The sequence below is a fragment of the Desmodus rotundus genome, chromosome 6, assembly GCF_022682495.2.
Source record: "Desmodus rotundus isolate HL8 chromosome 6, HLdesRot8A.1, whole genome shotgun sequence".
NCBI classification, from domain to species: Eukaryota; Metazoa; Chordata; class Mammalia; order Chiroptera; family Phyllostomidae; genus Desmodus; species Desmodus rotundus.
The window spans coordinates 113,128,261-113,251,084 of NC_071392.1; the positions used below are offsets into that span (position 1 = coordinate 113,128,261).

Sequence of the window (122,824 nt, forward strand, 5' to 3'; positions counted from 1 at the left end):
TTACACAGGGAAGGGACACGACTCAGGAATAACACTGTGGTGGCCAGTGAGAAATGGGGCAGGGAGAAGCTGGAAACTGACAGGCCGGTGAGAGGATAAAGTCCAAGAGAAAAAACAGAGTGTCTTAAACGAGGACAGAGAAAGGGAAGAAACAGTGGGTTCTAGAATCATTTCAGAGCTGGGAAAGACCAGACTGAGTGAGAAGCTGAGGCACTTCAGCCACCAAGGTGCTCTCATGAGTACTGATGCATCTCACCCTGCCCAACAACCTTACTGTCGATTTTTACCCCCATTTTAGCTGTGGAAATTAAGACCCAGGTGGATCAGTATTAGGCACCCTAGACAATGGACCCTGACACGTAAGGGAGAAGGAGGAAACAGAAGAGGGCACAGTAGATCTGCTTTCTGGTTAGGCAGGAGGGCCAGGGTACCTTCGTGAGAAAACACAAACCATCCCATCTCAGAGGAAGTAGGGATCCAATCTCTTTATTGTCAGGGTCCCCCCTCTGGTGCCCCACCCCCTCACCAAACCTATAGAAAAACCCCAAGCCTAGGAGTGTCTTGGGGAGGGGAGGCAGAGTGTGGGAAAACTCTGTGCCCTGCCCTCTGGCCTGGGCAGTGACAACAGGGAGGGTACGTGGGGAGGGGAGGCCAGTAACTCCACCTGCAGAGGATGTAGCACTGGCTGGGATGCATGGGGTCAGGTGCCTGCTGCCAACTCTCCTCTGGGACCCACTGGGGTGGCATCCAGGGGTAGGTGCCCAGCTTGAGGCCTGGTACAGTGCACGCCCTTCTTCTGCCAGTGGCCATCACTTCTGTCAGGCTGAGAAAGAGATAAATGAGAGACTAAGGCTGAGAAGAAAAGCCCCTTGTGCTCTTGAAAACAGGGATTGGGAAGCGGTGAGGGCAAAATTTTTGCTACTTGCAGACAGAGATATATGCCTGTGCTCCGGCCTGATAATTTTCTGGCCATGAAACTTTGGGCAAGTCTGCCTCTCTCCTCCAACCTCCATGTTCCTCACGTGAGTCCCTGCACTTCACCTGCAAATTGGCTTAACAAGGTAAAACTTAAGTCTCCCTGGTAAAACAAACCATGAAGCTCCAAGAGGAAAAGGCTGCATATGTAGACTTTCCTAAACTTAGCTATCTGGGAAGCCCTTGCTGGTGGAGCATCTCACAGCATGAATGTATCATGTCGAAAGACACCTCTGTCTGAGGCCTTGCGCCACCCAAGCCTAACTCTGAACACGGCCCCAAAGGAATGGAGCAGAGATGGAAGGGCTGGGTGCTAAACACTGGCTGGAGAGTAGACTTTGAGGCTACATACCACTGGGTTCAAATCTAGGCTCCACCAATCACCTTGGGATCCTGTGAGATACGTGATATCTCTTGCCCCTCCTTCAGTGCCTCAGTTTCCACATATGGTAATATTAACATAATCACAACCTGTGGGGCAGCTCCTGGCACACAGGGTATTTCTACCTGACAGATCAAGTCCCAATCCCGAAGTCTGGCACAACCTCACCCTTTGTTGACAAGCAGCCCCCTCTCCTTGCTATGCAGAGCTGGGAATGTAGCCACAGGAGATCACTGGACCTTTCCCACACACTGAAGATGGCCAGAGCTGTGCCTCTGCTAAGGGTGTTCCCTCAGATGTTTCTCCCTCAATCCTGCACAGGTTCAGCTACCTATCACCTCTTCCACCACACCCCTCCTGTCCTCCTGGCCCTCCAACCTGTGATCCTGCTCACACTAGATGGTAATGGTTTGCGTCTTCCTTCAGAAGAGAGGAATCTCAGAGCTCCTCAGGGGTGCAGACAGGCACCATGGCTCAGTGCGCCGAGGGAACCCCAGCTGAGTGGGCCTGGCTGGCCCATCCATGGCTCCTGCTCCCATAGGTAGTACCCCCACCACAGAGAAGTGTGGTAAGATGCCTGGGGATAGAGGGGCCATCATTGCTGGACACAGCACTACCCTGTCCTACTCTGCTTCGTGCCCTCCACTTCATCCCAATCCTTGCCCACCAGGACTGCCGTACCTGCTCACTGCAAGGCCCCATCCTCCGCGTCTGTGTCCTGGCTGTGATCCTGATAGGGAGGAGGCAACAAGAGACCACACATCACTCACTGCAAGCTCTGAGTCCTAGAGCACCTCTGGACACCTCAGAAAGGGGAAGGGACAGCTAAGGGAAATAACTAGGGGACCAGTCTAAACAAAGCTGGTTTGGGATCCCAACAGGGTAGACTGAGGGCCCCTTAGGGGAGAGAAGGGACCAGTCAAGTAAGTTCTATGCATGGCAGGAGGCGCATTTCTGCATAGAAAGGCCTTCTCAGATCAGAGTAGGCGCAAAGCCTAGGAGACTGGTGAGCTCCCCATCTTTGGGACATCTAAGCCTTTGTTACAGCCTTTATGAAGGCTGCTATGCCCGAAAAAGTAACCTGAAGTATTAGGCTAGGTTCAAAGAAGAAAACACGAGCTGGGCATGAGAAGGACCTCTTAAGTGTTGTGGCCATGAGCCCATTCGTCCTCACACCAGAACTCAGCAGTGATGAAAAAAAGAAAGTTCCAGACCTAGCGAGTAAGTCTGGTCTCCAATCCAGGCCCAGCCCTTATTAGCTATAAGGCCCTGAACAAGCTACTCAACTCCTCTGAGCCTCAGTTTCCTCATGGGGTAAAAGGGGGGAAGAGTAATACTTTGCTCTTGTCGTTATGGTTGAATGAAGTTAGAGAGTGTGAACGACAGGGCCTGGTGCTCAGTGAGTGCTTCTTAGGTAAGGAGCAAGCACACAACAGATACTTCCCAGACTCAGAATCTGGTCCACCTTCCACTTAGTAAAAGCTCCTTGCCAAACGGCCTTCCATCCTCACTGTGAAGAATTCCAGTAACAGACTGCGGGATTCCCTTACTTCCTCATGAGACAAGCTGTTTCATGCTAAGGCAAAAATGGCTTTTAGAAAATTCTCAGGTAGAATAGTTACCTACTTCCCTGTGGCTTCTCCAGTAAATCCCAGTCCTGCTCCCTGCTCTGGAGACCATATACACTTCCCCTCCCAATCCATGTGGGAAACTGAGTCTAGAATGGGCCCTAGGCTCAAGAAAGGTCTATCCCAGCTGTCAGTGGGACTTCTGACTGGCCACTGAAATAGGCACTACTCCCTACTCATTCCTCACCTTCCTCACAGGACTAGAACCTCTAGGAAAAAGGAACCAGCTTGGAGGCTCCCCTGCCCCTGTGCGACCTGGTGTGCTAACCCGGGTCCCAGCCCCTCCAACCATGCCCTCACCAGCTCTTCCTCGCTGTGTGTCAGCAGCCCCTCCTCATCACCGTCATCTCGAGCTTGTACTTCTCCCTGGGGTGTGCCTGCCTCAGAAGCTGTGTCCTCTTGGGGGGGCGGTGGCCGGCTATTGCCACCACTGCTGCTGCCGCTACCGCCGCCGCCACCACCACCACTCCCATTGCCACTGCCACTGCCGCCGCCGCCGCCACTGCCACTGTCGCCCTTCTTCTTGCCATCTTGAGGGAGAAGGGGTGGTGAAGAGGGGAATAAATCAGCCTGCAGCAGCTACATGAGGCAACACCTCAGCAGAAGCAAGGCCTCAACATGGTGGGTCCAGGCAGAATTAGAGGCCACAGCTCCTCTCTGCCCCACGCACTGTCCGCCCCCCACACTTTGCCCTGTCCCGTGGTCACTTGAACCAGGGCAAGAACCCTTGGAAGCTGACCTGCGTTGGCCTTCTGCTCCTCGGCAATCTGTTCCAAGCGGCCCAGCAGGGCGTCAATGTTGGACTTGATCTGCGTCAGCTCTGTCTTGATAGTCTGCAGCTCACTGCTCTTTACTGGGAGTAGAGAGAACACAGGGCTGTCACCTTGATACTAAAACAAGATCCTAGATCCATTCTGTCAACTGGGAAGATAGGCCACTGGCAGGAACTGTCCTTGTCCACAGATGTTTTTTTAGCCAGGGAAAGGGCCATAGCTGCCGGTGGCTTCTGTTGAGACTTTCTGAAGACTATATTCCTATAGTGACCAGACCGCCCTCTGAATCTGGGATCTCCCCCACACCCGACCTCTCAATTCTAAAAGGGACTGGGGATGGATAAGAATGCAGGTGTGGGGTGTGCCCCTCTGTGTGCACCTGAACAAGCACGTGCCTCTGCTTTTGATTCAGAGTGGTGTCTGCCTCTTAAGGTGTATAAACGTGGGTATTTTACACCCGGATTTCCGGTGCTTGACTACAGCGTGTGCACACCAGAGTGAATGTAGAGTAGTGGGCCTGAGTAGATCTGTCCTGTCCTTACTAGAGGAACGATGACAGCATCTCCTCACTGTGCTCCATGTCGCAGCACTGGACTTTGTGCCTAACCCAAGCCGCTCCCCCTCAAATGTAGCCTTTTCCTCTTAGAAATACATGAAAACATTTGGTTGTGTTAGAACTGTAGTACTGTGGGAGATTTGTTTTTTTTATTTTCTAACATAAAAAAATGTAATTCTATTATTTTGCTAATGACAAAAAAATTATTTAGGAAGAAAATAAGTTACTCACACTTGATCTTGGCTGAGCTGGTGTTGATGGCTGTGGAGCGGGCAAAGAGCTTGACAGGAATGGTGGTTTTGACACGACGGACCAAAGGGACTGTGACCCGGGGTCGCTTCACGGGGACAGCCCTGGGCACAGGCACTGGTGACAGGCGGCCCCGATAGTCAAAAAGCCTGTGAGGACAAATGGGCCAGAGGCTGCAGCATGGCCTGTGGCCACCAGGGGTCACTGTGACTTTAGGCTAACAAGTATAGGGCTGAGGGGCTGGCCTGCACTACACACCTCTGCTTGCTCCCAACAAGCCCCAGTACAAGGGTGGGGGTGAGGGGGGCACGGTGAAGAGAAGGGGCTTTGGGGACCCTAAGAGCTGCTGGGATCCTCACTACAACCACCTCTCCTACCAGCCAGGCTGGGTAAGGGCAGGTGAGGTGGCAGGTGGTAATGGTTACAGGCTGATCAACAGAATCAGTCTGTTGAACAGAGGAGTAAACTGACACCAGCCCCCAAAAGGAGCCTTCCCTAGATCACTGTGACACCGACGCCTGCTCTATTCCTGACTTTGCTTCTGTTCAATCAACTGCCACCTCAAACCCTGGTCAGAGTTTGCAAATCTCACTAAACCAGCACAAACCCCCAGGTGGGAAGTGGAGGGCCATTCTCTAAGCCTGCCTGAGCCTCAGTTTTCCCATCTGCTTAAATGAGGATGGCTATCCCAAGTTCTCCACCCCCTCCCCCATCCCACCCAGGTTGCTGTGAGGGTAGAGAATGAGAGAATGTGATTAAAAACCCATGTTAGAAGGTATGATTGGTGAATGGCCAGGGCACCGTGACCCTCAACTCAGGGACTATGACCTCAAACGCATAAGACCCTTTCCTCATTCTGGGCCCTCTCAGTCATTCCATCCTTCTTAATCCACTTCAGAGATGGAGGGCAGGAGGCCCAGGAGAGTATCAAGGTTGAGCAACTCAATCAGACCCCTCTGCTCCCCTCTGCTCAGACTATGTGCTGCCCTTGCCCCCAATGCCATCACCCAGCCCTCTACAGGAGGGCTTCTTTTCTTGTTGATCACACAGAAGCTCAGTAGGCTGAGTAAGGGTCTTTCCCACCCCATCTGCTGCTACTACCTTTCTGCAGGGAACAGCAGCCTTAGGGGTGTACTGTGGGATTGCTTTCCTGATAACAACCAGGAAACCTGTCATCACTGGGCAATTCAATGCCCCATGCTTTGTCAACTCCTTTGTTCAGGGCCTCTACCCTGGGCTGGTGATGGCTAGAGATAGACCATCTCTGGGAATGCATCCAGTCCCAGACACTGCATTTCTTCCCCCAAGGGGAGGGGGCGGCTCTGGCCTTGGTCAGAATCACTGAACCACAGAATCCCAGAGCTGGAGGAGCCCTGAGGGATCATTTGGTGCAAACCCATTTCACAGACCTGGAAGGAATTTACCCAAAGTCACACAATCCATTCAGTGGCAGAGCTGAGATTAGCGCCCTGGTATTCTGACTCCCAGGCTAGGGCACTTTCAACAACATTGCACTGTCTCCTGAAACCATTCACAGGTGAGAAAACCGAGGCTCAGAGAGGTTCTGTTCTTGGACAGCCTGGGGCAGGCCAAGAGGGAGGGGGAGAGGGAAGTGGGGAGAAGTCTGGGCCAGCCCCGACCATGATTTCCACTCAGGAATGTGGACGGGGCCATTAAGTGGAGGCCTCAGCTTCAAGGCTGGGGACTGGGAAGGCTTGGGTGTAGAGGGTGGGCCACAGCCTACCAGGGACTAATCAGACCTCTAAAGGGCTGCTGCGGCTCAGACTCTGAGCTCTGAGGTTCCTTCCAGCTGGCTGAGTAACTCAGAATGGTAAGGAGATGGAACAGCAGAGGCATAAGGGCTCAAACCCCCTGCACTGGGCCCTGTACCATTTTGTATTCCAGCTTGCTGTACAGTTCTATTGAGCCTTACCCCAGATTAAGGAGGAAGAAGGGCAGTCAGAGTGGGAGACAGCCAGGGTGGGGAAACTCTAGCCTGGGCACCTGCAGAATTTGGCTCCAGTCCCAGCTCTGCCACCAACTTGTGGAGCAGCCTTGGGCAAATGCCTGTCTACATCTCTGGGCTTAGATTCCACTTTGATGACTGAATGGGCTGCACCAGCAATCTCTCAGCACACTTCCAGCTTGGCTATTTCATGCCTGGGCACGCCCCTCCCCTGCTCACCTGTCGTAGAAGTCGTCCCGGTAGTAATCATAGTCAAAGCTGTAGCCACTGGGGAAACAAAGGGGAGAGGGCCGGGTCTTAGGGACAGCCACTCAGCCCACTCTCCACAGGCCCTCATATCCAAATGCCTCCCCAAATTCTAGGCTCAGCACAATGTCACCACCTGTGTCTACTCCCCCTGTGGAAAGAGGGACCAATCCCACCCAAACAGAAACAGACGAGACTGAGTGCCCCACCTGTAAATGGCAGATGCTGCTCTCTTTAACCCCTTGGGTCTGTTAGGCTTGGGCTCGCCAGCCATGTTGATGTCTGTGTGAAGAGAACAGGCCGAGTCAGACACTGGCAAGACAAGAGGGTGCCCACATACATATCACCCTCAAGCAAGTGTTCAGGAATTTATGTGCATATATGATGTACACATGAACTTTGCTCACTAAAACAGCCAACAGAGGTCCTCACACATTACTCATACTCACACATCACATGGATATGCCTATTTACATAATCATATACATTCAGATACATGCATGCAAGCTCACAAACATCACTCACACATATACCATGTGCATCACACATAAGCATTCTCAAGTACATTCATGTAAACACAAACACAGACAACACATCCTCACATATGCAGGTAATAAGGTCACACACACAGATAACGAGTACACTCAGACTTGGTTCCAACACCATATGCATAATTGTCCATATGCAAATCAGCTAATGCACATTCATACAAGCATTCTACCAAACATATCCATACCTAGAGCAGTGCTTACTTAGTACATGATGAGATCTCAACACGTATTTGGTAAATGAATATATGCATATCTGCTTACATACTCAAATATATTCTGACATACACTACATACATACATACTAAAGTGGATGTCCTCTTATTCTCCACATACTCAGTTATATCCACACATCACATACTCAGGAACATATATACAAATATCCCTTCTCAAACATACACATATACGCAGAAATATATACACATATACAAAGTTGTACACACTCCTAGGCAGACCACCAGCATGGCCACATCACATGTGTATAACACCAAGGCCAAGGGCACCTGCTTGTTTCATTCACCTTGTGCTCCTGGCACCTCTTCTCCTGCCTCTCAGAAAGGGTTCTAACCTAAGCCATCTATAGCTTAATGTAATAGGCTGTGCTAGTCCACTTAGTTCCCTGTCTCTGGGGAATCTGCATTTTAACTGGAATCATAAGCCTGTCATTAACAGTCACTGTGCATCAGAGAAAGACAAATACCATATGACTTCACTCATATGTGGAATCTAATGAACAAAAGGAACTAACAAGTAAAACAGAGACGGACTCATAGATAGAGAGCAGGCTGACAGCTGTCGGCGGGGAGGGGAGGAGGGACTAAGTAAAAAGGAAAAAAAGAAAGAATTCATGGACACAGACAACAGTATGCTTACTGGGGGATGGCAGGTGGAGGCGGGTAGAGGGATGATGCATGGTGAAACAAAAGGGTCACTGTGAAAGCAGGGACAGGACAAAAGTGTTTTTCAGAAGCTTCTAAAATTCTCTCCCCTAAAGGGACTGATCTGTAACTACTTAATTAATAACATATAATTTATAACTATTTAAGTTATAACATCTCTAAGGGGGGGAGGCTTGTGGGTAGTGGCGGAGGAACATAAAAGGGACGAAGAGGGGAGCTGGAGAGGAAGGTCAGCACCTGCTCAGGAGACTACCAGGAGCTTACCCAGGGTCTGCCCGGCCAGCACCCGCCCATTCTCTCCCAGCACAGCCGCCCGGGCATGGCGCTCATTGGCATACTGAACAAAGGCGTAGCCCTTGTGCACAGAACAGCCGGCCACACGGCCATACTTGGAGAAGATGGTCTCCACATCTGACTTCTTCACCACAGCTGTGTTGAGGTTTCCAATGAAGACTCGAGAGTTGATGGACTTGGGGTCATTCTTGTTGGTTACGTTGCTTGTCTGGATCTTCAAGGACATGGTGGCCACCTGAAGAGAGAAAGCCCCTGTGAGTCTAGGTCCACAGGTGGGCTCAAGGGCTGCCCATGACCCACATCTTAGCTAAATCCATTTTTTGTGCATTCCTACACGCCCCCCGCCCCCAAGCACAGCATCCAGGTCCCCATTTTTGCTCATCTTTTTGGCTGCTGAGCTCATGCCAGGGGCTTTACATATGTTCCCTCACTTGGTATCAACAAAGCAGAATCAGGATATTTTACAAGGGAGAGAACGCACATTCAGAAGTCACAATGCTAGTGGGATTTGAACCCTGATCTGCCTGATTCCAAATTCTTTTAAGCACTCCATCTTTAATGCTCATCTCAAATGTTACCATCCCATACAACATCTGAATCTGCAGATCTTCCATAGCTTTTCTTCTGTTCCTTCAATGTAGAATTATGGCCAAAGAGTCACATGGTAATTGCAAGTACTATCTGCTACAGAACGGCACCATATTATGAAAATTGCTCAGTGGGGTCCAGACATGGACCTAGCCGTGGCTGTCTTTACTGGTATTCGCCATTTTGAAAATAAGTCTCACTCCACTCAGTGTGGGCTTGGTCTTCTGCTCACGTGGTGCAACTCCCTTTCGGAGCATGCCTATCCCAAGAACCCATGAGTACTATCTTATTATCATTCATATTTTACCAGAAACAGACTTCGATAAATCCATTAACTTGCCCGGAATGGGCATTCAAACCCAGGTTAGTTAATCCCTAAAGCCCATTTCTTTCAACTTTATCACTATCCTTCCCAGAGCTCAATATATAAATTGAAGTCAATTTATATATTTTCTTTTATTTTTTTTGAGAGAGAAAAACATCATTTTGTTGTTCCACTTATTTGTGCATTTATTGGTTGATTCTTGTATGTGCCCTGACCAGGGATCGAACCTGCGACTCGGTGTACCAGGACAATGCTCTGACTGACTGAGCTACCTAGTCAGGGCCACTAAAGCCACTTTAAATACTACAGTAAGTCAGCATATTTATCCGAGAATTGTTTTTAAATAATTTAGTTTTTTAGAGTTAACTATTATATACTTATTAAAATTTTGTTCTTTGCTAGAGGTGATACCTACTCTTTGCTCTCTGTACTATGGCAATCTTTTACACCAAAGGATAAGATTACATCTGGCACAGCCTCCAGAGTAAAAGGGAAAAGGAGGCTTCGTTTCAGTAGGAAAGGTCTCATGTTAATAAGCCTTGGCATTTATACTTCCCGGCCCAGAATCCTGCTCTTGAGCAATGGGTTGGTACAACTTCCTTTTACCCTAGAGCTATGTAAGGAAGTGCTAAAGACCCCAAGCTGTATGTATAAAACTTCTCACCAGTGTAAGCTAACTGTAAACTCCTGCCTATTTACCTAATATTTTGGGGCAGAGGGGGCTTCTTTTTAGTGAAATAGAGAAGAGTTAAGTATAAGCTGGGGAATCTGTAACTTCTGTCCCATTAGGGTAAGAGACCTTTCTCTCCATTCTCCCAGCCTGGAAGCTGGCACATTATGACCAGCAGATGGCATTGTTTACAAGGGAACCACAGGCTGGACCTGAGCATTCTGGTGAACCTGCTGCTAGGGTGGGCTTACAGTAGCTCCACGGATACAATGAGGTCAAGTGTGCCATCCTAGGTAAAGGAAGCCTGACAGGGCATTGCTACTGATGAAGGGGCTGGTGCCAGCTTTGGAACTGGCCTGAGGAACAAGACTCTTTTGATTATTCAGTTTCCCTTCGCATCCAATCATCAACACTTATTAAGTAATGAGGGACATAACAGTGATTCATGGAAACACCCAATACACTGTACATATGCAGCAGGAAATGCTCGATATTTGTGGGTTCTCTTGGGCTTCCCATTCCTCCCAGTTCTCTGACATCCCTCTCCTACCTGGATGACAAGCTACTAAAAGGTTAATTCCTTGTCCATCTGTGGGTATGCCAGAAGTTCAAGGGACTCCCCCATGGTAATCAGATAACTGTCTTCTTGTTGGTTCAGTGCAAAACCATGAAATTTTGGCCCACGGACATGCTACCTGCTTTGGCTGAAGGGAACCAGCCAGGCCTGAAGTGTGGACCAAGATAAAAAGAAGAGAGGGGGATTATGGTTCAGAGATCTGTTGATCAGTGCTGGCTCTGCTACTGATCTGGTAGGGAAAGGAAGGTTGCTGGGTTCCCTCAGACCTCTCCCAAAAGCCTCTAGCACCACTAAGCAGGAAGCGTTTGCTGAGCAACTGATAGTGAGATCAGCACTCACTGCCTGGCTGGTGAGCAAAGTCCTTTGGCTTTGGCCCTGGCAGTAACCAGTCTTCTCTCCTCATCTGTGGTTTAGACAATGCAAATAAAATGACTTTGTAAACTGTAAAGCTCTAACACTGCCAATTACGGGCCCATTCTAGATGAGGGTTAAGGTCAGACTAAAGCACATTCTGAATGATACCAAGGAGAGACAGGCAGAAGCCATGTCACATGAAGGTCAGTTTTCTGATCTAGAGAGAGAAGACTTTGGAAGTATATGTATGTGACCACTGTGGGTGAGGAATCTGCAGAGCCAAGGAGAAATGCCCACCTGAAGCATGCTCTGGGCACCCAACCGCTATATCCCCCCATCTAAATAGCCTCCGATCTGCTTTCAAGGCCTGCATACTCCATGGAAGCAGCCTGTATTGCTGTTGGGTGTATTCCCTAAATTCAAGAGGATAGGTATCTGTGGGCTAATGGAAAAGCTCAAGTGTCTACACACACATCTATGAAGTTCCTCAGAGGCAGGAATGGAGTTGGGGGTGGGAAATGAACAGGAAGCATGGCCCGACTAACTCTCCCAGAACTTCTAGGTTCAGATACAGAATTCCCAAAGAGTCAATAATTCTAAACTCAGACATGGTTGTTCAGGTTGTTATTAACACAGCAATTTGTTAGCTTCATTGTAACTTTCAAATATTTAGACATATGGTACTTGGGTCTCCATCTGTACTCTTGCTCTGCCTTACAATGTTAAGAGACAGGCCTGACAAAGCCTGGGGCAAGGTAAGTGCTTAGTTAGAGTTAGGGATGAAGAAGTGAGGACACTGTACTAGGAGGTGAGGTCCCAGGCACATTTTCTGGTCTTTGACCCAAATAGCTCCCTCCACAGACCAACTACCCCAACTCAGTCTTTCCCATGTAATTCTTCTTTGGCTCTTCTAAGCTTCCCCCTTGCATAGAGTGGGAGCCCTAGAAAATATTGACATCCTATTCAGCAGAAGCTGCTTGACTTGATAAGCTATTTCCCCCCTGGGCTAAGCTCTGCCTCACAGATTAGCTGTGTAATTGAGAGCAAGGTGTCTGCAGCCCCCAGAGGTCCCACATTTAGCAATGTGCTAAGGAGAGATGGGTAGAGGACTGTTCTTGGCGATGGTAGTAAAAAAAGGAGGTAAGATGGGAAGGGGAGAGAGAACCTGACTTGTTCCCGGAGACTCTTGCAATGTCAGGTTAGCAGGGACCTTAGTGAGCATGGAGCTTATATGCCCCCACCCTGAGGAGCAAAGAGGAATGGAATTGGCCAGTGAGTAGTAGGGATAAGAACCCCATGGGTCCTCTGACTTAGGTAAGTCTAGAGCCCTTATATTCCATTTTTCCTTTAGGCCCGGTACGAGACAAGTCCTCAGGACAATGAAGAGCTGGAAGGGGCAGTTTATATATGCTATGTTTGAGAAAACCAGGGATTGGCTCCCAAGTATCTACACCTTTACCTGCTGGAATAACAATTGCTGCAGAAAAGTTGGGTCCCTAAGCTAATTAACACCCATTAGGGACACAGACTTTGAAATGCAATTTACAGCTCAAAGGAATGGGCTAGCTTCTCCAGGCTAAGAGGAATAGAAGAAATTTGGCAAAAACAAATCATTTTTTCCCAGTTGAAACATTTTACATTGAAGCTATGTTTTGAAAGACAAGAGCTAAGCCTAAACATGGGGTTAAGTGACAGGACTTAGGAAAGGTAGAAAAGCCTTAAAAGGTAACTCCATCTCTGAAGTTTAGGTAAATGAGACCCCAAGAGGGCCATCCCAGTAAGAATAGCTTCTAATTACTGAACACCAACAATGAGTCAGAGCATTTACATAACTCTCATTAGTTAATCCTCACAACAGCCCTATGAGGAGGTATTTTAGATAGGGACACAGAGGCTCAGAGAGGCAAAATAACTGATTAACAGAACAAAGCCAGAACTGGAACCCAGTCTAACTCTAAAGACCTATGCATAGAGATGCCTTTGGTACTTATTCCCAAGGTAAGACTGTGTCACCCAGAGCCAGTCACACCCCCTCCTTGGTCCTCACCCCTTCCCCTTTTCTAATATAATTCCTCATACTTGTACAGGGTTTTAGTGAACAAAGACAGTTTATATCCTTGATCCTGACACTGTTGGTCCCATTTTGTAGATTAAAAAGCGGAGGATCAGCAAAGATAAATGACTTATTTAAGGCCACCCAGCTAGTGGAAAAAGTAACTAGGAGATTTGAATCCAGGCTTCTTGTTCAACACTTTACAAGCCACTGTCTCAGAAAGTCTACTCCGCCAGCTCTGTAAATCCTCCCCAATACTGATCTCTTTTTCTTGAAATGGTCATTTCAAAAAAGGAGTCACTACTCTTAGTCCTAAAGTTTCATCTTCACCACCACCACCACCACGCACACACAGTGCTATTTAGAGCCTCTGTCTGGGCCAGTCCTGTTGGACAGCTCTGGCCTTATTTTCCAGCATAGGGATGAGCATCACCATCAGCCTATGGCCAGACCTCTGCCCTTAAGTAACCCTGGGGACATTTGGACAGTTTTAAAGGAAAATAGTTATCAGAGATGAGAAAGCTATTTTTGAAGAAAGGAAAGCAATTAAACTGATCAGTGCCCAGGGCCTCCTTGGTCCAGAGGCTCCTGCTTACCTGGAGGCCAGGGATGACAGAACATCTATTAATCTCATTAAACTCTCCAGGCCCCAGCTCATTAGCAATGCCAAAATAATCATTACTGGCCAGACAGGGCTAATTTTCCAAAGAGTGCTCTTTAGATCCTGACTGTTCCCACTTCCATGAGAAACCCCAGCTTGAGCATTATGAACACTGAGGAATCCTGGGATAAGTGAGACTATAAGGAGTACAGGTTACAGGCCTAGGAAGCCTGGACCTGGCCAGCCTACTATTATTAGTCACATGACCTGCAACATCATGTAATTTCTCTGAGTCTTATTATCTTTATTCTGAAGACAGAAATAATCTTCCTGATAATCTTTCAGATCTGATATAAAAATCAAATTGGCTGATCCATGTGAAAGTGTTGTTTTATCTGTAACATACTATATAAAAGAACAGCAGTTTTATACCTACTTCTATTATAACCCAATTCCTTTCCCCTTCATTCACTCAACAAACATTTCTTGCATATTCTTGTCTGTGCTGGCACTGTGGAGATGCTATGTAAACAGAGCTCAGGGGCCTCGTCCTCCACTCACTTTTCAAGAAAACCATCTCCTCTTCGCTGTTTCTTTCTTTCTTTCCTCTTTCTTTCTTTCTTTCTTTTTTTAAGATTTTATTTTCTTTATTTTTAGAGAGGGTGAAGGGAGGGAGAAAGAGAGGGAGAGAAACATCATTGTGTGCTTGCCTCTTGCGGGCCCCCTACTGGGGACCTGGCCGGAAACCCAGGCATGTGCCCTGACTGGGAATCAAACTGATGACCCTTTGGTTCGCAGGCTGGCACTCAATCCCCTGAGCCACACCAGCCAGGGCAAGACTGTTTCTTAATAACAAAGAAAAAATGCACCAGAAATGTCAGAAACAGCACAGGCACTGGAGTAAGACAGGACTGAGTTCTAACCCCAGCCCTACAGTTTATGAGATGTAACCTTGGACATGTCCTTTAACCTCACTGGGTGACTCAGATGCCTGAATTACAAAATAGAAATTATACCAACCTCCCAGGATTAGGGCAAGGATTATAGATAAAGTGTGTAAAGTGCCCAATATAATGGCTGGGACCAGTAGTATTTACCTAAGAAACTCAAATGCCCTTTGAAAACAAAGATCCTCCACATTCCAGCCCCAATTTTCTTTACCCATGTCATTTCACAATGCTCCACATTTCACCTGAAAATAAGGGAGCCGGGATAAAGGGGATCTATGCATGCTCTCTCCCTTGTCCTAGTATTTGGAGCCAAATCTAGAAACTTCATAAAGGTGCCCCCCTACCCCATGACTGTCAAATCAGGCATGTATGGGACAGGACAGCAAAGAACACTAACTGGAAGGAGTCCCAGGCCTTGCTGAGCCAGACTCAACCCTCAGCTATACCATGAGTTCTCTTGCCCTATACTACATAACATTGGTATCAATATCTGGTATGCCCAAGGGGAGGCCTCAAAGCAGAAACAGAAGGCAGAGCTGGGGCCTCAGTCATCCCTCCCCACAGTGTGGTCTGCGTATACATACCCTGTCTCCCCTGTACCTTAACTCTACCCCTGACTGTGGTCTCAAGCTAAGGCTTAGCATCTATGACAAGCGGCCCTTATAGCTATGGGGGGAAAAGTAACAAGGAATGGATAGTTGCAATTCTGGGCCTATAATCCCCAATACTGAGTTAGAGTTAGGGACCAACAATGATGATCAACCTCTTTTTTTCTTTTCTTTTTCTTTTTTTTTTTTTGTCCAAAGAAGTCACCTGAACACCCACCTATCCATTCAATCGTAATTATAGACCTCCAAATACTTACTGGACCAAGGCCAGGTGTTAATGAACAAGTAAATTGTTCATTCATTCATCCAGCTGTTGGTCTGGTACCTGATCTCAATGAACACCCAGTCCAGCAGAGGACACTTACCCCAGCCACAAAGGACATGTGACCTGGGCAGGAAGGAGTCCACTGCCCAGAAGCAGCCCAATGCAAAACAGCCTAGGATATCAGACCACCAATAGGAACATCATATAAGGCTTTACAAAAAGAGAGCATGTTTAAGATGAATTCCCACTGGATAGTGACATGGGGAAAGGCAGTTGCTGGCAGGAGGAACTACAGGAACAATGTACAAAACATGCCCCTTTCTCCTCTTTGCTACTTCTATTCTGCCCTTCCTTTGTTTATTGAAATATGAGCATTTCTTTAGTGCTGGCTCTTCTTCCCTCGATAGCATACTAATACTAATTCTTGTCTTGAGGGTGAACAAAAAGGAACACACAATTTAATATACAGCAACTTTATGCCAGGTACTGTGTTGGAAACTTTATGGGCATACTCGCACATAATCCTGATCACAACCTAATGAGAGATAAGTAACATCATCTTTATTCTACAGATGAAGAAACTGAGGTTCAGAGAGAGCCCTAATAATTTGCCCATAGTAAGGTGGCATAATTAGGATAAAGGAACCCCAAACGTGTCTAGTTCCAAAGCTGTGATCTCACTTCACAAAATTGCTCCCACGAACCCCTCCCCCCTCCAACAGAAGACTGGTCCTGGCTTTGCTACTGATTTGCAACATGACTGTGGGTTCTGGAACGTGTGACCACAAAGGGCCCTTCCAGGGTTTTATGTATGATCATGATTATGATTACCAACATTTACTTATGTGCCAGGAACTGCACTAAGTCTTCTGCTTTGATGTAGGCAATGGTATGTATTATGTCCATTTCACATATGAGGAAACTAAGGGTTGGAGTTTAGTCCTACACAAGCCAGGAAATGCCGGAGCTGTGACCAGTCTGTATGAGACCACAGCTGGTGTGCCCTTAACCTTGCCCCAGAGTGGCTTCATGCTAAGCATGCCCTGTACCTTCTAGGTGGTCAGCTTCTAACACTTTCTGATCCTTTAGTTATAAACTCATGGGGCCTTGCTAAGAGCATACTCTCAACTCCAAGGGCCAGTAAGTATTGGCTGTGAGCCTGGGGGATGGCCCCCCTTCCCATGCCTTAAGGGCTGGCTCCTCACTGTGATAATGTGGCAAGATTAGTCACTGCTTGCTGTTGGTTGATTATAGCTATTCTTTTCTGTAAATGAAGTTTAAAAGTCATCAAAGGGTTTGTCAGCTGTGACTTATGAGCCTCTTTCCCGCAGGGAAGTCAGGCAGTGACAAATGCCCCTCTCGTTCTACCATCCATTACGAGTCGGAAGGTGCCATGTTCCAATTACTGGAGACCCTGATGGAGCTCACGGAAAACCCTGCTCCAGGCTGCAGCCATTACTCAGGCCTGGCAGGGCTGCCAGCAGAGCTGCCCTAGGCTCAGGCCCCATTGGGTAAGAATGGAGTAAGAGCATGTTTCTGACTTCGTAAGCCGAGCTCCTTCCACCCCTTACTTGTATTAGCCCTGGTGGGTTTAGTCTAGACACATTTCACAAACGAGTAAAACCACGGGCACCATGTGGGCTGTCTCAAAGTACCCAGGATCAAAACTGCCTAAGACAAACAGACATGAGGAAATAAGATCCTGCTGCCAGGTGAAGTAGGTGAAAATGCGATGCTCAAGAGGGAGGGGAAAGGATAAAATACCTTGGATGTTCAGAGAAAGCAGAGACTGAAAGAACCCTTAGTGATCGTAATCAATTACATCAGTACTAGATACCCATTATGTCAAGCCTGTCCAGCTAAATGCTGGGGAACCTAAGAGGAATAAAACATTGTCACTGACACTGAGGGTAGATGAGATAATTATGGTATAAAGACTTGCCCAAGGTCCTAAAATAAGTTAGGGTCAGTAAGGGAATGAGAAAGCAGGTCTCCAGACCTCTAGTGGAGAAAGCAGAATTACAGGCAGCCTTCCTGCGTGTCAGGCTCTTTACACAGAACATGGCATAATAGTTGAGTGCCAGCTCCCATTCAGATCCCACATACACACTTATTATAGGTTTAACTTCTGGCAAGTCCCTTAACCTATCCCAAGTCCAGAAAAATGGGGATGGTAACAAAACTTATTTCGAACTGTGGTAAGGATTAAGTAAGATAATATATGTACAATGAACACACAGAGACAGGCCCATATTTGGGATATAAGTATCCCAAAATATTATTCATCATTATGTAATTCCAGGTATTATTAATCTCATTTTACAGACAAGACTGAAGATCTTTTTCACTTTGTCACACTAAACAAGCCAGTACTTCTCAAAACTATTTACCATTTAGGGTAAAGGACTAGTTTTTTTTGTTTGTTTTGCTTTTTAAACCTTTAATCCATTATGGACAAACACAATTGTAAAATACAATAAACATGTCAAATTACTATAAAAGTTTCTAAGCACTTACTTTCAATTTATATACTTATCACAAACCAGCAAGTTTGGGAACTCACATCATTTGATGAGCTACACTTTGAGTAACACAGCTCTAAGCCACTCACCTACCCCATCAAACTCTATAAAAACCAGAGCAAAAAGAGAGAGAGAGAGAAAGAGAGAGAGAGAGAGAGAGAGAGAGAGAGAGAGAGGAGAGAGAATTAAATTTCTTTCAAGTCCTTTAGCCTGACTTCTTTTAAACTCTGGTGTTTTTAATAAAAACTTACCTCATCTTTTTCCTTTTCACTTCCCTCCAGAAAGAGAGAAGAGTTGGTAAACAGGCCAAGGATGAGTTCAAGAATTTGCCACCAGCCCTAGCTGGTGTGGCTCAGTGGATTGAGTGCCAGCCTGTGAAGCAAAGGATCGCCAGTTCAATTCCCAGTCAGGGAACATGCCTGGCTTGCGGGCCAGATCCCCAGTAGGGGGTGTGTGAGAGGCAACCACACATTGTTGTTTCTCTTTCCCTCCCTTCCCCTCTAAAAATAAATAAATAAAACCTTTGGGGGGGGGAGATTTTGCCACCAAACACTTCAGGTAATCTGTTCTAAGTCATGTCATATCCTTCAAGAAAGAATGATCTACGTTTAATAGGGATTGAACAACATTCCTGAGGCCTGGGGGTCAGAGGAACGTATATTCCTACAGAGGCTGGTATTCCTGGATCTTCTCTCCTCACATCAGATGATGTGAAGAAACCAGCCAGGAAGGGGAGGCATGTTAGACCTTTTCTTTTGGTATTTCTAATTTTCAGTCTTGTATCATGGCTGTTTATAAAGCAGTCTTCTTGCTCCTTCCAGGGAGTTTCTTAAGAACAAGATGGGCATCAGATTCATTCCTGAATGCCACTGTTCACCCAAGAGTGTGACTGGCTAGGGCAGATGAATAGCTCTTAAACCAATGTGCCAAGACACAGTAGTGTACCTTGAATCATCCAGGTGCATGGCCAAATATGTCCATATACAAAACTTCTTTTTGTTCTAACTGAACTTATGGGGTGCTATCTTTCAGCACCAACCAGAGCTGAGAGTGTCATGTGACATGGTGTAGAGAAAAAGATGAAACTACTGCTGTGGATAGGACCTGCCATTAAGCAGGAGCTAAAGACCAAATGTCTATTCCCATGTGACAGGCCATGTAATATGATCAAGAGAGTAACCTCTGAAGCCCAAATGCCTCCATTCTGCCACTGAACTAGCTGTGTGACATGATCTTTGGAAAATATCTTAAGTTCTTTATGCTTCAGTTGTGTCTCCTGTAAAATGGGGATGGCAGTACATATCTCTAAGTTTCCTGAAGAACAAAATAATTTAGTTCATGTAAATATTTAGAACAGTATCTGGTATATGATAAAGTATGCAAATATTAGCTACTATTATTATTTGAATCTGCAAGAATTTTTCTTTATGAGTATGAAAGGGAAGGTGGTAAGTTCTGTGTAACACTAACCTAGAGATGAACTGTGGTCAAGGAAAGAACATTATCACTGTGGATTCAATAAAGTCTCTTCAAGTGTGTCACCAAACTTCTAGTATTTGAAAATGTGCCCTGAACATAAAAATGAATCACAGAGTAGGCACCTAGAATAAAGCAGTCTCCAGAGAAAATAATTTGAAAAGAGCACAGGAAGAAGCCCCTAAGTGAAGGTTCCCAGAAAGGACTTTGTGCCTTGAGGACACAGAAGGCATGCTGTGCTTCCCTTCTGGGCAGCAGGTCCCTAAGTAACTGATATTATAAGAAACCTCTGTTTGCTCACTGTTCTGTGTCTGATGAACCTCCTCATTCTGTGGCTACTCTATTCTGAATAAGGCTGCAGAGGCTGTGCCATGGTAGTGCATCTGTCCCCATTTTCCAGCACCTATTACAGGAAGCAAGGGACTCTCTGAGAAACAGAGAGGGAAGCCTAACCCCTCCCATGACAGGCCTCACCATAAATAAAGTAGTACTAGGGTATTACTAGCTTTGGATTCCTGCTTACCTGTGGAGCCCTGGGGCCCAACTCCCACATCTACTAGCTGTATGAACTTAGGCACTTCACTTCTCTGTGGTTCTAGGCTCCCCATCTGTAAAACAGGGATAGAAATCTCTCCCCGCCTTGCCCACTTGCTGCGCAGGTTGTTGTGAGGGTCAAAGGAGATAACATATGGAAGTGCACTACTACCCGGATGTGCAATATACACGTGGACAGGAATATCCCCCAGGATGGATGACTGCTGCAGATCTTCCTAGACAGAGGCACCTGGGCAAGAAGCCAGTAGGCTGGAAGCGGGGGCAGGGGAAGGTGTACAGCTTGGCACTGCAGCCAAGCACTGTGCCCCTCAGGTGTAAGGGCAATTGATTAAAATCCTTTCATGTGAAATCAGTATTTTCCTCATTACAACAATCCTTGAAAACACCCGAATGTCACCCCTCATAGCCCCACAAAATTAATCCTGCAGACAGCATATGCACTAGCATATATATTTAATTCCCCACACTCAGACAAGGGAAGGGAAGGGAAGGGAAGAAGCTCATTTCTCTCCAGGATTCAAACCTAAACATAACTTAGGGCTCAGCTCCAAGACTCATCCCACATACCGTATGTTTGGCCCAAAGAGGACCAAGAATAACACTAGAGTCACAACCACTCTGCCTTTGTCCCTCTGGTAACATTAACTCCACAGTCATTACTAAGCATCTGCCTCTTGAGTGACTAAGTTTGTCCCTTTCACCTCCTGTTTAAGACCCACCAGCAGCTTCCTGCCACCAATTCCTTTATGTGGCTTACAAACCCCTTCATGACAACCAAATCCATACACACCAATCCTCTGAGGAATTGTAAGTCAAACACTTTACAGATGAGTAAACCCTAGTGCAGAGAGGCAAAGTCAGTTGCCCAAGGTCACACAGTGAGCAAGTCATTACGAACTCAGGTTCAGGTTGTTTGTTCCTGAACAGCTGAGTATCAGACTCCAAAGCATGGATTTGACTCCACCTTTTCTTGGACTGGTCGGTATGTGGCACACACAGGGATGGGGCACACTGTATGGCTCAGGTGAGCCCTTTCTCTCAGGGATCTGCTTAGATACAAGTTTAGGTGGTCATTTAGGCTTTTTCCAATTTCTCGCTATCACAAATAATAGCATCTGAGGGAAAGTTTATTCTAAATATTGGATTATTTCCTTAGGACAGATTCCCAGAAATGAAATTACCGTGTCAAAATGTATAAACATTTTTATGGTTCTTGAGATACACCGCATAATTGCTTTTCAAAAGTGCTGTACCAATTTACACTGCTATCACCAGTGAATGCCCCTTTCATAGCAACCTCACCAGAATCATGTATTATCATACTGTGTGGGGGTGGGGATGTTAATTAACAGGGAGAAAGCAAATCCTCGTTGGGTTTTCACATATATGTGAAGATAATGGTATCCCGTGTTTACTAATTTTTGAGTCTAGAGTTTTGAATGCCACAAAGAACTTACCTAGAATAATATGCTGAAAATTTACTTATTCATTTATCTAAAAATAATTTATTGAGTGCCTGTTACTGCCAAAGTGACCATATAAAGTATAAAAATTAACGAAGTACAATCCTATCCCAGAGGAGGTCACAGTCCAGTGGTAGAGATCTCAGGGGAAACCAAAACCTATGTTTCATCTCGATAGGGCTGTAACAGGAATACTCAGGGACCTAGAGGCATGTCACCTACCGAAGGGACAGGAGAGAAGGAGTCATCAAGTTCTGATCTTGTCCAGAGGGATGACGTGAAGTGAGCCCACACACAGATAACATTTAGAAAAGGGGAAACAACATGAGCAAAGTTGTGAAAGCTGGACAGCAGTTTGGGCTTGGATGTACACTGGATGACACGGAAGATGAGAACAGAGGCCAGATCAAACAGGGCCATGTGGGTCACTGAAGAGCCTAAACTTCATAGGAGTTATGACCCACTCCTATGTATGTCACTTTCAGGACAGTGCTCAGTGAGGAGGTACTCGTAAGTTCCTACAGCTCTTGAAAGTCTGAACCACACAAGTCAACACCCAAAGTATCCTGCCTGTGCTGGCTCCCTTTATGTGTTAGGCTTTTCTCACCAAACAGCCTAGAACTTTGGGGGATTGTTCCTATCACCTAACACATTGCTAGGCACATGGCAGGGGCTCCAGTGGTGCTCACGGATCGATTAATTGGAGGTCCTCCACGCCAATCTCAGCAGATGCTCAGTCACTACTTCTCTTGGCAGATTGTCCTGCTTCAGAAAGCTACCTCCCCCTTCTTGCTCATTCTGCCAAAAAAAAGTGCCTGCGTACAAGAAGCTATGAAGTGGTAACTAAGGAGCACACTGGGTGACCGGGGAGGCCCGAGGGGATGTAAATCCTTCCCCATGCTTCTCAAGCCAAGGTCTCACTAGCACTACCGGCAGTTTAGGAACACCGCCACCTCCCTCCCATAAAAATAAAACTGAGATGTTAAAAAAAAATCTCCTTTGAGTTGCTGCTGACCTTCTCTAAGGTATTACTACTTTCTACATTAGTAATAGCTGTTTTAATGCTGACAAGGATATTAATAGGATGATTATTTCAACAATTAATATAAAAGCAAGTCATTCTTGCCCTCCTACTTGCGGCATGAGCTGTGGGCAGTGGGGGCTGATGTGCTGCCTGAGATCCATCTGAGGAGACTGTATTAAAATGATTTGTTTCTGTGTCTTCTCCCCTTCTAGACCGACTGTGCATTCCTGGGGGGCAGGGACCACAATCTATTTCATCTTGGCATTAAACCCTGCCTTTCAAAATAGGTCCTGGCCCAGGATAGGAGCTCAGAGGTTATCTGCTGAACACCACGTACCACTGCCCCTGTCCCCTGGTCCCATCCATCCACTCTTTTTTTTAAAAAAGATTTTATTTATTTTTAGAGAGAGGGGAAGGGAGAGAGAAAGAGAGGGAGAAAAACATCAATGTAAGGTTACCTCTCGCGCGCCCCTCACCAGGGACCTGTTTTGCAACTTAGGCTTGTGTCCTGACTGGGAATCAAACCAGTGACCTTTAGGTCTCAGGCTGGCGCTCAATCCACTGAGTCACACCAGCCAGGGCCCATCCATTCTTTTTAAAAAACAAAAAAGCAGGCTGTATAGATTGCAAGACAGGAGAGACTTGGGAAAGAAAGAAAGGAAGCATATTTGCAAGGGCCCAATACACCCCAGCCTTTAGAAAAGGATGTTTTATAATATATAAATGATCATTATGATTTATTAATCAATTATATGGTAGGTATATTACTAAGTATATTATTTTTCACTCTTACAACTCTTTGAGCTAAGAACTGTATCATGGTCACGATGGCCCTTTCTGAAGTCCCTTCAGGAGACTGACTCTAGAGATGGATTGTCCAGGTTCAAATTCCAGCTCTACCATGTATCAGCTGTATGATGCTGGCTAAATGATTTAACCTCCATGTGCCTCTGTTTTTCTCATTTGTAAAATGGGAATAATATTACAGTACCTTTCCCAGAAGATTGTTGTGAGAATTCAATGAGATAATGCACCAGTAAGTTAAGCATCCAGGACTTTTCTAAATGTATTGGCCCCATTCAATAGACAGCTCCAAATATCACACTCTTACCAGTGAGTAAGGTTAAGACAGAGATTGCTTACATCAATACGGCAGAGCCAGAACCAATTTCTGATTTAGTGACAGAGGCTGGACGCAAGTTTTCAAAGCACAAATGATGTGCTGCCCTGGAAAAAACTCTTCAGGAAAGCCTGAATGCGTCACTCCCTCCCCTACGGACCCTGACGTCCTCTACGGACCTCTGCCGCAGCGCGTATTTACTGAACGTTTGTATTCACACATCTGTCTCTCCCCATCAGAATCTGAACAACTCGAAGGCAGAGATTCTTTTATTAATTTTTGCAATCCCAGCCACCAACACTGCCCTGGCAACCAGTAGATGCTCAGTGAATTTCAGCTAACACAGAAAAGAATCCTAGGTGGAATTGTTTCACTAAATAGTTTCTCGGTGTTCCTGACATGGCAACTCCTCAAAAGTGAACTCTCTAACTAGTGTTTATGAGATGAGCCCAAGTTCAGGACTGAAGGACAGGCAACACAGTGATGAGAGAGAAAACAAATGAGAGACGGAGCGAGAAGCTGGAAAATACTGGTGTCTTTGTTCAACAGACTATAGAGAGCAGAGAGGCTCAAAAAGGTTGAATCTGAAGCCCAGAAACTGCTGAATCTGGGCTTTCTGTGGTGGGACAGATGTACAAGGCCTTTACCAAGCAGAGAACAGCAAAGGCTAGAAACCACCAGTCTTGTCAGTAATGAAAAAGCAAGGGAGACCCAGCATTTCCTCTCTTAATTATCTGGTGACCCTGAGATAGGCCCAACCACTGGGCCTCACCATGCTAGCTTAATGGAAAGAACACTGGATAAAGAGTTAGAAGACCCAAAGTTCATTCCTGAGAATGTACTAACTATTCAATTGATAAACATTTCTTGAGGATCTACTATGTCAGGCTTACACTAGGCACTTGTAATAAAACAATGAACACACTGCTCATTTGCTGTCAGACATTGGACACATCACATCACCACACCTTCTCTGAGGCTCAGTGTCCTCATATGACACACGGAAGATAGAAACTCTATGTCACATGACTGTTTTGAGTATCAGATGTGTTTTGTTTGGGAGCTACTACATGACGAAACTGTCTGAAAGCCGGATTGACCCTGGGCCCAGTCTTCTGGTGAATCTGTCTCATCAAACAACATAATAAAAGTATTTCAGGTTATAAAAGGAGAAATGGGTTGGAATAAACTTTTAAAATACTAATACAGTATGTTCATATAGCAATTAAAGCAGTTCCAATCTGTTCAGTTGTAAACGTGAGAAAAAATTATATGTGAATACGTTGTCAGCATTTGTTTTGTATCATTAAATGAGAAAATAAAAATACTTCTGTATTCTTGAAAAACAAAGTCTACTGTAAAACTTTGTAAATGTAAAGGTATTATTTTTACTAGATCCGACTAGAAGGCTTAGTAAAATTCAAGGCTAGCCCTCACCAAATGCCAAGGACAACTCCCTCTGCCAGGGTCTAAATAGAAATCCAGTTGCACATTCCTACCCATTGAACTCAATGATGGAAGATGGTGAGGGAGGTATGGGTTAGTGGCACCTTTCCAGGCACCGAGCTAATTACCCAACCCCTGGTCCTTCAATTGTTTGGAAACATTTGGCGGCCATTAAGCCTCTTTTTCCGCTCATTTTCCTATTTTCTGGGATAAACACATCAAAACAGAAAGCTTGACTCTCTTAACAATGCTCTCTGATTAGTGGTTTGCAGAATGCTCTGTAATTTTATGATTTGCTGGCGAGAAATTGAAGAATGGTGGAGTGCAAATGGTGCTGTGGCCCAAGAGGGAGTGAGGCGCACTGAACTTCAGACTTGGTTCTCCTGTGCACTGCCTCTGTTAACTTGGTTACAGACCTTATTTGCCTTGTCTAGAAAATGGAGACACTGGACCAGATCAGTGTTGCATGAACTTTCTGCAGAAGATGAGTGCTCCTCAGGATGTTCCTAAGAGTTCCTCAGAAAAGAGTCTCCAAGGTCAAATAAAGACAGGAAACTTGGTATACTCCATTCTCCCACCCCCTCCCCGAGTCACATGAACAAAAGGCTTTAAGAAGTCAGTAATAAAGAAACGTACTTGGCATTATTCAATCTGATTTTTCCCAGATTATTAACATTTCTTCTGATGAAGACACACTGGAACAGATCTCTAGGGTCCCTATCAGCTCAAACCCACTGTGATTTGCATCATGAGTACTGAGCTAGTGCCTGGAGCACCCCTGCTTCCCACTAACCCAGTTCTCTTAACCCAGTGAGGCACTCAAACAATACTCTGGCCAACAGGAACTTACCACATGTAGTTCACTGTACTGTAGTGAGAGTAGTATTTTCTAACTCTGAATATAAAACATTTAAAACATTGAGGGGAAAACCTACAGTTACTAAGCTCCTAATACTTGTTCTATACTGTGCCAGCATTTTCCCTACATTATACCAATCCTCAGCAACCATAAGAATATTATTATCTTTCTATTATAGAGAAGAAAACTGAGGCTTGGAGAGGCTAAATAACTTGCCCACGGTTATGCAGCTAAAAAATGGTGAGCACCAGATTCCAAACTCAGTACTACTCATCTCCCAAATCTTGGTTCTGCCTGGGCCTCTGCCACCTTGATTAACTTTCCCTGGTCTCAAATGTCAAGTGGGAATAGTAATTCTCACACTGCTTCCCTCACTGAGATGCTCTAACACTCAAAAGCAATAATGGGTATAAAAGAGCTCTGTAAAGTATAAAGATGTGAATATATGGGGCATTTGAAACTTTGTGAATAAATGTTGGTATTTCCTTTCATAGTTTATAAGGTACTTCAGGTTCTTGCAGGCTTCCCATCATGGAAGTCAACTGTCTTTATCCCAGTCACCCTCCTCAAATAGTGCTTCTTAAAATCTTCCAGTTAGGATTTTGGATAAACAGGAAACACATGGGTTTCTCAGTATCAGTAATGATTACTCTTTAGGCTGTTGTCAGTCACATTAAACTAATCTGCTTTGGGAGTCTGGAGTAAAAGCAGAAGAGTGAGTAGGAGCCAGGTAGAAAGCCTGCAGATAGATGAGAGGCCAGACTGGCTGTGGAGTGAGACTCCTGAACTTCATCTTGGAACATGCCTTGGACAGCAGGTCCTAGAATCCTTTGTATGAAATCATCCAGGAGGGAAAACAAAAAATATCTATCTAGGAGACCAATGGGAGTTGTGGAGGGAGAATCTGTGCGTATGTGTGGTAGTGGGGAGTAGGGGGAGGTGATGGGAGTAGGGTGGGCCAGCTTCCCTTTGCTCCAGGATAAAAAATACCTGGGCAGGGGACTAGGCAGCAATAGATGAGTCTAGGGCTTTCAACTCATCCTTTAGCCCTGCCTGGGATCACAGCCTCATGATCTACATGGCTGTGGCCATCTGCTCCCTTCAGCTTCTGGCAGACTGAGACCAAAAACAACAGCAAAACATTCTTGGAACAAGGTCCTGGCTGGGGACAGAAAAGTAAATACCGAGAGTCCTTGCTATTAAGGAAGGCACTGCACCAGAGCTTCTCTCTCACAGCAAAGTCTCTGCCTCATGGAGTATATTCAAGAATTGTGCAAAGTAAACTGAACCAAAGGAGCCTACATTCTGTGACTTAGCACCTGTTTGCTGTCAGAACCCCTGAATTCTGGCATGAACAGTTCAGTGACTCTGGCCAAATTACTGTCTGTGGACCTCAGTTTACCCATCTGTAAAGCAGGTTCTGTCTATCCCACAAGTTGCTATGTGTAGTCAATGAGATTAACGGTTGAGACAGCACTCTGTAAATGGCATGAGATGGAATAGCAGGAGCTAATGGAGCACAGGGACATATGGTCTTAAAAGTTCAGAGCCCAGTCTGGGGGAGACTTAAAATAAGCTCCCTTTCTTTCCCCGCAGCCAACAGGTCTCTTTTTCTCACACTGGAGATGTTCTTTGCATTTCTAGTGTAGGCAGAAAGAAATATGTTCATTCAAGTAGGGGAAAGAGAGGTTGTCATCTGTCACCTTTTCAAAGTTTGTCTGAACCACTGTACTGCAAGAGAGCACAGGATTTGGACTTACAATCCTAACTTGTTAATCAAAAGCTGCCAAACTGTGAATAAGCCTCAACGTTTGTGACTCTTTTTCCTCATCTGTAAATTGGGAAATTTCCTAAGTCTTACGATTATAGGTAAAATTCAATTTGTTGATGACGGGAGAGTGTTTTTGTAACCCACAAAAGGCCTCACAAATACCAGTCACCACAAAGTTCTCATCCCATCAGCTCATGAACTACACAGGACAGCAGTTATCACCATTTGACAGGTGGGATCATCAAAGCCCAGAGAAAATACTGACAGTAACATACAGCTCACCTCTTGCCTTCCTCCAGCAGAGGTAATTACTCCTTTGACTTATTATAGGAGTTGTTTATTAGTGTGTTTGCCTCATTAAACTGACAGATCTCTGAAGGGAGGGGACTACATATATCTTACACATTTCTGTAGTCTAATGCCCAGCATGACATACCTAACAGATGTTAAATGATGACTAACATATTGGTAGCAGAAACACATCTAGAACCCAGAAATCTTAATCCCAGTCTAGGGTTCTTATACCCAGAGAAAGTGGATCAAACCTTATAGATTTGACTTGTCTTAACTTATCTCTTCCACAATTCCTCCACTCCAGCAAGCCAACAACTTTCCTTTCCTGTGGAGTCTCTGGGTCTCTGAAGGTACAGGTCCCTCAGTCTTGAACACTGCTCATTGGCCTCTCTGCTGAGCTAATAATTCCTATTCACCCCTCAGGCCTTTCTAATCTCCCCTAATACTGGGGGGCTCCCCCATATCTGTTTTATTTGTCATAGAATCCTGGCACACAGAATGTATCAAAAGTATCTACTGAAGGCTGAATAAAATATTGGATCTAGAAACCTAAGGGTGATGCAGGGGAAAATATTCCTGGCCTCAAAGTCAGGAGGCCTGACTGATTCTAATGCTAGTGCCATCACTGCTGTGCCCGGTGATCCTGTGCAAGCCCCAGTTGTTTGGACTATCTATAATGAGTTATCATCTATGAATGACCTCAAAAGGTCCTTTCAGCACTGACAGTATATGGGACTTGGACTCATGGTAAGTCAGTCGTATGGGTGAGGAACTCCTGAAGCCAGCTGTGTGCTCCACAGTATGGGAAACCCAACATCCCCACTCCACGAGCAGCACCAGGCACATCGGACTCTGCTGTCAGCAGCCTCCCAGCCTATTGGTTTACTTAATTCCTCCTGATGAAGTGCCAAGAAGAAATCGTAGGTGAGCAGCAGAGCATTTTAATGAGTCCAGAGCCTAATGAATCTTTTCCTTCCTGTGTCAATTAGAATTTCAAAGCTAGGATCCCCAAGGACCAATTTATTGGGAACAGAGAGAAGCCTTTTGTTCATCAGCTGCTGCCTGAGCTACCTGCCTTGGACCTGTATGTCTGATACATAAAAATCCTGCTTACTCAGATATTTCACCCAGTCAGACAGAGGCTGGTATGGGAGGCTCCTTGCCCAACATTTCTGGGGCCTGAACTTAGGGAAGAAAAGGAGGGGTCCAGGGCATTTGGAGGGGTGGGGTGGTCAGAGAATCAGAGCAGCCCAGACTAATGCTACCTCCTAAGGATACTTGTCTTCAATGAGATATGCCATTCACCCAGCTAAGTATCAGGTGTTGACACCTATCTTCCTAAGCTATTTTGAAAACTCACAACAACCCCAAAGTAAGTATCAACAGCACTATTTTGTAGACAGGGAAACTGAGGATCTGAGAGGTAAAATAAGAATTAGCCTAAGGAACACAATTAGTAACTGGCAAGTAGGGATTTGAATTCATGTCTGTGCAATTCCAGAGACTGGGCTCTTATTATCAAACAAGAGCAGCCTTTTCCAGGAGCTGATACAAGGCCAGAAGCTGAGGTCCTGAATAGCAGAGATAGCCCATGGGTAGCCGCAGCTATGTTGGACACTTGCCGCCAACACAGTTTTTCTTTTTTGCCCAGGAACAAGAAAGGGTGGCTAAGCATTGCTGGTGCTCCCATTCAATGGATTTTGTAATCCCCCTTATTCCCCAGAACATAATCGAAGCAGACACAACCTCCAAGCTCTACCCCAGAAATCTTTGATTTATTTGATTTGTAACAAGTTGCCAGTTTTTGATCTAATGGCTCCCAGGCACCTAGTTCTCTGTCTGGGTCCTTTCCAAGTCACAGAGGGCCAGCCCAGTTGCTGCTGCTCTGTCATCCAACAGAGAAACATTTTCCCAGGTAAGCAGGTAAGCAAGTCAAGTTTCCAAAGGGTTCTGGAATAGAAACTTAGGGCTATGGTGAGGTCAAGAGGCTTATCCAAGTTTACACAGCTAGAAAATTAGCAACAAATGAAACAGAGGTATATACTGAATCCTAACCTTGCATCTATCTACATAACTCATTATTTTGAGGTAACTGTAGATTGACATACAGTAATAAGCATTTTTTTAAATTTATTTATTTATATTTTTAGAGGAGAGAAAGGAGGGAGAAAATGGGAGAGAAACATCAATCGGTTGCCTCTCATAGGTGCCCCTGACTGAGGACGAAACCTGCAACCCAGGCATGTGCCTTGACCAGGAATTGAACCAGCAACCTTTTGTTTTGTGGGACTACACTCAATCAACTGAGTCACACCAGTCAGGGCAACAGGCACTTTTAAAAAACACTTGCCACAGTGTCTAGCATATAGGAACCCACCCAAGAAGTGTTAGCTATTAGATAATTAGGAAAAAGGGAAAAGGCATTCAGGATGGGCCTTTAAGAAAGAGTTTCTCTATATAGAATGCTTGAGTTGTACACATATACCTTAAATAATCTTTCCAATGACCCATTAAGTATTAACATTCCATTTTACAGATGAGAAAATTGCTCTCAGGTCAAGAAATTTGTCCAAGATTATTTTGTCCCAGTATGTGCCAAAAGTGGGATTCAAATCCTTTCTACATTGCTTTTCTGGAGATAAGACTGGGGTTGGGTTTCAAAGACAAGCCTGGATATAGACTGGAGGTTGGTGAGGAATATTGCAACACGCTCTCTTTGCAAAGGGTAGTTCAAAGACACTGGCCAGAATAAAACAGTAAATTCATATGACAAAGATCAAATAAAAGGCTAAAGTTAAGGGTAGGTGGCAGAGGGCCACTGAATGCTAGCTCAGTTACATGTATCACAACTTGACTCCCTTTGGCTGGACACTAAAGAGAGAGATAGCCAGAAAATGAAGAGCCAGAGACTGGGAGGCAAAGAAAATCAAATTTTACTACTAATTAGATAAGTGGCCTGGGGCAAGACATTTGTCCTCTCTGGGTTTCTCATGTCAGGGGTTGAACTAAAAGACATCTGAGGACCTCTGTAGCTTTGACCTTCCAGAAATCACTCTATTACCAGGTCATATATGCAAATATGAGTGTGGGAAATGCTAATGCTGTGATTAGGCAGCCTGAAAAAACATCAAAAAACAGAACAATGGTGTGACAAAAGACCTGGGCACAGGGGAAGGGAAAGGGAGCTGAGAGAGGAAGAGGAGAATGAAGAAATTAAATGGGATTAAAGTTAATCTTGGGTAAAAGCCAGAAGACATCAGGGAGGAAAAAGGAAGAGAGGCTGAAGCAGGATGGTACCAGTCCTGGCCTTGCTAATAATTTGCTGTGTAGCCCTAGCTATTCATCAGCCTCATTTTCTCACTGGCCAAATGGACCTCAGGGCCCTGTATGTACTGGCATCAGCTGTCCCCTCTCCAACCTTATCTCTTGCTTCTTTCCCTCTCAGGGTACTAACTACTCCAGTCTTGCCCTCTAGTTCCGCGCGCCCCCCCCCACCCCGATGAATGCTTGCCTTGGGGCCCTTTCACCTGCTCTTCTCTCAGCTGGAAATAATATTCCTCCTCAGAAAGGTCAGTCCTTGGTAACTTTTTAACCCTTTACCCTTGCTTATCTTTCTTCATAACACCCATGAAATGGTATCACTGATTTAATCATTTCTGTCCCCACCCCTCCGCCACTAAAACAATTTTCGTGAAGGCATTTTTGTTCACTATAGTAAGGCAGCTCTACAAGTAGTATTAGGCATTTGTTGAATGAATGGATAGATGTATGAACTACTAAGTCCCTAAGGTGTCTTCCAATTCTGGCATGCTATGATTTGGGGGCTTGTGTAACTGGTAAATCTCTCAGAAGTTCAAGTCCAGGTGAGCATAGCTCTAACCTACCCCTTTGGCTCCAATTTTTGGAATCTGATTTACTTCAGTGGATCTTTAAAAGTAATCTCCAAATGTAACACTTACATCCTAACACACAGCTACACACATGCCCAAGCAGACAAATACATATCACTTAATTCAAGAATCATCACATGATGTGTGAAACACAATACACACACTATGTTGCCTTAGCCTGGAATATCAGGCCTAAGAGGTTAGCCCTAACTTACTTTGATAACTTTAAACCTAACCATAACCCCATTCCTGAAATCCTACACTGCCACTATTTAATAGCTACACTGAACTGTTTACCCTGCTCTAAAACACACACGCAGGCTTCTGTGCCTTTGTCCTTAGTGATCTCTTTGTTTGGAAGCTACAGATTTCCTTTCATAATTGCCAAATAAATAACCTCGTCTTTCACATCGCCAATGTTCCACCTTTCCATCAAACTCAAATATCACCTCTTCTGTGATTCCTTCCTTGATCTCTCAGGTAGGGCCCCCATCCTCCATGTTCCCAAAGCAATCCACATTTCCATTACAGTGATCTTCACTGTAGTCTACCTACTTTACCTGCCTATCTTACTTGATCAACTATGGCTTTAAAGGCTTTGAACATGTGTTTGCATTCTCCTTATTCCTAAGGACTTTATCCCTGGTGCCTGGAACAAGTATTTATCAAACTGGAATGTTTTTCTTTTTTTTTTCTTTAAATATATTTATTGATTATGCTATTACAGTTGTCCCATTCCCCCCCCAACTCCACTCCATCCTGCCTACTCCCTCCCTCCCACATTCCCCCCCTATAGTTCATGTCCATGGGTCATACTTATAAGTTCTTTGGCTTCTACATTTCCTATACTATTCTTACCCTCCCCCTGTCTATTTTCCACCTATCCATCTATGCTACTTATTCTCTGTATCTTGCCCCCCCCCTCCCCCTCCCCTATTGACAACCCTCCATGTGATCTCCATCTCTATGGTTCTGTTCCTGTTCTAGTTGTTTGCCTAGTTTGCTCTTGTTTTTGTTTTAGGTGTGGTTGTTAATAACTGTGAGTTTGCTGTCATTTTTACTGTTCATATTTTTTATCTTCTTTAATGCTTCCTAACCTTCATTGGCAGATTTGACCAGGTAGTTAGTTCTTCCTTCATACTGTCTAATAGTTGTTTCCCTAATATTTCTACCCACTAGTATGAACGCCTATGGAACCAAAAACCTGAGGAAGAGGAGGTGAGAGAAGAGGCTGGAAAGAATGGACAGTCTTTGCAGAGCTTTGAATGCCATGCTAAGGAGATTGGATATATTCTAGAAGTTGTTTTTTTAATTTTTTAAAAGATTTTTTTTTAATTTATTTTTTAGATAGAGGGGAAGGGAGGGAGACAGGGAGAGAAATATCAATGTGTGGTTACCCCTCCCGTGCCCCCTACTGGGGACTTGGCCCACAACCCAGGCATGTGCCCAGACTGGGAATCAAACAGGTGACCCTTTGGTTTGCAGGCCAACACTCAATCCACTGAGCCACACCAGCCAGGGCTATTCTAGAAGATTTAAGAGCAGGGAAGCAATACGAATAAGATCTGTATCTTAAGACCTATGGAGAATGGAACGAGGTTATACTTCAGGGACAAAGACTGGAAATGGAGAGATGAATCAGTTGACAATTAAAATAGTCTGAGTGAGAGATGAACAAAACATGTTTACAGGTAAAAACTACATAATGAAAAAGCAGTTACTGCCCAATCAGTGTGGCTCAGTTGGCTGGGTGTTGTCCTGTAAACCTAAAGGTCACTGGTTCAATTCCTGGTCAGGGCACATGCCTGGGTTGCAGGTTCAGTCCCCAGTTGGGGCATATATGGAAGGCAGACAATTGATGTTTCTCTCTCACATCAATGTTTCTCTCCTATCTTTCTCCCTCTCTTCCCCCGACTCTAAAAATAAAAATTTAAATTAAATTTAAAAAAGAAAAAGCAGTTACCTACCTTACCTGAACAGAACTCTGTACTCAAAACAAACTCCCCCCGCATGTTACTCTATAACCTCCTTGCATCCAAGATGACCCTTGAGGATAACCAGAGGCAGGGAAAAAGGGTCCCTGACCAGGAAAGAAGCAAGTCTAGGATTAACGAAAGCCAAGCTTCAGGCCAGTAAGCAGAGCTGCGGGAGAGCTCAAAATCTTGTTCGGTCTGTACAACTGAGTATGAGGGTACTTTCCTAGGTTGGGCCAGCTCTAGCTCATGTTAACATGAGGCTCGGATCATTTTCAGTAATTATATGTTAAAGAAAATTATCCAAAACTTAGAAGTAAGCAACAAACAATGTGTGACTTTTTTAAAAGTCACATTAGGACATTTTTTAATAGGCCTCTGAGAGTCATCTGATACTTCTTGAGTATGTAAGTTTGTCTGAGTTAACTGTTCACAAGTGGTTAAAAGCCCAAGTGCTTAAAAAACTCTGCAAAGTTAGAGGTTAATTTGTAGAAAACTGAGAAGGTGAACTTTTTTAAGCAGAGAGGATAATGCCAAAGGTTACATTTTCATTAGGGCATTAGTCAATTTTGGATCTAATTTAGCAATCTAATTTCAGCAATCCTTTTCCCACTAACAACATAAATCTAGTCTCTCAGCTATTCTCTTTCTGCTAGCTTCCACATTAATGAGTTAAAAAAACTTGAAACATGCTCACCATACGCTTAAGAATTATGCCCTGACACAGTACACACACCACAGTCCTGCCTACTTCACAGGAACCAGGAGGCACGAGAAGCTGACATCCAGGCACAGGATGTTAGTGAAGTGGAACAGGTGGTCACTTATGAAGTGACATAATGACATAAAGCTCAGTGTAGTAGACAGGGCACTGGACTGAGAGTCAGGAGACCTACCACTAATTCACTGTGCAACCTTAGGCATATCACTTACTGCCCTTGCTGGGTCTCAATTTCATCATCATAAAATGGGAAAATCAGTCTAGGTCAGTTGGTCAGGGTCCTGGAAACCCTGCAAGTTTAAGGCAGGTGCCTCAAGAGCTATGTTTGGTGAGGGTAAGGGGGAGGCTGAACTGGTGGGCTCTGCCCACCCCCCCCCCAACTTCAAACAAAGCTGCTCTGTTGTGGATGCCGAATTATATTTTAAATAAAGGGTTCTTCTATAAACTTGATGACATTAGTTAAGGTCCCTTCCCACTCTGACATACTAAAATTCCATCGTGTAAGGTAGAATGATCCTGGAGAAAATGCAGAGCCAAAAATACCTCCTCATACTCCGTGTCTAAAAATATATTAGAAGAGGGTCTCATTAACAAGGCCCTAGCAGTTGTGTAGGAATGGGTGAAGAAGGAAGAGGACAGGTGGGCAGAGGAGGGCTCAGAAAAGGTAGAGACTAAGGTTGGGTGGGCCCACGCCAAGGACAGAACCCTCTCAGAGAGGGCTTAGACTCAGTGGCCTTATCAAAACTAAGCATTTGGACTCTTAGCCCCTGGCTCTATCACATAAGGGCAGGTGCTTTCAGTTTCCTCACAGTAAGATCTCTGCAACTACTTTGTAAACTGAAAAGTGAACACAGATTTGAGGACCTATCTGAACAATCTTATTCCTAAATCTTTTATGTGTGTTTCTCTCCTCCCTGGCCAGGTCCCTGAAGGATGCTCATCAACCTTGAAATGTATAGACCCTCGCTCTTTTCTTCCTTGTACGTCAGAGTTGAACACACAAGTAGGGGCTTATTTTTCTTACTCAATTTTGAAAACAAGTACACTTTTCACTAGGGACTCAGCAGCCTCTCCCTTAGTGCTTGGATCTCTAGGCCATATACATAAAACCGAGCCCTGGAGAATGGTTTAAGGCAGGGCACAGCAAAAACTCATGAGAAAATGCACCAAAGGCATAAAAGAAATTCCCGTTTATACTAAAGCCACTGAATGCCCCTTCCTGGCACTCCTTAACACTCCACCCTCCTGGAAGACTTGAGGCCAGAGAAGCAGTTTGATACTCAGGAAAGAGCTTACTGTACTAAGTACATGGGGACTAGGGGGTCAGACAGACCTGAATTCAATCGTTAGGTCTTTCAATACTAGATATGTGGTCTAGCAGATGTGGTTCAGTGGATTGGGCACTGGCCTGTGAACTGAAAGGTCACTCGTTCAATTCACCATCAGTGCCAATGCCTATTTACAGGCTGGGTCCCCAGTCCAGGGGCATGCGAGAGGCAACCGATCAATGTTTCTCTGGCACATCAAAGTTTCTCTTCCTCTTTCTCCCTCCCACTCCCTCTTTTTAAATAAATAAATAAATAAATAAATAAATAAATAAATAATCTTTTTAAGAAATACTAGACATATGACCTCAGGCAAATTCATTTACTTCAGTGAGCCTCAGCTTTCCCTCTGGAGTATTAAATAAACTCAATGAGCTGTAAAGATTAAGGGAGATACTTGATTTAAAGTATCTATCGTGATACCTGACACATAGTAGGTAAGCATTCAATAAATGTTACTTCCATCAAGAGCAAAGGGCAAATAGCAAAAGACTACTGAATGTGACTCACATGACAGGTAGGCACAAACCCCAGCCAGCAGCAGATCAGAGCTACGAGTGGCTCAGAATGGGAATGGGCTGATTTGGAGAGTCTGCTGTGCTATTCTAAGAGCATCTGGATCCTGTTCCAGCCAAAGCAAATCAAACAGGAGTGCTTATGGAGGGCTTGTTTCTAAAACAAGTACGGTCTGTGTTATTGACACACGCCACAGGGGAATTGAGAAGGCTGTTGGCAGAGATGTTAAGAAAGCTGACATGCTTTCAGTTCCAATCTTTTCTAGTACATTTATATGGGTACAAGTGACCTTGGCCCTAGAGGAGAAGAAAACCCTCAATTTAGACACAAAAAACCTAGGTTCTGGTGTGAACTCAACCCTGAGCGGGTGTCTTCACGTCTCTGGCCTGTTTTTTTTCCTTCCTCCAAATAATAATTCTCTATGTGCCTCCTCTATTATCACTATCCTAATTTTCAGATAATGATACTATAGCTCAGAGAGATTAAGTTAGTACTGGCAGGAATTTAAATTCAAGGTCTGCTGTCAAAGCCTGTAGTCTTTCTACTCTGCTACATTATCTCTCAGTGTCAAATAAGGGGACTGAACCAGGTGGACCAAGACATTTCTCAGTCTAAAAATTTATGATTCTCAGTGGCCTGAAATTGTGGTTAAGAGCATTCTAAATACTCTAGGACGAGGTGAAGCCTGGCTGGTTAAGAAGCCTTCTCATAGAAATGATATCCTCAACACCAAGGGCAAAGGCTGGGGTACAAACACAGCTTGAGAGCCAGAAGAGTGTTGGACAATGAAGTCCCTTGGAGAATATATCACCTACTAATTTGTTTTATAGATAAGAGATATGGAGGCTGGAGAAAGAATAACTTGACTGGGAACACATAGGAAGTGGGTAATGGAGCACAACAATGCCTCATGATATCTCTCATACCTGTTATCTACTCAGTCTCCAAACTTCTAGGCTCTTCTGATTTTCTCTTTGATATTTCTTTTCCAAATGCTGGGTGACAGGCAAGTCACTGCCCCTGCAGCAGACTCCCAGACACTTCCAACACTTTCTCTTTGTAGTACAGCTCTTTCTTTGTAACTGTCCCTGGTGCAACATTAGCAGGGCTGAGGTTAAAGTCTTCTCCTTTGTCCCCCTCCTATTTTTTTTCCTTTTGACTCTTAGATGCCTTTGAACCACAGACCTATGTGCCTTTGAAGGCACAGAACTGGAAGGGACATCAGCAATTACAGACCAACTTTCTACCTCATTACCTATTTTTAGAGCTGAGGAAACTGTGGCCCAGAGATATTAAATGCTTTCCCAAGGTTGAGTTAGAACAGGGTTAAGAGCCTGGGTCACAATACTCACCTTCTACTATGACCTGACAATGAACACATGATATCAGAACTTACTTCAGTTACCAGTGGTTGAACACCAATCCAAGCAAGGCATTTTTTCATCATCTCCCATTAGCATCACAGTAACCACACAGGCATTATTGTTCCCACTTTGCAGATGAGAAAACTATAGCTCAAAGAGGTTGGTCACACAGGAAATAAATGTCAGAGCAAGGATTCAAACCTTTAGCTTTAAAGCCTCCTCTCTTTCCCCAGTGTCATATGGCCTAAAGTTTTAACCTTCTCAAAGATCAGTTATACTATAGGTAACTTTTATCTCTTTACCTAGGCTCTTATTACATTAACTCTTGACTGATTATGCTAATTGGGGAAGTGGAGAGGGGGATGAGGGTAAGGGAAGAGTGAAGACTCAGACAATACAAAATGACAGGTAATGAAAAAGAAGCAATTTCTCTTTTTGTGTTAATATGGTATTCTGCAGGATAATTTTGTTTTGTTTTTCTGAATATGCCCCATCATAGAATCATAAGTCCACTTTACTCATATCCTACTCTTCTCAGGGTTCTAGCACCACAGCTGCTAATGGACCTTGGTTTCCTGATCTATGGTTTCCCGGTTTCCCAGCTTAGATTTTTTTTTTTTTAATTTCTTGGCCTTAATTTTAGGTTCATGACCCTGCTTCTCTGCCACAGCCAACATCCTCAGAACTGCCCTCTGATTGATCTGACATACAGGACCTATTAGGCCCTCTTCTGTCTGGCCTGCTGCTCCATTAGGACAGAGAGATCCTCTTTAGTTTTCATAAAACCTGGGAAGGAAGGAAGACACAGGGCCCAAGGGGACCCAGAGCCCTTTGCACATTATTCCTTCCCCACAAGTGAGCTGTGCCTTATTTTTTTTCTATGACAGAAACCCTCAAGAAAGCCAGCTGCTTCTGAAACCAAAGTAATAAAATGTGGGCAAAATTCCTGGGTGGGGAGAGAACAAGGACAGCTGCTTCTTGTATGAGCTCCTCTGTCAGCCTCCCTCAGATTTTTCTCAACAGAATTCTCTTGGGGCCGTTGGATGACTACACTAGCAGACAACGAACCTCCTGCCTAACTAAGCTACAAGATCCCCTTTGGGCAGACATTCATCCCCACACCCTGAAGGATGATGATGCACTGCTATTACTCCTAGACCCTATCAGACTCTGTACAAGTCCTTATGATAGTGGCTAACATTAATAGACCCTGACATCTGTACAGTATCTAACAGTTTTGTATAGCATTTATTTGAAATGTGCCTTCCAAGGTAGGCTGGGTAGAAAGTGTTCCTTGTTTGTAGATAAAGAAACTAAAGGCCACAAATAAATACCCAGTAAGCTTAGGCACTGCTCAGAGTTCTTGACACCTCAACGTTACCTGTAAGATCTGCATTTAAGCCTTGTTTGTTTTTCTTTCAAACATTCCCAAGTGGCCTTTATTTCACAAAACTATTTCCAATACTACTTTTACTATATGATACTATTTAAATTTAAAAAACTGGAAAACCCACAAATTATGTGCTTTAAAACTTCATTTCTTCTACTTTGAGGCTGTACACATCAGGTAGCATTAGTTCCTGAGGCTGCATTGGTGAATTCTTAATGTTCTCGCATTAAGCTGAACTTGGACTTTCACATTAGGTCAGGTATACATACACCAAAGAAGCTTCTGAGTCATGTCGTCTGGCCAGGCAGAGGCTTAGATTTTCTATGCTCTTGTATGGTTTTCCCCAGCCCATTACTAAATCAATTAGCCAGTCTCGGAAAACCACAACCTACAATTTTAGTATATGTGCTACCAATGTGAGCACAAAAACCACTAAGCCTTATTTCTTTAGTGGAATCAAATCTCTGCTCTATCTCAGTCATTAACAGGCAACAGAGGTATTCTGCAAGGCCTCCAAAGCCATCTTGAAACCTCCGAAGTCTGTGAGGTGGGCAGCTGTCTCCTCCAGCTCTTTATCAGGCAAAATCCCCTCAGAAGCCTGGGAGGCTCTGGCTTTTCATGTGTCACCTGACATCCTGCTGCACTGCCTCCATATCTTACACAGGAGCTCAGGCCTGCCCCTTGCTGCCAGGCAGTCAGGATCCAGGCTGCCCTGCACTATGGGTCTAGCCCTAGCCGCCCCCTTGTTGGGACAGTATAACTACAGACCATTTGTCTCCTTCAGTTAGGTCCTCTCTGCGGCTCTAGAGACTACTACATCAGGAGCAAAGTGCCAGTCAAGCCTAAAGAAGAGTTTCATTTGGGCTGCACAGTGCCTTCAAGAAATAAATTGAGCCTTAACTAGAAAAAGGAAAAGCAAACTAAACCCAAAGCAAGTTGAAGTTACAAAATAATGAAGATTAAGAAATCAATTTAATAGAAAAAAACGTTGGTTCTGTGGGGGGAAAAAAAAAGAGAGAGAAAAAGAAGGTATAAATTGCCACAATCAGGAATGAAAAGGGGATCACTACTACCTTATAAGAAGTTGAAAGGATTATAAGGAAATACTGCAAACAACTTTAAGCCAAGACAGTAGATAATTCAGACAATATGGACAAATTCCTACAAAGATACAATTATCAAAAGTGACTCGAAATGAAACAGAAAATCTAAGTACACCTAAAACAAGTGAAAAATTATTGAATTAGTAATTAAGAGAAAGCTACTGACCAATATCCCTTATGAGTAGCTAAACATCTGCAACAAAATATTAGCAAACTAAGTCCAACACCATATAAAAATAAAAAGGACTATACACTATGACTAAGATGGATTCTAAGATGTATTCTAGGAAAACAAGGTTGGTTTAATATCTAAAAGTCGATTAATGTATTGCCATGTTAGTAGAATAAAAGAACCAAAACCACACAATCAACAAAATCCAACATCCATCCATAATAAAACCTCTCAATAAACCAGGAAGAGAAGGAAACTTAGTCTGATACACATCATCAACAAAATGCTATAGGCTAATACCATACTTAATGGTGAAAGATGAAGTATTTTTCTCTAAAATCGGGAACAAGGTCAGAGTGTCTGTTTTCAATTATATTCAACATTGTACTGGAGTTCCTAGGCGGTGCAATCAGGCAGAGCGATTTTTTTTATAGGTTTTATTTACTTATTTTTAGAGAGGGAAGGGAGGGGAGAAAAAGAGGGAGAGAACTCCAGTCAGTTGCCTGGGGACTGAACTCCAACACACCCGACTGGGGACTGAACCCACAACCCAGGCGTGTGCCCTGACCGGGAATCAAACTAGAGAACTTTCACTTTGTGGGATGATGCCCAACCAACTGAACCACATCGATCAGGGAGGGATTTTTTATTTTTTAATGAACATCAGATTATATCAGTTTTCTTACAAAAACTCTACAGTGGCTTCCTATTTCACTCAAAACAAAGCCCTACCTGACCTGGATCCCTGTCTACCCTTGTGATTTCTCTGTACTCCACTGCTACTGTTCATCTCTAGCCACACTGACCCCCTTTTGTTCTCCAACACAGTAACACACTCCTGTTTCAGGGCCTCTGAACTTTGCCTAACTCTTTGCCTGGAATGTTAGTTCCCAAGATAAGCAGTATACATAGCTCAATACTTCAGTTACTCTACATTTCTGTACAGATTTTATTTGCTCACAGAGGTGTTCTTTCAACACACGGACCCACCCTATTCCCTTATCCTGTTTTATTTTTCTTCATAGTATTCATTTATCTGTTTTCCTTAACTAGAATGTAAACCACAAGAGGAAGAGCCATTTTCTTCACGGCTACATTTCAAACACATAAAACTGTGCCTGACATATGGCAAACACTCAATAATCAATGAATGTCTTTAAAAAGAAAATTTTAGCCCTGACCAATGTGGCTCAGTTGGCTGGGCATTGTTCCCCAAAGCTAAAGGTCGTCAGTATGATTCCCACTAAAAGCACATGCATGGATTGTAGGTTTGGTCCCCAGTTGGGGTGCATATGTGGGGCAAGTATGACCAAGAGGCAACCAATCACATCTCTCTTACATCAATGTTTCTCTCTTTCTCCTTCCCCTCCCTTCTCTAAAATTAAATTTTATAATCTTTAAATTTTTATGTAGGAGAATGAATAAAAGGGAGTGAAGGGAAAGGACCACTAGCACAAGAAGCTTAAAAGGGCCAGGATTTTAGGTCACGGAGAAAGAACCAACACAGGACGAAGAAAAACTTGGTTCTCTGGAGCCAGATTCTTCTGGGTTCTAAGCTCAGCTCTTCCAATCACTGACTACTGTGTCCCTCTCTAAGTTTCAGGAATTTATGAAATGAGAACATCACCTCCTAACTCCTAAGGTGCTACGAAAATAAAATCAATTTATATGTACAGCATTGACTAGCAAATAATGTAGACACTGTACTCAACATTTTGTGACCTTCAAGAGGAACCTAAAACCCTGGCTGGTGTAGCTCAGTGGATTGAGCACAGGCCTGCAAACCAAAGGGTTGCCGGTTTGATTCCCAGTCAGGGCACATGCCTGGGTTGCAGGCCAGGTCCCCATTTGGGGGTGTGTGAGAGGCAACCACACACTGATATTTGTCTCCCTTTCTCCTTCCCTTCTCCTCTCTCTAAAAATAAATAAAATCTTTAAAAAAAAAACAAAAAACAAGAGGAACCTAAAACTACCTTTAAAATTACCTAACCTCAGCGCTAGCCAGTGTGGCTCAGTTGGTTGGAGCACCGTCCCGTAACACACAGGTTGCGGGTTTGATACCCAGTCTGGGCCCATACCTAGGCAGTGCAAACCCTGGTCCGGGTGCATACAGAAGACAACCAGTTGATGCTTCTCTCTCTCCCTTCCTCTCTCTCTTAAAAAAACATTTATCTAACCCCACCTTAATGAAGCACAGGCATATCTGTACGACCACTGTCCCTAAATTAAATGGCCTCTATACTCATTTTAACTTCTCTTTCTCATCATTCCTCTTTCACCCCTCCCTTACTTGTCAGTTCTCAGCTCTCACCTCTAGCTGCTGTTAATACAGCAGCTCCTCCCTGCTTTTTTATATACTGCTTTTAATTTTATGGGGGTTTTGAAACCAGATTGTTAAAACTGTTACAATAACATGTAACAGTAAAAATAAATGAGTGCTGTGCAAGAACTTAAAGATGAAAATGACGCTTCGTTCTTATTTTTAATCGGATTCTAAAAACATTGAGGATGTTAGATAAATAAGCTACATACTTTTTTTTTTCTTACATGGAATTATTCACATTTTAGAATAGTCACTGGTGGAACTTCTTCACAGGGCAGCTACTACAAGTACAGTAAGATCCAAACTTGGCATGTAGGACATGGAAAAGCCAGAAGCTATAAAACTTTAGATTAACCAAACAAAAAGAGATGGCAAGCAAGAGTCTGGAGATGCAGAGTAGGAAGAAATGCTGGCCAACCAAGAGCACCAGGTAGAGGACAGACCCCTCTGTGCACCCTCAGGCAGAGAGAGGGAAGCAGAATGTCCACTGTTACAAAGAGTAAAGAGAGTGGCTTATGTCACTGGCCAAGGGTGAAGGAGAGACAGTGGGAAAGCATGGCCTCTGATAAGATATAAGGCTACATGCATAAATGCCTTTTTCACTAGCAGTTAGGGGTAGGGTAGAGGGTAGGCAGGGAACCTAGGGCCAAAATAGGAATAGCCTTCCTCTTCTCAAATGACAGTAGGGAACAAGGCAACAACATCTCAGAATTAGTCAGTGAGTGCAAACACATGCTGGGGATGAGCTCTTAAAACTGCTTTAATATCTGTGTCAGCAGTGGCCTTGGAGCCAGGCTGTGTGAGTGCATTTAAACCCGCACTCTGCAGCCAACATGATGCAAATCATGGCTGCTGGTGCTGCCTGGCTTTGTCTCTGTGCCCTAGAAGCCCTCTCCTTGTGAAAAGACTGAGCTTTGAGAAGGGCCTGCAGAAGGAGGAGAGTAAAAGGGCATGGGACAAGACTTACAGTGCGGACTTCCAAAGGAAAATCCTCCCTTTTATTATTGGGGAATGGAATTACAAATAAGTCAGGGGCTGAGATGTCAGGGATACTTATAAAGCTTTCTTCTCACTCTCTCTCCTTTCAGTCATGCTGCTTTACAATTCACAAAGCTTTCCAACTTACTTGCATTTTCATTTGATTCTCTACAATACCCTGCATGGTTGGTGTACACATGATAGACATGTGGGGGTGTGGGAAGCACTCCAGTTTTACAAATAGGAAAATGAAGATTGTTCAAGGGCAGATATCGAGAGAGAAGATAAAAATCCACGATTCTCAACTCTAACCCAGCTCCTCAGGTTCCTATCTATCTGTGCTGGCCCCAGGGTTTACAGGGCCCAATGTGTTACAGGTGTTTTCTTCTGTATTTAGCTTCGGCCTCTGCCTGCTTGAAGGGTTCTTCCTATATTTTAACTTCTTGGCCCCTTACTAGAAATGCCACTGCTCAGAAGGAACCCCCACCCCCAACTCCTATCTGCCCTCCTGGGCCCTCAAATAACTGGACCTCCTTTCTGAATCCCTGAGGGGGTCTGTCCTCTTGAACTTGATAAGAAAAACCAGGTAGCCTGCCAACTCAGGGAGAACAATGGTATTTACAGTTAGACTGGCCTAGGTTCTAATATCAGCTTTGCCCAGATGTGAGCCCTAGGCAAATTATTTTAGCTTCCTGAGCCTCAATCCCCTCATCTATAAAATGGGGTTTTGTCTAGAGTAAATAAGATCCATAACACAATTAGTTCTTTTCTTTTTTAAGATTTTATTTATTTTTAGAGAGAGGGGAAGAGAGGGAGGAAGACAGGGAGAGACATACCAATGCAAGTCAGAGCAACATTGATCAATTACCTCTCACACACCCCCCATCCTGGGACCAAACTGCAACCCAGGAATGTGCCCTGACTGGGAATTGAACCAGGAACCTCTCGCTTTATGGGATGCCACCCAACCGAGCCACACAAGTCAGGACACAACTAGTTCTTAATGTGCTGATTTCCCTTCCTGTTTCACCATCTGCCGTCTTGCCCCTAAGTTCCCCTGACTTCCCATTCACAAAGTTCCACTCGATCACTCCATCCTTACTACTGTTCATGATCACATTTTGCAGGACTGACAAAACTACAGAATTTTCTAAAGCTGACCTGTGAGTTTGGTAGGGCACAGTCAAGACTGAAATCAGGAAAGTTTCTAAGGGCTATGAGGTCATGTTAAGAGGGCTTGTGGGAGCTGCCAGGTTCCCCCCTCCCCTTCCAGCACAAAGCAGCTGGCAGAAGCCAATAGGGGTTGAGCCTGCTTTGCCTTATTCATTGAAATTCACCCCGAACCATCCCGTGACAGCTCCAGTAAAGCAAGGTCAGTTTTCCTCCCAATACAGGAGGCTGCCAACGCCAATCTCGTAGTCATGGAACAGAAAAGTAATCACCTGTAAGTTATCTATAGTGAGAGTAAAAATAAGCCCCAAACTAGTTACTCTGTCTGGGCCCAAGCTTGACCAGAGTTTGCCTCACTCACCAGGTTGAGCTCAGTCAGCGACTTTCTCTTTAGGGTTACAGGGTCAGACACCAGCTGCCTCTGGGAATAGGTATCACCTATAACAGAGAAGGAAGTCAGTCAGGGTCCTGCTCAGAACTTAGGTAGGTACAGGCACTCAAAGTCTCTGCCCTCACATGTATTGTATCTTAGCAAAAGATAGGTTAATAATTAAATATTTAATTTCAGGTCATGCTAAGTGCTATAAAATAAAGCAAAGGAAGAAGAAATGAAAAGGACTGAGAATGAGGTCTATTTTAGATAAAATGGTCAGGGAAGGCTTCTCCAACAGGTGACTAGTGGACAGAGACCTGAATGAAGTACTGGAGTAAGATCTGCAGAGATCTAAGCCAAGAGTGTTTTAGAGAGAAGGAATTACATGTGCAAAGGCCCTGAGGCAAGCAGCAAAAATAGATTAGTTATGCTTAAGGAGAAAGATCAATATAGCTAGAATGTAGTGACGGGAAGAATTAGATACTAAATATACATGGAGGAATTACTCATTCTCCTTATTTTAATATGAGAAAACTGAGACTCAGAGGTTAGGTGACTTGCCCTATATTAATGTACATCAGTGAAAGAATTGCTCTTCAGGACACTTCCCACTCTATCTCAGGGGTGTCAAACTCATTTTCACCGGGGGCCATATCAGCCTCGCGGTTGCCTTCAAAGGGCCGAATGTAATTTCAACTCCTTAACAGTTGAGGAATAGTTACATTTATACAGTCCTACAATTATTTTGGCCCTTTGAAGGCAACCGCGAGGCTGATGTGGCCTCCAGTGAAAATGAGTTTAACACCCTTGCTCTATCTCACTCTTGGGCTTAAATAACCTGGAATCTAGCTGGGACAAATTTAAGTACTCTGAGATTGGTTTCAGGTTTCTCTGATCATCCTCTTTTCTGCTGGGTGGGGTTGTTGAAGAACACAGAAATCCATATATATTACCTGGAATGTGGAGTAGACATGACTTTGGGGTAAGGAGAATAGGAGCACATGCCAGGCAGTTGTAAACCCTTTGTTTATATTAACTCATGTAATCTTTACAACAATTCTGTAATGTTGATGTGTTGTTGTATTCCCCATTTTACTAATGGGAAAACTAAGGCACCAGGAAATTAAATAAATGTGCCCAGGTCACAAAGACAACAGATGGTAGAGTTGGGACATGAACCCAAAGTCCAACCTCCAGGGCTTGCCCTTCTAACCACACACTATGCCAATTCTCAAAAATAGCAGAAAGAAGTCAGAAAACATGTTCTCCAGTTGTAGCTGACATGGCTCCAAGACCCCATTTACACCCAAGCCTCAGATCTTCTCCATTTACTTACAGTCCAGGCTTTTCACCGAATATTATTTGAAGGGCTCCTGAGTCCTTCGGCCAGGTGATTCCAGAGGCTTCTCTAATTCTCTAGCTATGTAATCACAAAGCTGTGACGATAACCACAACAACAGCCATTTCATAGCCACTAACATTTAATGTACACTTTGAAATTAGACTAGATACCAGTCTAAACACCTTACATGCACTATCTTATTTCAGTGAGGGAAAGAGGAGGAGTTCAAAGACACAGGTGGAGGGATCTGTGGGGGGCTCCAGGCCTGAAACAAAGCAGCAAACACTCGGAACTGAAGGACTGTAGGCCTGGATCAAAGAACAAAGGCAGAGGCCTTAGGCAGGTGGTAAAGGGCATGGCCTATCAGCACCTCCAATACAACACGTCAATAAATTGAACCCGTCTCCTATTTCCAGCCTCCATGGTTCAGCAACGATAAAACTATTCTCCCAAGTATTTAGACTCCAAATGTTTAGGCTCTCTGACCCCTCCTTCCCCATTCCCCAAATTATAAAGTCCTCGTGTTCTGGGGGGTTTTGTTTTGTTTTCTTTGCTCTACGAGCTGTATATCCACACTGTTCTTCATTATTCCCTACTGTGTCAACTTCCTCTTGGTTCAGGATCTCATTATCTCTTGCCTGCACAGCTGGAATATTTTAAAAAATATACTGACATTACAAAGACTATTACAGTAGCCTCTTCCCTGGTTTCTCTTCCACTAGTCTCCCTCACCCTTTCTGCCCCAACTCATTGGGCCCACACTGCCAGATTAATGTTTCTAATGACACTCTCCTGCTGAAAAAAAATGTCACGGCTCCCAATCACCTCAGCCTCACTCCCTAGGTATGCCATGATGTAGTCATCATCTGCCTTACATCTGTCATGGGCTTTCCGGCTCCCACGCTTTTGTCCATGCTACTATCTCACCTGGAATGCTTGTCTTCAGGCATTTTGTATGTACTTTGTACATATTCAAATCCTTAATCTTCAAAGCCTAGCAAATCAGTGAAGTTATCCTAAGCCCCTTTTCTCATGGCTCTTTGCCAGTCTCCCTGTTCCTTCTTGCTTGTAAAGATTCATACTGCTGCCCTGGCCATAGGCTCAGTTGGTTGGAGCATCGTCCCATAAACCAAAAGGTCTCAGGTTTGATTCCTGGTCAGGGCACACACTAGGTTGCAGAGTTGGTCCCTAGTCAGGGTGCAAGCGAGAAGCAACTAACATGTTTTTCTCTCCCTTCCCCTCTCTAAAATCAATAAACATGGCCTCAGGTGAGAATTTAAAAAATAAAAGATAAAAAAAAAGAAAGAAAGATTCATATTGCTTCCAGAGAACAGAGACCTAGTCAATTAGGAATTCTGTTCTCATTCCTGTTCTCTCTCTTTTTGTTAAAGAGTGGGGAAAGGAGGGAGAAAGAGAGGAAGAGAAACGTCCATGTGAGAAACATGGATCGGCTGCCTCTCCTATATGCCCTGAACAGGGACCGAACCCACAACATAGGCATGTGCCCTGACCAGGAATCAAACTGTCAACTTTTCGTTTTGCAGGATGATGCCCAACCAACTTAGCCACACAGGTCAGGGCTCATTCCTGTTACTCTTATCTTATAGTGAAGCTATCTCCTAACAAGGGACCTGGGTTCTACTCTAATGTAGTTGAGGAATCTACTCAGATTCCTCAACTACAAAATGGGGATATAACTCCCATCCTGCCTATAACAGAGATAATTTGTGACAATAGGAAAAGGGAAGAGTTAAGATGGAAGACTCCCAGCCAGATCTTTAACAGCTCTTTCTGTCAGCTGCAAAACACTGCGTATATATATAGAAACCTTCTATCCAATCAATCAAAAAATATTTCCTAGGCCTAGTTGGCCACAGTCACAGCTCTGGGTTAGGGGTTATAGAGGATGCAGGGATGAATGAGAACAGTCCTATTCTTGGGCTCCTTGTAGTTCAGGGTGAGACTGTGTCAACCGTGCATAGGACTACTACAATATTAGGCAGATCAACAGTTCAGAGTGCTACGACTTACAAAGGGGAAAAAGGAATGTCTAACTGGAGGTGGCCTCAGAAGCTTCACAGAGGAGTGATGACTTAAGCCAGGCCTTGATGCAGGGTGACAGAAAGGCTCAGGCTACTCTGTACCAAGAACTGAACTAGGTATTATGCTGTTAACCCTCATAATCATCTGTGAAGCAGGTTATGGCAGGCCCACTTTATAGCAAAGGTAACTGAAGACAAAGCTAAGTATGCCACTCAAGGTCAAACAGCTAATAAACAGCAGAACCAGGATCTGAACCTACGTTTGCTTTACTTTACTCAAAAGCCTATGCGCTTGCTCCTTACTTACTTCATTACGCAGCAACATGAAAGGAGGACCATATTAAACGGATGTCTTTTTTACCTCAAAATCCAATGATTTGAAGGGGGGAGGTGGAAAGGGGAGAAAGGAAGTTTACTGCTACACTGTCTTCCCCATAAGACTGTGATCTTATGGCAGGCTTAGGGTCTTATTAAATGGAATAGTCCAAGTATCTGGCAGAAAGCCTGACAGGTATGAGACACTAATTATTTGGGGGAACATGTGAGTAAGTAAATTAATAAACACCTGTCCCACCAACCTTTATGAGGTCTCAAAGTCAAGTCCAAAATCTCACGCTCCATGTTCTCTCAGCCCAAGTATCTATAATATCAATATCTACTAATCTGTTGGCTAAAGATGGCCTCTTCATACTCTTCTTCTTTTCAGGAGTTAGGGAAGAGGCAAGGAGAAGAAAAGGATAAAAAGGGAACTTGGGCCCTGGCTGGTGTGGCTCAGTGGAGTGCTGGCCGGTGAACTGAAAGGTTGCTGGTTCGATTCCCAGTCAGAGTGCATGCCTGGGTTGCAGGCCAGGTCCCCAGTGAGGGGCGCATGATAGGCAACCACACATTGATGTTTCTCTTTCTCTTCTCCCTCCCTTCCCCTGTCTAAAAATAAATAAATAAAATCTTTTGGAAAATAAATAAATAAAGTCTTTTTTTAAAAAGGGAGGGGAGTTGGGTGGTTAACAGAGAAAAGAGAGGAAAGGGGTAAAAACAAAGAAGGTAAAGAAGGACACAAAAAGGAAGAAGATGCCTGCACAAGAGTGAAATGTCTGAGGCATTTGAGAAAGGTTTCTTTTTCCTTCTGGTTCTAGAATCAAGGATTTTGGTTGGTTTGTTTTTTAAAAGCAGCAGTAGGAATCCCTCTTTACAAATTTTAAATGAAAGGAACTTACTTGTCTAAACCCCAGACTAAACCTGTCAGGAGAAATAAAGTAAAGCTCCTTAGGGCTCCAATTTTCAGTTTTTACCACTTTCCTGCCCCAGCCCAACCCTTGCCTGATTTAGGCTGCGGCCTGTATAAGTCATCGGACGTGGAGGTTCTTCTGCTATTCCTCTGCTCCTTCTACAAGTGTTACTCCAGGCTAATAAGCCCTGCCTGGGAGTCTGAACCTCCTATGGATAAGGAGATACTGACATCCTCTGGACCCTTCCCCACAGCTCCCTATCATGAAAGCTTTACTGAACCCCAAGGGGAAAGTGTTTCTCCCTTTGTCCTGAATTCCTCCAATGTGTGTGTATGAATTAGAGTAAAGATATAGATGGAGAAGGCAAGGTCCCTTTTCAGAAGTCTCTAGATCCTAAGTCCAAATACAGTTCAGCCCTCTTTAGGACTTATCTGCATACTGTACACACGTATCTCTCCTTCTTACTAAATTAGCAGAGAGAGCACTGGGCTAAGAGTCAGAAAACCTAAAGGCTAGTTCCAGCTTTACTTCCAATTCACCGTGTAACCCTGACCAAGTCATTTTACCTTCCTGGACCCTCATTTCCGTGTCTGTAAAATGAAGGTGAGAGTACCTAATCTTTTGAAGAATCTGCTGATGGAGCAAACAAGATCAACAAGAACAGTATAACTGCTGAAATCTATTTGGTTTGATGTGAACAGTAAAAAAGAAATGAGAGAATAGTCTCTTTTATAAAAGGGGGTAGCTATGCCACCTTTCAGGTGAAGGAATCTGCTGAGTGGAAGAAAATTAAGAAAAGCTGTGGCAAACACAACATCACTGTCTGTGCCTCCATCAAGAGAGCCAGGTACTAACTGTAACTAAAAAAGCTCAAGAACTATATGTACATAAATCCCAGCAGGTCCACGAAGAAAGAAAACTGCTCAGGGAAAGTAACAGGAAAGTATTAATGACCAATTTATTGATGAAGAGCTCAGGCTCTAGAAGCAGACACCTGGGTTTGAATCCCAGCTCTGTCTCTACTACCTTTGTGACCATAGGCAAGGTACTTACCTTCTGTGCCACAGTTTCCGTATTTGTTTAAAACGGTTCCTGCTTCACAAATATGTTATTGGGAAAAATAAATGAGATAGTACAAGAAAGTCCTTAGCTGAGGGCCTGGCATAAATGACTCAATAACAGGAATTGTTATTCCATTTAAGTACTATGACAGGATGAATAAGAAGCAATAAAAAGGCCTAGGAAAAAGGAAAGAAATGCACATTTGCCTTACCTGTTATTTATCATACCCTACGCCCAAAGCCTTAATTATTCTCATTTATTCCTAATAAGCTTTTGAGGTCAGTAGAATTATCCCCATTTACAGGAGGAAAGTGGGTCTCAGAAGTAAAGTTAATTGTGTAAAACCACACAGCAGGGCACAGAACTTACTGGAACCCAGGTCTGACTCCAAAGACTATGTTCTTTGTACTATATACATTGCACTTTCTCTGCTCAAAAATAAGGAACCCCCACATACCAAAGCAGGCACCAACAGTAAAGGTTTTAGGAAATGGACCAAATTCTCCCATTTTGTACTCAATGAAGCAACCACTGGTTTTGCATGCCCGGGGAAAAAATGAGCAGGGGTGGAATGCAAGTGCACCACCAGGTTCCAGAGCTACAGGACTTAACTTACCAGGCCCTCCCCGGTTTTCAGCTCACTGTTGCAGTTAGAGAAGAGTCAAGCTTTTTCAAAACTGGATACCTTGCCCTAAAGGACAAAATGTTCTAAGACTATAGTTATCACAAACAGGCAAGAAGCCATGAGAGATGCCTGGGCTGAACCCAAATACTTGATCAAAACACCTTAGGCTCTGGGAGGGAATATGATGCTATGAATACCTTTGCAAGAATCAGCATGAACTATGTCCTTGGGTATGTATATTGTCTCTATTTCTGGGAAACACTTTACTATGTCCCAGATGAATGCAAGTTAGTCTGGAAAAAAAGCCCTCCTTCCCTTGGGCCAGGCTATTATTTTGGAGCACTCCATTAAAGATGTTAACAGGAAACAGGTTCTACAGGAGTATACAGAAACCAGGAATCCACAACTGGTGACTAGAGGAAAGAAGCCAAAAATGAAGAGAAAATCTGGGGAAGAACTGGAACCTGAACATCGAAGGCTTTTGGTAGGGTGGGGAACCAGGTGAAAGGCCTGGCACAAAAGAGTGGGAGTGCTTCAGGGGGATGAGGAGAGATTTTAACAGAAGAAATCATCTCCTATATTTGTAAAGCACATTAAAAAAAAAAAAAAAAGCTTGTCTCTATCAAACCCTTGCTGTTTAGAGTAGAGCAATCTCCAGGGCCTGCAGGATGACTGATTGAAAGAGGTGTTGCTGAAGTGATAGCTTCCTCAGGAAGAGGGGAAGGAGGATGGAAGCTGGGTTCTCTAGGCCTCTCAGGTGGCAACCAAGGCAGGAGGAAGCAACCACAGGGGATAATCACAGCATAATAGCCCCAGGATCAATCAGGCAGGGCTCACCTGCCGGTGGCCTCAGACCCATTTCCGCTACAACCAGCACTTGGGGCACAACTGCCCACATCCACCAAGGAGTATAAGATTGGCCATAGAGCAAACACCTCTTGTCCCAGGAGCCACACTTGCCAATTTATTTGTCAGTTCTGTTCCAGCTGCCCCCTAACCTCAAAACTCTGCCTAAACCTTCATAAGGCTTGCTTTTCCCAGCCTTGACCAAACCCCATGCATGGTCTTGCAGTTCTACCACATTCCTCCCATTCACAAGGATATCTGACCTTGACTCTTGTGACTGGTTCTGTTATGTGGTTGCCTGTGCCCTGGCATAATAAACCAACTGGTTGTGTTGCCACGGGGTTTAAAAAGATGACCTCGAAACATAATAAAAATACAGCCAGGTCATGAAATGGCTCAGTAAAACCCTCCTCCGCTACCCAAAAAAGATAGTCTCAGGATGCCCAGCATATCACAAAAGGCCCTAGAGGGCAGCTGGTTTCTTAATGACAAGAGACATTAGGGCTCTTGAGCCCAACCCATGCCCAATTATGAGAACACTGTGCATGCCATAAATAGATAAAACTCAACCCAGGCAAACTCTAGGCTGCCTGGAGGAATGTCCAGAATATAACAGACATGCAAGACAATCATTCTTGCCTCTGCATTTTCTGGGCAGCTAACAGCATTTCTCCTTTCTCAGCTGAAACTGTCTCCAGTTCCCCCTCCTCCTTCCATAGAAGAACCAACCCACAGGAATGATCAAGGGAGGCACAAGTAATTACTGCTTTCTTTCCTCCATGCTAACGAGACAGTTGGATGGTTCCCCTTCCCCCTCCTGAGGTGGAAGCAAGAATCTAAGGCTTTATAATCTGTAACCAACAGAGCTTGGGTCAGATTGTTCTCTACAACTGAACTGTACAGAAGATGGCCTTCTGTCCCTGATGGGACTAGAGCTGGAAGAGGCCCCGACACTTTACAAAAGAGGTGGTAAGACCAAAGTGAGGAGACTATCTGTCTAGAGTCATAAAAGGAAGTCAGTGGCAGGACCAAAATCAGCCTGCTCACTCCCAGTCAGGGCACTTCCCACATTGTGCGGACTTCCAACAGGAGAGAATGTCTTTGGAGGTATCTTCAGTGTGGAGCCTGGAACTCCAAGTTTCAAGTTCACATACTGGTTTTTGAAAAGGTTTTTAAAAAGCAGTGACAATGCTCTGCAGATGTGGACTCAACCCAAGAATCTCAATTTCAGTTGGAAGGCCAGGATTTGAGAGATAATGACAATTTTACCCCCAAATTAAAATCGCAAGTAGATGGTCAGGCAAAAAAAAAAAAAAAAAGAATCTGTGAATTTTAGTAGGATTCAGCTCAGTTATGTGAAGACCATCAGATACCAAGGGTGGGAGCTGGAGTTAGCCTTAAGAATGAACTTCAGATCTGGTGGATAAGGGAGCTCCTGAGTATAGAACACTAAGACCTCAGTTTGCTAATCTAATCCCTTATTTCACAGATTAAAAAACTGAATCTAACACTATCAGGGGCTTCACAGAAGAGGACCCAAGGTGAAATAGCAGGACTAAAGGATGCTACAGCCAAGAACTAGCCATGGCCAGCCTGTCTAGCCATGCTCGGTCAGAGAAAAAGGAAGACAGGGTCCCTGAGGAAAGGAGCCAGCATTTACAAAGGCTATTCTGAGTTCAAGTGTTTAAACTGGAATAATTTGTAGACTCTAACAAGGCTTTATCTTTTTAACCTGAAGACTGGCTCCTGTGAAGTCTCTAAAATCTGCCCCCCCCCCCCCCGCCCCGCCCTGCTCACTCCCCTACCCTATCATTTCAGGTGGGATTCAGTAACTCAAAGCCAGTCCTCAAACTAATTCTGACTCTAGGAAGGAAATGTTTAAAACAATCTTAGCCCAAACTCTCATCCCCTACCCATAGGCCCTGGACATCAGCTCTTCCTCCCTGTTCTCCTGTACCAAAAAGTTGACTCTGTGGTACTCCAGGATATTGTGATATTCCAGGATATTCCAGGATATTGCCAGCACTGACCACCAGGCTTTACTTCTGGAGGGCACAAAATCACATGTTATATGGGCCCAGGTCCATATGAAAGCCCCTGCCTTAGTCATCTAACACCTCAGGCCCTCCTAGGACTAAAGTCTAGCTCTGAATCCCAAGGCCAGGCCTCCCTACCAATGGCGATACTCCTGGAGATTGCCTGCCAACTTGGCCTTGCACTTGAATGGGCCAAATCTCTCTACTCTTTTGTAGGGAAGGCAGCATGGTATAGTAGAAATATGCAGACAGACATGGGTTTGAGCCCTGGCTCTGGGTATCCTTAGGAATTGTTATTAAGTGTTCTCATGTATCCCCTTAGAACTTAGACCACTCTGTTTACTTGTCTGTCTCCTCTACCACTCTCCCCTACTTGGGAACAGGGAATATTTAGTTGTATCCCTGTATCCTTCATGAGTCAGTCACTGAGTTCCCGCAACTCTAAAACAGGAATAAGGTTATAAGATAAAAGAAAAAAAAAAGCATGTAAATTACCTGAATCACTGCCTGGCCCTTTTTCCTCTACTGTATCATAGATGCCCAGGGCCAAATGTTTACCTGTACTGAAACAGACTGCCAATTCTAGAGACATCGTGCCTTGCTGAACACCTCTAGGGTCGGCTGAACCTGATCCCCAGGGTCTGTCTCACTTTAATAGTTAGACTTAGTGCCAGTTCCTAGAACCCCACCAGTAAAAACAGCTAAAGATATGACTACAAAGGTAGTGAATTTCAAGCAAAAGGGGAAAACATGGGGAAAAAGAATAAAAGGGGGAAAGGCTGTGCTCTGAAGTTGGGTCTTAGAGAAGAAATCCCAAATTCCAAGAAGCAGCTAAAGTCATTTGTACTGGAGCCTACAGAAGCGCCAGAAATTTGAAAGAAATTGGCTAAAGTCACACAGTAAGCTGAAAGGAGAAATGAGTTGGGAACCCACCACTGGGTTTCCTCATCCAATTTTTCTCCTATTCTACAGGATAAATGCACAATATTCTAGGAAAAAGGAGTGAGGCATAGGAGGTATGGTGTAGTTGGCGGGGAAAAAGCACATAAGAGAGGTCAAAGGGACCTTACAGTTTCTGGCTGGGAGAGGTGATCCAGCCTTTAGTTTTGCAGGAGTCTAATATGCTCTGGAGGTTAATGGCGAGAAATAAATTCAATCTGGCCAGAACAATTACCAGCAATCAGGGAAGGGTACAGGGTGTTCTCCAAGTATCATGAGCCCCTCTCCATAACACCAACTGCTCTGGGTGATGAAAATCCTCTGCACATCCACCCCCAATCAACTCAAACTATGTTACAGGTTTTCTAGGCCCTTAGATTTTTTTTTAAAGATATTATTTATTTATTCTTAGAGAGAGGGAAAGGGAGGAAGAAAAAGAGGGAGAGAAACATCAAGGTGAGAGACAAAGAGACTAGCTGCCTCCCATACATGCCCCTACCAGGGACCAAACCCGCAACCTAGGCATGTGCCCTGACTGGGAATCAAACTGGCGACCCCTCACTTTGTAAATTGATGCCCAACTAACTGAGCCATACAGGTCAGGGCAGCCTGCAGACTTTTAAACTGGGAATGAAGTACAGGGAAGTGGCAGACTAAGAGCTCTGTGCCATGAGGAAGAAACTGATTCTTTTCTTCCTCATTCTTTTTGTTGTCATTGTTGCTGTTCTATTCACTATATTCACCCAGTGTATGGGAAGTTAATGATTTGCACAGTCACACAGCTAATAAGGGCAAATCAGGACTTGCCTGTGTCCTTTTGTGACCATGGTGACTTTCAGCCTATTTGACCTTTACAAAGTTTTGAGAAGTAGGTGTTCTCTGCTAAATCATGCTGTCTCTTCTTCTGAAAAGTCTCATTTGACACTTCCAAATCGTTCAGGCCTAGTTTTGATATTTATCTTCTCTTACGGAACTTTCATAATTTGCTTCTAACTCAGAGATCAGCAAACTTTTTATAAAGGGCTAAACAGTAGGTATTTTAGGCTTTGTGGGCTTGTACCCATCTCTGTAGAGTCAACTTTACCACTATAGTAAGAAAGCAGTCATGGATGAAGAAATGAGTGTGTCTGTATTCCAATATAACTTTACAGAAAGAGGCAGTGGACTGGAGTGAGTCGACAGCCCAGTTTCCTGACACCTGTTGTAATCTACATCTCCCATCACCCTGTCTCCTAACTTATCATACCCCCTCAATGGCTCTCCCTACCTACAGGATAAAGTTTAAACTCTACCCTCATCTTCCACCATATCTTTCCCTGCACTGTACTCCAATCACAGTGAGCTGTCACCTAGCAACTTGCTACCTTTCCCCATGCTGTTCCCTAACACCTGCAATGCCCTTCTCCCTTCCTCTGCCAATATTGCCTATTCAGTGACAAACTTAAATGCCAACACCTGTGAGAAGTCTTTGCTTGTTCTGACTTACCTAATTAGTCGTACATATATGGCTGTCATTCATTCACCACTGCCTCCCCACTCACCCACAATTCTAAGCTTCTCAGGCACAAGGACTGTATCTTACTCAATTCTGTATCTCTTGCAGTACCTAACATAGGACCCAGTGTCTGCTGACAGATCAGGCTTCTAGGCTGCACAGAAGTTACTAGAGCATGGGGACACTTGGTTTTAACAGAACCGTGAGATGACTCATAGCATCAATGGAGATTTGTCTGCTTCAAGGGTTGCCCCCTCTCCCTCCTCATCATGTACCTTATGTCTGGTCAGGTAAATAGTTAAGATAAGGGCCAAGACCAGACATTTCACTAGGTGACTCTAGCTTGTGCTGAGATGTACAAAGAGAAGATCCTATTTTCAGAGCTCCTTGTCCCTGACCTCAAATTGTATATCAGCCATAAATTGAACCCAGATCCAGATCAGCAGACAGCCTTCTAATAAGAACAGATACTTAGTCCCCAAATGCAGGGGATTTCACCCAAGGAAAGGGTCAGGTATGCAATGCAGTCTGACCTCAAATGAAGAGAGAACTCAAAGGTATGTGGTAGGAGTCATCAGGATCATCATCTCTGTATACAAAGGGACACCTATTGAGATAAGGGGTCCTGGGCAAGCCTGTAGCCAACAAGTATGGGTATGCTAGCCTGGGGAAGCTGTGAGACCAAAGACCAAAATGCTGATGGTGGGGTAGGGGGGCAGAGAACAATAACCACCACCAATACCCACACACAAGATTTTTTTTCCTAAGCCAAGAACAGAAAACATTCCATATGGGTGGGTGAGTCTGTCACAGGCATGGGGTACTTAGCATATCTGCCATTCCAGGATTACAACTGTCAGGTTTTAATTAGGGTAATTAGAGTTAAAAATGTAATTTCATTTCAGGGGTATTTTGAACAGATTCCATTAATTTTTTTAAAAGAACACAGAAAGGAGGGGGCAGGCTGAGTGGAACAGAGGATTTTGCCATCAGAGAAGCAAAGTCATGTGCCTGGGTTAGATGAGCTTTCAAACCACTGCCAAGAACCCCCATCCAGCACCTTTGCAAGCTTGGCTCAGAGGACAGAGCTGCTGCTCATCAGCTTTCCCCCCTTAGTTTCCTTCCCGAAACTAAGTTTCAGGTGGCGTCTGCCTATACATTCACCTCCTTCTCCCCACCTGCTGCTCCTGTGTTACTGTCATTCGATGGTTACTATTACAGCCATAAGTCTGGCAAGGGGCAAGGGCTGAGGACTGCCAATCTGATTTGTTACATGCCAGAGACTGCCAATGTCCAACCCGTTATGAAGAATTTGTGGACGCATCTTTATGCTAGTTCCCTGGTCTGGAGTGCCCTCCTTGCCTTGCCTGCCTCAACTCTAATTCTTCCTTCAAAGCACAGATCAAAGTTACCTCCTTCAGGAAAGCCCACCTTCATGCCTCTGTAATCCCTAAGTCCCTCATACATGCCTCTATTAAGGAACATACAGAATACTGCAGTTTGGTTTTTTTGTTTGACTCTGATGCTAGATGGTGAGGTTGTTCAGGGCAGGGACTGGGTCTTCATCTGGGGATCCTTACCACTGGCATGTTCTGACACATAAGAGATACTCAACAAATATTTGTTGAATGACACAACCACAGGGAGAATTTGGTCTGACTACACTGGTAGCTGAGCATGTTAAGCACACAGGTTCTATAATGCCTAGAAATATCCAGTCGTGAGTCCCTTCCCCCTCCTTGAACAGGGCCAGTTAAGAAACCTGACTGCACTGCATGCAGGAGGAAGCCTTCCCATTGATCCCAAATGATGATTGATCTCTCCCATTAGAGCCTGCTCATTCCTTAGGGACCTTGGAAAGGAGATGAGAAAGCAAAAGCAAGCAAAGCATCTCTCCCCATCCTCCTCACCACTGGTTTTAAAGAATTTCCTCCAATCTTTGGAGGGCTCCAGGGAGAGGGCCTGAACTCCAGTTCAGTCTACAGAAGAATAAGGGATGGCCCTGGTTGAAAACAGTCCATCAGCTTGGAATCGCTGTTGCAAATGCTCAGAAATGCTGTAGTGTAGTATCACAGAGAACATGCTATGTGACACAAGGCAGCCAAGTCACTTCACTTCTCCGAGCTTCAGTTTCCTTTTCCAACCTATCCCAGTAGGTTGTTAGGATAGATAAACATACAAAGCAGCTTAACCCAATATTTAACACTTCAGTAGGTATTTGATAAGTGACTTTTCCATCTGAGGAGGACTTCTGTTCTGTGTACCTAGCACCAAACTGTATAGGAGTTCATAAAGGTGAGGAAAACATATCAAAGGCGGATGGATCCAAGTTAACCATTTCCTCATTTGCTCAGAGCAGCCCTGCCTTCTGGTCCCACGAGAAGAGGGCTATACCAGCAGAACTGTTGTGTTGACAAGTGTAACCAGATCCATTTCACGGTAATCAGATTCTCCCTAGCTAGGAGCACTCCTCAGGCCTCCTCCCAGGCTCCCCAGGCCTGGATGCAGGCCCATATCGATCCATTTCTAATTAGGAGCTGTGTCAGTGCTTCTGACAGAAGGTCAGGGCCTAGGCAGCCTCTGTTGGCCTCTGGCCAAAGACTGAAATGCCCTGCTTAGGGTAGACCCAAAGCAGGAACACTTTTGTGACAGAAAAGGATACAGACTGATCTCATCATAAAGCAGCCTGAAATTTTGGAGCTGAAAGGGTCCTTTATGAGCAGCAGCTTTGTAATAATACAGCTGAGAAAGCTGAGGTCCAGAAAAGAAAAGATAACTTGTCCAAGGTGGTACAGAAAGATAATGCAGATCTTCTAGTTCCTTCCTCTCAATTAAGTTTCCAACCTGGCTTCACAACACAACACTCAGGAAACTAGTTAAAAATACAGTTTTCTAGGCCCCACCCCAGGGAATGATTTAGAACATATACAGTGGCTCTGGCTCTTTTGCTAAATATATATGATCATCCTCTAATAGAAGTGAATCTTAAAATATAGGATCAAGTTTGAATCTAGGTTCGAATCCACCCTGGGTCATAAAGAGTGCTATTTAGAAGCAACCCACTATTGTCTGATCCTGCCCTCCCCTAGCCCCAGCATAAAAGGGTTTTCTAGGAATCTTAATCAAAGGATCTGTCTTAAATGGTTCAGACTTCCTAATGGTCCACTAGCTTAGCTGTCAGCAAAGACATTTCCCTTCAAAACTAGTCTGAAACTAAAATGTCTCTTATGAATATTAGAAATACTTAAGGGGGGGAGGTAAGGAATAGTGGGAATTGGTGTGGTATTCAGTGTGTGGGACCTGGGGTGTGTTGGGTAGGGGAAGACTTGTATGGATGTGTAAGGGAGTAGACAGTGTGGTATCTGTAAGATAGGCTCACGGATACTTTCACGGCACACACAATTCTGGGCACCTGGGTAGGAAACGATGGGAACTGGACTATAGGAGGGTGAATGTGTGGGTACAGGAAGATAAATATATGGGTATGCGGCAGGAGGAGAGAGTAGATGATTTGACAGTATAAGGGAGATAGTATGGATGTGTATGGAAAAGAAATGTGTGCACCTTTGTGACCTCAATCGTGTATGTATCGCAAAGCACACCAACCTGTAGGGATAGGAGGGAATGTGTGTTCGTGTGGCCTAGACATCTGTATGCACAAGAAAACAGATCCATAAGAACTTATGACTCATCCAACCCTGGCGTTGCCTGAAGGCTCATACCACTTAAAGGCAGCCCTGTCTGCAGAAATGTCCCATTAAAATTGACATTTTGACAAGTACTAAAATAACAACAACAACATCCCCAGCATTGTGGAAAAATTTTTAAAGTCAATGTCAATAAAACACAAAGGACAGATGAGAAACAATTATGCCACGATTACTTCGCAGTTTCACAAGGTGAGCTGTTACCTGGAGTTAAATATTGTATAGCTGATTCAGAGCCCAAACCAAAGGCCTGGGGAAGAGGGCAAGAAAGAAGAAAGTAGCTAGATAAAGATAAACAAAAAAAATATTTCTTTAAAATGACTGGAGAAATAGGAAAATGAAAAAAAAGGACAGGTTGAGAAGAAACAAAATAAAAGGTAATTGGGTCAAAAGAGGTAAGCAGAAGGAAAGAAGAAGAGAAAGAAAACAAGACAGATAATACAGGAGAAAGAGGACTTCCTTTGGGCTGGCCCAGAAATTTAGCACACATTCTAACAGAAACCTGGCCGAGGGGATGGATGAACTAGTGGGTGGGGACTGACCTCTGTACTTCCGCATTGCTTTTACTGAAACAGTTTCCTCCATCTGGAATGCTCGCCCCACCTTTTTTGCCAAACTGAACTTCTTCAAGGGCATATTCAAATGCCACTAGCTTCTAGAAACTCCCAAGATTTCTCCCAGTTTGAAGGTATTTCTCAAGAACTCCAGTAAATTTCCAGAGCACTTTGTCATATTTCACCTGCAGCATGTAACATTTAACTTTATACCATGGGTATTGGTACATATACACGTCTTGTCATTCATTCTGCAATTGTGCCAGGCCTATTACAGAGACACAAGGAAAACAGGGATAAGTAGCACACTGGTCCCTGGCCCATATGGTCTCTATACCAACAATTTTCAACTTTTTTCATCTCATGGCACACATAAACTAATTACTGAAATTCTGCAGCACACCAAGAAATATTATATTTTTTGCCAATCTGACCAAAAAAAAAGGTATAATTTTGATTCATTCACATCAGACGGCTACTGTTGTGTTGGCTGTTGTCATTTTTTATTAGGCATCTAAGGGAAAAGAGGTCAGTGCCCCTGACTAAATAGTCAAGGTATTGCATGTTTTAAAAATTCTTGCAGCACACCAGTTAAAAATTGTGGCTCTATACCATGAATGAGAGCAGTCTGGGATGTGACAGAGCACAAAGGATAACTATAAATAAAGGTAGAAGCAAAATGCAAAGATCAAAATTAATTCTGCTTACGGAACAATCAGGGAAAGCTTTATGGAAGAAGTGGCATTTGAACTCTGAAAAGATGACTACGAATTTGTCAGGTAAAGAGGGCAAGGAGTTGATAGAGCTTTCTACTCAGAGGGAAAGGTCAAAACAAAGTCATTCTACTGAGCAGGAGCAAAGGGAAAACAGTGGGGGTTAAGCACCAGGCTGTTGGCAGGAGACAGCAAAATGAGGTGGCACCGGACTGCATAAGCCCAGTAGCCAAGTCCAGAGTTGAGATTTATCCTTTCTAACCTGAGGTGAGGGTGGAGAAGAAGAAGGGGCAGTTTTAAAGACATCTAATCTCTCTCTTACTTAGTGGCCCTACTTTTGAGCAAGTCTCCTCAAAAACCCTGGGAAACAGGTCCAACCCCAGGCTGTGCCTATTGTGGGGGCATTACAAGAATTTCACACTGAGAAAGGCACAGTGAGAGAAAAACAAAGGATAATGGGTGGGGGAAGGGTGTGATGCAGAAGGGAGGATAGTAGGGCTCCAGAAGGAAGGAGATGGAGAAGAAACAAAAGAGGGAGAGAAGAGGCAAGGAAGGCACAAGATGAGACAGATCTAGCTTGGCACTAAAGCTCCTTTTGCCAAGTTGTCCTCTATATCTTTTTAGGTAGAAAAAAAAATAAGGTCAATATGATGCTAGTGACAGAAATAGACCCTATGCACCAAGATGAGGCTGAGCATGTTACTGCCACCTCAACCTTCCCTTTGCTCAGGATGATAGGACAGTATCAAGAAGTGAAGTTCACTTAGATCTACCAAACATCCCAAAGTATGCCAGGGAAGCCCCTGGCCCCATACCCTAGGAGTGTGTAAGGCAGGAGTACCAAACGTATGGAGTTTAAAGTGGGGCCTGCCCATGGCTTATGCTTGCTGCTTAGGGTCCTGGAGGAAAGCCTCACTTCCTTCTCTGGACCTTAGTTCATCAGCAAAACAAGGGGAGCAAATGAGTTGTTCTCTATGAGCTGAGAACTCCTGTGAGTTCAGAAGCTGCTTCCTACAAATAGTGACATTTAATATGGGAATTTTTCTAACCTATCAAGTTTTTAACTTCATTCTTTCCACTCCAAGCTGTGGCCAGTCTGAAGCTAACGAGGAGCCAGACCCAGAATGGCAGCCATCTCTGATACCATCATCCATTTGGCCCTTGTCCAAAAAGTCTAGTTCCTGCCCAGACCACAAGCAGATGCTCAGGCCCAAAGATATATTTTGTCTGACCCACACAAGTTCACAAACTCCTAAGTCAACTGCCAACATTTTAAATCAGGTGTCATTTTTTTAAAAATTAGATTTCTAGCTTCTCTTAAAAATAACAGTTATCTGGCAACACTAGACCCTCTGGGGTAAAAAAGATCAAAGGGCCTACTACAATCCTGTCATTTATTTAATGCTTTCTCATTTTATGTAAAAAATTCATGCTAACTTACCATCCATTCTATAACATGATAATATAATAAACTTTTTAATTACTAGTTATAATATTTAAACCAATCCAACTCCAAAAAACCTGAGTACACTGACACTTTAGGAAGACATTATCTTGTGACTTCATGTATCATCTGATGTGCAGCCATGTATCCTAGCTTTAGAAACTCTGCGACAGTTTATCCAATCACTCAAAAAGCACTTAGGTCCTATGATAAGCACTGAGAAAACATCAACAGGAAAACCGTAGTTCCTGCCTTCATGGAGCTTATGGCCCAGTAGGATATAATGAAAAGCATCTATACAGAATAGGAAGCACAAAGAAACACTACGCTGAGAACCCTGAGAGTATTCCACAACATAGTGACCCTTTAGGCAACATGTTTAACTTTTCTGGAACTCTGTTTCCTTGCCTGCAAAAAGAAAAGGATTAATTAGGCAGTTGCTCCTAGAAAGTCCTTTCCAGCTCTGACCGGGTGGCTCAGTTGGTTGGAAAGTCACCCCGTACACCTAACGGTCATGGGTTCGATTCCAGATCAGGGCACATGCCTAGGTTGCTGGTTCAATCTCCATTTGGGGTGCTATGGGAGGCTACTGATCGATGTTTCTTACACTGATGTTTCTCTTTCTCTCCCTCTCCCTCTAAAATTAATATAACATATTCTTGGGTGAGGGTTTAAAAAAAAAAGTCCTTTCCAGCTCAAAATTCTACTAGCACCATAAAAACTTAGCCCAATACCATTTCTTGAGTCCCTAACACTTATTAGCTTCCTCCCTTTATCTGAGAAATCATGATCAGTTGTCATGGAAATTACCATGGTGCTCCACATAGTAGATGACGATATTACAGTAATTACAAGAAGCCAAAGGGAACTGGCAGCATAAAGAGTCACTCTGAAAGTCACCTACTTTCAACACATAGGAGTGCTACTCATTTGAGCTAGGAGGTTAAAAAGACCAGGTACAAACTCATAAGTAAAACAGTTTTTATTTGTATTATATGTCATGGTTTCCTTCATGAGACATCAGACCTACCTCCCCCAAGCTTGTGAGTGTTAGAGGCTGTAAAAAAAGCCAGTTTTATAAGGACAAGGTTCACTGAGCCTTGACTAGTTTGCTGTCCTTGTGAAGTCCAAAAACAAGCCACATCAGACTTACTAGCCAACAGGGGCACCAAAACTTCATGGTAAAATGAAGATAATTCATCTAGTCCTAGGGGACTAAGAGCACTGTGACTGGGCAAATTTCCTTCGGTATTAGGGAGTTCCATCAAGAGCCCACCCCTACCTCCCGCCCCAACCAAGCAGGTAGCAAAAATGAATACAGCTGACCAAGTGTTTCCAAAAAAAGTACTAGCCTGGTGATAAATGGCAACTGGCACTGGGCTTGAGTATCAAAGAGGCAAAAGGAAATGGTGTGGACTTTGACAAACTTGACAACAAATATGCTCTGCCTAAAGGAGACAGCCAATGAGGAAGCAGTGTGTGGAATAAAGGAGAGAAATGAAGAACATGACTTTGTAAACTCAAGCATTTTGCCAAACTAGGCTGGTGCTCCAAAGGTCTTCCCCAAAAATCAGAGCCATGTGCCTCAGAGTCCAAAAGAAAGCCAAGCTATAAGCTTCTTAAACATGGACTGGCCAGTGCATAAGGAGTCATAATACAGAAAGTCCCTGGGTAGAGGACTCAGGGAGTAAGGCATTCTGTAGAATACCTGGGGGCTGTTCCCACTCCTGTGAATAGAAAAATTGCTCATGGCCAACATCAGCCTCCAGCCTCTGCTACTTCCTCAAAAACCCTTCTCCCTCTTCAGGAGAAATCAGTCACCCTCATAGCCTATCTGCCAAGGCCTCTGATCTCATACATAGTATCTCCACTGAAAGGCAGCCCCAATCTTCCCAGGCTGGAGTCCAACTCAAAATAAAAACACTGCAGGTCAAACGAAATATGTATGCAGGGCAGACACAACCCAAGGGACTACCAGTTTGCAACTCTGATCTACAGGGTAAAATCCTCTGAAAAGATCTGGACTGAAAGAATTTAGGACTCCCCTAAGGACCATAACTTTTGTCAAAGAAACTGCTTTTCCAAGGAGCTATCCAGGGTCCTATATCACTTGGATCCTGCGCTTTAAAAACCATGATTCCACAGCCCTCTTCTCTGGCTTGATCCACTGTCAAAACATCTTTTAAATGGAAGATGTAAAGAAGACATTAGGTATCTATTATATGCAAAGCACTCTAGGAATACAAATGCTTGAACCTTACCTCTCCTAACTTTTTGACTTTTACTACCTACATCTTTCCATGTTGGCCTAGATCCCAATGCCACCTGTTTGTCACCCAAATTACTACAGACCCAAAACACTGCTCCGCTTGACTTCACTCCTTTATACCACACTCATTTTAATGGCTTGGTTCAGCAGCTTGGTTTCCCCTCACAGGGATACCAAGAAAACTCTTCTCCTTGGACTCCACAACTAAAAATTCATTTTCTTTACAAAAGAGTTTAATTGCCCCAATACAGTCATTCTTGAGAGTGAACAGTACACTACTAAACCTATGCTCTCCCCTGAACCAAGATGGCTTCACTCCATCATTATTCTATCATCTCCAGATTCCCTCAGCATTTCCATAAAAGCAGTACCACCTTTGCCAAACAGAAGACTACTGCCCCTACAGTAACTTAATTCAAGGAGAAAAGGTTTATTGCCGGAAAAACTTTGTTTCTTCAAAACCAGTTTTTAGGAAAAGGTGCTTGTCAGCAGTAAGCACCATGGCACAAAAGAAGTCAAGACAGGATGTAAGGAGGCTAACAAGGAAGCTCGTATGGGGAAATTAATATTCCTATAGTCTTATTATGGCCAGGATAGGCTCCATGTCTGAAACAGGGTACGATCCCACAGTCCCTGGCTTGACAACATGCTCCCTGAAGACAATCTTATTCATTGTGAGTGTCACCCACAGCATCTAGTACAATGCCATTACATGGTAGGCACTCAAATGGTCATAGACACATAGAATACTACTCCTGTAAGAGCTCTCAGTGTACACATCGAAAAAACTAAGGCCCACTTTTTCACAAAGGTGGTGCCCAAAGCAAAGAAGGAAGCCCCTGCCCCCGCCAAAGCTGAAGCCAAGGCAAAGGCTTTGAAGGCAAAGAAAAAAGAAGATCCGCACATCACCCACCTTCCGGAGGCCTAAGACACTGTGGCTCTGAAGACAGCCTATAAATATCCTGGGAAGAGCACCCCCAGGAGAAACAACCGTGACCATTACACCATCATCAAGTTCCCCCTGACTACTGAGTCAGCCATGAAGAAGGCAGAAGACAACGATACACTTGTGTTCATTGTGGATGTCAAGGCCAACAAGCACCAAATCAAACAGGCTGTGAAGAAGCTGTATGGTATTGATGTGGCCTAGGTCAACACCCTGATCAGGCCTGATGGGGAGGAGAAGGCATATGTTCGACTGGCTCCAGACTATGATGCTTTGGATGTTGCCAACAAAATTGGGATCATCTAAACTGAGTCCAGCTGGCTAATTCTAAATATAAAAATTTTATACTATTAAAAAAAAACCCTAAGGCCCAGAAAACTTCAAATGATTTGCCCAAGCTCACAGAATGGGTGAATGACAAAAAGAACAAAGGCTTTGGAGAAAATAACTGTGTTGAAATCCAAGGTTGCTATGAGACCTTGGATAAGTCACCCAACTTTTCTCAATCTGTTTTCTCATCTTCAAAATGCAAATAATACCTATTTTTGTGGGGTTGCCATGAAAATCAAAAGAGATTGTCCTATACATACAACCATCATTCAGGAAATACAGAGGTTAAAGAAACATTAAACATACCAGAGATGCAATGAGCAAAATTCAGAACACAAAAAAACTCAACAGGAAAAACAGCCAGTTTCTTCAATAAAAGGAAAAAAATAGAAATGAACTTATAAAGAGATTTTAAAGACCTAACAAGCAATTACAATGTGCACGTTATAGGAATCCTAATCAAACAAACTGTAAAAACAGGACTGTGACATTTATAAAACAAACGGAAATGTGAACACAATCTGGATTTTGATGGTATTAAGGAATTGTTACATTTTATAAGGTGTGTTATGGCATTGTAGCTGTTTTTTTTTAGTCATCTTTAGAGATACATTGCAAAATATTGAACGATAAAATGATAGCTGACATTTTCTTCAAAGCACAGGATGAGAAGTAGGTAGAGGTATAAATGAAGTAAAATTGTGAACTGGTAACTGTTAAAGCTGAATGATGGGTAGGTCCATCATGCTTCAATAACCTACTCTGCCTACTCTGTACATTTTTGAAATTTTCCCTATTAAAAATAAGAAAGAATTGGTGAGGTTCAAATCCTGGCAACTCCATTTACTAGCAGTGTGACTAGGAATGTATTTCTAACCTCCTTATGTCTCAGTTTCCTACCTGTATGTTAAGGATCATCAGAATCCATTTCCTGGGTGAGAATAAGCATGTTTTTTTACTATATATAAAGATTTATATGTGAAAGTTTTATAAACATAATTATAAAAGATATAAATTTAAATTCTATAAATGTATAGATAAAAATTATATTAAAATTTTATAAATGGAATTTATATGTAATATATGACTATATTAACATACAATATAAAAATACATGTTTGTATATAATGGAATTATATAGTAATGATATTTACATATAATTTATTATAAAGATTTCTGCGCACACACACACACAAAGAGGGCTTAATACAAAGTAACCTTCAGTACGTATCAGCTCTTTTGTATGAACTAAATATGGTATCTTGACACAGTAATCACAGTAGCTATTACAAATATGAAAGGCAGAGTTAGGTCTAGAGCCCAGGTCAGATTTTTAATCAGGTACTCAACTAGTGCCATCAATGAAGGCCTAGATACCCTCTGGTGAACGGCAGCTCTAACACCCCCAGTCTCTCCGGGCAAATACCTTAGGACCTGCCACTAGATGAGGAGCTGCCTAATGTTTACCATGAAAGTGCTGCTCTCTGGGAGCAGGCAGGGCCACCGAATTTCCCCCAACCAGGTAATTTAAGGTACATTTTCTAATATTTGCTGACACAACAAAGAAGTAAGGCTCTAAGACATGATCAATATGCATGCCAGCCTTCAAAGTGATTTGGTAAAACTACAGAAAATAAATACCCAGCTAGAGTCCACCCAGTGGGATAAAAGCTGACAAGGAAATGGCAATTTTTCCCTGAGCAAATATACAAGTAATAGATGAGCTCTGAAAGACGAAGCTCTTTAGGTTTTGATATTCCCCTCCCTCCCCTTCCATTTTAAGAGAAGACAAACTCTCTTTCAACACACTTCAATATAACTGTTTGCTGGATTAATTTCTTCCCTGAAATGATGTAATTATAGGCAAATTCATTCTCAAATTCTATCCAGTTTAATACAAATTGGCTTGGGAATGGTATGACCTTTTCCACCTGCTCCAGGAGGATATGAGAAGGTATCACCACCCACCAAGAACAGGTCACATCCTCCCCTTCTGCTCATTAGCAAGAATATGACATCTAGTCACTCATCTGTGTTTCTGCTCCAGTTGTTCCCATTGCACAGAATGTCCTCTCTCCACCTCTGCTGTCTAAATCTCTCTGAACATAACTTTCTGGAAAAAAGGGGAGGAAAGCGAGAAGCATAGCAACTAAGAAAAGATATCTGGGTGTTGCTTCTGGGTAATCTGGAAGATACAATCCAAAGAAATATTGGTGCTTCATAATTTATAAGTAAAAGTCCAGGCAGAATATTAGAAATTGACCTACAGCCAAGATTACTCTATCCAGCAAAGCCATCATTTAGAATGGAAGGGCAGATAAAGTGCTTCCCAGATAAGGTCAAGTTAAAGAAGTTCATCATCACCAAGCCCTTATCATATGAAATGTTAAAGGGACTTATCTAAGAAAAAGAAGATAAAAAATATGAACAGTAAAATGACAATAAACTCACAACTATCAACAACTGAACCTTAGAAAACAAACAAACTAGGCAAACCACTAGAACAGTAACAGAATCATAGAAATGGAGATCACATGGAGGGTTATCAGTGGGGATGGGGGACAATGGGGAAAAAAGTAAAAGGAATAAGAAGCATAAAGGGTAGGTACAAAATAGACAGGGGAAGGTTAAGAACAGTATAGGAAATGGAGAAACCAAAGAACTTATATGGATGACCCATGGACACGAACTAAGGGCAGGGAACATGGTGGGAGGCAGGTGCAGGGCAGGGGGGAATACAGAGGAGAAAAAGAAAAGTAAAACTGTATTTGCAGATGGCATGAACTGTACACAGAGAATCCCAAAGAGTCCACCAAGAAACTACTCAAACTGATAAATGAATTCAGCAAAGTAGTAGAATACAAAATTAATATCCAGAACTCAGTTGCATTTTTATGTGCCAATAGCGAACTAACAGAAAGGGGAATTGAGAAAATAATCTCATTCACAACTGCTAAAAAAAGAATAAAAATACCTAGGAATAAACCTAACCAAGGATGTAAAAAACCTGTACATGGAAAATTATAAGACACTGAAGAAAGAAAATGAAGAAGATATAAATAAATGGAAGCCCACACTGTGTTCATGGATAGGAAGAATTAACATTACTAAAATGTCCACACTACCCAAAGCAATCTAGATTCAACACAATTCCTACCAAGATCCCAATGACATATTTCACAGAACTAGAACACATACTTCAAAAATTTATATAGAACCACAAAAGACCCCGCATATCAACATCAATCCTGAGAAAGAAGAACAAAGTTGGAGGAATCATGCTACCTAATATCAAACTATACTACAAAGCCAGAATAATCAAAATAGCCTGGTACTGGCATAAAAACAGACACATAGATCAAAAGAATAGAATAGAGAGCCCAGAAATAAACCCATAACCTTTATAGTCAACTTAATATTCACCAGAGGAAGCCAAAACATAAAATAGGCTAAAGATAGTTTATTCAATAAATGGTGTTGGGAAAATTGGACAGATACATGCAGAAAATGAAACTAGACCACCTTCTTACACCACACACAAGAATAAATTCAAAATGGATCAAAGACTTAAATGCTAGACCCGAACCATAAAAATCCTAGAGGAAAACATAGGCAGCAAAATCTCAAATATTGCTCGTAGAAAATTTTTATTGGATATATCTCCCCAGGCAAGAGAAACAAAAAAAAGATAAACAAATGGGACTACATCAAACTAAAAAGGTTTTGCACAGCAAAGGAAATCATCAACAAAATAAAAATATAACCCACAGAATGGAAGAACATAATCATCGATACATCTGATAAAGGGTTAATTTCCAAAATTTATAAAGAACTTACAAAAGTCAACACCCAAAAATCGAACAACCCAAATAAAAAACAGGCAAGCAACCTGAATACACTTCTCCAAAGAAGACATACAGATGGTCAAGAGACATATGAAAAGATGCTCAACATCACTAATCATCAGAAATGCAAATTAAACCACAATGAGATACCGTCTCATACTTGTCAGAATGGCTATCATCAATAAGTCAACAAACAACAAGTGCTGGCAAGGATGTGGAAAAAGGGGAACACTTTTGCACTGTTGGTGGGAATGCAAATTGGTGCTGCCACTGTGGAAAGCAGTATGGAGATACCTCAAAAAAATTAAAAATGGATCTGCCTTTTCACCCAGTGACTCCACTTCTGGGAATATATTTGAAGGAACCCAAAACACTAATTAGAAGAACATAAGCACTCCTACATTCACTGCAGTGTTATTATTTACAATCACCAAGATATGGAAGTAGCCCAAGTATCCATCAATAGATGAATGGATAAAACAACTACGGAACATTTACACAACGGACTTCTACTCGGCCGTAAAAAAAGAAGAAAATTTTACCCTCTGTAACCGATGGATGGACCTGGAGAACATTATACCAAGTGAAATAAGCCAGTCAGAGAAAGACAAATACTATATGATTTCATTCATATGGAGAGTCTAATGAACAAACTGAACTAACAAGCAAAACACAAGACAAACTGATAGATGGAGAGCAGATTACAGCTAATTGGGGGGAGAGGGCAGGGTGGGCTTAGGGGCAGAGGGATTGAGCAAAAAGGACTCCTGGATATGGACAACAGTGTGGTGATTGCTGGGGGTAGGAGGTATAAGGAAACAAAATGGTAATGGAAAAGAAATACAATAAAGATTAAATTTTTAAAAGTTACATCATCTGATTTTATAATTTAGTGTTCATAACCTTATCTAACTTGCTCCTCACAATAACACTGTGAAGAAGTCAAGATATAGAGTATGAACCCCATTTTTAGATGAGAAAATCCAGTTTACCTGGCCAAATTAGTTCCAGGGAACAAGAGTAGACCTTATGCTTCTGAATCAAGCTCTCTACACAAAAATACCTTATTATTAGCCACATCTTCACGATTATCTAATCTCCTCAAAGAAGTCCATAGGTTCCCTGAAGGAAAGAATATGCTTAAGACATTTACACCATTCACAGCACAAAGGAAAGCACTCAGTGGGCTCTGTACAGTTTGGCCAGTTGATTTCAACACTGTCCCCAACCTTTGAGAACAAACACAGGCATATTTTCTCTTTTCTAGATCTCACAGAAAATGCTAAATTGTTGAAAGAAAACAGGAACACAACACAGCATCCCAAATTAACATTTCTTTTTTGTGGGTAGGGATAAGAAAAGAGGAAGAGCCTTTCAAGATCAGAGTAAACTCAAGGTTCCCTCAATTTCCCAGAGCTCCAATGCTGCATTCAAAGAAGGCTGGCAGAGACAGTGGCAATGGGCTTCAAGAACCACAATAAGTCACAAATTGATCAAATGCCAGAAAGCATACCTCAAATAATTCTACTTGCAAGCAAAATAGAGAGCTAGTTTACTTCAAAACTGAATATAACAAAACTTAAAATGATTTAATATAAAACTTGAAATTTCCTTCATTCCTAAATAAGAAACTAGACAACATCAAATTTTTCTGTAACTCAGCCAGAGAACTGATATGAAGAGAATAGAGAAAGCACTAGGCAGATGTCTGGACATCCAAACCTGAAGGGGATCTGAATGTTGTCCCCTACCCTAATGTTCTTGACTTTACACATTGGGTGTGTCACATCTCAGCAATAGAGGATAAATATTTGGATAACAGGCAGAAGGGAAAGAGGGAGGGAAAGCCAAAAATAAATCTAAACAGTGAAGTCATATTCAAACAGGTCTCCTTGCCTAGTCATATATCCACCAATTCTGCTATTTCTAGTCTGAACCCTCAACCCAGACATCTGGGCCAGGGCAGCAGGGTTAAGAAGCAGCTAGGATACTTTGTACTTACCTGTTTCCCTCTCAAGACTGAAGACAACTTCTGGGCAGGAATCACATCTTGCTTAGTTTTTATATTCTCCATAAAATGAACACATAGTAGGTACTCCAAATTCCTGGTATAAATGGTTGAGCTTGGGAATGGAAAGCAGTTTGATTTCCAAGCATAATCACATTACAACAGCTAGGCAACCTATTTAGCATGGTAACTCTACCTAAAACCCTAATTTCAGTAAGAATTGATTTTAATTGATGTGAAAATCAATTTAAGGTGAGTCTTTAAGGTCTGAACAAAAGATATTCTTGTGTTCAACTGATTCAGGCGCAGCTATCATTATTACATTGACAGCACTGTTCCTCAGTGCCAGCGTACAGCTATCTGCAAGAACGAAGTCCCAAAGCTTTGAAACGGTCTATGTAAGCAGGGAACAACATTTGACTTCTCAGCGCAGCATAATCATACCTTCCAGAAAGAAAACCCAGACCTGGAGAAATAATGAGTTATGGAAATTATTCTTTTAAATGTACTGCTGAGCTTGCTTTCTCACCAGCACAAAGACTTACAAAGGAAACTACACAAACAGATCAAGAGACACCATACAAACAGCACCTTTAACTAGGCTTAGTAAAATCCTTACTAAATCAAATAAACAGGAGACAGCTATATACCAGATAAATGCCTCTGGAATGGAGAAAACCTAGCCAATGACATGAAGTTTCTAAACCTGGCCTTCTAAAAGAGGATACTTACTTAGAATAAAGCAATGATTCTTACCTTGACAAACACAACCAGTATTCAGTTGCTACAGATGGCATTTCAAGGGCCAGGTAACCTCAGTAGAGGTATCTACCTCATAAAGCTAAAACTCTAAGGAAATGCAATTTTCTGGTCTAGCATTTTTCCAGTTCTAGTACTGTTTGGGAATCTTGTACTAATTTTTTTCATTTTCCCTTTATCATATTATTTTTCTAAAGATTTTATTTATTGACTTTTAGAGACAGGGGAAGGGAGAAAGGAAACATCAATGTATGAGAGATACATCAATCTGTCGCCTCTCACATGCCCCCAACAGGGGACCTGGCCCACACAACCCAGGCATATGCCCTGACTTTGAATCAAACCAGCCCACCTTTTGGTTCACAGGCCGGCACTCAATCCACTGAGCCACACCAGCCAGGGCAATATCATATGACTTTAAACAGTTTGCCACATATTTAAATGTAATTTTTTTACAGTCTTGGGCTCCAAGTTAGTCCCATGGGACAACAGTTCCAAGTTTATAATGGAACTCAGCAGACAATTTGATAAATTCATCTCACAAGCAATTTTTCAGCAATCTGCCCATTCTCAAAAGCAATATCCATTTGCTGATATACTGTAACGTACCTGTAAACCCAGTTTTTAACCCTCTGAGAGACTTCCAATGCTCTAACAAAGCCCTTTCTCCTTCCAAAGATGAACTCTTAAGTCTCTTACACAAAACCAGAAATTCAGGCTGCTAAAAGGTAAAAGTATCATTCAAGATTATCTAGCCCAACCCCCTTGTTTTACAGACAGGAAGACTGAGATCCCAGAGAGTATTAGGTAATTACAATTAATGTGAGTTTGGCAAGCATCAAAAGCCCACTTAATGCTATTTCCCCCAGTGGAACTGCACCGGGCACGTTGGGAAGATGGCCAGATTTGCACCTTAGTCAGTGAAGCACTCCAAATAGATGTGCCCGAGACTCACAAAACCTGAGTATTCAACTGCAAACTCCCCACCCCTACCCCAGCATAGAGAACATGAGGCAGCGGATGGCTGAAATGGCTCTTTGGGGATACAGACTAGAACCTAGGGATAATATCCCATCCTTCCTCCCCTCCATTTATTCACATGAAGGCCATTATGAAGTGACAGGAAGACACTAAAACTCAGAGGAAAAAGGAAGGGCAATAGAAACAGTCAGAAAAGATAACTAACGATGACACTTGGAAGCTGCCTGATTCTAGTTCTTCACAAGTGAGTTGGACAAAGTGACTAGAAACTCCTAGCTCAAGAAACCTCCAGTCCTTTTCTGTCCCCAGCCCCTCAGCATTGGACCGTTCCAAAATTTCAGGGACCTCCCAGATTATTTTATAAAGAAACAGGCCTGAGAAGAAAAAGGGCTTTGTTAAGCCCGCACACTGAGTTAATAGCACGGACCAGATCAAATGATCCTCAGGGTCATGACTAGGCTCACAATTTATCTCACCGTCCCTCTTACAGCCCATCACAGATCTGAAACTTTCCTTAAAATATACAGGGGCGGCGGTAGGACAGGCTACCATTACTGCTATCATCTCCCCGTCAGCTGTACATTTTATCCATGAACATAAAATTGAATAAAACTAGGCTTTTACACTCATGTGAAAACCGTCCTATCTCCATCCAACCCTCCCCCTCCACTACTGATTAAGAAAAAAAGGAAGAAGGGAGGGAAATAAAAGGGGAGAGTGTGATAGAGGGAGAGAAAGAAAATACCTCCCCGCCAAGGGACATTTTGTCTAAATCATCATCTCGAATCATAAAATGTTATTGCTAGAAGGGACCCTTGGAGTCATCTCATCATTATTTTCTATCATTATTCAGATGAAGAAGCCTGAACCTTGGCCACCTGACAAGACTGGGGCACAGAGCAGGATCTCCTGACTCCTGTCCCTAATAAAAATCCCTCCTGCTCCCTTCCCGTCCTGTCCCACCCTGACCTGCCCACCTCACTCTTTCCACCACCACTGTATCTAAGCTACTGAGATCTGCTACCCTTCTGGATGTGAGCTCCCCAAGATGTTTTACTCATTTTTGTTTTCCCAGTGCCCAGCAGAGAGTCAGCAGAGTTGACTGAGGGAGAAGCATGCTAGTTCATGGAGAGCAGTGCCAAAGGAAAGTGTCTGGAGAAAATGTAAGGTTTCCTTGGCTTTAACACTAGCAGTGTTCAGAGCTGTGCAAGGCCTGAGTGTCTAAAATCTAACATTTCCTCTCTTCCAGAACTAGTGTTTACATCATCCAGTTTAATTTACCCAAGGGTAATTTACCCAAGGGTAGTTGCCACATTTGCCATGCCATACTCTTCCCTCACTCCTGCTCCCCCATCCTCCCAAGAAGTAGGATCAGAAGACGCTGCATGAGAAACCTGTCTTACGTGCTCCTTCTCCTGTGTCCTCACCTCAATAAACAGCATCCCTATCTATATATCTGCACCAAGCAGAAATCTAGAAGTCATCCTTGATTTCTTCCTTACTCTCCATACCAACAATCTTTGATTCTCATTGCTCAATTCCATTTTCCTCCTACATCTCCCACCCCTCCACACACACCCACTATCTTCGTCTGAAACACCATCACCTCTTGCCTGCCATTACTGCATCAGCCTCCTAACTGGTCTCTTTGCCTATGGTGCTCTAGCCCTCAAATCCACTCCCCAAATAGGTAGCTAGAGTTATCTTTCTAAAATGTACAGAGGATCATAGCCCCCTTCACCTTGAAATGAAGTCCAAACTCTTCAACCCAGACAAGGCCCTTTCACGACTTGGCCTCTACTCTGCCTATCTTGCCAGTCTCATCTCTTGCGACATCCACCCACTGCATGCTTTATGCTCCATCAAGGAATCGTGAGAGACTTATTTAACCCCAAGGTCTGTTTCTTCACCTACAGAATGAAAATAGTAACAATAGATACTGCTGAAGGTATGGGAAGAAATGAGTTAAATGCATGTTAAATGCTTAGAATAGTACCTGGTAGATATAGGAAAAGGGCCAAAAGTCTCACCTATTACCACTACCATCTCTAGACTTGCTATTCCTTCTGCCTAGAATAGTCTTATATCTCTTCATTGACTCCCCATTTCTTCTGTTCCTGAGGTCTAGGGTTAGCCAACTTCTCTGGGAAAGGCTTCCCACCCTCCAACGCTGAGTTTGTTACCATCCTCCATACTTCTCACACTGCCTGTTTCCTCGCTTGTCTTCCCCACCAGGCTGTATACCCAAATACCCAAGCTTAGTACCACGTGTGGCATGCTTAATAATTGTTCGGTAAATGGAAAACTTTCCAATAATGAGATGCCCAATGAAGAGATTCTCAACAGGTAGCCAATTCGAATGGTGGCCAGTTGGCTGGCTGGTCTACATGACTTTAAAGTTCCCAAACTACAAGATTCTGTCCAATAAACAATTCAGCACACTCTGACCCCAGTACCATACTCAGTGGTTTGGACCTTAATATGTAGGAAATATCAAGCCATCAGATTTTTTGTTTTTTTTTACACTGTTCCAACAAGTATTTATTGTTAGTTAAGCCATGATCCAGGATCCTAGGGTGGGATATACCCAGGTCCCCCTTCATGTCCCTGGGAGAAGGATGGAAGACAGAGGACAGGTGGGGAGCAGCCAGTTCAGATCTTCCCAGGAAATGTGCCCTCTGCCCGGCGGTCATCCCAGGCCGACACGCAGGATATGGGGCAAAGGGACTTGTACACACGCTGGTACCATTCGCACGTGGAAATATCGCCCCCTTTAGCAGCCATTGCCTTCTCACAGTGGTGAAAGTCCAGGTAGTTCTGCCAACAGTTCCTGGTCTGGTTCTGGTTGGGGAAACGGCTATCAAAAGGGGCAGTCTTGTAGTTCTCGATTTTGGTTTTGATGTCTTCTGCCACGCTTGCTGACTCCTAAAGACGCCCCTGAAGCCGCTCGCAGCTCAGTGTGTTGCCATCAAATTTTTTAAGGAAAGAGTAACAAGCTCAGATCTGTTTGTTGCCCTATTTACCCATCTCTAGAATACCTCCCATGCAACCCCGTTGGTATCAGGACAAAATTCCAACTACCCTTCACAAACATAAACACCGCACCCCACCCCAATTACACAGACACAGAAACATGGAATTTTGAGAGGCTAAATATGCCATTAACTCCATTTTAACCAGCTGCAAGCAACAAGGATCCGTAAACACCCTCTAGAAACCAAAAAGCTAATCCTTCTTCTGAGCCTTTATGGAAAGAGAGGAGAGCACAAAGAGGGAGCATTTCATAAAGGACCATTTAATCGCTCTCTGAGTAGTTCTGAACCTAGCACTGCTATTCATGATCGCTGCAGCCTCATATGCCCAAAACTCTGGTAGTCAGAAAGGCAGGTGCAAACAAGGCAAGGGTAGAAAGTCCTGTTGGTTCTATTTCAAGGGTAGGAGGTGTCTTTGGAAGACACAGAAGGGGTGAGTAAAGATCGCAAAAAAGGCTTCAGTAATAAGGAACTTCAATACAGAAAGGGAGGAGGAAGCTTAACCAGACGTACTACCAAGCCTGGGTTCCTGCTCTGGAGCCGCACGCCACACCCTAATGCAGATTTGGACTAATAATCATTTTGCATTTACATTACACCCTGAGGTTAAGGGAAGCACTAAGAGCACCAGCTTTGCCAATCACAAAAGGACAAATATTGTATGACTGTACTTATATGAGGTACCTTGAGCAGTCAAATTCATAAACACAGAAAATAGAATGGTGATGGCCAGGGGCTGGGGGGAGAGGAGAACAGGGAGTTACTATTTAATGGATACCATTTCAGTTGGGGAAGACAAAAAAATTCTAGATGGGTGGTGGTGATGGTTGCATTACAATGCGAGTATACTTAATGCCACAGAACTGCATTTTAAAATGGTAAATTTTGTCCCATGTATATTTTCACAAAATAAAGCACACCAGCTTTACAGTTATACTGTCTGCACTTACCAACTACATGACCCCGAGAAAGAAAGTCGTGTGACCTCTCTAAGCCTGTTTCTTCTTCTATAAAGCAGGGATAATAATAATGCCTAATTCACATAGTTCCTCTAAGGATTAAATGAGATGCTCCACAGAAAGTCCTTAGTCCAGTGACTGGCACATGATAGGTACTTAGTAAATACTAGCTACTATTCCTACTATTCACAACTACTACAATGCACTTTCATAGCCATTTTTCATGGTCCTTACAAAACCCTGTGAGAGTTCACAGATAAGGAAATTGAGGCTCAGACAGCCACAATGAGAGGCTTAGTTCATGATTTTACATCAAATCCTCTGCCCAGGAGAGGTGCTCTGTCCTTGCCACTTACTAACTTGGTGATCTAAGTAAGGCAGGAGCCTTACCTTGCTGTGTTCCCAATTCTCAATGATAGTTGTAAAAACTAACTCCCTCACAGGACTGAATTAGAAATGAAATCAGATAACGGTTACAGAAGAGTACTATGAAGTACTGTACAGTTAAACTGGTGATTTATGAGAACCAGCATATCTGTGCCCAAAAACCCGGCCTCCTCCTAATGCTAAACCCGAGACATGGAGTATGACTAGGACTAAGCAACATCCTTGTAATTTCAATTCACTCAGGATTCCTGGTCTTAAGGCTTGCATAAGTAACTTAGTGCCCTTTCAAAAGGTGGCAAGGTATGATAGAAATAAAAATACTACCGAACTGAGAAGCAGCAGATTGGGAATTCTAGTTCTGATTCTGTCAATAAAGCAATCTGTGGATCTGGACTTACTTCCCCTTTCCAAGTTCAGTTAAAAGGTAAGGGAGCCCTGGCTGATGTGGCTCAGTGGACTGAGTGCCAGCCTTGGAACCAAAAGGTCACCAGTTCGATTCCCAGTCAGGGCACATTCCTGGGTTTCCAGCCAGGTCCAAGGTTGGGGGAGTGCAAGAGGCTACCAATCAATGTCTTTCAAGCACATCCATGTTTCGCTCCCTCTTTTTCCCTCCCTGCCCTTCTCTCAAAATAAATAAATAAATAAAATAAAATCTATTTTTTAAAAAAAGGTAACGGGGGAAGGCAGATTAAAAAATGGTACCACAGGACCTATAAGACCCCTTCTAACTCGTACATACTGCAACTTCTAAATCCAGAATCTTGTAAAATGGTGAGCACAGCAGACTTCCAGACACCAAAGAACTAATGCAAATATCAGGAGACTCCTCAAGACCTGACCTAGAAACTCCCCTGCCTAAATTTTAGATAGTCCCCACACAGGGGATCAAACACATTGAAAAATTAGAACACCTGCCAAAGTTAATTTTAGTTCGCTTTTACCCCTCTGGGCCTCATCTGAAAATAGAAATAAAACCCTATTTGAAGGGAGGGAGCTGAAGCAGTTGACTTAAGCCACTTCCTGCTCCCCCTCCCCCAACTAGGAGCTATACATCTAAACACTGTAGAGACCAATGCAAGGTTTCGAGAGAGGAACATGCCAGAAACAAAATAAAGGATGGACCTCACTGTTTAAAATGACGTAACCTTTCTGATCTGGCTAGTGTGGCCCAGTGGATTGAGCACCGGCCTGTGAACCAAGGGGTCGCCAGCCCGGGTTCGTTTCACAGTCAAGGTACATGCCTGGGTTGTGGGCCAGCTCCCGAGTTGGGGGGTGCGAGAGGCAGCTGATCAGTGTTTCTCTCACACATTGAGGTTTCTATCCCTCTCTTTCTCCATCCTTTCCTCCCTCTCTAAAAAAATAAATAAATAAATAAATAAATAAAATACAATAAAATGACTTTGAGCCAAAACGCCAGGGAACTTCAGTGTGTTTGAGATCTGGAGTCTCCTGCATCCATCAACTTCTAATGGGCAATACTAGCAAAAAAATTATAGTAACTTCCTTCCCCTCAGACCTCCAGTAGCCCCCTCTGGAATTTCATCCACAATACAGTGGACACTAGCGCAGGCGTCAAAAACGGAGTTATGTCTCTAACGAGTGACCCAAGGATTAAATCAAATCTCTTCTGCACAAAGAGATTACAGAAGCTCACACGAATAAACAACAGGTACGAGCACCATGGCTTTACACTTCTGTGGCTACTAACTGATTTGAAGCAAATTATTTAACCTCTCTGCGCCTTGATTTCTGCTTGTGTAAATGGTGATAACCCCAGAAGGCCGCAGTGGGTAACAAATGAAATAAGACTTACGAAGTTCCTGAGTTAAGTCCATTAAATTTTACCTGTTGGTATTAAACACTTCTCTCACATATTAGTTTCCCTCCCTGAATCTACAAATATGCTTCGAGGCGACTTTCTTTTTTTTTCTCCGTTTCACGGAGGGGCAAACTGAGGCTGGGTTGCGAAGGGGGCTGAGTCAGGTGCGGAACACTGCCCCAGGTCGAGGGCCTGTTGTTGATCCTCTCCAAGCCCAAGTGTGCAACGAGCCCAGGAGCCGCATAAGTGGGGACCGAGCAGGCGCTCAGGCCCGTGAGGACCGAAGCAGGAGCAGTTTTGCACGCCTCCGGGAGCCCGCAGACCCAGCTCGGGAGGGAAAGCAGAAAGAAGCCTGGAGCCAGGACCAGAGCCAGGGCCGGGCCCGCCCGAGGCCTCCCCCGCGCTGCCTCCCATCCCCACTCCTCCCCTCGCGGGGCGGGGCGCGAGCACAAAAGACTCCAACTTCCGAGCGGGCGCGGGCCCACCCCGCCAACTCCGGACCGAGGCCGGGCCCGCAGGGAGGAAGCAGACAGGAGACGCCAGGGCGGCCAGGAGCGAGCGCGGATGGGCCAGGCGGGCGACCCGGGGCGGCGGGCCCGGGTGGGGGCAGGTTTCGGGGGGAGGGCGCCCGGAGTTACTCTGGCTCGCGGGACTCCCAGGATGGCCGAAAAAAGAGTTTCTAAAAATAGGCAGCGGCCCGCGCGAAGAAGTGGGTGACCGAAAAGGAACTAGGAACACCTACACACACACCCCTAAGGAGACACCCGCGGCTCCCACTCACCCGCGCCAAGAGGTCTAGAAGAAGCCGCGCGGCGCAGAAGAAGGCGGTGCCGCCGTACTCCCGGGCGAAGGGAAGAGGGCGGACCTGGCCGCGGCTACAGGACCTGGGCACACGCGGGGGTGGGGGGGGGGGAGTCGCCCCCGCCGTCGCTACCGCCCCTTCAGCTTCTCTTAGGTGTGCCCGCCCAGCGCCCGCGCCGCTCGCGCGCCCAGCCGCACTGACAGCGGCGCGAGCCCCGCAGCTGCGAGTCCTTCCCTCGGCCGGTACCACTGAGGCGCGCGGGGGTGGGGGAGCCCGGAGCGGCTGCCCTCAACTCGGCCCTGCCTGCCGCTCTGGCCCTGGCCCCGAGCTCTCCTTCTTCCCCGCTTCTGTCTCCAGGGAAGGGCAAGGTGACACAAACGCCAGGAGTCCGCAGCTCCGCCCTGACACAGCCGGCTTCCTAGGCGCGTGGTCTCCCACCAACCCCTCAGCTTGGTTTCAGAAAGGTCCAGAGCTTCGGCGGGGAGAGGGGGGGAAGGAGGGGGAAGGAGGGGCCGGGGCGGGGCCCAACTGGGGGAGGGATGAAGTGGGAGCCTGCGGAGGCGGAGCTCAGGGCGGGAAGAGAGACTGGCTTGCACCATTATGGAGCCGAAGGTGGGCGGGGACTGTGGGTGTCGGTAACGGAAAAGAGAGGACCACGAGGCAAGTATGGAAGACAGCGGAGGGGCCAGGTCTCTGTTTGAAAAGAGGGGCTGTGGGTGGGGCTAAAGAGAGGCCGAACCCAAAGGAGGAGTCAAAGGTAGAGGGAGGCTGGGGCGAGTTTGGAATGGAGGGGAAGCCCGGAAGGGAGTAGGCGCTCCAAAGGTGGCCACTCTGGGGAGGAGCCGGAAGGAGGTGTAAGTAACCCAAAGTGGGGATTGCGAGGGTGGTGCCGGGGTGGGTGTGGCCTAAACAAATTCGCGGAGGGCGGTGCCCGAGGGATGCGGAAGAGACCTAGTAGACGGGAGCACCAGGTTTTCTCACTTTCAAAGAACCAGGTGCACAGTCTAGGGGAGGATCGGTCCTTACTGCCTAGCCTGGGCACTCGGCGGAGAGGCCTCCCTGAGAGTGGGGCTGGGGGTAGGTGCTATCCCCACCAAAAAAAAAGGTTAAATCAAGTACATTTACCTTTCTGGGGTGCAGAAAATGTTTTATAATTTGATCTGGGTGGTGCCCTCAGTCCTGAATATTGCTCCTGTCGGAAACCGTCACCTAAATCAGTGTTGCAGTCTCCAACGGCACAGACAGGTCTTCCAAGAGCACTCGAAGACCGTTGCATTTCAGTCCTCAGCTGTAGACTTCCCTGAAGGTTGGGAATTGTCCAAATTCTCCGTGCGTTGTCCTACATGTGATATGGTGATTGTATTTTTCACATCGCTTCCCCAGAACCTGCACCCTAAGAGCCCGTATTCCCAAGAACCGGGCAGAGCTTGAATTGAACCTTGGCTCTGCCAGAACAGCAGTTAAGCTCCACTTGTGTTGTTTAATGACCTCCGTGTCTTTCTTCAAAAGGGGGAAAAAAAAAAAGACCGTGACACCAATGCCAGGAACGTTCTTTCCCCACCTCTTTCCCTTCTTATGCCTCAGGTCTCTCTGCCTAAATATCCTCCTGAGAGAGGCTTTCACTGAACACCCCACCTAAAGATGTTCTCTAGTTAAAGATGTTGGCCTCTTGTTCACTTCCTTCATGGTACTAGTCTTGTCACTTATTTGTCTATGCGTTTTGGCTACCTCCAGATTGTTCAGTCTCCCTTGCCATGAAGGCCGGCTTGATTTCCTAGGCTCCCTAGCAGGTGACAGAGTTCTGGCCAATGATATGCAAGTGGAAGTTGCTTAGTTACTTAACCCAAAAAGTTTTTTAAAGAGACAGGCTCAACTGGAATTTGTCAGCCTTTGCACTTACCCCTATGTTCTGCCTGGAACAGAGATGTGATGCACAGAGGCACAGCGGCCATCTTGAAATCTTGAGAACAAATAGTGACTTGATAAGAATGGTATAGCAGAAAGACAGAAAGAGCCTAGATTCCTCCACACTTTTAATATGAGATAAAACCTCATATATTTGTGCCACTGTTACTATTAATTTTTGCTTCTTGCTGCCAACCATATTCCTGACTCAGACAACATAATATTTGGTTCTCTATAGTACTCAATAAATATTAGCTATTGTTATTTTGCCTGTATCACTTCGCATAATCATAACTACCCTATGCTGTGGGTATTATTACCTTCAGTTTAGAAGTGAGGAAAGCCAGACTTCTTCCCAGAGTGGGTTGTAAAGTTTCAATGAGATCAGTATCTATAACAGCAAATATTTATTGACCCTCGCCGTGTTCCTGACACAGTTCAAAATGTTTCACTTTTATTAATTCACTTACTCCTTACAGCAACCCTGGAAGAAAATGCTATTATTACTCCCACTTAACAGATGAGAAAACTGAACATTAGAGAGGTTAAGTGACTTGCCCAAGGTCATACAGTTAGCAAGCAGCAGATTCAGGATTCAAACTCAGCAGTCTGAGAACAATGCCTGGTATCTGGGGATGTGTGTTTGTGTATAATTTTAATTTTTTTTAAAAAAGAGTGCAACTCATAGTTAAGTGACTTGTCTAAAGCCACACAGCCAGAAAGAGGTGATGAATGTGAATCCAGGATTCAGACATAGGTTTGGCTGACATCACCCACATCATTAAGGGAATCCTTGTGGGTAAAGAGTTATGTGGCCTGCAGTGTTGAAGAGTCACATATGTTTGTACCGTGAGGAGAGGCTATGCAGAGAGAAAAGCCTAGAGCCATTCTCAAGGCCACTACGCCATCCAGATGAAGAATCTGAGGCTCAGAGAGAGAACATGACTCACCCAAGGCCATCCAACTAGAAAGGGACATTGCTGGGCCTAGGATCCAGCTCTATTCCAGGATTGGGACATAAGGGGTCAGAGGAAGACTGTTCATCCCTGATCTTAATAAACCTTGGAGAAAGCAATGAGTCAAGTGGCAGTGAGGGGAAACCCAGCCATTATACCAATTAAGAGGGCATTAAATTGAAGGGACACTTGTAGCCCTTCAGTTACCAGCCAGTGTTCTGACAGCCTCACCATTCTCTAGGAGTCCAACAGGGCTTGTATGGGGCACAGAGAGCAGCCCCTCACACCCTGACTCTCTACTAAAACACTTAATTGTTTGAGAGAAAATAATAGCACTCCTGTTATTCAGCCAGCTTTGGGTGAAGCTGCAATAAACTAATTGAAATTAAATGGCTTGGGTCTAGGAAGGGAAAGGGTCACTCCTAGGAAAATACAGAGCATATATTCGTTTAACAAATATTTATTCAGGATCTCTTTCTGTGCCCAGCATAGTGCTGGGAGCTGCAGTATGGCAACGATCAAAACAGGTAAAGGCCCTGTCTTCATGGAGACTTTATCTGCGATAGAACTGAAATCTGTCTAACCTCCACAACTCATAGACACAAAAAAAGGGTAGGTTCTTTATTTTGTATAATTGACAATTTTTCTCTTTTGCCTCCCCTATCTATTATTGAGAAAAATATATATAACTAATGAACAGTAACTTAGTCTCTTCCAGTTTAAAATGGCCGCACTCAGATAAGTGCAGGCACACCTCATCGTATTGTGCTTCACGGGAATTGTGCTTTCGCCAACGAGGTGGCAAGTTCCTCTACCAGTGCAAAAACTACAACTCACTGAAGGCTCAGACGATGTCTAGAGTTTTTTTAGCAATGGAGTATTTTCAGATGAAGGTATGTACTTTTTTTAGACATGATGCTATTGAACACTTGATAGACTACAGTATAGTGTAAACATAACATTTATATGCACTAGAAACCAAAAAAAAATTCATGTGACTCATTTTATTGCGATCTTCACTTTATTGAAGTGGTTCGGAACCAAATCCACAGTATCTCACTGGTATGCCTGTAGCATCTTTTGAGTAAAAGTTTCATGTTTCTATACCACCCTCACCCCTTCCTCTACTCAAGGTGGTTTCTGGGTGTCAGCCAGTCGACATATGAATCCTTATGCTGTCCTCTGTTACCTACCAGGGCTGGGGGCAGCACGTGCCCCTAAATATGGACCACTCTCCCCTCCCCACTGAGTCAATGGTAAGGTAGAGAAACCCCAGGATACTGTACAAGTATCTCACAACCTTTTGGTGTCTCTGGGCCACAGTGGAAGAAGAAGAGTTGTCTTGGGCCCCACATTAAATACACAAACACTGATGAAAACTGATCAGCAAAAAAAAAGGTTTTAAATCAATTTATGATTTTGTGTTGGGCCGCATTCATAGCCACCCTGCACTGCATGCAGCTGGCAGGCCACAGGTTGGACACCCCTGAAGGAAAACCCATCTGGAGCCAATGGCCAGAGTCCCACCCACATCTCCTACAAAATTAAATAACAGAAACGTCATTTAAAATGGAGTAGGGAGGTTAGAAGAACTGACTTCAACAGGAAGAGACATACCTTGCATCTATGATAGGAAGTGATCTACCGCCTCAGCAGAAAGAAGAAAAGATTCCTCCTTGTCCAGTAACAGTTCAGCCAATGGGAGACTGCCATAACTCAATCAATGAAAATTCATTATACTTTGAACTTTCAATTTCCTCCAATGGACTCTTACTTTAAACAGCCCCTCCAGAGTCCACAAGAGAGGATTTTCCTCCTTTGTTTCTCTGGTCTTGCTCATGTTCTACCATTAAACCGCATGTCCAGAAGTGTGATTCTTTGTTGTTCCTGAATAAACCCATTTTGCTAGACATATATCTGGCTGTCTATTTGCTTAAGGCCAATACTCCTCAGCACTCAACCCATGCTCCAAGGCTGATAACTGCAACTATGACCCAAAAGACTTTGCCACAGGAGCACACTTAGCTCATGGACTGGACAAGGGAAAGGTACTGGTACTATAATGCCCACAGAAATATCCTTCAACCAATGACCAATAGAGAGTTGAGGGTGACCCAATGTCCTCATCCCTCATGTGGGATAACTCTGAGGGACATTCTGAATTGCCTTGTAGAGTTCCTCAGTGAGATTATGTTCCATCTGCCGACAGTAGTAAGTTCTCTTTTCTGGATGCTTTTCCGACCAATCCATCTCCTAAAGCCCCATTCACAATTAATTGCTCTCTATTGAGGGCTTCCAAGGCACTTTCTCTAACTGCCATTTTATTGCTTGTGACATTGGCATATACTCAGGTGTGACTTTAATTAATTGAGGGGCCACTTGTTTAATATCCTTCTCCCCAACTACACTGCCAGTTCCAGGATGGTAGGGACCATGTCTGTCATATAATCTCATTGACTGAGACAGTAGCTGGGATCCTGGAGCCCACTGCCAAAGGCTTGGGATCTGGAGGCCCCACTCCTGTTCTATTTTTTTAAGATTTTATTTATTTATTTTTAGAGAGAGGAAAAAGGAGGGGGAAAGAAAAAGAGAGAAACATGTATGTGCAAGAGATACATTGACCAGTTGCTTCTCGCACACCTCCAACTGGGGACCTGGCCCACAACCCAGGCACGTGCCCTGATTGGGAATCAAACTGGCGACCTTTCGGTTCATAGGCCTGCACTCAATCCACTGAGCCACACCAGCCAGAGCAAGGCCCCACTCATGTTAAAGGAACAGTGTTCTTGAATGCTAGACCACATTCTAACTGGCAACACAAAGGGATGAACCATCATCCTCCTTGTTCAGCTCATACACCCCTATTAGGGGAGCCCTACTAGGCTGGCCCCTGACCTCCCTAAGGTCCAGCCCAACAAATATAAAGGGACTAAACCCCTCCAGGAGGGTTGGGAGTGGATGTCCAATACAGTAGCCACAAGCCACAGTGACTATAAATTAAATTAAATTAAAAATTCAAATCCTTAGTTAAAGTAGCCATATTTCAAATGCTCAATAGCCATCTGTGGCTTGTTGGCTACTGTATTGGGCAGCACAGAGTCACAGAAAATTTCCATCATCACAGAAAGTTCTATTGGACATTGATCACCTGGAGAATTACCTTTTACTGAGTGCTTCCCATAAAATGCAGCAGTCTGTTGAAGCATCTCAGGTACCTCACTTCTCTGTGCCTCATTTTCTTTAACTAAATTGGGGGCCATAATAAGTATCTACATCATGAGGTTGCTCTGAGAATTCAATGAGATATGGAAAACACTTGGAATACTATTGGCCCATAGTAAATGCTCAGTAGCTGGTTAGTTTTTTATCATTATTGTTTTCTTTATTTTTATTTAACCCACACAACAGGTCTATTAGGTAGATGCTATTATGATCCCCATTTATAGATGGGGAAATTGAGGCTGAGACCCCTGAAGCAACTTGTCCAAAGTCACATGGTAAGAAAGTGGCAGAGCAGGCTTTGAAACCCAAAGCCCACAGTTTTCTAGACTTCTTTGAGGGATGGGGATGGATTTGTCCCTAGACCAAACCAGAACTTTGTCTAGTTCCATAGTCCTCTTTGCCAAGATGAGTTCCTGCCAACCTTACTAGGGGCTCCAAGAGCTTGACTGATGCCCCAACCCCATCAGCAGGGGCCTCCACCATCAGCTGGCATCCGTCAGAAAGACTTCTCCTTCCTGCTGCCCTAGATGAGATGCTGGGCCCCGAGCGCTGTACAAATAGAACATGAATTCTGCTGACAGGGTAATAATAAGGCTCCTAAATCAGCACTTGGACTTTTTATTTTACATATATTACTCAAATTACATGTCAGGGATTAATATACATTATAAACCAGATGTGCCGGTTGCATATTTCTTTCTGGATCTCATGGGTGCCTCCCGAAACTGCTATTCATGTTAATCACACATTCTTCCCACCATGCTTGGGCCATGGTGGGGCCACGGTGACAGCAGGAGGGCCGGGAGGGATCAGGAAGGATGGAAGGCCTAGAAGAGCTATAAAGAACCAGAGCTGATTTTCTCACTTTGGAACCAAGCCCAGCTGCGTTGGGTTTCACAATCACTTCTGTATCTTTCTGCTGTGCAAGCTGTAGCTTTTAGCCTGGTGTCCCCACTGCTTAGCCAGGGTAAGCATTGGGGGCGCCATGGCACATAGACCCTATTCAGAGGAGGTGGTAGAGGCTGCTCATTGCCTACCTTAGGTTGATTCTTGTTTCCAGTGAATAAAACCCTGATATTGTTTGGGGCTGCAATGTAAATACCAAGCTAAAAATACCTTCCCAATTTCCTTACTGCTAGGTATGGGTGTGTGAACCAGCTGTGGACAATGAGATGGAAGAAGAAATATGTGGGGGATTCTGGAACCATCCCTTACTTCCTCAATTCCTTTTCTCCCCTTCTGGAACATAGTCGTGATGATCACTGCTGCAGCCACCTTGCAACCATGAGGTGAGAAGCATGTAAACAAAAGCTGATATGCTAAGATGGAGGTGTAAAAACATGAAAGGACTCTGGAATCATGTGGATATATCTGAGCTTTGATACCAGCCTTATTCTGCCTCCCTCCAGACACATTGTTATACAAATATAAGAAAAATAAGCCCCCATCTTAGGTTTGCAGTTATTGAGGCTTATCGTGTTCCTGATACAATTGCTTTCTGTGCCCCTGGCATCCACAGAGAAGCCATTCTTGGTGAATCTCCTCAGTCCTTGCCTCTCTTTTCTGAATTATGCCCATTGCCACATTCTTGCCCACACCTGCTTCTCAGAGAGTTGTCACTACATACCCTGCTGGGTGGGCAGTGTACCTTAGCCATAGCTGATTGAGTCAGTGGAATAGAGCTACCCAACTAGATTCTCCCCCTGAGAGTTTCAACTGGACCCAGAGACTTGCGTTCAGAACACACAAAGTGGCAACTGTAGCCTATTGTGGCCCTGGGAGGTATTTGTTTGGCCTATCCAGTAATTTCTTTTTAGATTATTGATATTAGAAAACATCAGGCGTCCTATAAAATTGTGGATTTCTGTCTTCTCTCAAAATAGTGGAAAGTCTGACATGATCAGGCTTGACAATAAAGGACTGCTGCTGAGATGTGACTATTCTCTCTAGACAGGCACACACTATTCCACATCCCACAGTCTCCACCCTGCTCCAGTACATTCTTACACATGGCTCTACTTCCACCTACTCCTGTTGCCTGCCTGGCTCCTGTAGGCAGCTGAGTTTAAGACATCTGCTCTAATTATTCTCCATTAGGCTCTTGAATCACGATGATGAAAATAATGCTGCTGCCCTTACCAGTGTGGCTCAGTTGGTTGGGCATCGTCCCACAAATCAAATGGTCGCTGGTTCAATTCCCAATCAGGGCACATGCCTAGGTTGCAGGTTCGGTCCCTGGTCGGGACACGTGCAAGAGGCAACTGATCAGTTTCTCTCTCACAACGGTGTTTTCTCTCCCTCTCTTTCTTCCTCCATTCCCCTCTCTCTAAAAATAAATAATTTAAAAAAATAATGCTGCTAATGAAGATAACAATAACAATTATTGATGGTTACCATATGCCAAGTAGCATGGCGATGGCTTTACATACGTTATCTTATTTTGTCCTCAAAACAAGAAGAAAATAATACAATAATTAATAATAATAGTGTAAGATCTCTGTGTTTTGTGTACTCACAACTGAAAACATACTTTGCCCAACCCTGTATATATTTTTATATATATATATATATGTGTATATATATATATAAAATGAAAGATCTCAAAAACACATTGCATAGAAAAACAAGTTGTGGAAAATAAAGTATGACACCATTTTTGTGCATTTTAAAACCACACAAAACAGTGTTACAAGCATTTATGGATACATTATATACAGTGAAAGTGTAAACACAAGATTTGGAAGGATAAACACCAAATTCCTGATGACAGATTCCTTTGGGAAGGGAGGTGTACATAGGAGATTTCACTTTTAACCCTATCAGAGTAAAAAAAATCAGAAGCACATACGATAAAATTAAAAGATTAAATTCTGACAGTTGGAGGGCATGGGTGTTGGTTAGATTATGCTCTGTTCTTTTCTGTATTTAAAATTTTTACCAACTGAGAAAAAATCTAATTATACCCATGAATGCCTTTTGTGATGAGTGGTTATTTGTCTGTGTGTATGGCTGAGTTTCACATCTGGGTCACAGACATTCATGCCAGAACCAGACCCCCAGAGGCAAATTTGACTGAGCATGTGAGTCCCCTGGGGTCTCTAGACGCTTGGAGAGCGCTCTGTGGACCTATAGACCATGGACCCGGAATCCGAGTCAATCTTACTGAGATCAGCCACGGTGAGAGAATCAAGGGTACATCTGGATCACATGTATAATTGTTACAGACATTGACATCGATGGCAAGCTGGTCTCATAAATTAAATGAGCGGTGAAAAAACTTCTCACTTTGCTAATTTTCCCGTATCTATGATCAGGCTAGATATGGATGGTTTCCCCTAACTCCGTGTATAATCTCACATACTTTTAAAGGAAAGTTCCTAGGAAATGACTGAATTGCAGGCATTTGTTGATGAAACAGACAAACCTAAAAAAAAAAAAAAAAAAAAAAAAAAAAGAACTCACCAAGGGTGCAGTGGTGAGTTAAGAATGAAGAGAAGACTCCACAATAAGAGAGCCCCTGGGAGCTCCCTGACCTCCCTGGAACTATACTCTGGACCCACACCCACTTTGGGTACCTAATTCATTCTCACCTACTGTCCCTCTGGCTAAATTTTCTTTCTAAAAACTCTAAATGGAGCCATGCATCACCTTGATTTCTGACCTGAACACCATAGTTTCATAGAAAGTCGGCTATTAGCCAACATACTAGATGCGTGATCTTGAAGAAGTCATTGAATTATGCTGCTGAACCTCAAGTTTTCTCACCCATAAAATATGGATTGTAATCATTTCCTCCCCTACAGAACTACTTTAAAAGGTCAAATAATGGATGTGGCGGTCAACCAGCGTCCTGTAAGGCTCTATTTGAAACAGCTGTAAACGATTCCTCAGCTCTAGAGAGGAACTGCCATAGATTCTCATGTACATATATTTTTTAAATTAAATCCAAAAGTGACCAGAGCCACCATCCTACAATATTGGCATTAGTCTAGGATCCTGCTGGTGCTGTTGCTCCTCTCCTCCAAAAGAAGGCATTATCATATCATGGCCCACCCTGTCCTTGAGTGCTGCTCCTCCAGGCTGCAGCCACATCTCTCTCCTGCCAGCTCCCAGTATAGACTATTGTGGGTCCTTGGAAGGATGTTGCTCCACGGCTGCGGGGCCATATTCAACACCAGGTACCAAGTCACAGCTCTTGTACACAAACACCATTTTCCTCTCGGGTACAGATGCCCAGGAGGCTTTGTGCCAACGTTAGTTAGACATCTTTCCTTATAAAAACCACAATTATCTTTCTTTCCAGCTTAAAAGTTGGGTCTTTTATTTTCCTCTGGTGGGGTTTTAAATATATAGAAAAATGTAAAGAAAAATAGCAATAATCCATATTTTGCCATGGTCTATCTTAGCATATTTTCTTCCAGTCATTTAGAAAATTAACTCGACTGTTTTGGGAAAATGATACAACTTAATTTAAAGAATTTGAAACAGCCATAAATGAAGCAGGAAAGCCTGAAAGTGAAAGTAGGAAATAATCACACCAAATTCTGTGATCTAGAAATTACAAGAAAGGAGCATTATTTGAAACATCTTTCTATGCCAATATAAAATTAGAAGGGTGAGATAGAAACATTTTATTAAACTGAGATTATATTATAGGTTCAATTTTTAAGTTATAAATATTACCTTTATTTTATTATAATTTACTAGAAGAAAAACTAAAAGAATTATTGAAAGTCAAATAAAGTTTCTTTACTTCAAGAGATAATTTCTTAAAACAGTTCTCTAAATTTATAAAGAAAAGATTATAGCCCCAGCTGGTGTGGCTCAGTGGACTGAGCACCAGCCCGCAAACCAAAGAGTCACCAGTTTGATTCCCAGCCAGGTCACAGGGTTGCGGGCCAGGTCCCCAGCTGGGGGTGTGCGAGATGCAACCGATCAATGTTTCTCTCCCTCTCTTTCTCCCTCCCTCCCCCTCTCTATAAAAATAAATAAAATCTTAAAACACAAAGAAGAAGATTATAAAAACATTAAAGTTGTGGTCATTATGTTTCTTTTCAAATTATATGTTTCAGTTTTGTCTATTGCACCACTTTGAAAAATGATGACTATTACCTCTTACCTCCTTTTTAGCACTCTTACCTCTTCTCTTTTTGCCCCCAATTTTTATTTATATTATTATTTTTACATTTTTATAACTTATTTTTACATCTTTTACAAAGTTATTTTATAATTACAAATTTTCTAATCAATTTTGCTGTGTTCTAAATCTCATGGATTTCTTCCAATGCTGTGTTTTTTTTTATTGAGCTATAATCCACATACCATAAAATTTACCATTTTAAAGTGTACAACTTAATGGGCTTTAGTATATTTATGAAATTGTGCAACCATCACTATTATCTAATTCCAAAACGTTTTCATCATGCTAAAAAGAAACCCTGTACCCAATTGCAGTCACTTCCCATTAATAATGTTTATATTGATAACATGTTGAAATGATATTTTTGATACATGGGGTTAAATAAAAATAGGTTCTGGCAGAAGTAACACCTGATTGAGTGTGGTTGGTAGGGTACTTAAATGTCTCGCACGAGATGGACACCATTTGAACAGTTCACCTAGAATGTCATGTGCTGTGCTTGAGTGTGGTATTGTTAGGTTACAGAATTACATGCTTATGATTTTGTAATAGAAGATTTTGTAATAAAAAAGGGTGTTATTTGTGCCAGATGCTGTATATTATGAAATTAATATCATCTGTTACTCTGTATTTTAATGTAGCTGTTAGAAAATGTTTAATTACATATGTGGCTCATATTATATCTTTATTTATTCTATATATTTTGAGAAATACATTCTCTATTTCTGTTGCTGATCTAGACTTTAGAAACCCAAAAGGTCTGATACCTTCCTTGGTGGTGGCAGTGGTTGGGGGCTACTTTGCGTGCCCTTCCAAAGGATGAGGTGACTTGCTGGTAACTGCTTTGTTGAGACAGAAAACACACAAATTAAGACTTCACCAGGTCACCGTGCTAGTGAAATCATCAGCGGAGCACCTCAGTGTGTATACATACAAGTCCAAGTTATCATGACCCGGTGTGCTCCCTGCCTCCCCTGATCTCACCTTCATCATTTATCTTGGAACAAAGCCCCTAAGCTCTGATACCTACCAGCTGGGTCTGCAGCTTCACTCTGAGGCAGCCGGCATTTCAGTAATAATTTATTCTCGAATTGGCTCTTCTAACCTTTGCAAAGGATTTACCAAATGCACCTTAAAATGAAGACAGGCTCCCCCACCCCTTTTGCTTTCCCTTCTATCATTTTAGAATTTGTAAGATGATGTAGATTTCCCTTCATCTTGTCCAAGACGAAAGTGTAAATAAGTAATGCCCACCCAAAAACGTAAACCTTGAGGAGCCCAAACCATTTATACAAGGAAACCTCAAATATCCATTCCAGGTCACAGGCAGGCCACCCAGAGGGAGGCATCCATTGTGAAATTCAATTACCAGCCATCACTCAGCTGCTCCCGGGAAGACCAATTAATTTCCCCCCTTTTCTGCATGTGGAGCCTCTTTATAAAGCTGCAATTAAGAGTTTTTCAGAGACGGAGGCTGTTTTCCCTTTTAGGTAAATAAAATGAGCAGGAAACGGACCCTTATTCTTTTTTGCTATGGGAGGGGCACCGAGGGGTGACAAGCAGCCCACACCTTGCAGACAGAGCCCCTCTTCCAAGTCTCTACCAAGCAGCACCCTGGGTTTGCCAGGGGAGTGGAAATCCAGGTATGAGTCCTTCTTCCACATTTGTGAAGGATCTCCTCCGGGCCAGATGCCGGAGAAACCACGGAGAACAAGCACCCTGCAAGCAATGTACAGTCCAGCCGCGACAAGACAAGGGCTAGCAACATAATTAGCATCGTGGGATGCTGTGAGGGAAAGGGACAGCTGTGTGATAGCAATTAGATTCCTCATCTAATTGTCACTTTTTGGACTCTCGTTTTATTTATTTTTTCCTCTACTTTATTGCAGTTTATTTTTTAATGATATTTTGCTATAGAAGCCTTTCAGTGAAGCAGATTTCATAAGGGAGAAGTATAATATGGAAAAGAGGTGTCAGTGGAGCCGCTGTGGTTGAAGGAGACGGGTGAGAGAGACGAAGCCTCACAAATGCCCCTTGCTACCTAATTCAGCCCCTGAACTTCCACCAGACACAGTTTAAAAACTACCGAGTTGAGAAATCATGGCCGGAATGCCTCTCTGAACTATCCCACGAAAAAGCCTTCCCCAATATGGAGCCAGGAGGCAACTATCTCTCACCCTGATATTGTCCAAATCTACAAGCGCAGCCCTGGGTGGCAACATCAATAGTACTTACCTCAATCAGATTGTTGAAAGAATTAAATGTAAAGTGCTTAGCACCGGGTATGTGGCATAGTAGGTGCACAATAAATAGCTGTTCTCATTATTATGATTTAATCTTGTGTTGTAAGACACAGCACCAGTTTTTCCCTGATCCGAGCTCACACGCTGACAAGTGGGGTTGTGCCCAGCCTGACGAGTCTGGGTCCCTGTCCTAGTCACTTGCCCTGTCCTCGAGTCCATTGGGTCTGGTTCTGGGCTGGAGGTCTTTGGATCCCCTTTTCACAGGGAGGACAGCCCTTCCGGGTTCCAGCTTTGATTTGAATGGGCCTTAGTTCCAGATCACTGTTTCATAGGACCCCAAGGCCACATCTCCTGACCTGCCTGGATGTTAGAACCTCTGTCCATAGACTCTGAAGTCCAGTGATGTACCCTGGGGGCTGCTGCAACATCAGCTGAGAGTTTACTCTTCTTGCTTTAAGATCACCCTGATTTTCAGGAACTTGGGGATTTCCCTTTTCTCCCATCTACATGGGGGTTATGTCCTGACTTCAACACTGTAAAGCAAAAATTACTTATTGTCAAAATTACCATTGAAAATTCTGCATAAATTATCTTTTAATCACCAGGACCTGGATCTTTGGAATCTAACTTCTTTGGTTTCTCTTCCCATTCAGCTGTGGCTCATTTTCCCTGGTACAGTGAGAGCCCAGGTCTAGTGAGAAAGGAAGTGAGGATAGTAATAGGGTAAATCTAAAATAATACATATTTTATCTAAAAATTGAGCCTATGTCATTTCTACTGTATCTATCATAGTTTTTACATGCCTACAATAAGGATTAGCATTTTTTTATGACTCAACTTGCCTCCCAAGGAGGGGGCCAGTTAACTGAAAGAACTTTGTGTTTGAGCACCTTGAAGGGGGTTGTTAGATGTGCTTGTGCAGGGAATAAGTGCTGGGGAGAGCAGACTTGCCACGTACTAGAGAGAGAAGAATTTGGACAGGGGAGATGGGGGCGAGCCAAGGCGGGATGCTGAGAAGAAGACATGGAGTGAGGGGGGAGAGAGAGAAGCACGGAGCCAGAGAGAATGTGAGAAGATGAAGACCATGTGGGGCGACATGGTGAGGAGCTGTCACCAGAGGCATGGCTAAGGCTAGAAAGTGCCATGTCTAAAGGTCAACCTGCAGCCATTTATGTAGGAAGCAATAAACCCCTCCTCTACCCACTGCGCCCAAATGTTTTTAGTAAGCTGTGCTGTACTCACAACAATTTTTTTTCATTGGGAATTCATGTGTGGGAATTAAGGAAGGGGTAGGTTTTCCCATCTGGATCAACAGAGGGCAGAATCTCAACAGCTAACCCTGTCGGTTCCAGTGCTTTAAATGCAGTGGCTAACTCCATCTTTGTAACAACCTTAAGAGGTAGGCGTTATTATCATGTCTGTTTTACAGGTGAGGAAACTGGGGACCTCAGAAATGAAATTGCCCAAGATCACACAGCTGAGATTCAAACCTAGAAAGTGTGTGCCCTAGCCCACACCCTTGACCACTGAACCCTATCACCTCCCAATACAGACATACCAGAAGTGTGGAGTCAGAGGTATACAAAGTGATTCATAAAATCCACAGGACTTTCTCTAGCACTTTCTAACAGGTTCAGTTCTAAGCCCTTAACAAGCATTAAGTCGTTAATAAAAGGACAAGTGGAAGATTTGAACCCATCTTGGGCTAATCTCAAGGGGCTGGCAGGCCCAGGTAAAATGTTGGAGTGTACTTTATCTCATTGACTCTTCATAGCTACTGTATGTGGCTGGCACTATCCCCATGAACAGATGTAAAAACCCAGAGTCAAGGAGGTGACATTCCCTGCACAAGGTCACAGGAATGGGAGATATTCACATCACGAAGCAAGGACATCATCAGCAGTGGACCAGCATCCACGGAACCAGCAGCACAGAACGAGTCTTCGACAGCAACGCCCTGTGGCAGTGGGAGGCAATGGCTGGAGTAGACTGATCAGACTTTGCAGTTCTCTCTGTAAGTGGCACTGGAACTTCACTGACACCCTAAACTATCCCCCAGGCTCAGGGGGCCCTTCCCACATGACACTGCCAGCCCGAGCCATTCCTAGCCCCCAGAGGAGCTCTTAGAAAATGTTGAGGTAGGTGCTTCTGGCAACCTGGACTCAACACAGGATGAGTTCTAGGGTTAGGGCACCGGACTTGAATAGCACCACCTGCCCCATCCGTTCCAGACATCAGAAGGGAACTTCCTTTGAGGAAGGCACTTACTGTGTGGGACCCCTGAGGCATGAGCCTAGGGACACCACTTGCCTGGATCTCCGGGAAGCATTAAGTGGGAGCTACTTATGTGTGGAAGCTGGATTCACAGTTCAGCTTGACACATTTACTGAGCATCTGCTAAGTGCCAGGCACTGAGTGAGGACAAATTAGAAATCATGAGGCCACAGTGCCTTGCAGATGGAAGTGCTGCCAGAGCGATTACCCTCTGGTTGCGGGGCATTGCCCCACTCCTTTCCAATAGATTTCAAATTGCCTGACATGGAGAGCAGCCCCATTCACCCAGGGACCTGTTAACAACTCACTGCATCCACTATTTCATTCCATTCCAACAAATATTAAATAACAGAAACATTGAGGTTTAGTCCATGAATTCCAGGCATTTGTTTATACCTCATTAGTCTCTAGACAGAGCTCTTGGGTAAAGGGTGGGGAGTGTGGAGACCGTGAGAAGCCCAAAGAAGTGCTTCATGAGGAGCCCAACCCAGGACTGGGGTTGTCACTGAAAACAATTATTGACGGCTCTGGTGAGGGGGAGGGCGGGGGGTGGGAATGAGCAAAAAAAGAAGAAAAGAGAGAAAGAACTCAGGGACATGGACAACGGTGTGGTGATTACAGGGAGGGGGGTGGAGGTGGTAGAGGGTATAGGAGGGATAAATGGTGATGAAAAAAATAAAATAATAATTAAATAAGCAAATAAATAAAAAGAAAACAATTCTCTTTCTAGCCTTCTTCCTCTTGGGTTCGTTTCATATGGCATGCCTTAGTAAAGACTCCACTGGTTATGAGATTGAGAAAACTATTCAAAAATGAGACTCCGGAGGTCTCCCCTGAGGAGGCAGAGATCACTGTTGGCCGGATAACTACTGGCACTTTTGTCCACCTGAAAGAGGGAGAAATGTGAGAACACTTTTTTTCCCCTAAAGAACATGTCTCATATATCCTAATAAAAGCCAATGAGAGCCTTGGCCAGTGTGGCTCAGTTGGTTGGAGGGTCATCCTGTAACTGCAGTGTTGTGGGTTCAATTCCCATTCGGGGCACATACCTACGTTGTGGGTTTGGTCCCCGGTACAGGTGCATGCGACCTCCAGTCTGGGCGCATATGGGAGGCAGCCAAACGATGCTCCTCTCCTGCATCGATGTTTCTCTCTTCCTTCCTCTCTCCCTTCCCCCCTTTCTAAAAGGAATGAAAAAATGTCCTGAGGTGAGGATTTTAAAAAAAAAAAGACAATGAGAAAATGAAAACCAAATTTTGACACTGGCTTTGTGAACCACCTTTTTAAAAAAAGGCATTCCAGAGTTTAATAAACATCTACTTCCCACAAAGTCATTGTCCAAAAGGACAACACTCTGGTAACGCAGGGCACGGCTGAAGAGTCACACTTTGATGGCTGGTCCAGGGGAATGAGCTGGGAGTGAGAATGAAGAAGCTTAGACAGCATCCTCAAGTCTGGCAGAGCATAGTGTCACCTCTCAAAAAAAAAAAAAAAATAGCCCAGGCCCCACCCCTGACCAATTACATGGGTATCTCTGAGGGTGGGGGTCTGGGCACCTGTGTTTTAAAAGTTCCCTGGCGATTCCATACCTGTCTTCTTCTTGCTCCTGGGTGCAGAGGAGAGGATGTGGCTTTTGGAATAAGACAAAATTGGGTTCCAATGCTTCCACTGGTATGCTGTGTGAACCTGACTGCTTATTTGACTTTTCTGACCCTCTCATGCCTCCTCTGTACGCAGGAGGAGCCATACCACCCCGGAGGATGGCTGTGATGGCTCAACGACACAAGATCAGCAATGTGCCCACGCAGGGCGTGCTGGACAGTGGGGGCTCAGTACCTCTTCATCCCCTGCTTTCTTCAGGGACTCTCCCTCTACTCAGAGACTGACACTGAAGGAAGGGGCTCCCACCAGCAAAACCACAGCCCCCACGAGGGCTTGGAGAGTACAGGTTTGATCAGCTTAGAGAGCTGATTATTTTGGCAGAGTAACGATGCCCATGAATCATATTCTTAATTCATTACTTTCTATTTTTAATTAACATTTACTTATATCAGTTCTAATCAAGCCATTACTTTAAAAAAAAATAAAACATTATAAATAAAGCACAAGTCTTTGCCAACCTTCTGGTCTATATCACCTTTTCTAATATTCAACTTGGTAGGTAGGTACCTTCCAGACCTTTTAAAAATACACTTACATACTTTATAGAGACCCATAGAAAATATATATATTGTTTTATGTAGTTTTAGTGAATAAGTGGGTTTTTTACAGTGTGTATCAATACGAAACTTCTTTAATGCAACAAGTTTGCAAGACATCCATGTTATTACGTATAGCTGGGTTCATTCCTTTTAGCTGCTCTATAATATTCTATTGTAAGGACACGTTATGTACTTATATTCCTATTAGTAGACACTTAAAGTCTTTCCAGCTTCTTAACATCACAAAGCTGCCAAGAACATGCTTATACCCACCTCCACATAATCCTGTGTATTTTTCACCTTCAGAATTACATTTCATTCACTCTGCAGTGGAATGAGCACTGACTTGGGAGTCAACGGACTTTGAGCTGGTTGCCTAGCCCCTCTGAATCCTAGGCTTTCCATCCTAGACACAGTCTCTGCCCCCTTCTGCCATGATTCTATCACCTTAATCACTCGACCTGCCTTGTCACTGAGCTCCTGTCTCTGGCAAGGGCTCTGGTTTCTCCTAGTCCATCCTAGATCCCAGCCCTGGTGAGGGCAGAGCCTGCAGGATGAGATGTGGAAGGCCCAGGGCTGCTGGGACAGGCAGCGGCATTGAGAAGGGCCACAGGGTCGCTGGCTGGTGTGACTCAGTGGACTGAGTGCAGGCCTGTGAACCAAAGGGTCGCTGGTTTGATTCCCAGTCTAGGGAACATGCCTGGGTTGCGGGCCAGGTCCCCAGTAGGGGGCATGTGAGAGGCAACCACACATCGATGTTTCTCTCTTTCTACCTCCCTTCCCCTCTACCCCCCAAAATAAAATCTTTAAAAAAAAAAATTTTCATGTTAAAAAAAAAGAAAAGGAAAGGGCAAGTTTGCCTTTATGAAAAAGGAGAGACAGAATGCCCACAGGGGACAGCACAGAATTATGATGACCTGGAAATGAAAAATGCCTACAAAACTCTCCACCAATCACTCAAAAACACCTACCCATAAAGTCTACCTGTGCATAACTGCTCCCTCCCACCTTTCCTGGTACTCTCATGGTACCATGTCCTACTACTACTACTTCAGTGCTCTGCACACTGAATTTTAGCATTTATCTTCCTGCTCATCTCTCCCTTGGCCTGTGAACTCTTTAAAGGCTGAAAGTATGTCTCTGAATGCTTAGTGGCCAAACAGAACTTAGTTCAATTGGTAGGTACGAATCAGTGTTTGTCGAATAACTGATGCACTGGGGCTTGAAGTTTGATGGGCAGCAGAGCAGCTCTGGCAGGTGGCCAGCATTAGGAGGTCCAATATGTGTATCGCTCAGGGGTGCTGAAGTTGGCACAGTATGGTTTGCACCACCCGAAATGGCAGGGGGATGCCAGACTCCAGTCCTTCTAGGACAATTACCTATCACTGTATCACAAGCTGCTCTAAATCTTAGGGGCTTAAAACAACGATTACAATTCCAAAGGATGATAACTGGGCAGTTTTTCTTTTCTTTTCTTTTTTAGATTTTATTTATTTGTTTTTAGAGGGAGGGAAAAAGAGAAGGAGAGAACCATAGATGTGTGAGACATACATTGATCTGTTGCCCCTCACACGCCTCCAACCAGGGACTTGGCCTGCAACTCAGACATGTACCCTGACAGGGAATCATACTGGCGACTTTGGCGACTTTTTGGTTTGCAGGCTGGCACTCAATCCACTGAGCCACACCAGCCAGGGCTGGGTAATTTTTCCATGCGATATTGGCAGAGGTCACTTAGGCATTCAGCTGAGGGCTCACCTGGGGCTGGAACGTTCAAGATGGCAGTCAGTCAGGGTGGCTGGTTGAGCTTCACTCTTCAGCAAGTTTGTTGGGCTTATTTGTCACTGGTTTAGGGCTTCAAACAAGCAGAAACTTCCAGGCTTCTAAAGGATGAGACCTGGAATTGGCACAGCAGTAAGTCAAAGCCAAGTCACAAGGCCAGGCCAGTTCCAGGGAGGAGAAATGGCACCACCTCTTGACAGGAAGAGCAGCATGCATGTCCAGGGTTGGGAGGCATTGCTGGTGATCATTTTTGGAGGCAATCTCCCATAGGAAAGAAAGTCTGGGTTCTTTTCTTCCAGGTGCCAGCCTTTACAGTTACCTTTATCTAGCTCTTAGGTGGGGGTCTGAGGAGATAGGACAGGTAGTTGGTGATGCTTCTTGGAGAGTTCCAGCACTTGTAGGGAGAGGCCCAGAGTAGTCAAGAACTGCCAAGGCTTTCAAAAAGAGGTGGAGGATGAAGGGGACACAGAGGCAAGGAAATGGTAGGAAAGCTAATGCTGAGGTTCAAGACTGAGCCCCAGGCTGGGGGAGGGGCCAAAAGCCCCCCAAATGTGTCACAGAGGTTAGCCAGTGACAGTCATGTCAGGATAAACATCCATAATCTGATTTCAGTGGGGAAAAGGGAGAAGCAGCATCTGGAGACCTTGCCCCCCATTCTAAGCTGCCTAAGAGACCACAGGCCTCCCTGCTCCCCAACCTGCAGGGACACCTCTGGTCCTCTCACTCCCTGGAATGACTTTGGAGCCCCATTCTCCCATTCGGGACAAGACAATTCCTTGAGTTTCAATTGCCCCTCATCATAGAGTAAGAATATTTTTCTAGTCCTTCCTGCTAATAAATGTTTGAGCAGCAGTTTGTTAATCTTTCTTACTCTCTGCAACAGAGATTAATTGTTCTTTTATATTACACTCAACTTCTATTAGTTTAGGATTTACTTCCTCAGTGATACCACTGGCATTGGGCTCGAATAAAACATTTTAACCTAGACCAGCTAATTAAATTCTTGAAGGTGAGTGGACAAAAGAGAGGAAGAACCAGTCCTAGTTTTGCAGTTTTGAGAGTAGCCATTCAAATCTATCAGGGGAGTGTCAAGCAGGGTGGGGGGCAGGCAATGCTAGTTGATGAAGGATGGAAGCTCCTAGGAGGACAATCCTGTTCAGTTCTGCTAGGCCTCAGGCCACCAGAACTAGCCCTTAACAAGAGCCAGTCCCTCGTCTAATCTGGCTTCTGACTCCCCCAAAGTCTTTACAGCCTTGGTCCCCAACAGCTCATTGTGACCCAGATAGGACTCTGTTTCTCAATTTGTTCCCCATCATCTTACCTTTTGACCAATGAATAGTATTTTTTAAGGTCTGATTTTACTGCTCGGACCTGACACTCAGCCCTGCTGAGAATGGTGAAGTCTTCTCATCTGAAAACAGGAAACATGACCATTAACCTGTTCACCATCATTGTCATTGTAAATACGCTATCCCTGACCCAAGGGATGGGCCCTGCTTTTGAGAGTTTTCCCATCACTTGGGGCACACCTCATCTGCAACTGTGGCACCCTATAATGAGAACCCCTCTAGCCCAGAAGCCAACTGCTCCACTCCTTCTCTCTGACCCCAGCCCCTGCCCCTGTTGGTTCTATTCCTCTCCCTCTTCCCTATAGGACACAAGGGACATACCCATGCCCACCAAATGCTGTTTGAGGGCTAAAAAGTCCAAGGAATTTCTATAGAAAGTGTTAAGAGTTGGGTGTTTGGATTTTATAAATGTAGTAATGATCATACTCTCATTTTTCTGAAATAACTTTAGACTCCTAGGCCTTATTTCAGCTTAACATTCAGCTCTGCTGATGATGGCAAAATAACATGCACAATCAAGGTCATGGGTAGAAGGGGGGAAAGTATGGAAAGTTCTAATTGACAAGACTAGATTCCTTTATTCAAGGAACCCACATTCCCACAATCTACCTTCCTAGCATCAGTTGCAAAAGTTGCTGAACAAAACCTGTAAGATGCAATAGTTGGAGTTGAACACTGGGTACCAGTACAGACTTCATCTTCAGTGGTGGTCATTTTCCCTGTGGGTCTTTATGTCCTTTCTTTCAGGGGCCTTGGTTAGACTCATACTAATCAACCAGAAAGGTTGTGATCATGTTTTATCTCAAAAGAGAGGTGCACAGGGCCTAGATTCCTGACTTCCCAGGTAGCTCTCGTCCTATTTGCAAATTCGCCCAGCTCCTCCCCAGCTTCAGCTCTGCCAACCAAGGGTTTACTTTGATGGGTGTATTTATGAAGTCACAGAATGTCCTTTGTGGCACACCTTTCCCCCAGAGCAAGAGGTACCAATTTGCCTTATAACTGCATATTTCAAAAGGAAGTTTCTAGAAAAGTCCAAGAGAATCTGCAGCACCCATCTAGGGAAGCGGCTACATTACTTTATGTTCCAAAACACCTCACATCCCACTTTAGGACTCAGAGAGTCAAGGGGGAGAAACACAGGGACACAGGAACCCTTTCTTCCTCTTAGGGTCCAATCTTTCTCCCCTTCCCTCTGGCTAGCTTCCTCTGCTCCTATTGACACATCATGTGCACACGCCACCTAAATTTCTTTGGTTTCCCCCAGAAGCAGACCTTGAGACAAGGATTCAAGTGCATGTAGTTTATCTGGGAGGTGCCCCCAGAAAATGCTGTCTGGGAGTGGGAAAGTGAGACAGGGAAAGGAAGGATGCACAATCATCCGGTTACCACTGTGCAGCGGGAGCTCGATGCTAGCAGAGATCTCTGGAGATGATGTAGAACATGGGTCGGAGTTACCGCACTCAAGGGACTGGGGAGCTGGGCCGTTTATCCCCCACTGCCATCATTCATTAGTGGAGGGCTCCTCCCTGGGAATTAACCCTCTGGCACTTTGGCTTTCCCTGCATGTAGGTTAAGTGCCCTCAGCAGAAAGCAGCCAGATAGAAGCCCTCAGGCAGAAGGTGGCAGGTTCCAGGAAAAAGGTGGCAGGTCCCAGGTGTTCAGAGCAGGAGGCCTCACAGTTACGGGCAGTGCACCAGCCATGGCTGCTCCCTCGCCCCAGCCCAAGAACTATGTGAATTTTCATCACTACTGCTTGCCCTTTTTTGTGGGCTAAATTATGTCCTCCCCAAATTCATACTTTGAAGTCCTAACACCCAGTACCCTAGAGAGTGACTGTTTTTAGAGAAAGGGTCTATAAAGAGGTGAAGAAGTTAAAATGAAGCTGTTAGTATGGGCTCTAATCCAATCTGATTGGTGGCCTTAGAAGACAAAATTTGGACAAATTTACGGAATTCTCACACACAGAGAAAAGAACATATGAGGACACAGAGAGAAGGCAGCCATATACAAGCCAAGGAGAGAGGGACTCAGGAGAAACCAACCCTGCCAGGACCTTGGATCTTGGATTTCTAGCCTCCAGAACTGTGAGAAATCAATTCCTGTTGTTTAAGCCACCCATTCTGTGGTAGTTTGTTATGGCAGTCCTAGCAAACTAACTCACCCTTCCCTGGTTCTCTTGCTCCATCCCCAGAGTTACCTCTGGTTAGTTCGGTTCACCTTTTCGAACCAGGCCGCAGGTCAGAAGTGATTGAACTATATTTGAGTCAGGGGTCCTTCTGAGTCAAATCAGCTGTTGAAGGGAGGGGAGCAGGGCCACCTGGCCAAGACTGTGAGTGAGGACAGATCTCTGGAAAGGGAGCATCACTGGGAAAGGTGCCCAAAATTTATCTGTACCTTGGCCTTCTTGGATGGTCCTAAGCGAGGTGGCCAGTTACCCAGGTGCTTGTTTTAATCGGGGACATCTCCAAATCACTGTGTCTTTGTCATGGAGATAGATCGTCCAGGGAAATAAGTCAGCACAATGCTGAGCATCTAAACACTGCTTCAGACACCTCATACCTCAGGCCACATGTTAGCTAGTTTTCTAGCTTGGAAATTGTGACCACAAAAGCCCAAAACCCTGTCTGCTGGGCCTGAATCAGAAGCTCAGAAGCACAGCTCGCCTGTCTGAAAACCAGCAGGAAATGAGGCTGACAGTTAATTAGATTAATTAGGAAACCATGCCTTAAAATGTAATGTTGTTTTCATGAGCTTTTAAAGCCTATCAAAATGTTTGCCGAGCTTTATGGCTGGTTATTAACAGCCTTGTAAAAATATACAAGGAAACAAGGAGCTGTCAGGGAGCTATTGAATGGGACAGCTGCCACGCACACAGTCAGAACCTGGTTCTGGCCTTCACATGAACCAGGTTCAAACTCCAGCTCTGCTTGAACTGGTTGTGGCCTCAGACAAGTGCCTCACCCTGTTTGGTCTCATACCCTTATCTTTCCAATTAGGAGGCTGGGTGATCTTTAAGCCTGGGATCTGCCACTCAGTCTCTCCCTTTCTGGTGCCTAAGAGCTCAGTCCTCCTGCAGCCTCCACTGCTCTGAGGGCTATGTAATCATCAAGGCCTGAGTGTTCTCACAATAAGTAGGATTCTAGTATTGCAGGGGGAGCATCAGCATCCCACTCCATGGAAGTGGACATACAAAGCTTTTGTGGCCAAAGGTCCATTCAACCTTCTTTGCCAACAAGAAGGTTGCCTTTGGTCTCCTTTAGGGAAACTCTGTCTTTCAGTTCACAGTCCCTGTGCTTTAGACATAGTTGATTCCACCCTCGGTGTCAGGGCTGGGTTTGTGTCTCAGCTGTAGCAATCAGAGCACCTCGTCTCTGACCACAGTGATTTGTTCAGGGATTGTCATCGGACTCAGAGCTAATGAGGCACAGAGGAAAGAGAGGCATCTCTATTTAATTCCATTGGGATGATTTAAACCTGGGCTTGTTGGCAGCCATGTTGGCACCATGTAGAGTGTGAAGTTAATCCAGAATGGAGCAAGGCTAAGCCAGATGATGGAAAGAGAATAGATTATAGTACCATTGTTTGAATCCCTGAGTTCAGCCACTTCTTAAATTTACCGTTGGACTTTTCAATTACATGAACCAAAAAATCCCCTTTATTTAAGCTATTTTGAAGTGAGCTTTCTATCACTTGCAAACAAGAGTTCCAATAGTTATATGGCATGTTTGTGAAAACAGCATTATGAGAGTCAAAAAAGTAGAAAAACAAAGTCATAAAAAAACAAAGGAAAAAAAAGAAAGAAATTTTCAGGGAAAGTACATGCTAGAATTTGCACATGCTGTTTCCTGTGTGTAAAATGTCCTTCGCCCTCTTTTTCCCTTTGAGAATTCCTATTTATCTTCTTGAAGCCCATCTCAATGGTATCTCCGTTTCTCAGCTCCCAAGATAGAGTAATCACTACTGCCCCCAAGCCCCTGTGATAGGTTGACGTGTGAAGTTTCTCCATACACCTTTAACGCTAGGACCCTCCACAACTGGACTAGGACAGATACACAGGGCAGCCACTTGTATCTGCGTCAAATTGTCAGAAGGGAGAGAGAAAAACACCTCCAACCATTGTTTACAATACTTATATTGGGTTGGCCAGAAAGCGTGGTACATTTTTTCCATAAAATAAAAGACATATTTTTCATTTTCACCAATAACTTTGTTGATTTGGATATTTTGAGTATGTTGGCTATCTCCTGCTATTGGCTTCTAGTGGGTAGAGGCCAGTGGTGCTGCTAAACATCTCCCAATGCATAAGACAGCCCCACAGCAAGGAATTATCTGGCCAAAATGTCAATAGTGCCAAGAAACTTCACAAACCACTTTTGACACATTCGATTAGTCACAGCACCTTCTCCATACACTGCATAAATCTTTTTATGCATTTCAGTTGCGTTTTTACCTCTTTTTAATTTATTTTTTAAAGATTTTATTTATTTTTAGACAGAAGGGAAGGGAGGGAGAAAGAGAGGGAGACAAGCATCAATGTGTGGTTGCCTCTCATGCGCCACCTAATGGGGACCTGGCCCACAACCCAGGCATGTGCCCTGAGTGGGAATGGAACTGATGATCCTTCAATTCGCAGGCTAGCACTCAATCCACTGAGCCACACCAGTCAGGGCCGTTTTTACCTTTCTTGAAATAATAAAGCATAATACGCTCAAAATGTTGCATATCTTCTTCCATCTTCAATATTAAAATGGATGAACAAAAATTCACCAATTTTGATAAGTTTCTTAAATGCATGCTAATACGACAGCTGTCACAATACAATCTAACAAAATTGTCTCGAATGAAGTTAAAGACAACTAAGTGCTACTAGAGCCATCATATGGAAAAAATGTAACGGACTTTTTGGCCAACCCAGTAATACCAAGTGCCCTCTTATAAAAACTCACATGATAAATTCCAGAAAAAGTTGTAGTGAGTTAATTAACTGGTAGATTTCTTAGTGGAAAATAATGATAGTTATGGAATCCATTTGGGTTCCCTTTTACTTTCACCACCAGGGGACACGGGGCAAAATGAAATGCTCCTGTCAGGGTCAGCAATGACCTTCATGTTGTTAAATCCAATGGTCAGTCCTCAGTGCTCACCTTATTTATCCTGTCAGCAGCAGCACTGGACATAGAGGACCACACTGTCCTTAAAACCCTTTGTCATCTGGCTTCCAAGACCTTTTACTCTCTTGGTCTTCGTCCCATCTCATTGGCCACTTCTCAGTCTTCTCTGTTGATTCCTGTTCATCTCCTCAACCTCCCACCATAGGAAGGTCATAGGGCCTGGTCCTCTGCCTGTTCTCATTTCTGTCACACTACCTCCATCAGCAATCTCATCTAGCTAGCCTGATGACTTTGAATACCATCTCTCTGATGATGATGCCTGAATTTATAGCTCTAGCCTGGACCTTTCTCCTGAAATCTGGACTCATATGTCCAACTGGCAGTTTGACATTTCTTCTTAGACATCTGTATTAGTTGGCTCAGGCCACCATAACAAGAAGCCACAGAGTGAGTAGCTTAAACAACAGGCATTTATTTTCTTACAGTTCTAGAGGCTGGAAGTCCAAAATCAAGGTGGCAACGGGTTGGGTTTGGTGAGACCTGACTTGAAAACAGTCACCTTCTCACTATGTCCTCACATGGCCTTTCCTTTGTACATGGAGATGGAGAGATCTCTGGACATCTCTTCCTCTTACAAGGACACCAGTTAATTGACTTAGGGCCCCATCGTTTTGACTTCCTTTAACCTTAATTACCTGCTTACAGATGCTAACTCCAATACAGTCACATTGGAGGTTAGGACTTCAACATATGGATTTTTAAGAGGGCACGATTTAGTTCATAACATTATATCCAACAGGTATCTCAAACTAAACATATCCAAGACTAAATTTCTTATCCCTAACATTACTCCACACATACCATTCCTCACCGCAGAAAATGAAAACTCCCACCCTTTTTTAAAAATTTTTATTTTTATTCAGTTACAGTTGTATGCCTTTCCTCTCCATCCCTCCACCCCACCCCAGCTGAACCCACCTCCCTCCCCCATCTCCACCCTCCCCCTTGGTTTTGTCCATGTGTCCTTTATAGTAGTTCCTGTAATCCCCTCTCCTCACTGTCCCCTCCCCACTCCCCCCTGGCTATTGTTAGATTGTTAACTTCAATGTCTCTGGTTATATTTTGTTTGCTTTTTTCTTTTGTTGATTATGTTCCAGTTAAAAGTAAGATCATATGGTATTTGTCCCTCACCGCCTGGCTTATTTCATTTAGCATAATGCTCTCCAGTTCCATCCATGCTGTTGCAAAGGGTATAAGCTCCTTCTTTCTCTCTGCTGCATAGAATTCCATTGTGTAAATGTACCATAGTTTTTGGATCCACTCATTTGCTGATGGGCACTTAGGTTGCTTCCAGCACTTGGCTATTGTAAATTGTGCTGCTGTGAACATTGGGGTGCATAGGTTCTTTTGGATTGGTGTTTCAGGGTTCTTGGGGTATAATCCCAGCAGCGGAATTGCTGGGTCAAAGGGCAGTTCCATTTTTAGTTCTCTGAGGAAATTCCATACTGTTTTCCACAGTGGCCTCACCAGTCTGCATTCCCACCAACAGTGCACTAGGATTCCCTTTTCTCCGCATCCTCTCTAACATTTGTTTGTGGATTTGTTTATGTTGGCCACTCTGACTGGTGTGAGATGGTACCTCATTGTGGTTTTCATTTGCATCTCTCTGATGGCTAGTGATGCTGAGCATCTTTTCATATGTCTCTGGGCCCTCTGTATGTCTTCCTTGGAGAAGTGTCTGTTCAAGTCCTTTGCCCACTTTTTAATTGTGTTGTTTGTCTTCCTGGAGTGCAGTTGTGTGTGTTCTTTATATATTTTGAAGATCAGGCCCTTGTCTGAGGTATCATTGGCAAATATGTTTTCCCATACTGTTGGTTCTCTTTGTATTTTAATGCTGTTTTCTTTAGCCATGCAGAAGCTTTTTATTTTGATGAGGTCCCATTTGTTTATTCTTTCCTTTATGTCCCTTGCTTTAGGGGACGTGTCTGTGAGGATGTTGCTGCGTGGAATGTCTGAGATTTTCCTGCCAATGTTTTCCTCTAGGACTTTTATGGTGTTACAACTTATATTTAAGTCTTTTATCCATCTTGAATTTATTTTTGTGTATGGCGTAAGTTGGTGATCGAGTTTCATTTTTTTGCATGTAGTTGTCTAGATCTCCCAACACCATTTGTTGAAGAGGCTGGAAAACTCCCACCTTTTAATTGCTCAGTACCAAAGCCCTGGAGACAGCCTTGACTTCTTCCTCTTTTTTTTTCACACCCACCTCCAATCTATCAGCAAATCCTATTGCCTCTACATTTACTTTACTTATTTTTGCCTCTACCTTTAAAATATATCCTGTACCCAACCACTTCTCACTCTCTCACTGTTTCTACTCTATTTCAAACTACCATCACGTCTTGTCTGGATTATGACAATATTCTCCTAGTTTTCTTACTTCTGCCTATATCACCCTCCAGTTTATTCTAATCACAGCCTCCAAAGATATGTCTTTCAAGCCATAAATCATATTGTGCCTTCCTCTGCTCCTCCAGTGGCACCATTATGCTTGGAATAAAAGTCCTTGCACGGCCTACAGGGTCCCACACGGTCTGTTCCTTCAATACCTCTCTGACCTTCTCTACTAGTGAATGACTTCCCTTCATGCAAAGATGACTGATAGTCATGAGAGGTGGTAAAGTCACTCAAGGTAAGGGAGTTGAGTGAGAAGAGAAGAAGGGAGGGGAAGAGAGGGGAGGGGAGGGGAGGGGAGGGGAGGGGAGGGGAGGGGAGGGGAGGGGAGGGGAGGGGAGGGGAGGGGAGGGGAGGGGAGGGGAGGGGAGGGGAGGGGAGGAGGCAGACGGGGGAGGGGGCCCAGGGAAGAGTTTGATAAAATAAAGTGAGCTTGAGAAGGTGCAGCTATAGGACTAGGAGAGGAGCCAGCAGGGGTGGGTCCACCAAAACCCAGAAGAGGGCCATCTCCGGAAGGAAAAATCTCTCCCTGAGGGCCTACAAGACTGAACATCCTGTCTTCAATTTCCCTTTCATGATGTTAAAATTTTTAAACATGTTTCAATGATAAGCAATTTTTCAGGGAAGCAGCTGGCCACCAAATTGGGTAAGGAGGAAAAGATACTAGCATCTTTCAACTGGTCATTTTTTTCTCCATTTCAGCATAATCAGGTCAGAATCAGTATCCATTATTAATAGATGCATGTTTTATTAAAGGTATAAAGACCAAAGATTTGTAACTTTAATAACCCAGATTCTTATTTTAAATTCTCCAACATCATTATTTATTGATTGATGGGGGATGTTTCTTTTGCAATTGCCAATCTGCCAATTCCTGGAGGGGGACGAGAAGTGGTAGACTTTGGGTAGCTGGCATTGATGCTGACTTACCCTAAGGTGTGCAACAAAATTCCCAAGAAATGAGCACCTCCTCTGCGCCAGGCCCTGGGCCAGACATGGTACACAGGAGGCAGGATGACAAAGGCACAACCCTCCCCTAATTGGGGAGGCAGAAAAATAAACACTATATGGGCAATGCAATAATTTACATGGGGTATAGAGTTGAGCGGTTAAAAGCTTTCCTCTGGAATTGGGAAGGTTTAAGTTTCAGTGCTGCAACTTCCTAGCTGAGTGATCTTAGCCATTATATTATTAAGGCCCTTCCTGAGCCTCGGTTTCCTCATCTGTAAAATGGGGATGATATAGGGTTATCATGAAGAGTAAACAAGATACTGATGCATATGTCTTGCTTAGTGCAGTGCTCAGCACACAGTAAGTCCTCATTAAATGGTAATTAAGGTTGGGATGGTAATGATGAAAAAACTGTCAGGGGCACACACTCTGGGTATTAATTCTTCCTAGAGAAGATGGGTTAAGAGAAGCTTTCACAGAGGAGGACACATTTGAGCTGGTTCTCGAAGAATGATTAGAATTTCAAAAGGCTGGCAAGCTTCAGGGAAGGACACTCCAGGCAGAGAAAACAGCCAGGGAAAAGCCAGTTGCTGAGAGAGTGTGAGCTGTTTGGGGAAAATGAAGAGCTTGGTAGAGCTGGAGAGTATGTAGCTGGAGGGCACTGATGGGAGGCGGCTATGAACAAGGGTTCAGATGGTGCAGAGAGCCTCAGAAGCCTGGTGAGGGGGTCCAGTTTCACCCTAAAAGCTATGGGGAGCCTTGAAAAGTTTAGGGTTTTTAAAAAATTGTGGCCAAAAAATATGTATTATAAAATTTACCATGGTAACCATTTCAAGTGTACAGTTCAGTAGTGTTAACTATATTCACATTGTTGTGCAAAAGATCTCTAAAACCTTTTCATCTTGCAAAACTGAAACTCTTCCCCATGTTTTCCTCCCCCCAACCCCTGGCCAAGGCAACCACCATTCTACTGTTTGAGTTTGACTATTCTAGATGCCTCATGTAAGTGGAATTGTTATTGGTGTTGGGGTTCCCAGCTTCCTCAAGATAGAAATCAAGGGGAAACCTCTGAGAAATTTCCAGACAGATTTTATTAAGCTTATGCTCCAGCACAAGGGAGGCAGCACAGAAGAAAGGAAGGTCCTCTGAACTGGCCCGGGTCTGGCTCTGCTTTGCTGCTCTTATAAACTGGGGACAGAGTGGGTGGGGTTTTTGAAAAAGACAGGCTTGCAGAATTTTCCCTTTCAGGGTCGGGTGACTTCCTTTTCCAGCTGCTGTGCCAGGCGCTGTAGGGGCAAGATGGCGGACTGCTCATCCTCCACCCCTGGAAGGTCGCAGAGAGGTCAAACCTTTGATGGGGGACTCAACTGTTGGAAAAATTTTAGTTTCAACAATGGCTAATAAGCTTAGTAATCAATGTATGTATAAAGCTATTGTTTCAGGAACTGAAGGTATGACCCACCCTGACTCCAGGAGACCGTAAGCAGTCCCAGCTTTGTGCTTCAGGAGGACTGCAAGCATCAAGAAGGTATCTGAGCCATTGTGCTCCAGGGTGAGACCCCACACACAAGGCACAGATGAGAGAATGCTGCAGCTTTTTATCTAACTTTTCCCCTGAATTCCAAATCCCTTACCTACAGTTTTCTTCTCCTTATAAAAAGGATCGGTTTAAAATGGAATTTAAGATGGTCTGTTAGGGTACAGATACACTGATCCCCGAACATCTGAATAAAGCGTCCATAAAGATTCAATCCCTGTCTCTGCTTATTGGGACTGGTAGGTGACAGGCAGCTCGAATGCCAGCTGGTTTCACCTTGACCAATGGGACATGCAGGTCAGTAGATGAAGCAGGCAGTTAGAAAGGACATAAAATCAGCTACCTCTGTGTCTGTGAATAACGAACGGAGGGTGGTGACATTTCGGTGTTCCAGTGTTCCTTCTGGCCATCTGATCTCCTTGGGGTCTCGGTCCCTGGTCCTTATGCTGTTTCATGAAATCATATGGACAGGATTTGTCCATGGCTGACTTGCTTATTTCACTTTCATAATGTCCTCAAGCTTCATCCATACTGTAGCATGTGACAGGATTTCCTTCTTCCTTGTTTTTAAGGCTAAACAATATTCCATTTTTTATATATACACACACGCACACACACAGAGACATTTTCTTCATCTATCATACCATGGAAGGTTTTAAGCAAGGGTATAATCCCATTTGGTCTGTGTTTAGAACAAATGCTGGGGGTCGGGGGGTGGCAGTGTGGTTCTAGGATGAAGTGAAGGGGACAAAGTGGCAGTAGGGAACCCAGGGAGGGTGCAGTGTCCAGGCAAGACGATGGTGGCCTGGCCTCAGGCGTGGCAGAGGGCTTGGATTTCAGAGATATTCTAGAAGTGGAATTGGCAGGAATTGATAATGACAAGATATTTGTCCTAACTTTAGAAATCCAAAGGTGGCACAGGTCTTTCCAGTCACCCCAACCCCCAAAAAGAGGAGGAAAAGAGAGCCTGGCTGGCCTCCTTCGAGAGGCTGAAGAGGGAGAGAGAAGAATGCTGTGGGGGGTGAAAGGCTCCTAGTACCACAGGCCTTCAGGAAGTTCCCACGCTTCAGACTATAGCTGTCCCCATCCTGCCCCCCAGTGTGTGACTGGGACATTGGGCAAGATGGTTAGCTGGCTCCAACTAACCATCTGGTAGGTGAGGAAACACAGCCCCAAGGAAAGAAAGCATTGACCTCTGGTTCCTGCACTATCTGTGACTCGCTGTGTGACCTTGAATAAGCCCATGCCCCTGTCTGGTCCTCATGTTAGTGTTGCCACAAATGATGATGAGGGTGGTGGTGGTGGCAGCCCACTCTTTTTGAGTGCTTATTTCCTGCAGGCACTCTTCTAAGTACTTCGCAAGCATTAGTGCATTAATGCATTTTATTCTCCCAACACTACTATTATCCCCATGGTACACATGAGGAAATTAAAGCAAGTCACTTGCCTGAGGTCAAAAATGGAATTCAAATTCAGGCAGTCCCGCCCTGGTAGCTCAGTTGGTTAGAGTGTTGACACCTTATGCCAAGGTTGCGGGTTTGATCCCCGGTCAGGGCACATACAAGAACCAACTAATGAGTGCATAAATAAGTGGAAACAAATCAATGGTTCTCTCCCTCTCTCTGTTTCTTTCTCTCTCTCCCCCTTCCTCTCCCCCTAAAATCAATTTTTTTTTTAAAGTTTCAAATTCAGGCGGTTCAGCTCTACACCATTCCCTGGAATCACCTGGGGAGCTTTAAAATACCAGATTTCTAGGCTTACCCTGGACCTGCTGACCCAGAGCCTCTAGTGTGGGCCTTGGCATCAACTGCTAAGGTCCCCTTAGGGCTAACGGTGAGGGTTGACAATGAGGGTTCCATTGGGACAGACAGTGCCTGAATCTGGCCTGAGAGAGAGTAGAGCCTGACCCTCCCACCTTCCCTGAGTGCTGATATTCCCTGGGTCTGAGGGTGAGTGGCCCTTCTGGGGACAATCCAAAGGCTGTCTCTGGGTCATTTCCACCCAACTGCCCCTGTCCTCCAGGGAGGGTCCCTGAAGGACATAAGGAAACACAGATGACAAATGATCCTAAAAAATAGATACTCATCCTCTCCAGTAACTCAGGAAATTGGAATTAAAGCAACAGGAAGATACCCTGGAAGGTTCTCAAGAGGGGAAGAATGTGGTCAGACACCTTCCTAATCAAACTCACCTCTGCTTCATTTGGAACCTGGATGCACTTGAGTTCTCTCAAGAGCTAGAGTCTTCTTCTTTTTTTTTAATTGGTGGCAGAGTGTGCGTACTATCATGACAATACTAGATCCACAAATATCTTGGCATTTGGTTATTTTTAAAAGAATCGCATATTGTCAAAGTAGATACCAATAACAAGTAATCACTAATGACTTTTAAAAATCTTAATCTAAAAAAGAATTCAAAAACATTGCTGTATGCACCAAGAATGAATCTCATAGACACAGCAGATGAGCAAAAGAAGCCAGACACAGAAAACTAGATACCAGGTGACTGGGTTTGTGTCAATTCAAAAACAGACTAAATGAAATCTGTGGCGATAGATGTCAAGATCATTGTTATCTTTGAGGGGTACTGACTGGGAAGGAACCTCCTGGTGGACTGGAAATACCCTGTGTCTTGACCCAGGTGGGGATGACATGGGTGCACATAAAGTACAGATTCCTGGGTTGTGCACTTACACTGTATGCACTTTACTGTGTACAACTCATGCCTTAATAAAAATGTTTGGAAGATTTAGATTATTGTTTCCATGTCTTTCACTCGAATTTATATGAATACTCAGCACTGATTGAGTGCCTGCAGTGTACACAGCTACTCGTGCTAGGCAAGTGGCAGAAGTGAAGGAAGATTAAGGCTTGGCTGTCTACACACAAGGAGCTGGTACGTGGCTCTGGACTTAGAACAAGGCTCACAGCTGGAGGGGGCTACCCAGGGCCAGTTGTTGCTGATGCCATTGAAACCCCTGCTCCCACATGTACCCTAAAGAGCCACGGCCAGGATGGGGCAGCCTGCTCCATCAGGCCACTGGACAAATCAGAAGGCAGCAAGATTTGAGAGGCCAGGATGGGCAGGATCACTTTAGGTTGACAATAGGTGAAACATAAGTTAGTAGATGCCCTGGCCCCAGAAACCTGTCTGGATCAAAGATAAAATGGGCCAGACCCACATGGCAAGGCTGAAGCCAGAACCAGCAGGAAGGAAAGTTAGGAATGATATCAGGTCAGGTTGGACAGTAGCTCAGAGATAATAGGATTCTCATTTGCTATTGGGACCACACGCCAGGAGGTGAGGGCTTATAGTGGGGGAAGGGGGCTGAATGAAAGATGTTTGACCAGCTCAAATAGAGACCAGAGACGTCCAGTTCCTGCCAAAGGTCACACAGCAAATCAGGGATTAATCCAGGCCAAGACTGGACTTAGTAAACCAGGACAAGTGGAATAGGGAAACTGAGACAGATAATTAAATGGCCAAGCAGTTTACAGCCATCTAATAAATAGCAAAATCCTGTCTCCCTTAATCTAGGACACTTAAGAGTAAGTGGTTTATACTTCTCCTCTCCAACCAGAGAGTGCATAGCTTAAATAACCCTACTCAGGGAGATAGATAATAAAAATCTAATTAGTGCTATTTGTGCCAACCACACCCAAGGACAGATGAAGTCAGCAGAATAAATCTCATTTTGGTACATCAGCATAAAGCTGATGAGTATTCTATTGCGAACCTCCCCTAAGACCTCCCCTAAACTCCCTGCTGTTTGGAAAACAGATAAGAACCCTCAAGACAAAGACCCAGCACAGGCTCTCCCTGGAGTATGCCCTTGCCTTTCTTCTCTCTCAGATGTACATCTTTAATTTTCTCTCCTAAATTGTAAGGGTCCTCACGAGACCTGCAACCAGGGGAGCAACAGGCAGTGGTAGCTCTTCCCAGGCTAACCCCCTGAACCTTTCTCCAAGGCCCTTTTTTCTCTGATTTTTCAGTGAGTTCACGGCAGCCTTGTCTGGGCTCATTCCTTTCCTGTAACATTTTTACAGAGTCAAAGCAGAACAACATCTAGTCTCTCTCCTGTTGCTTCTTCTACCCTAAGCTCTTCCTTTGTTCCCTTGTCCCCAGCTTTAGTAAACATCCTCTCAAAATCCTCTAGACTTGTCTTGTGAAATCTTTCCTGCACAAAGTCAAGAACCCACACACTACCAGCCAGACTGAGGCAGACCTGCTCTGGGCTTGGTCCCTTTCTGGTAACAAAGATCCCACACATTCTGTACCCAATGTACTTCTCCCTATTACCCTAAAATATCCCAAGATCATTTCTATTTCCCCCTTTGCATGCTCCACATTCTACATACCCTGTGTTTTCAGGTTTAAAAAAAGACTTCTTGATTCTTATGACAACTTACATCAACCTAAAAGTAGAGGAAAAATCATCCCACACCACCCACTTTTAATACAGATCTTTGCTGTATCAGGAGGATAAACAAGCCAAAAAAGCGATAATTAGTTGTAAATTCAGGCGAGTGAGGTTTATGGAACGTGAACTGTTTGGATAATCAGCTGGGGTGGTGCCATGAAGTGGTAATTAATTTGGTTTTTTTTCCTTAAAATGTTTTACTTAATTAAGGGAGGTGCTGATTTATATACACTCGTCCCTTAGGGATGGTTTGTAAGGCAAGAGAAAATTCCAACTGTCTCCTTGCCACGTTTCCCTTCGAATTATTTCATTACATACAGATACGCTTTTGCAACACTGATTGTGACAGATCCTGGAGTTATTAGCTCATAAATATTGGGGGTGGGGGGAGCTGGGGACACACACTTAATGGGAAATGTTCTCCTAATCAAAAGAATATTTCAAGCTGTGACAATGCAGGCCAAGAGAGAGAGAGGGAGCCGCTTTTTCTTCAAAGACTAACAGGATGCTGAAACCAGCCCAGCACCTGCAGCTCTGTCTGCTTCTGAGTCAGCTGGGCTTCTGACTCGCAGCTTGCAGAGGGTGGAAGTCAGAAGGATTTGGATTCAGTCTTGGTTCCATCACAACTCACTGTGAGTTGATAGTAGCTAAGCCTTTTCTTTCCTTTATTCAACAAATAGTTATTGAACACTGATTATTTGCTAGGCTCTGTGGCACATGCTGGGAATATAGTGGTGAACCAGACAGGCTTGCTTCCTATCTTTTTGGAACTTAGAGTCTAATGAGAGAAAAATAATGTAAACAAAAGACTAAATAGCTCATAAGCACATGCTTACTCTATGACCAAGCAGTTCTACTCCCAGGTATCTACCCAAGAGAAATGAGTGCATAGCTGCCAAAAGACATGCATTAAAATGTTCATAGAAGCCTGGCCAGGTGGCTCAATCGGTTGGAGCATCATGCTGTACACCAAAAGGTTGTGGGTTCAATCCCCAGTCTGGGTGTATATGGGAGGCAACCTTTCTTTAAAATCAATAAACATATTCTCGGGTGAGGATTTTTAAAAAATGTTCATAGCAGCATCATTTAATAGCTTCAGATCAGGAACAGCCCTCAGGTCCATCATCAGAAGAATGGATAAATAAATTGTGGTACATTTAAATAATGGAATACTACACAGCAATAAAAAGGATAAACTACAGTTGTGTGCATTCACATGCAAAAACATGGATGAATCTCATTGCAGACAGTGATGAATGAAAGAATTTGGACAAAAGTGCGAACAATATGATTCCATTTATAGAACATTCAAAAGCAGGCAAAAATAATCTAATTAATCTATGATGAAACTAGAATAGTGATTACCTTCGGGGGAAGAAGCAGAGGGAGCTTTCTGGAGTGTTGGGAATATACTATGTCCTATTATGGGAAGTGGTTATACACATATACATATGTATATACATATGTAAACATTCATCGAGACAACATTCACATAACTTTTATGACAGTGTATTATTATAACTGTTCTATGTTATTAGTTATTATTAATTTCTTGCTGTGCCTGATTTATCAATTAAACTTTATCATAAGTATGTATGTATAGGAAAAAATATAGTGTGTATAGGGTTTGTTAGTATCTGTGGTTTCAGGCCTTCACTGGGGTGGGGGCGTCCTGGAATAATCCCCTGTGGATAATGGGGGACGACTGTACTCCTCAGCATTAAGAAGGAACAAGCAATTGATACCTGCAACCACTTGGATGCATCTCAAATGCACTGTGTTAAGTAAAAGAAGCCAGATGCAAAAAGTTCCCTATTGTGTCATTACAGTTTTAAGGCATTCTGGAGAAGGCAAAACTACGGCAATGAAGAACAGATCAGGGGCGCCCACGTTGGTGTGGCTGGGTTGGTTGGGCATCATCCCACAAAGTGAAACGTTGCTGGTTCAATTCCTGGTCAGGCACAGGCCTAGGTTGTGGGTTCTGTCCCTAGTCAGGGTGCGTGTTAGAGGCAACCAATCAATGTTCCTCTCTCACATCGATGTTTTTCTCCCTCTGACAAGGTATCAGGTTTCTTGAAAACATATGCAGAATTCTTAGCTCTCTGCTTTTTGTGAAAAATATGCTAAATATAACCTGAGCAGCATGGCTCAGTTGTTTGGGCAACGTCCAGCAGAGTCCAAGATCACCAGTTTGATTCCTGGTCAGGGCACATACCTAGGTTACAGGTTCGGTCCCTAGTCGGTGCGTGTATGTTGTTTTGCTCTCACATCGTGTATGCTGTTTTCCTCTCCCTTTCCTTCTCCCTCCTTTCCCCTCTCTTGAGAATCAAAAATAAAAATTATATATATAATATACATATATATATATATGTGTATATATATATATATACACATATAAATAAAGGACAGATCAGGGGTTTCCAGGGGCTCGGGGAAGGGAAAGGTCTAACTACAAGGGAACAGCATGAGGGAATTTGTAGGGGATAATGGGCTGTCTTAGAAGCAGATCCAAAAACAAGGATTCGCACACAGTATTTTGTTAAGAAAGCACTCCTACGATAAACTGGACAGGAAGCGAGGAAGGAAGATAGGGAAGAGAAAAGGGCAAGCGAGAGTGCAATTTCAGGTAGAGCCTTGGCCTCAGATTAATCCCATGGGAGCTGAGGAATGTATATTACACCTCAGAGTTTGCTCCTGGAGGCACAAGAGCCGGCTTTCATATTCCTGCACAAGTTGATCCAAGGCCAAGGGCCATCCTGGGAGAAAAACTCCATGACACTTCTGGGTCCCTGCATGTGCAGATTGCCAAGGGCAATCCTCCGAAAAAAAGTCTCACGTGTGCTGTCAGAAAACAGCACCCAGAGCTGGGAATGGACATGCAGAAGTGGGGTAAGGATCTGAAGGGATCTGAGTGTGATTCCACTCCACAAACTGTGCAGCATCTACCAGATATTTGCTCCCAAGGCTAGAAAGGGTCAAACTTGAGAGATGACCCTGAGATATAATAGCCAGACAATCTGGGTTTTAATCCTGGATTGAACTAGCTGTGTTACCTTAGGCAAGTTACTTTACCTCTCTGAGTGTCTGTTTTCTCATCTGTAAATTGGGCACGACAGTAAATCTCCATCTGAGATTATGATAAGAAAGAATCTAATTTAGGCCTTGACTGGGTGGCTCAGCTGGTTGGAGCATCATCCCATACAACAAAACCTGTTCAGGGCACATACCTAGGTTGTGGGTTTGATCCCAGGTCCGGGTGCATACAAGAAGGCAACCAATTGATGTTTCTCTCTCTCCCTCTTCCTCTCTCTCTAAAGCAATGCAAAAATGTCCTTGGGTAAGGATTAAAACAAAATGTTAATGTCAAAAATGGGGGCTTTCATCGCTAAAATGTTTACAACACTTGGACTCATGGTTTCATTTCTAGGATGTGATTCTAGGAAAATAATTTGTGATGTGATAGTAAAAAATTAAAAACAACCCAAATGTCTAACAAGGGAATGATCAGTAAGTTGCTCAGACAGTGACCAAATTGTATATTCACTATGCACTCAATTACAGGGAAGAAAAGAGTAGGAAAGGCAGAAGTAAAAGTTAACAGGTGTTCTTTCTAGGAGGTAGAATTGTGGGTAATTTTTTATCTTCTTTCTACTTTGCTATAAATTTTCCCAAATTATCCTCACTGCACGTTGATTACTTTTCTATTTTTTTTAAGACATTTTTTGAAAAGGAATGACAGAGATACCTTGTCCTATAAGAAAAAATGTATCGTTGTGGGGGTGGAAACGTGGGAAGAGCAGATCGTTTCTGGATGATGTGGGGGAGGCAGAGCCAGGACTGAGGATGGGGCGCCTCAGAGAGGCGGTTGTCAGCGGAATGTAAGGAAGAACTCCATGGCGGGTAGAGCTGTCCTGTGGTGGAGCAGACTGTTTTAGGAGGGAGAGAGCTCGCTGTGGCTAGGGGTATTCAGGAAGAGGCAGACAATTCCTTTCAATGGTGTTATAGAAGAGATTCAAGTGTCTGAAGGAGGATTAGAACAGCTAAGGTGGGGAATGTTTCAGCCTGAGAAGATAGGGAAGTGTGAGTGACAGTAGTGGAATTTCAGTCTGTGGGCAACGTGGCAGAGAGAGGATTTTGTCCACAAAGGGAAGTTTGGTTGGAGGATTGGGGTCCTTCCAGCCTGGGTGCAGGAATGTCCTGGGATGCCCATGGTACTTTAGGCTTTCAGTCCTGGAGTCTCGGGGGCTCGGGTGGACTTGGGAGAGGCTCTGAGTGTGGGCTGTTAAACTTGCGCTACCTTCACCATCTTCAAGAGTGGAGGCCATGCTAGGGCCCTGGGGAAATAATCTTCCAGGCCAATCCCTGCCAGTCCTACCCTTTGGCCAAGGAGAAGTTCTCTTTTAAAATTACGCATCTATCATGTGCCAAGTACTTTACCTCCATTCCCTCCTTTCAGTCCTACAAAAAAGACAAGAGACCAGTATCACAGATGAGGAAGTTTGGGCTCAGAGAGGTGGTGAGACTTGCCTGAGTTCACCATCTGGACGGTGGCAGAACAAAAACTCCAACACAGGTCTGCCTGCCTACCTGGAGTGACACCTCTCACCTTACCGACAGCCTGAGATGGCTCAAAGCCAGGCAGACAGACAGACATACAAACAGACAGTAACTGCACTGCCATTTCTGCTCTCAGCCCAGGCTGTAAGACCTGCACCTGGCAGCGCATTGGGCAGTACAGGGGATGACCTGCTTCACATGCCCTTGTTCATTTTGTCCTTGGATGGGCTAAGGGGATAGGAGCAAGGCACCAACCCAAACTAGGCCCTGTGCTTCACGTGTTAAATCTTATTAATCTTCCTGTGAGATAGACACTATTTCCATTTTTCAACAAGTCTACGTGGGCATCAATCATAACATATACCATTATTTTATCACAACCAACAAAGAATAAATGCTGCTGATTAAAAATATGGCATACCATCAATTGTAAGATAGAGCCCAATTTCAGAGATGTGAAATGTGAAAAACTTCATCTTAGGATCCATGAAGTTTGGCGTGTCCCATTTTGCATATAAAAATACCAAGGCAACAAGAGTTCATGTTTTGCCTGAAGTTACACAGCTAATAAGGAGCAGAACCAGGATTCAAACCCAGGTCCATCTAATCCCAAAGCCTGCCTCTGAACCTCCTGCAGAATAACGTGCTGAATGTTGCTGGACAGGTTGAGCACTGGACTGTGAATGATGTCCCTGGAAATTGTGCAGTGCCCACTTTGGGCAGCTGTAATTGGCTGTCCCATACTTGTCCCACTGAGGTGGTGGTGTTAGAATGATGAAGAACATTCCCAGCTGGAGCTATACCACAAGCCAAGGCACTAGGGTGGGAAAAGCATGCAGCATGGGGCTGGAAATCAGCAGGACTGTGGCAGAGAATGTACACTGGGAAACCCAAAGTTGTGAGTCTGTAGATGAAGTGGTCTTGAATAACAGGCCCCCTGGGTTGAAAATGTTCTCAACCTCTCCCCAGGTCCTCCAGGGTTCAGATTCTGGCATTTCCAGTTACCTGGTGCCAGATGACAAAGCAGGCTCCTTAAGCCTCACTCTGCTCTAAAATCTAAGACCATATCCACTGCTGCTCTCGCTTCTGGGGGATCTTCCTGCAGTCTAGCAGAGATCAGACATCCAGCTCACCCACTGATTATCTGGGTTTGCAGCGGAACTGTTGATATTTCTGCCATGATGCAGCCCGGTGTCTTCCCCCCACTCCCCAGCCCCAA

General features: G+C 44.0%; 2 protein-coding genes and 1 long non-coding RNA gene across 8 annotated transcripts; 1 reads left to right on the top strand and 2 right to left on the bottom strand.

Moving 5' to 3' along the window:
- Window positions 1–470: 470 nt before the first annotated feature.
- RALY (RALY heterogeneous nuclear ribonucleoprotein) lies at window positions 471–81,954 on the bottom strand. 6 transcript variants are annotated; one of them, XM_045194566.2, is made up of 11 exons: window positions 81,483–81,954; window positions 45,324–45,400; window positions 18,281–18,401; window positions 8,487–8,751; window positions 6,985–7,057; window positions 6,749–6,796; window positions 4,546–4,748; window positions 3,725–3,838; window positions 3,286–3,515; window positions 2,039–2,087; window positions 471–823 (listed from the first exon to the last, which is right to left on the bottom strand). In XM_045194566.2, the coding sequence occupies exons 4-10, from the start codon at window positions 8,740–8,742 to the stop codon at window positions 2,043–2,045; spliced, it is 969 nt and encodes a 322-aa protein (XP_045050501.2). In that variant the 5' UTR covers window positions 8,743–8,751; window positions 18,281–18,401; window positions 45,324–45,400; window positions 81,483–81,954; the 3' UTR covers window positions 471–823; window positions 2,039–2,042. The 6 variants fall into 6 exon arrangements, with proteins under 6 accessions (XP_045050501.2, XP_045050500.2, XP_024414946.2 ...); XM_045194565.3 differs by lacking the exon at window positions 18,281–18,401 and having other exon boundaries at window positions 81,483–81,953; XM_024559178.3 differs by lacking the exon at window positions 18,281–18,401 and having other exon boundaries at window positions 4,546–4,712; window positions 81,483–81,952.
- On the bottom strand, window positions 76,588–79,471 carry LOC139441024 (cytochrome c oxidase subunit 6B1-like). Its single transcript, XM_071221844.1, has 2 exons — window positions 79,466–79,471; window positions 76,588–77,429 (listed from the first exon to the last, which is right to left on the bottom strand). Exons 1-2 carry the CDS (start codon window positions 79,469–79,471, stop codon window positions 77,157–77,159), a joined length of 279 nt encoding a protein of 92 aa, XP_071077945.1. The 3' UTR covers window positions 76,588–77,156.
- Window positions 81,955–82,094: 140 nt separating the features above from the next.
- On the top strand, window positions 82,095–88,916 carry LOC123479650 (uncharacterized). Its single transcript, XR_006655329.3, has 4 exons — window positions 82,095–82,163; window positions 84,852–84,976; window positions 85,073–85,257; window positions 88,726–88,916. It is a non-coding gene; the product is annotated as an uncharacterized lncRNA (long non-coding RNA).
- Window positions 88,917–122,824: the final 33,908 nt, after the last annotated feature.

What these genes read in the sequence shown, in the direction of transcription:
- RALY (XM_045194567.2), bottom strand. Translation starts at nt 8,742, where the DNA reads ATGTCCTTGAAGATCCAGACAAGCAACGTAACCAACAAGAATGACCCC. An exon ending in GCTGGCCGGGCAGACCCTGG is followed by an intron (nt 7,058 to 8,486) that starts GTAAGCTCCTGG and finishes CTCTTCACACAG; the next exon opens with ACATCAACATGGCTGGCGAG. An exon ending in CAGCTCAGCCAAGATCAAGT is followed by an intron (nt 3,839 to 4,545) that starts GTGAGTAACTTA and finishes CTCTACTCCCAG; the next exon opens with TAAAGAGCAGTGAGCTGCAG.